The 133,678-nt window shown below is 36.9% G+C and overlaps 1 protein-coding gene across 1 annotated transcript; it reads left to right on the top strand.

Moving 5' to 3' along the window:
* Positions 1-12,360: 12,360 nt before the first annotated feature.
* TRPA1 (transient receptor potential cation channel subfamily A member 1) lies at positions 12,361-64,653 on the top strand. The gene is made up of 27 exons (XM_070747926.1): positions 12,361-12,600; positions 14,834-14,996; positions 17,147-17,322; positions 18,638-18,745; positions 20,972-21,080; positions 24,741-24,886; positions 25,794-25,930; positions 27,575-27,623; positions 30,105-30,204; positions 30,296-30,396; positions 32,133-32,302; positions 32,385-32,549; positions 33,929-34,043; positions 35,712-35,878; positions 37,236-37,329; positions 39,054-39,113; positions 40,022-40,120; positions 41,522-41,592; positions 42,858-42,999; positions 44,783-44,872; positions 45,003-45,172; positions 47,926-48,055; positions 49,362-49,544; positions 50,663-50,731; positions 53,261-53,371; positions 55,105-55,202; positions 61,944-64,653. The coding sequence occupies exons 1-27, from the start codon at positions 12,478-12,480 to the stop codon at positions 62,140-62,142; spliced, it is 3,345 nt and encodes a 1,114-aa protein (XP_070604027.1). The 5' UTR covers positions 12,361-12,477; the 3' UTR covers positions 62,143-64,653.
* Positions 64,654-133,678: the final 69,025 nt, after the last annotated feature.

Here is a 133,678-nt window from a genome sequence, read left to right as displayed (position 1 = left end):
GTTTTGAATTTTAGATTTTTAAGTTCAAACTTCCATATTTTGAGCTTGAAACACTTGTTCCATGTTTGAAATGGGTTGCAAGTAGATTTGAGTTTAAAAACATGGCCATTTCAAGTTCAGAATACTTCTGGAACAAGATGAACAGTCTGCTTTAAAACTGGCACAAAACAGGCATTTTGAGATTAAGATGTTTCAAATACCAAATGTATTTTTACCATCCTTACGATAATCCTAGCAGTTAGATAGGACAGAAAAATATGACAGGTCCAAATGAACATCCCCAGCAAAGAAGAATCCATCTGTCAACCAAGGCAGTCTGTTTCAGTGTTGAACACTTTTGAACATTTTTCTTGATACCCATCTGAAATCTACTTCCTTGTAATTTAATCCCATTGTTTCTTATCTTCTGGAACATCTCTGTACAATTCTGCCTCTCTTCTACATGACAGCTGTTCAGTATAGGTTTCACATTTCCCTATAACCTTGTTTTTTCTAGACTAAGTTTATCAGTGTATTTAACCAATATCTTTTTTTCCTTTTAAAAATGCTATGTTGAAGATAAAATATGTTCACATATTTTTGACTTTATCACTGCCTTTAATTATTTCCTTTTAATTTTTTCCTTTAAATGGGTATGTTGAGGGCATCTTCCCATAATCTCATCTTCTCCAGACTAAACATATCACTGCATTTTAACCATTCCTCTCTTTTTTTCCTTTTAAAGCTATTATCCGGGTTCCTCTTCTTCATTGTTATTCCAATTTGTGAAGTTATTTAGAAGTATTTCCAAGAGAACAAGGCCTAGAACAGAGTCTAGTGAAATGTCACTCAACTTTTCCCTCTATCTGGATTAGGTTCATGCAGCTCTATATTCCTCTAATATAATGCAGTCCTCATTTACTTTTCATCTTTACTTGAATCTTCTAGAAAATTTACAAAATGCTTTCTCCAAGTCAAGGTATCCTGTCTGCACTGCATTCTTGTGGTCAGTTTATCTGGTCATCTATTTCCCTCCACCCTAAAGAAAAAAAAAGGCTTTGGCATGATTTATTCTTGATAGGGCTATGCTGGATTCTAACAAGCAATAAATTTTCCTATATTTTTACAATCTGTTCAATATATATATATAGGCATCATCAACACGTTCTCTTGGCAGATAATCAAATAATGTTTTTATTACCAAATAATAATAAATACAAAACAATAATAAAAATAGGGGAAAAAATAGAAAGTGCCATATCAAGCTGGCAAAAATCCAGAAAGACACTTAATGTAGGAAACAGATAGAAAAAGTGTTTATCTTTGGCTGCTTCTAATGGTCATTCTGATTTTTTTCTCAGCCAAGATATGGCACACCTAAGCAAAACAGTAAAACAAATATTTCTATCAGTAAACAAATAAAATAAACAAAGTTTTCTATCAGTAGAAAAAGGAGACCAGCTAGTAGCTCCTATTTCTAATCTTTTTTAACTGAGTATTTTAAAGAATGATCAAATATGAAGCCATTAAAAAAAATACTAGAGAGGACAGGTTAAATTCCTAGGAAGCTGATCTATACACAAAGCTTTTGTTACATAATCATCTTTATTGTTCCCAGGACATCTCTTCTACCTAATTTTATAGTCCTAAAACTAAAATGACTATTAAGTAATAGCAAATAAACTGCAGGATCCTGTCTTCCAAAGAAATTTTAAAACTTATCATTCCACTATCTTTGTCCTGTGCAGATCCCTTTCTCCTTTTTAATGAATAAAAATCATTACAAGGTACTAATTTCATTGTTTCCCTGTAATTGATCTAAATCGTTCCTTCTTACAGATTAAAGCTTGGTAATATGTAGCTCTCCAAGTAACTGTTCCTAGCAGATCCAACCAGCCTGAATGGTTTAAAGAGTGTTGGAAGTCAAAGTTCAGCAACATTTTGAGAGTTATATGTTTCCTATACTATTGACATATTCTTGACTTTGACAAAGTCATTCTCTCATGCCAAGTTCGTTATTTCATCCCGTATGGACAACTCACTCTGGCTTGGAATAGCAAGAAAGCAAGTTGGTCTTTTGCTTTGTAGCAAACTGCAGTAAACATACAAATAATAATCCCACAATCTACCTAGAGAGAAATTGGCATAGTAATGAATATGCATAAAGTTGATTGGATGTTAAATTCCTTGTGTGTCCAATCACATTTGGCCAATAAAGTATTCTATTCTGTTCTGTTTTGTACTTTTATGTGCAATAGAATGAAATTACACTTGAGAGCTACAACAACTTCCTTTCATTAGAAACAGAAAAAAATTATGAAGCTTATGTTTAATTTTGTATCCACACCACTTAACAATTTATATCTGAATGAGTTCATGAGCTTCCCCAAGTAGTTCATAACAATGAGCAAAAAAGAGCTCTTTCAGGGAATCAGGATTGAAGAAAAGATTATTTTTGTGTGCTATTCTGCACTTTTTAGATTCTTAAACCTAAGATAGTGATCATCTATTTACAAACTTGATATGTTAATTAAGCCCAGAAGCAAACTGCAACTAGGATCCAGCCTGTTAAGTCAGTGTTCTAAACATTAAAGAAATTAAAAGAAATTAATGGTCAGATTTGAAGCAGGTGTTCAAGAGAAAAATCTGGTGTAACAAGGATGTATTGACAGAAAAATGCACAATATACAAATAGCATGCTACTCCCTTTTGAATAAACAGAGGGTAATGGATGTGATTGTTAATACCTTGTAGAAACAAAAGCAGTCATTCTGTATTTTGCAATCTCTCATAATTTAGACAATATGATGGGAATAGTGGAATAGTTTACTGATGGTTAATTTGGAGTAGAAGCAGGAGACCTTAAGTAGCTATGGTCATAACTGATGCATTATTCAGTGCTGAGAGTAGGCTCCCCTGGTTTAAGCAGAAGCCACAACTCCAGGAAACACGTCCCCTCCACAAGTCACAAAGCAACTTCTTCAAGAAGAAGCATGACCCCATTATGGGTAACCTCCCAGAGCAGATATTATCAGATTTCCTTGATATCTACTTATAACAAGCAATTTTGTTTTAGTAAAATGCAATATGAATTTGTTTTACCTTATATAGGTAAAACAAATTCATATTGCATTTTACTAAAACAAAATTGCTTGTTATATAGATTCTTGCAGTTTCCAGCCACAGATTGAAGCTCAGGACTTTAACATATATCTACCTGGGCCATTTGCCGTATTATATAAGCTATCTTATTAAGACAAAGGACAAATGTTAATGTCTTCCATTGTCACTTCATATGCTCTAAAGCAGTGTTTCCCAACCTTGGCTACTTGAAGATATTTGGATTTCAACTCCCAGGATTCCCCAGCCAGCATTCAACATTCTGGGAGTTGAAGTCCAAATATCTTCAGGTTGCCAGGGTTGGGAAACACTGCTCTAAAGAAGGACCAGTTCAAGTGTATGACAACTCTTGTGAATCAGGGCTGCAATTCACCCATGGAGACCATATACTCACAAAAAAAATCACAACTACCCATTCTCCCTGACTTGGATGTAGCTGGTGTAGGTAGAACCAGCAACCTAGTGGTTAATGAAGATAAGATATATCCTCAGAATTGTCCAGCCACATCTCATAATACATACCACCCCGAGTCCTTGGAGAGGGGCAGCATAAAAATCTATTATTATTATTATTATTATTATTATTATTATTGTTGTTGTTGTTGTTGTTGTTGTTGTTGTTGTTGTTGTTGTTTGTGGATTCTTCCACTAGCGAGTTCGGAATTGATACAGTATTATTTATGCATTTATCAAGGACACCTAATACTTGTATTCTCTTTAATATTCACAGTTTATTTTTATTCTATTCTATCTGTATATTTGTCAGCCATTCTGCATTGTTCTTCATACCTTAACTGCATCGGCTGCCATCAGGAATAGGAGTGGGGGAAGGCATTTGGGATTTGGGCGGGGGGAATGTATGCTGGAGAAGCCCATGGGAGTTTTAAATTGTATGAGGGGGGGGGGGGTGAGCTTACAGCACACCATTGTCTGCCTGGCACAGATGCACGGAGCAGCCCTGCTTATCACCAGCTCAAGGTTAACAGCCTCTGCATTCCAGGTGTACGACACACATGGAAGATGCTTATTGACACTAAGATTGGGTGGACTGCCCAGGGGGGTACAGGGGTTACTTTGTAATATGCATCTTGTGCACCTTTTTCTTCAGACTTTTCTTTTCTTTCACTGCATTCACTTCTGAATAAATAATTCTTAAACCTAAGAAATAATAAATAAATAAATAAATAAATAAATAAATAAAAAGTGCTCCTTGAAGTTCAAAATGGACTCTGGGTCTTGCTTTCCTAAATTCTGAATGAAGCAGACCCTGACACTATTACTAAACAATTAATTACTATTAACTGATTAATTATAAAAAAGGAGCAAAGGAAAGAACAAAAGATGAATGCGGAAGAATAAAGACTAAACTGTCAATTGGCACTTGATTAAAAAAAATAGGCTGGAGGAAACATCTATGTATTATGATTGTATGACAAGTATAAATAAACTTGAAAAAAGAATCTGGACGCTTCAGACACAAAGAAAATGTACAAAACTGGAACAGAGGGCAAACAAACATTTATGATGAGAATCAGCACAGATATTATGGTCCATTAAGTATAAAAGTTGGAAGGAGAACACTGGAAAGCTGTGATTCATCTGAGAACTGTTTGAAATCCCGCAATGTCCTGTGTTTTTATCTGGTCAGTAGATTATAAAGATTTCTCTCTCTCTCTCTTCTCTCTTTGGGGGATATATAATTTTTGTGTGGTGGGTGGTGGACGTTTGTACAATTAAATATATTCAAATAAGGTAGATGAAACATCCCTTTCCAATAAAGTAGTTGAAACACCACTACACCACCTAAGAGCCTCGGTGATGCAATGGTTCGAGTGGAGTATTGTGAGCTACTTCTGCTGACCACAGGCTGCTAGCAGTTTGGCAGATGGAATCTCAGTAGACTCAAGGCTGACTCATCCTTTCATCCTTCAAAGGTAGGTAGAAAGAGGACCCAGATTATTGGGGGCAATATGCTTACTATCTGTAAACCACTTAGAGAGGGCTGTAAAGCCCTATGAAGTGGTATATAAATCTAAATGCTATTGCTATTTCCATTCTTCTTATTCTATTTTCTCTCATCTAATTACCAGTCCTTCATCATCTTCAACAATACCCTCAAAACAACTTCTGTGCCGGTTGTTATCTACACCATACACTAAACTCTAACTTTCAGTCTCTAATTGTCTAGCTCTTTCTTCAGTTGTGTTCCATTCTAGTATTTACTTTTCTCTCACTAATAATCCAACCGCCCATAGTAAATATTTACTCTACTATTCAATAAATGAATCCTTGAGCTAACTAATCTATACACTGACAGCATATGCACGAGGACAAATTCCTTGTGTGTCCAATCATACTTGGCCAATAAAGAATTCTATTCTATTCTATGAATAAGCCCAAGGTCCACCTTTAAAATATGTATGAACAAATGATATTAATTTCTTTATGTTTTTGTCTTGCTGTATTCTGAACATTCTGTTCAAATCAAATTATATTTTTCTCTCTTATATTTAGCTTGTTCCAAGTCATCTAAAATCCATTTTAATACTTTTTAAAATTAGCATTTCCATTTTTCTGAGTCTCTTGCAGCTTTTAAGTTTTAACATCAGTCATAGTTTAATCTTTATATTATAGGGCTGCTAAAAATCCATTAGATGACTGTGCTATCTTATATCAGGCATGCCCACTTGCTTTCATTAAAAAGCAGATGTTTCTAGAGAATCCTTTAATTTCTGGATTTTTTTTAATCTGCACATTACACAAGAATTTCAGTGCTTTCAATGCATTTGCTCCTTCGCCCTATTGTCTTTCATCCATTCTCTAGTAACCTACTATTTTATAGTGCATAGATTTAATTGGTATGTATATACAGTACACGGACATAAACACACACACACACATGCAATAACATAGTTAGTAGCGTATGCTAATATTAGTAAAGTATTAGTATTAGCTAATGTTAGTAAATAATTAGCATTTGCACTTGTACCTACATGTTTCCAATGCAGATAAATTTCTAACCATGAAAAGTTTGGAAAAAAATAAAATCTTAATGAGAACTAAATGCTACTTTATTTATTCCATATGAAAAAATGAAAAGGTTTAAACTCAATGATAAATATTTTGCAAATACAGTAATCCAAAATTTAGTCCCAAGCAACCATATGTAAGAGGAGGGGAAAGTCTTGTCTTAAACCATAAATAATTATTGGCAATCAGAATTATATTATGTTAGAATGAACAATTATTTTATGTTCTATAAAATGCCTAAATTAAGTAGCACCATGATGATAGACACGTGGGTAGTAAATGAATTTAACGAATACTAAGAATAAAAGACACATCTTTTGTTCTAAAACTGTCCAACCTAACTCACAGATGGTTTGTTATTAAAAAATGGGATAATGGAACAAAACATAAATCTAACAAATATAAGAATACTGTATTTTATTCAGTTTCTAGGCCTAATCAATCATTCACTCTTATGTTAATTACCATCATGAATCAGGATTAGTCGGAAAAATACACAGTAAGGTGTTTGCAAATGCTGTTTTTACATTTGGAACATCTGTTATATATACTGTACACAATTCAAAAAATGGAAGCTATATTTGAATCTATCGTGCAAAATATTCTTTTACCATCCTCTAAATTATGCAATATTTCCCATTTCTGTCTTAAGTTTCCTGGCATACGTCAACAAAGCAACTTTTAGAGAAAAAAAAGCCAGAAGGATCAACAAATAAATAAGGAAGTAATAATTGTTAATCATTTACAGAGTTCTCAACAAAAGTCCCTAAAAAGGGATTCTGTAATGCTTTTATTTGAGGCTAAATTAATAAAATGCTTCGTGTATAGTTTTCTAGTGAATTTAAAGAGAATTTTCACGAATTCAAGAGAAAGAAACAATTTACTTTCAGAGTAAACAAGAAAAAACAGCTAAGGTTCTGATAAGTTGTAATATATTTTGATGCATTTTAATTATATTCTTCCCTACTTTTTTAAAAAAAATCAGAAAACATCTTATGCTACAGACCTCCTTTCTGTATTCTGCTATTTAGACTATCCATTAAAAGCAATTAGTTCATCAAAAAAATCAGGAAGTGACCTTCCATGGCTCCCTAACAAAGTTGAAGCTCTATTATCTTGGAAGGTTTATAGAAGGCTTGTTCATCAAAAAATGGGTTGGCTTGTCAAGGATTTGATCAAAACGAGGTCTTAGCACTTTATTCATTGGCCAAGAATCCCTCCCATAAATGACCCTCTTAGGAAGAGAGATTATTCAGTGGGAGAAGAGCTCTGCAGCTCTATTTCCCCGAACCATCTGAAAGGAACAACAGATAACAAGACAGAAAGCAGAATTTGGTTCATCATGAATGACCCGGAGCTGTATCCTTGAAAAGTACTTCAGAAGGTAAGATAACACATTGCTTTCTGTAATCTAGTGGGATACTCTTAATTTATTTCTGGGAAACATTTTTTTGCCACAGAAATATTTTATTTATTTATATTTTAGACATGCAATTTATATATTTGTTCTCTTCAGAAAACAAGAAAACCTGAACATATGTAATCACTTTTGTCAACTGCTTTAATTCCTGATTTTAATATACATCGTTTGGCCTTATTTGTATCTTTGGTTTCCTTATTGTTCTCTTCCCTGTGAATATATATTAATTTCTCATTTAACATTTTCTCACAATCCTACCATGTTTGGAAAGCTCTTTTTATCTCCTTTTTGTTTTAAAGTTCCAGTTGTGTTTGTCTACCAATTTACTCAGGAATTTTTTAGGACAAATTATTTTCTGCTATTCAATTTATAATTAATTTTCTGCATCTTCTGACAAATCTTCCATTTTTCTCTTGAAAAAATACTATATATTAGGCTAAAAAGATATGTAAATGGAACTTTAGAACTATTGCAAATAAATAAATACTCCCAAGGTATTATTGACAGATAGAGAACTTCTCAGATAAATTTCTCTAGACGATTCAGATAAAAACTTTTAATGAAAGTCTCATTTGGCAAATAATAAAAATTATGACTAATCAAATATCAGAATATTTTAATGTGCAAAAGAGCCACATATGCCTTCTGTTGCATAATAATAAATATTCCTACTAATCATCCATTAAGGTGTTATATTTTTAGGTTGTTATGGCTGTAATCCTATGCATAGTTTACATAGTGGAAGTACTACATAGTGGAACTATAGTAATTCCAACTAATTCAGTGGGGTTTAGTTTAAATAAATATGCTTTAGATCATCATGTCAGAATCTTAATCCTTGAAAGGATTCTTTTCAATGTATTGCATTTATTAAACAGTCATATTTTCATCAAAGGTTTGCTCTGAGGTTATTTTCAATGAATCTAATTTAGCCTAATGGGTTCATTGTTTTACCATTATCAAGTCCATTTTCCAAGAACACATATAAAAGCCTTTTCAGTTCACTCTGGGGAAAACTATTCTATTTTTTAATCTGCTTATTAAATTTACTATTTTATGTAAATACATTAAAACAATATATGAAGTTTTATCATTAAGCTTCAGATTCTCTCTGGTATCCATTCCTTTAAAAATGTCCTTCCAAAATTTTTAATGAGTGCTTTAAGTTGCAATCTCACAAAGCTTTAAAAAACTGCAGTCTAAAAGAACCTAACCAAGTGTCTACAAATATACAAATGTTTGTTATATTCTGGGAAACTTGAATCTTATTGTTCCAGACAGTGTTCAATTATAGCAAATCACAAAATAATTAGAAGTAACACATGCAGATATGCACAAACACACATACTGTATATAATAGCAAAAGCAATTATTTCTAACTACAAGTAATATATATTTTAAAGATAATGCATATATTAATCAGATAGTGAATCTTAAATCTTAACTTTCATTAAAATTATTTAACCCAAAAGAGGAAGCGAGGAATTACTGGTTAAAAATACATAAATGACTGCAACAAATAACAGGTATGATAATAGAATTCACTCCGGAATTCTTTCTACTTGGAATAGTTAAAAACCAACAGGAAAAAACACTAAATACCTGACTTTGCACATCACTACAGCTACAAGACCTCTGTTTGCACAATGTTGGAAGAATCTTCATTCACCCACTGAAAACTTAATAATTAAGAAGATTTACCACTGTGCAGAAATGGACAAATTAACTACAGAATTAAGAGGACAAAAAGACTCAGAATATTGGGAAAATTGGTATTAATGGATTTATGATAGAAAACAAAAAAGGGAAAATGAAATAAAGACACAGAATATTATATAGATACTTTAATTTTACTATTGTACAAATAAAAAATCAATGTAAATAAGCAGAAGTAGAATAGTTCAGGGATTTATTGTAATTTTTGGAAAAAGTTTGAAAATTAACAAAGAATTTGTTAAATAAGTAAAATTCTTTAACCCCATAGACTCTTACTTTAGAAATTTTGTATGCCTTCAACTCAGTCTTAACTTTCTGTGACTACCTGTACGGATTCACATAATCTTTTTACCAACGTTTTCAGAAGTGGCCTAAAGTTACCGAGCTGGCTTTTTGCTTAAGGCAGGGTGAAAGGAAACCACATTTTCCCAGTTTCTAGCTCAGAACCTTTATCCACTAGACCAAACTGGTTCTCTATTTGGAATAAGCACCAGTAGATTTCCGTGGGACAGACCATTGAACAGAGATGAATAGGATTGGGCTCTGAGGTAGAAAGAGTAAGTTTATCAGTTTTAGTTCTGCCTTAGCCATGAAAACCAACTGAGTGACTTTGGGGCAGTCACTATAACTCAGCCCAATGCGTCTCACAGGGTTCTTGTGGGGAGGAAAGTAAAGCAACACGAAGAAACAATAGGCCATCAATTTTTATAGGTAGCCATCAAAACACCAATCAATTAATTAAAAAAGCAATACACAACCAGGCACCCCATAACTACTACACATAGAATAGCACAAAGTATACATTCTGGTAGAAAGAAGTTTTGTAATTAGCATGAGTCTGAAAACTCAGAAGACTAAACCTCTGATCTAGATGACTGACCCAGATTGAATCCTGAAGTATTAGGTATGTTCGCCACCTTGAATTATTTGTAAAAATAATAAATGTGGGATGCAAACAAACAAATTATGCAAATGAAAGATAGATTAAATGCAAACATATACAGATATATTCTGTATCTGTCGTATACAGATATATTCATGTTATCTTAAATTAAAAATGGAAAGACCAAGACAATTGTATGCCATCCTAATTGTTCCATCCATTTCTCTTTCTCTTTTTCTTCCATCTTTTTTGGTCTTCAGAACTGCCAACTGTGAGATTCCTCAGTGATGAAGAACTGAAGAGTCCAAATCAGTGTGGCTTCTCTTGAAAGCATTTCATTGATAAAAACCACAGAAACCTATAATTTTCATTGAATGAACATTCTTAGAATCCATTGGTTTCTCTCCAGAAACTATGAAAGTAGCTGGATCTTAACTTATCTTAGAGCATACTGACAGTTTTGGACTACAGGGGGGGGGGGAAGATTAATGGGTGAAATCAGATTATTATTTTCTTTTAAATCATTTGTTTTAAATTTCCAAATGTGGACAAAAGGAAAAAAGAGCTTCCCACATTTTAAAAAATTTATGGAGATTATTTTGACATAAAATAGATAAGTCTGAAGGAATATTGACTAGACAAATGCATGATGGACACATTCTTTTTTATTCTCTTTTCCCCCCAACTTTAGCCATTCAAATGTGCTGGATGGCACCACATAGGAAATGCTAGAATTTACCAAAATGGGGGGAAAACTGCATTAAAAAACAAAACAAAACCAAATCAACTAATTCTGTACCACGAGGCAGTTTGATGTAGCAGTTATTGAGATAGAAACCAGGAGATTGGACCAATAACTCTTTCTCTGTCAGCTCTAGAAAGAAGACAACTTCTGAAATCTAGCCAGGAAAACTGTAATGACTGGCCAAGTAGCTGTTAGGACTCAACATTGACTTGAAGGCATCCTAACTAAAATAATAAATCCAGTACTAATGTTTATAATTGTGACAGCTCTTTTTAGCAAAGAGTCTCCCTCCTTGTTATAGACTGAAGGAAGGATTCATTTGTGAAAGAAGAAAAAATAGATGTTGCAAAGGGAATCAATGAAAAACTATCAAAAACGATTATTTTTCATTGCTGGTCTTTTGAGCAGCAATAGTTTTAGGACACTTTGCTGCTGATTTCAGAGTTCCATCTATTAAAGCTAAATATAAGGAACACTGAAACTCCTTTTTGGCAAGGGTTTCTTACCTCCTTTCACAAGCTGTTAGTCTCTGTTGAGACTTACTTACTTACTTGGTTGGTTGGTTGGTTCGTTAGTTATATTTCTATGCTGCCCAACTCCTACTTAGTTGGTTAGTTAGTTAGTTAGTTAGTTAGTTAGTTAGTTATATTTCTATGCTGCCCAACTCCTACTTAGTTAGTTAGTTAGTTATATTTCTATGCTGCCCAACTCCTAGTTAGTTAGTTAGTTAGTTAGTTAGTTAGTTAGTTAGTTAGTTAGTTAGTTAGTTAGTTATATTTCTATGCTGCCCAACTCCCTATGGACTCAGGGCGGTTCACAACAAAAATGAACATGAATCAGTATAAAAACATTTCAATTTAAAATAATTGCAGCCAGAGTCCCTAGAGAGATGGGGGAGGGCATAAAAATTGAAGTAAGTAAGTAAGTAAGTAAGTAAGTAAGTAAGTAAGTAAGTAAGTAAGTAAGTAAGTAAGTAAGTAAGTAAGTAAGTCAAGCAAGCAAGCAAGCAAGCAAGCAAGCAAGCAAGCAAGCAAGCAAGGAAAGAGACCTCGCTAGTCACACACACACACACACACACACACACACACACACACCACACACAGGTCAATGGACCCAGGCCTGTAGGAAAAGCCAGGCCTTTACGGCCTTCCGCAAAAACTCCCCGTCAAGTCTGCCTACGAGGGATGGGAGTTGGAGCATTAGATTGGGACTTCTGGCTTCCTAATGGCCTGGGTACCAACGTCGCTACTTGCCTACTGAAAAAGATAACTCCAGTAGAAGGCAATGCTTCCCAGAAGCTGTTCGCTTGCCTACAGTTCCAACATCGCTTTCTACGCGGTCCCACAGACGGCTGCCACTTGAGGGAAAAGTCAACTTTCTCCCACGCGCCGTCCGCTCTTTGGGGCGTCCCTCCACGCCTCCCCCCACCCCCGTGGGCGTGCCGCGGCCAGCGAGCAGTCGGAGGGAGGGGGGTTCACTTCGGGAGGCGAGCGCCGGGTGTTTCCAACAACTTCCTCCCTTTCGCCTCCTGGTTCTCAGGTTGCCTCTGGAAGAAGCGCCGCCGGCCGAGGAGCCCGCTGAGCCATGAAGCGCTCGATCCTGAAGTGGTTTCAGAGCCGCGACCAGAAGCAGCCCTACCCGTCTTCTTACGAAGGGGTGGTGTGCGAAGCCGACGCTTGTTCAGTGGCCTCGCAGGATGTCTTTAAGGTAAGGTGCCTACGCGCAACGCCCCACCGTAGCTGCCTCTTGGGGACCGGTGGGAAACGAGAGGAGAAGACGGGGCGATCCCGAGTGGCTTAGTTCGGACTAAGATAAAGATGGGGCTGGGATGCTGAACGCGCCCGGGAATGGAAAGAGTCAGGAGCAACACCTCTGCAGAAGAGGTGAAAAAGACAGCAAGGTGAAAGACGTCTGACCAAGCCATGGGGTAGTGGAGAAAATCGAACGGTTGTTTAGTTACTATTTCCTCCTCATCGCTCCCGTCCACTTTAGAATGAGCTTCTTCAGTTCTTTTCTGATTTTTTAAAATTTCTGTTTCCCAGTTTGGGAGGGAATCTGGGACCGATGGATGTCCAGCTCATCTGGAAAGCTCTAGGTGGACCATCCAGTCCTTATCACAGGTAGATGAAGGATGGTGGATTTGGGGACTTAAATGGGCCCAGTAGTGTAAGGTTTCCTTCTAAGCAGGGAGTTGGACTAGAAGAGGTCCAACGTCCCTTCCAACTCTGTTGTTGTTGTTGTCAATACAACACAGCAAACTTTCATCATCAGTTGGGCACTTCCCAAGCACCTAGGACTGCGTGATGTAGTGGCAAGTTATGTGTGCAGATCCCAGTAAAGCGGCTTTTTGCAATTGACAGATGGAGATTTTGTCAATTCTGATGATTTTTCAAATGTCCGCTGAGATCCTTTGGCACTGTGCCACTGGAACCACTTTCACTGGCTTATGCCAGAGTCGTTGCAGCTTGATGATGATGATAATGAGGATGAGGATGATTGTTGTTGTTGTTGTTGTTGTTGTTGTTGTTGTTATTATTATTATTATTATTATTATTATTATTATTATTATTATTATTATTATTTTACTGGAAATATTTACTGGGATTCTGTGTTAGGTATGGGCAAGCAGATTTCGGGCTTCCGAAACAGGTTTTCTGTTTTGGAGACTGATGTTGAGCTCTTTCACCTAAAGCCATGCCAAAGTGTAATGGTTTAATAAAGACAGTGAAATCTACAAAGGATTTGTTAAAGAAAAGACTGCATCTAACTGAATCTAACATAACGCTTCAAAACTGGCAAAAAAAGAAGAAATGCTGGATGATGGTTCAGTGATTGCATGTGCTGTACGTTAATGAAACACAGGCTGGGAATTAAACAATTAGATAAAAATGCTAAATTAACTTAATATTTTTTGAAAACAATTCAAATTTTGAATTGCTAATTTTTTTAAAAAAAAATTAGTAATTCACTAAATATCTGTCAAACCCTTGCTTTAAATTAAAATAACTGCTTGGCTGAAATCTTCTACTCACATATAATTTTTATTCAAAACACTGAGTACCCTCAAAAGCCAAAATTATAATATTCCATTCTGCTTCTAGTGCTGTTAGCTAACGTTGTTGAATTTTAATTGTTGACAAGCTGAGTGTATTTAATTTTTGTATCAAGTGTTCTGCAGAATAGTATTAATATTAAATGTTAATAGTAAATTAAATAATTTACTATACTCAATAGTAAATTATTAAAATATTCTAGAGCATTCTGATAGTCATCCTAAGTAAGTATTTGTTCCAATTTTATAGATAAATAGACATGTCTGTATTCCATATTTTATATTGAGATTTCAACCACATATATAAGATTAATAGGAGAGTGGATTATAATTTGGATTATACAGTTAGACCATAAAAAGCTAATGTGCTGAAAGACTTTTTTCAAAATGTAATCTAAAATGAACTTTACTTTCATATTTTTGTCATTTATAATAGTTGGAATTTTTGTTTTCTTAAAGTAATACACTTTAATGCCATTAAATGTCCTATTGGGATAAATATATGTAAAATATATATACATTTTTCTGCAATCTTATTGTTATATTACTTAATATTTCTTCAAATATACTTTGGCATAGAAATTTAATACTTCCTAGGGGAGATGCTGTCTTTGTGGGCTAGGCCTAATTCAGCAGAACTATTTCCATATTGCAGGGTCTTTTTAGATCTAAATAAAGAAATTATTATAGTAATTAGATTAAAGGTCATGTTAAATAACTGTGGCTCTCCTATTAGTATAGTAGATAAACTTTTGTAGTGATGAATGAATATTTAAATAATAATTCATTGCCAACATGTTACACAATAAAGAGCCACTTATAAACATTAATATATGGTAATTTGGAATTCTTGTGGTCCCAGACTAAAATTGCTTAAACCTCAATTAGGTGATCTCAGATGGAAGTACTTGCAGACTTCGAAGTTTCATTAAGAAGAATCGTGAAGGACTTAAGAAACTGGATCAGTTGAATGCTACACCATTGCACCATGCTGCAGGAAGAGGTCAACTTGAGTTAATGCAGATGATCATGGATGATTCTTCACTTGAAGGTGCCAAAATCAATTGTGGTTAAGGCTGGATGCAAATTCTGTAACTTGGGAGGACAGCAAAGAGTAAATTACCATTTGCCATGTATCATGCTAAGTGCTGCGATGAATAAAACATGGTAATCATTAATAACACACTGTTGGGAGACATCATTCTGCTGCACTCAAAAATGCCTATTTACCGTATGTAGGTATCTCTATGTCCATAGTTTTTTGAAAAGTTTTATGATAAGAGAAACTAATTAGAAGAAAATTGCTTCGTCTAAACACAGACAGATATCTTTTTCTCTAAGCATTCTTCCCTTGCAGATATTCTAAAATTATCAGAAACATATGCAAAAGATTGGTGTCAGTCTCTCCATGTTCAGATGAAGCAGCTTTCTTCTAATTAGTTTTGTTTAATCACAAAACTTTTCAAATAAATATGAGTTTGCATGTGCACGTAGACAGATGTCTATTACCAAAATGGGAAACGGTGATTTGTACCGATCATAGTTTGATCCATGTAAAGCAGCCCAGTTTGGAAAAATATATTGAGAAGAGAACAAAAACTTAGCTAATGAAAGAGAAAACGAGTTATCTCAATCTTCTGACTGGGTCTGGAAATCAACATCCAAACAGAGCAATCTGTTGAGTAATCTTCAAGCTTCGTTTATGTTATTGCTAGAGATGGAGCAGTGTTTCTTCATTAAGATACTTTTAGCCATTGCTTATACATACCGGTACTCTAAATTTAAGGAACCTGGTAAATTGTTTCTATAATCAAAGCCATGTGTTTAGTGGAAATCCAGTTGTTAGCATATTCTGGTGGTTTTCTCTTTCATTTTAAATGTCTGCATATTTTGCAGCAGTCAGGAAATAGCTTTTTAGATTCTGATTATCTACTGGGGTTATGTAGGAGGCTGATTTAGTGTAGGAGGCTGACTATTAGAGATGGATTGTAGGAGATAGATAACATTTCCTTAATAGACTGGAACTAGAACTCGGACCACATGTTTCCTGAATAGTTTTTATCCCAGAGCTATACTTGCACTTAACAACGAACTAAAGGGTCACCATCAGTGAACTGTTGGACAATATTACTCGGTTTGTCATGTAGATGGTTGAGTGGTTTAGGGTGGGGAATTTGTAGTGGGTGGGACATTTTATTCTATTTTTTATTCTATTTTTAAATTTACCTATTCTAATTTTATGTATGGTGGGACTGGTCTCTGGGTGCCACACGACTTTCGTTGCCAATGACAATTCGTTGTTTTGACAATGACAATAAATTTATTATTATTATTATTATTATTATTATTATTATTATTATTATTATTATTATTAATTTAATGTATGTGATACATGCAGTTTTGCAAAACAAGCACCCAAGAAAAGAAAAATAGTTGGCATCTGGGAAGCATCTCATAAGTATCGTTCCTGGTGTTTGATGTGCCATAGCAATAGTTTCTTGATGGAAAATTAAACATTCACAATTTCTATTCACAATTTCTGTGTTATTCACAAATATATATATACAGGCAGTTCTTGACTCGCAAGTATTTGTTTAGCAACCATTGAAAATTACAATGATGCTAAAAGTGATTTATGACTGGTCACTCTACTGTCACAGCATTGCTGTAGTCATGTGATAAAAATTTGGGTGCTTGGTAATGGCACTTATTTTAAACAGAGTTGCAGTGTCCTGGGATCATGTGATCACCATTTGCGACCTTCTCAGCCAGCTCTTGGCAATATGTAAAATAAAAGGGGAAATTTGGATTCACTTAATGACAGTCTGATTTGTTTTTCCAGGGCAAAAAAAAGAATGTAAAATCAGGCAGGGTCACATGATAAGTGGCATAACCAACATATTCAATTGAGATCATAAATGGAAAATTATTCAATTTATGACTCAAATTCATTCAGTATTAAATGCATATACTGATCTTTGGAGAGCATATTACAAGCATTCATGTACATTTGATGGTTTAAATGCAGAATCTTGAGAATACATACAGAATAAGGTTTCTGCTATAAAACGTAGTTCCTTTATTAAATTTATATTTCCATTTACAGATGATTACAGTAGCAGTATAACAAAATACAATATCATTTTATGTGAAATAAAAGCAGGGGGTAATTTTTACTCAATTGTCCTGTCTTTGGCATAGATCTAAATGTAACAGACACATCTGGAAATACACCACTGCACTGGGCTACAAAAAAACAACAGATTGAAAGTGTCAAATTACTTCTCAGCAGAGGGGCCAACCCAAACATCCTTAATTCCAATATGGTTTCTCCACTTCATTGGGCTGTGCTGTATCTTTTGAACGATTTAGTTAAGGTAAAGCTCCATTTCCAAATTTATATGCATGTATGCAAGTGAAGTTAAAAAACAAGATCATCTCATTGATATTTATAGGACGTTAATGTGAATAAATGGAGATTAATATGCTATATCTTGATTTTTGGAGATGCTGAACTCTACATAGATTAAAAATGCTGCATCTTATCTCCTAAGTGGAAGCTAAGCTAATATTTCAAATTCTGATATTGTTCTTCAGTTTTTAAAAGCAATCAGATAACAGAAATTAGCAATTTTGTTTTATTCATTGAAAACAAAATTCAGTTTAAAGCTAGCTTCAAAATTTTGGCTTTCAGGAAAAAGGTTTGTTTTTTGTTCTTTATGATATTTTGAGTTCTGTAGATTCCTGGTAAGTGCCTGGACAGATTTTGCAGCTGGTTTAATGCCTAAGATAGGACTAGAACTCACAGCCTCTTGGTTTTTAGACTGATGCATTAACCATTATACTAATGTAGCTCTATCAGGAAATTATATTGAAAACCCCAAGCCCTGGGGTGCAGAATAGTACCGGTCCACAGCCTGTTGGGAACTGGGTGGTGAAAGCAAAGCTTAACTTGTGCATGTGCAATATCTAAGTTGTATGCAGAAAACCATCCCCTTCCCCCAACTGCTGAAGCCAGAAAGATTGAGGGCCTTTAGGATTCAGGATTAAAAAGCACAAACTAGAAACTAAGATTTCTCACAAATGAAGGCAATTGGATCCTGGTAAGATTCTTCCTTAATGGAATTTTCTGATGAGCAAAGATGATAACCATTCTCTCTGATGGCTTCCATAAACCTTTAGGGTACAGGCCCTAAGTCTGAATTTAGCACAATGATTTCTGGTTTTCTTAATTGTGCCATTACAGAAGACACAGTCTTAATGGCAGCCACTGTTATATAGTAGCTTACACACAAAGTATAGCTAAACACTATTGGATTGCTATAGGATCCTTGAAGTCTACAGTATATGCATTCAATTTACAAACGAGAGCTACTATTTATTTGAACTTCTAGACTTTAAAAAATTGCAATATCGAGTATTGCTATAATCCAATACAGCAGTGAGCATTGGAAATGTGGTGCAAAACATATCAAAACAGGTTGTCATTAACTCTACTAATTGCATACCAGTTTTACAGCAAAGCCCTAGATTATAAATCTGGTAAGAAACCATGAAGTGATCTATAATTGGATAAAAAGAGTAAGCCTGCCTGTTATGATCATGTGTTTGTTATAGTTACATTATATCCTCTCTAAGAATAGTATAACAGTGAGTTCACAAAAAACATTTACATTTTATTTGAATATTTAGATTTTCCTTGAATATAGCATTACGGATGTAAATTTGGAAGGAGAGGGTGGAAATACACCTATATTAGTAGCATGTTACAAAGATAATTCTGAAGCACTGAAACTTCTGGTATGTATAACAAATGTATATATTTTTGTCAGTGTGTTTGAGTTGTCCTTTGTCTGTTACTTACACTATCTTTTTATAACTTTGTGTTTTTGAGGGTTGCGGTGTTATAATGCTATTTCTTCTCATAGTGCAGTATTCATTTTATTAGAGAAAGGCCTTGATTTGCCATATAATTGAGCCTACAATTTCATAATGTTGTATGTAATCATATGGACAGATCCGTTTTAGCAACAGTAATAGCAATAGCACTTAGACTTATATACTGCAGACATTCCCCTGCTCCTAGTGGGTCGCCTCGGGTTCTCTAAATCAGAAGGCACAGACAAGAATTTGTTCAAGGTGAGACGACCCTGACTAAGGTCAGGGGAGGCACCTTTTATTATAAACAGACATCTAGAGGATAGGATACATGTGACAAGCCAGGTCCAATACAAAATGATTGCACAATACTGCAACAAAGTTCATCCAATTGGAAAGGTACAACACTACAGGTGAGTGAGTGAGGAATTTGTTGAACCATGCCTTTTGTGGAATGTGCTTAGGGAAGGAAAAACATCGGGGTTTGGCCTTTAGAATAGGTTAAACCTGAGTACGGCCCTTCAGCTACACTCAGGCATTTCCATCTGTTAAAAGTCAACAGGGGACAACAGTACGTGTCCAGTAGCCTGGACACTATGTTGCAACAATATACCACTTCCCAGTCCTCTCTAAGCAGTTCACAGAGTCAGCATATTACCACCAATAATCTGGATCTTAATTTTACTGAAGAAGAAACTTGGAAGAATGGAAATCTGAATCAACCTTGAGTCGGCCAGTATCGAACTGCTGACAGTTGGCAGAGTTAGTCTGTAATACTGCATTCTAACTACTGTACCATCATGGCTCTTTTTTTACAATCTTCTTTTATAATCTTTTTTGTGGAAGCTGTTGTTAAGTTTAAAAAATAATAATGAATTGCAGCCACATGATCATAAGGAGGAGAAGATATTACTGAAACTTTGAATCCATTGGGTGGGTTCGTTAGAATTTCAAATGATCACTAATGATCATTCTGTTGTATATTTTGCCATGAGTGTTCAGAGAAGGGCAGCATATGTCCAATTAATAAATAAATATTTTTATTATTAAAGTTATTGTTTTAACCTGATTTGCATTGCCACTCCAAGCAAATCATGATTCGAGCAGTATTTAAGCCCAGTAAATAAAAATATCTAAATTGAGTCTTCTAAACAGCTGTGTTAACAGCTGGGTTATGACGGTCTTGTGACGTGATAGGACTGAATCAATTACTTAAAAGGGAAGACCCCCCAAGACCAACCCCTCTTTTTGATGAGGGATGCGTGCTAACTCCAGACTTAAAGTCCGAAAACCGTGTGCCACGGCTGGCCCTATTGGAGGATAGCTCCGCCCATGAGAAAGGGCGTATCAGTGTACTGTATACCAATGCCCCTTCTCCAGTGGGCGGGGCTATCCTCCAATAGATTGGGACATACCAAAGTTAAGGATTCTCTATGGGTGGGATACTACGGCCTGGAAGTGACACCTCATTGGAAAAAAACATGTTGGAGTACCCCATGGCCGAATCCTGAGTCCTTCTTAGCGAAGGCATCTATCTTATAGTGTCTAATGAATGGCGTGGACAATGCCCACGCAGCTGCCCTGCAGATCTCCTCAATGGGGATGCTAGACAGCCATGGCGCCAAGGTGACAGCACTATGAGTTGAGTGAGCTGTGACTCCCTGTGGCAGGGGGTGCCCCGCCAGCTGGTATACAAGGAAAATAGTGTTCTGCAGCCAGCTTCCCACTGTAGTGGAGGAAGCCTTGCGGCCCAGAGAGGCCGGGCCAAGGAAAACAAACAGCGCGTCTGATTTACGGAAGGCCGCTGTTCAGTCTATATATACATAGATAAGGCCAAGTGGCATCTTATTGCAGCGAGTTACACATTTATCTTGTTTCTTTTGTTCCTGCAAATTTTGATCACCTTATGCATGCCTGAAGGGAAGATATTTATGTTCTTCAGCTGATTGAGAAGTACAAACTTCCTCCGTTCTTTTCTGATTTGGGGGCCTCAATTACACAACTGGGAGAGATAGCCAGCTAAAACACATTTGTATCCATTAGCCAGTGTTTAGGATTTTAATTTCTTACCATCTATTTTGGTAGTGTATGCAATGAGTGTGTGTGAAAAATGTTATTGTCAGTTCATAACTGGTTTTTTCCTTGCAGATTGAAAACGGCGGGGACATTGCTAAAGCGAACAATATGGGCTGTATGCCAATCCACGCAGCTGCCTTTTCTGGTTCGAAATTATGTTTGGAGATTATTATAAAGAGAGGTAAATACATTAGGAAACCATCCATTAATGTTTACAAATGAGGTAGCATTCAGATGACCCCTTAAAATATTATAGGATTGTGGGGTTTAAGTAGCTGTAAAGTATGTGTGCGTAATAGCCATTAATATGAAAAGGGCAACAGATAATAGGATGTGTTATTCTGCATGGCTGAGTCAGGAAGAAGAATAAGGCAATGGTCTAAGGGAGGGATACAAAAGGGGAAATCAGAGCATAATTTTTTGCTGTTGTTAAAGTACTTTACTTTTTACAAAGTGTTAAAATGTTATCAGAGTTATACTACTGTCACTACTCAAAATAACGAATAGCAGTGGAAGCATGTTGGGTCCATAACCTGTCACACTGTGTACAGCATTACTACTATTTTGAGACAACCCAGAACCAAAACACAGTGCACAGAGGCTTGTCTTGTAAACAGTGGTTTATATACATACGCATGATAGCAATCAATCAGTCAATCAATCTTCAATTCTACATGGAGAACTACAATGCGAAGACGTGGAGAGTGATACATAAAGAGAGAGAAATACGCCTTCTCATGGCCTCCCTTATATAGACAGGTTCTTAAAGTGGTAGTAACCTTGCTGATTCATCCTCATTGCATCAGCATTTCAGTTTACAGCCTTACACCAGCTGGTCAGCTATTAAATTATCATTACACTAACAACAAAAATTCCAATGATTTTTCAGCAGTTACCTTTTTACGACAAACAAGCTTAGAAAAGGATTACAGATATGACCACAATTGATTACAGGTATGACCACAAATATAAAATAATGCACTTGGGGAAAAGGAATCCTCAATCTGAGTATTGTATTGGCAGTTCTGTGTTAGCAAAAACTTCAGAAGAGAAGGATTTAGGGGTAGGGATTTCTGACAGTCTCAAAATGGGTGAACAGTGCAGTCAGGCGGTAGGGACAGCAAGTAGGATCCTTGGCTGCATAGCTACAGGTATAACCAGCAAGAAGAGGGAAATTATGATCCCGCTATATAGAGTGCTGGTGAGACCACATTTGGAATACTGTGTTCAGTTCTGGAGACCTCACCTACAAAAAGATATTGACAAAATTGAACGGGTCCAAAGACGGGCTACAAGAATGGTGGAAGGTCTTAAGCATAAAACGTATCAGGAAAGACTTAATGAACTCAATCTGTATAGTCTGGAGGACAGAAGGAAAAGGGGGGACATGATCGAAACATTTAAATATGCTAAAGGGTTAAATAAGGTCCAGGAGGGAAGTGTTTTTAATAGGAAAATGAACACAAGAACAAGGGGACACAATCTGAAGTTAGTTGGGGGAAAGATCAAAAACAACATGAGAAAATATTTTACTGAAAGAGTAGTAGATCCTTGGAACAAACTTCCAGCAGACGTAGTTGGTAAATCCACAGTAACTGAATTTAAACATGCGTGGGATAAACATATTTATTTATTTATTTATTTATTGGATTTGTATGCCGCCCCTCTCCAGAGACTCGGGGCGGCTAACAGCGACAATAAAACAGTGTACAATAGTAATTTGGTATTAATGATTTAAAATCTATTAATATAAAAACCAAACATACATACATACATACCATGCATAGAATTGTAAAGGCCTAGGGGGAAAGAGGATCTCAATTCCCCCATGCCTTGCGGCAGAGGTGGGTTTTAAGTTGTTTACGAAAGGTAAGGAGGGTAGGGGCAGTTCTAATCTCTGGGGGGAGTTGGTTCCAAAGGGCTGGGGCCGCCACAGAGAAGGCTCTTCCCCTGGGTCCCGCCAGGCGACATTGCTTAGTTGACAGGACCCGGAGAAGATCCACTCTGTGGGACCTAACTGGTCGCTGGGATTCGTGCAGCAGAAGGCGGTCCCTGAGGTAATCTGGTCCGGTGCCATGAAGGGCTTTATAGGTCATAACCAACACTTTGAATTGTGACCGGAAACTGATCGGCAACCAATGCAGACTGCGGAGTGTTGGTGTAACATGGGCATATTTGGGAAAGCCCATGATTGCTCTCGCAGCTGCATTCTGCACGATCTGAAGTTTCCGAACATTTTTCAAAGGTAGCCCCATGTAGAGAGCGTTACAGTAGTCAAGCCTCGAGGTGATGAGGGGCATGAGTGACCGTGAGCAGTGACTCCCGGTCCAAGTAGGGTCGCAACTGGTGCACAAGGCGAACCTTTTATCCTAAGATAAAAAACAGAAAATAGTATAAAGGCAGACTAGATGGATCATGAGGTCTTTTTCTGCCGTCAGTCTTCTATGTTTCTATGTTTCTACGTTTCTAATTGACCCCAAAATTTATGTTGCTAAGTGAGACATTTGTTAAGTGAGTTTTGCCCAATTGTACGACATTTCTTCACATAGTTAATAATAATAATAATAATAATAATAATAATAACAACAACAACAACAACAACAACTGTATACCCATATACAGTTTATGAGGACAGACAATAATACTTATTAAGTTAACAAATATCCCCTCCCTCTCCCACATCCCGCAATTCCCACAATATATCAAAGGATTACGTTAAAAAATTCATGCAAGGCATAACATGAGAGGGGCCCTTCACTGAAGGGAAAAGTGCAAATAGGGCCAGCAGAGTCAATACAGAACCGGAGCAGATGGAAATACACAGGTTCACAAGAAGGGAGGGCAGAACAGCTGATGTGATAAGTTCCAGTTGCAGGCTTAGTATAAAGATGGAAACACGGATAACGTCCATGCGTGATGCTACAAGCCAAATCCTTAGTCTTAAGCCCCTGGACATTGCTCTTAAAGTTCTTATAATTTTATTCCCTGAGTTTGGATTGTCCCAGAGATAGGAGCTCCAATAGTTCTCTCTCTCCATGTGCATAATTACTGCAGAGCTGTAAGCCACTTGTTAAGTGAATCATTGCAGTTGTTATGTTAGTAATCTGATTGTTAAGTGAACCTGACTTCCCCATTGACTTTCCTTGTCAGAAGGTCACAAGGGTGATCACATGACCCTGGGACACTGCAAACGTCATAAATATGAACCAGTTACCAAGAATCCAAATTATAATCACATGACCATGGTATGCTGCAAAGGTCATAAGTGTGAAAAAATCAGTTTTTTCAGGGCTGTTGTAACTTTGAATAGTCACTAAACAAATTATTGTAAGTTGAGGACTACCTGTACATGAGCTAGATTCCAAAGAAGTAGATGACACTAGACTAGATGGTAGTAGAGAGACATACAGAAAAATTGAACGATGCTCCCACTTTAGCGGTTATTTGGAATTTTAAAGCCCATGTTGGTTAGCTCTCGATTGGAGTAGACAGTTATTCCCTGCTCCTGTATTAAATATTTTTTTTTTGTATGTAGAACAAATGATTTTATAAACAGAAGAAGAAAGGAAGGAATAACAAAGAGGTTTTATGATGACACAGCACTTAACTCTGTCAGGATTCTTTGCTTTAGAATGCTTAGAGTTTTTTCAGCTTTATGGCCTGAATAAAATGTTGTAAAATACCGGTAAACAGAAGTTGTCAAATATTTGAATAAGCTTTTATTTAATTAAATTTTATATTTATTATGAAACATTTTAATAGGAACAACCAAACCAATAAATTTGTTAATTAATTTTTCTTTTATAAAATTATGTCATAGATTTTTTTATTTATTTTTAAGGCGAAGAACTTGGGTATTCACCTGAAAATCATATTAATTTTACTAATAATGGGAAATGTAGCCCTCTTCATCTAGCAGTCCAAAGCAGAGACTTGGAAATGATTAAAATGTGCATTGAATATGGAGCACAGATTGATCTGAAACAGGTAAAATCAAATGAAACAAATGTAATTGTAATAAACACACGTAGTTTTAAATTTGTTGAAAATATTAGATATCGCACATAATTCATGCATTGCAATATTTTATTGTATGTTTAGTTCAGTGGTGGGTTCCTACCAGTACGGTACGGTGTGTGTGTGCCACTCTGGTAGGGGCTACCAATTGTGCAATTTGTGCGCAATGGCTCCAGTTTTTGCCGGTCCGTGTGTCGCCATCCCCTTTTCTAATTTTCACCATTATTTTTGCTTGCTGAGCATGTGTACAAGGAAGATCGTCCCTCTGCGCATGCCCAGAAGCAAAATCGCATTACAGGACATGTGTGTGTGTGATTGTTTGATGGGTTTTTTAAATTCTCTGAGCATGCGCAGAAGGAAGGACGTCCCTCTGCGCATGTTCAGAAGCAAACTCGTGCGAGGGGATGTGCGTGAAAAACATTGCAATGTGCATGTAGCACACCTGTAGTAAGGTAAGAGGAACCTGCCCCTGGTTTAGTTATACCAATTCTATCCTCATAATTTAATAACTCTTGGTAGCTCCTGTAAGAGCAAAAATTATATTTATATTATATTTCTTTTTAAAATACATAGTGTTTCTTTTTTTCTACACTCTGCTTTCTATTTCATGTAAAAAAAAAACCAGAGATATTTAATTACAGTTCTAAGTGTCCTGCATGATGACTGGAACTTTTTGAATTGTAATTCAGCAAGATATGAAGAGCAATGCTGTCTCCATTTATTTTGCAAAAAAGAAATGTTGCCAAAAAACTGTGATTAAGAATAAAAAAGGAAGAATCTAGATGACATCCATTATGCTGAATTCTGTATAATTAATAAGACTTCAGAAATATTTGGTATAGAGATTAGAAGTTTTGGGTTATATCTCCACTAATAGAACGACAACTGCACAGCTCTTCATTTTGCTGCTACCCAAGGAGCTACTGAAATTCTCAAGTTAATGATGTCATCTTATACAGGAGAGGAATCCATCATTAATGCATTAGATGGAAATAAGGAAACATTGCTCCATAGGTAAGGGTTTTACCTAGACTCCCTATATTGTTTATGATATGGTATTTTCTTACTATTTTTTCCCAACAATACGAAATTATTTGCACTAGTTTCAATAGCCTACTTTCATTGGACTCACCATCTAGGCTAGGGATATCAAACTCCCATTATCACGTTGTTGTCATGTAACATATCGTAGCCTTTCCCCCCTTCACTAAAATTGGGGTGAGCGTGGCCAGCATGTGAGTCATGTGTCCCGCAGGCCATGAGTCTGACACTATGTCAAACAATCTAGGCCTTTGGCAAGGGGGAATCAACTTCATTGCCATCTTTTATTGATTTTATTGAATTTTCTTTTCTATTATTATTCTTTTTTATTATTGTTATGAACTGCCCAGAATTTTTGAGAATCAAGCATATAATAATCTATAATAACAGTCATTAGTGGGCAGCCAAATTTTTTACTGCCACACTGTGGGTGTGGCTTATTTTTCTGGGTGTGGCTTAATGGTCATGTGATGGGGTAGAAGTGGTTTGCTGGCCATGCGATCAGGTGGGAATGGCTTGAACAATCATTATCGTTTAAGTGAATTGTTAAATCCTCAACTTACAACCTTACCAGTGTCACTCTCTGGGGTGACAATTTGCTTTGCATTTCTCATGCTCTCCTTCCTGGGTTGCCCTCCCCTCCCACCACAGGCTGGGTAGCTAGGCTAATGGGTGCTGCCAGAAGCATAAATGCTGCCAGCGCCTCTTCCACCCACGCCTTCTGCTTGCACCTTAGGCAGGAGGTGGCTGCATGAGGCTGGAGGGGAGGAGAGGCAGGAGAGAGGCAGGAGAGAGGAAAGCTTGTCCGATGCCAGGAAGGAGGAAAGAGGAAAAAAGCAAGGAGCGCAGACGCAGCAGCAGCAGCATGGGAAAAAAGGAGAGCTGAGCCGAGACCAGTAATCCAGGAAGTAACAGCCACTGATCAGCTGGAGCTGCGCACACATCTTCATCTCCCCTGGCGGAACTTTGTTCCACCCCGTCCTGCCTGCTGCCCACCCCTGATAATAGTTGTGTAAAAGAATAAAAGAAAAAGAACTGTAGAAAATTTCAAAACACAAAGTCCTACAAACAGAAATAGACTGACTAAAGCAAACTTAGTACCAATAACAATAAGCATCCTGGGATAGTTCCAAAACATCTCAAACAACATCAGCATTGACAAAACCACTATCAGCCAATTGTTTAAAAGCAACTTTACTTGGAACAGTTTACATTCTGTAATTATATTTTTAAGGCACCCAATAACATCTGCCTGACCAAAATTCTTGGGAAGGACTGGCTGCATAAAGATGCAAATCCAATCTAAACATCTGGCTGACTGGTCAATCAGTCATAATAATAATTGGGTATCCTTAAAACACTGGTATTGTTATTAAATTAATGGGACTAAACAGCTCATGGATTTCAGTTATGACGCTGAATTGGGGATGGGAACAATAAGAGAACAACGTTACAGTTGGAAGTCCATATATTCTGTACTCGAAAGACCTTTTACTGTATCATGATTAGAGACTACAACTGATAAAAACTAGTACATTGGAGACAAAATATAACTTTTTATTTCACTATAATGTGCTTGTGAAAGTTTGGTTTGCCGTTCCTTTTTTTTCCTCCTAGGGCTGCATTGTTCGATCACTGTGAACTGGCAGAATATCTCATTTCAAAGGTAAACATTTAGCCTTAATTGAATTTTTAAATGAACAGCAGTAAAGATTGGTGTTCAACTTACTGTAGGTTTGCATAGTAACATGCATTAAGACATGATTTAAAAAGTTAATTTCCTGTTTAGCTGATATAGTAAATTTACAAGAGGAAAACAAATATTAGGAGCATATAAGTTCAATGGTGCTAATAGCCTTTTATATTATCAATATAGGTTAAATACTGCAAGTATATCAGTTCTAAGAAGCTACACTATATTGCCACAGCATCCAAACTAAGTGGTTTGAACAATGCAGTAACAACAGAAGTTAGTAAAAACATCTTGAACACAATATTATATCATCCTTTGTTAACATGTCTGCTGTTATGATTTATTTAAATAGACTATGGCATTCAAAAGAAAGAACATTTTCACATAGACACATAGACAAATACATAATATATCAATTAATTTATTTATAACACTGTATATAATATGTCCAGTACTGATAGCAGGTGGACAAACACAGTGATAGAATGGATCCTACTTGATAAAAAGTGTATATGAAAGAGACCTGAAACAAGATGGATTGACGGCATCAGCAAGTAATGTGGGCCCAATTGGCTCAGGACTGAATAGGTTAGAAACTTGAAAGAACGTTCGGGACTGAATAGGTTGGAAACATATGAAAGAGGTCTTTATCCAGCAAGCCAATGGCTAAAATGATGGTGGTGGTGGTGATGATGATGATGATGACTGTAATATATAAATAAAGCTGGTGTGTCAATATGCATATATGTTTGAATGTGTGTATGTACATACACAAACACATACTATCATCCTTCATGGCACTGGACCAGATTATCTCAGGGACCACCTTCTGCTGCACAAATCCCAGCGACCAGTTAGGTCCCACAGAGTGGGTCTTCTCCGGGTCCCGTCAACTAAACAATGTTGCTTGGCGGGACCCAGGGGAAGAGCCTTCTCTGTGGCGGCCCCGTCCCTCTGGAACCAACTCCCCCCAGAGATTAGAATTGCCCCCACCCTCCTTGCTTTTCGTAAGCTTCTTAAAATCCACCTCTGCCGCCAGGCATGGGGGAACTGAGATACTCTTTCCCCCAAGGCCTTTACAATTTTATGCATGGTATGTCTGTATGTATGGGTTTTTAACTGTTTTAATATTGGATTGTTATATGCTGTTTTTATTACTGTTGTTAGCCGCCCCGGAGAGGGGTGGCATACAAATCCAATAAATAAAATAAATAAATAAATCCTTCAAATTAAGGAATTCAGGGCAGTCAAGACTCTGACAGTTTGCTCAGGTTCAAGAAACTCTTTATTGAGTACATCATGTCGGCATTTAGAAAGATGAAGTTAAACTCTAAATAGTTCCTGCAGTCAGAGATAATTAAAAGAATAACATCTCCCCCCCTCCAATGTCCTATAGGTCATATGGGCCAATCAAGTCACATCATAGCTTTCCACTTAGCTCTGACAGGTGTCCATTGACATGGCATTGGTTCTTGCTGGCTGGTAGATGTTTTGATTAGCAGCTGAGGCACCCTATTCCTAAATTCCTCCATCCTTCTTCCCATGAATGACAACCAAGAAACGAAGCAGGAGTAAGCAGGAGAGAAAATGGCTTCAGCTGAAGTCATTTTGCAGGTTGACATGTACATACATACATACACACACAGTAATGGGCAGCCAAAATATTTACTGTGGGTGTGGCTTATTTTGTGGGTGTGGCTTAATGGTCATGTGACTGGATAGGAATGTCTTGCCGGTCATGAGACCAGATGGGAGTGGGAGATCAACATTGTTCAAGTGAACTGTTAAGTCCTCGACTTACAACTTCACCAGTGTTGCTCGCTGGGGACCCGGATTGTGGGGGCAATATGCTGGCTCTGTTTAAAAGGCTATTGCTAACATGTTGTAAGTTGCCCTGAATCTAAGGAGAAGGGTGGCACAAAAATCGAACAAACGAATGAATGAATGAATGAATGAATGAATGAATGAATAAATAAATAAATAAATAAAATAAATCTTTGCATTTCCCATGCTCTCCTTCCTGGGTCGCCCCCCCCCATGCCCCATCTCAGCCTGGGTAGTTAGTTGAATGGGTGCTGCCAGAAGCATAAATGCTGTCAGCGTCACTTCCACCCACGCCTTCTGCTTGCACCTCAGGTGGGAGGTGGCCGCGTGAGGCTGGAGGGGAGCCGGGCAGGAGATAGGGAAGCTCGTTCAAGGCCAGGAAGGAGGAAAGAGGAAAAAAGCAAGGAGCGCAGATGCAGCAGCAGGGAAAAAAAGGAGAGCCGAGCCGAGACCAGTAATCCAGGAAGTGACAGCTGCCGATCAGCTGGATCTGCGCATACATCTTCATTTCCACTGGTGGAACTGCATTCCACCCCGCCCTGCCTGCTGCCCACCCCTGTACATACAGTCTAATTCCATAAGTTATCATTAATATCTATTACTGTACTTTTGATGGAGTTTTCATTACAGGGAGCAAATATTAATAGTGTTGACATTGAGGGTCGAACACCATTACTACTTGCCACTTCTTGTGCATCATGGAAGATTGTGAACCTGTTACTTTCAAAAGGTACAAAATGAACACACTTTATGAGCAAGATCAATGTTGATTAAAATTGTTGGCCAGTTGTTTTGAAACCGGAATCTGTTTTTCAAATTAGGAGCAAATGTAGAATTAAAAGATCTCCTTGGTCGTAATTTTTTACATCTAACTGTCCTACAACCTGGAGGGTTGCAACATCTGAATGAACATTTTTTGGAGGTAAGGGAAATTTGTGGAACTATTATTAATCAATTGTCTAATAATATTTTGGGAACTAATACAGGTAGTCCTCAACTTACAACAGTACATTTAGTGACATTTCGAAGTTACAGCAGCACTAAAAAAAATGACTTATGACCATTTTCACACTTACGACCATTCCCATGGTCACGTGATTTACATTTGGATGCTTGGCAATTGGTTCATATTTATGACAGGTAAAGCATCCTGGGCTCAGGTGAGCATTTTGTGGGGCATCCGGCAAGCAAAGTCAACGAGGAAATCAGATTCACTTAATAACCGTGTCACTAATTTAATAATTGCAGTGATTTACTTAAGAAATGTGGCAAGAAAAGTTGTAAAATGGGATAAAACTCACTTAACAAGTTTCTCACTCAGCAACATAAATCCCGGGCTCAATTGTGGTCATAAATCGAGGACTATGTGTATTTTTCTTGTCTTCATGGCATTTAACACAGCTATTTAAATCCAGTTTGGTCTAGTGATTAAGGCACCAGGCTAGAAAGCAGGAGACTGTGAGTTCAAGTTCTGCTTTAAACTATGAAGCCCAGTTGGGTGACTTTGGGTCAGCCACTGTCTTTCAGCCCAACCCACCTCACAGGGTTGTTGTGTGGGGAAAATAGGAGGATGAAAGTGTGTTTTATAGGTCTGTAGCACTGAATTATTTGTAAAAATAATAGGCAGAATACAAATAAATAAATAATACATAGAATGAAACTTTGCATACATAGAATGAATCTTCCACCATTCTTGTAGCTTGTCTTTGGACCCGTTCAATTTTGTCAAGACCTCACCTACAAAAAGATATTGACAAAATTGAACGGGTCCAAAGACGGGCTACAAGAATGGTGGAAGGTCTTAAGCATAAAACGTATCATGAAAGACTTAATGAATTCAATCTGTATAGTCTGGAGGACAGAAGGAAAAGGGGGGACATGATCGAAACATTTAAATATGTTAAAGGGTTAAATAAGGTCCAGGAAGGAAGTGTTTTTAATAGGAAAGTGAACACAAGAACAAGGGGACACAATCTGAAGTTAGTTGGGGGAAAGATCAAAAGCAACGTGAGAAAATATTATTTTACTGAAAGAGTAGTAGATCCTTGGAACAAACTTCCAGCAGACGTGGTTGGTCAATCCACAGTAACTGAATTTAAACATGCCTGGGATAAACATATATCCATTGTAAGATAAAATACAGGAAATAGTATAAGGGCAGACTAGATGGACCATGAGGTCTTTTTTTGCTGTCAGTCTTCTATGTTTCTATGTTTCTATGCTGTGGTATTGCAGATTATATATAAAAACTATAGTTCAATCACAAATATTTTTGTGGTTTTTAGCTTTTTGTTCTGATCTATATTTTTTTTCAACCGAATATCACTTTTCAACACCTCTCAGCAGAGAAATCAAGGTGTTCCCTACAGTTATACTATGAAAGTTTCAAACCTCAGTAGGAAGGTATATTTCGAATTCAAGGCAGTAAACAATATCAGAATTCCTTATGGCAGAACACTGGAATATTCAGTCATTAAATTTTATTCATTCAGTCTAAAAGTGAAGTTGGATTTATAACAACCCAAAGCATTGAAAACATGTTATTAATACAACATCAGCCTATTGTACCCTGAAACATTCTTTTTGTGATCTTTAGTAACGTATCAGTTAGGATGTAAGTTCAATTCCATTAACAGGTACCACTTTTATGTCTGACAGATGAAACATATTAAAGATCTCATAACTGAGGAGGATCAGGAAGGATGCACTCCTTTACATTATGCATGCAAACAAGGCGTACCCCTTTCGGTGAATATTCTTCTTGAAATGAATGTTTCTGTATACTCTAAAAGCAGAGACAAGAAATCTCCCTTACATTTTGCAGCTAGGTAAGACTGAACATCTTTCTTCATTGACCATTTTCTATTCTAGACTTTATCCTTATTAATGGGGCATGTATCTTCCATATAGCTATGGACGCATCAACACCTGCCTTAGACTTCTGGAGGCTATGGAAGACACCAGACTGTTGAACGAAGGAGACAAGAGGGGGATGACACCTTTACATCTGGCTGCTCAAAATGGACATGAGAAGGTAGTCCAGTTTCTCCTAAAGAAAGGCGCCCTCTTTCTTTGGTAAGTAAATTGCAAGATTCTGTTATTATAACTTATCTCGATAAAGTATAGGTCTGGTCTTTCTGTGGGCTTGACTTCCTGGTCTTTACAGTTAGGTAAGGTTCACATACATACATCCATTCATTCTGGCCCTCAACTACATATTTTTATTTATTTTATTTATTTTATTTTATATTTTATTTATTTTATTTATTTTATTTATTTTATTTATTTTATTTATTTTATTTATTTTATTTATTTTATTTATTTTATTTATTTTATTTATTTTATTTATTTTATTTATTTTATTTATTTTATTTATTTTATTTATTTTATTTATTTTATTTATTTTATTTATTTTATTTATTTTATTTATTTTATTTATTTTATTTTATTCATTTTTTATTTTATTTTATTTTATTTTATTATTTTATTTATTTTATTTTATTTTATTCATTATTTTGTTTTATTTTATTTTATTTTATTTTATTTTATTTTATTTTATTTTATTTTATTTTATTTTCAATTATATGCCGCCCACTCCTACAGGATTCAGGGTGGTTCACAACAATGAAACAATACAATGAAAAAGTCAAATTCAACATTAAAGCAGTAAAAAAAACCTTAACTGTAAAAATCCATAACTATAAAAGTCCCTAATAATTAATACTAATAAAAAAGCCAAATCCCAAACCGAACAATCATACCATCACACATACCAGTCAAAAAATGTATTGGCCAGAGGTAGGCTATAGATTCTCATGGCCCCCAGGCCTGTCGGGAAGGCCAGTAGGGTAGGGCCAGTATGGACATTGGAGGGTAGTTGGTTCCAAAGAGCTGGGGCCATCACAGAGAAGACCCTCCCATGCGGGCCTGCCAACCAACATTGCTTAATTGACAGGATCCGGAGAAGGCCAACTCTGTGGAATCTAATTGGTCTCTGGTATCAACTAACAATTTGATATTGTTGTGTTGTTGTTAGTCGCAGAGTTATGTCCAGCTCATCGCAACCCCATGAACTGTTCATTTAGCCATCCCCTGGAGTTCATCAATCTCAAACCGACTGCTTCAGTAACGCCATCATATTTCATATACATATGTTTATAATAACAAACTGAATTATTAAGGAATAAATCATTTAAGAAATAAGTCACATGGAAGAGAAAGTGCATCCACATTTGGGTGCTGTGGCTTTATGTATCAAAACATATTTAAAGTCATCTGTCTTTTAGCAGTTCTTAAAAGCAAGTTGCTATTGGCATTGAGAGTCAAACACCATTATTACTTGCCACTTCTTATATATAGTATATGTCTCCCCACACACATACATATATACACAGATTTATATTCAATTACTATAACAATTGAGTGAGAATATTTTATTCTGTTTTTTTCATAAGTGATTATAAAGGCTGGACAGCTTTGCATCATGCTGCTTTTGGTGGATATACTCGCACAATGCAGATTATTTTGAATACTAATATGAAAACCACTGATAAAGTAAATGACGAAGGGGTAAGTCTCTGTAAATGTTAGTTATATGGTAACATTTTACTGTAGTTTTAAGTACTATTTAGTTCAGTGGGCTCTTACTTAATATTGGAAGTCGAAGAATGTGTTTCAATTGTTATTATCTCAACTTGCAAGGATGCATGTAGCTTCTAATAAAACAGGAGTGCTTTCTATCACTTGCCTTTATTCTGGGTAACTGAGCATTATAGTTGCTGGTCGGCGGGAGCTTTAGCAACATTTGGTGTATAAGATGCACAGACATTTCAACCCAATTTTACAGGTTTGTCTTATACTCTGAAAATTACAGTGGGTTATTATATTCTTCTCCAAAGAAACCAAAACTGGACAAAACCAAACCATACGAGTTAAAATAGCCTCAAGATATATTACTAAGATCTTACTGAGCAGTTTACAAATGTCAGCATATTGCCAACAACAATCTATGGAAGGATGGAAGGCTGAGTCAATCTTAAACTGGTTAGGATTGAACTGCTGGCAGCGGGCACTGTTAGCTTGCAATACTTCATTCTAACCACTGCACCACCATTGCTTGATAAATGTTCAGTTACATTTTTGGAAATATGGTAAGATAAAACCTTCATCAATTTAGCCAGTAAGATTCTTGGTGCCTGTCTTTTCAATTATATTTCTATCAAATATGAATATGCATGAAATACCTATTTGGAATGAATATTGGGTTACCTTCCAAATATATATCAGCCAAATGTTATTAATTATGATAAGATTTGGCACACCCTATCAATATAATGAGATTTTTGTCCATCTATTAATATCCATAACAATAAGATTTCACATCAGTTTCCATATATTAATAATATTTTTGGTATGTAGTTAACTATTTATAACGTACGACAGTAAATTTCCTGTTTATCATAAATAAAATGTGTGGATAATTGTTCATTTCTTAGAAGTAAATGCTATCAGTATGCACAAAAATGAAGCTGTAGATCGTTTCATTTTTTAAAAATGGGTTTAGAAATGAATCTCTGATCCACCTTCCTGCATTGTGGAATTCTAGAGGGATTGTTGTACAACCAAGCAGCAAAATGAATGAATATCCTTGCATTTGAATGTTTACAGCTTGAAATTTGTCAGAGGAAAAGATAGAAGCAGAGACAGTGAGAAAAAAAATTACATTATTATTATTATTATTATTATTATTATTATTATTATTATTATTATTAATTGGATTTGTATGCCGCCCCTCTCCGCAGACTCAGGGCGGCTAACAACAGTAACAAAACAGTATAATCCAATAAAAAAAACAGTTAAAAAACCCATTATTATAAAAACCAAACATACATACAGACATACCATGCATAAAATTTTAAAGGCCTAGGGGGAAAGAGGATCTCAATTCCCCCATGCCTGGTGGCAGAGGTGGGTTTTAAGCAGCTTACGAAAGGCAAGAAGGGTGGGGGCAATTCTAATCTCTGGGAGGAGTTGGTTCCAGAGGGACGGGGCCGCCACAGAGAAGGCTCTTTCCCTGGGTCTCGCCAAACGACATTGTTTGGTTGACGGGACCCGGAGAAGACTCACTCTGTGGGACCTAACTGGTCGCTGGGATTCGTGCATCATCCATGTGATGCTTGTTTCTTGGAGTAATGGCATTATTTTAATGAATTGTTTTTGGGATGGGTGTGGGGAAAGAACACAGCTCTTCATCTTGCTGCCAGAGAAGGCCATGGCAAAGCAGTGAAATTACTTCTTGATGACAACGCCAAAATTGTCCTGAACAGAGCTGAAGCTTCTTTCCTTCATGAAGCCATACACAATGGACGAAAAGATGTTGTAAATACTATCATTTTACATAAAATGTAAGCCTTCCTAAATCTATTTAGGAGGTTTCTCCCCCTCTCTTTTCTGAATTGGACACAGATTATTTTGAAACCTAGAATAAATTATATAATTTGTTAGAGAGGAAAACCAAGATTAAAGGCTAGTGGGTATGATGGAGTAGTTCTAAATCAATTCAAACAGATATTGGAAAACTAATCGGGGGGAAAAGGGAATAATCAATGTATATACTAAATAGATCGTGTCGTGGTTAGCTCTGGCCCAGCTCCTGCCCCAAGGAATATGGAGGTGGATGTGGGGGAGATATCCACATGCTGCAGGCCTGTTTTGCTCCCAGTAGAATCTGATGACGAAGTCTCCTCTGACCAAGGAAGTGTGAGTGACAGGGAAGAGGAGAGTTTGGCAGACAGTCCAGGAGGAGATCAGTCATCTGTATCATTCCTGGATTCTGAACAAGAATTAATGACACATCCACGCATGTGTAGAGTGATGCATAGGAGACAACAACTGAAAGATTATTACAAGAGAAAATGAGGCCACCTGTGGTTGGGTGGGGCTGCTGTAATTAGTGCTACAGATAAAAGTGCAGCCTGCTGTTTCAGCCTCATGGCAGTTTATCTGATTCATTGTTTCGTCAAGATCGTGGTTTTTTGCTCTTCAGGATTGTGTGTGTGGACTCTCTGGACTTTAGCATTGGACTCAATTTCCCAGTTATTGGGTGAGCAATTGGACTGCATTTAACCTGTGCCTTGTGTGTACCAGAAAATCCCTTTGATATTTAAAAAGGGAGCTGTTTCTGTTTTTCTGTTTATAAAAACTTTTGGGTTTTCCTTTTATCATGTGGTGTGTGTCTTCCTGGACTAGTTACCCTGTAATTATGGGTGGTTGAGACATGCTGGCAGAACAGATCATCATGTACTTTCTTTTCTTTTTGTTATCCATCTGTATTGTGTTATATTGTTGTCTATATGTTATGTTTTTAAAATGTAATATAAATAAAAAAACTTTTTAATTAAAAAAAAGAATTACTACGAACTTGCTAAATATTGCCTAGCCTACTCATTTTTACTTTATTACAGTGTCTGTAATTGAGTTGCACATCAACATTTTTGCAGTAATCCTTTTAAAAACGTGGATGTTCTGATTAGATAGTGGCACATGGTTGATCTTGTCCACTTTGGAAGCTAAACTAAGTAGGGCCTGCTTAGTGTTTAGACGGGAGAGAATAACAAACCACTTCTATAACGTTGCTAAGAAAACTGCATATAATCACCCTGAATGGACTTGTATCCTTATCGAAGATACAGCAATGCATTTTTTCTTCTATCATTGCAAATACCCATTCCTGAACCCTTTCAACTTTATTTTCTTTTTCAGATGGGAAGAATCTATAATAACATTTTCTCATCATTCTACTATAAACAAATGTGCAATACTAGAGATGGTTGAATACCTTCCCGAATGTTTAAAAGTAAGCTTATATTTAGCAAGTAATGTAACTTTTAAGAAGGTTAAAACTGGGAGGTTATCCCACTCCCCCCAAAATCAAGGTAGTATCGAACTTCTTCCATATTGTTATGAAAAAAACCCCATGAAATCCTAGGTCAGTGACGGCAAATATTTTTTGGTTCGCATGCCAAAAGGATGCATGTGGGTGTGCTAGCATGCATGCACATGCCCACACCCCTTCCCTCTGTCGCTCCCTCCCATGAGTGCCCTTGCCCTGTGCACAATTCCCCCCTTTCCAATGCACACAGGCATCACTGAAGCCTGGGATGGTGAAAAAAAAACATACAAATGGGCAAACCAGGAGTTCAGAAAAACAGACTTCCAGTTTGCCCATTGGCACTCCAGAGGGTTCAGGAAAGCTTCCTGAAGCCACAGAGTACCAAAAAGCAGCTCAATGGGCATTCCGTAAGTTTGAAAAATGCCCTTCAAGTTTGTCCATTGGGCTCTTTTTCACACTCTGGAGCTTCAGGAAGCTTCCCTGAACCCTCCGGAGTGCAAAAAACCGCACAACTGGCAAACCAGGTGTGTATTTTCTGAACTTCCGGTTTGTCCGTTGTGTAGTTTTTTGTACTCTGGAACTTCAGGGAAGTTTCTCTTAAGCATCTGGAGGCCAAAAATCAGCTGGCCAACACGCGCCTGCACACTGAAGCTGACAAAGGGCAACATCTCGCTTATCTTTTGATATGGCTCTGCATTCCACTTCTGGGACCCATTCCTTAGGTTTGCCATCACGATCCTAGATGTTTTGCGAGTTCAACCCTTGAATTTACAAAAAAGTTGATTTAATTTTTCCAATTTGTGACCCCATTATATTCCCAGTTTGGAGAAATCTGGAGCCGCAATCCAGTTTAGGAGAATCAGGAACTATAATCCCAAAGTGGCATAAAGTTGGAGAAGACTGACATAATAGTATTGTGTCAAATTAGCATATATTTGTGTATATCTCTCTTCATATTTATTTTGATCCAGTCTGTAGATATTCCTTATGCCATGTATAAGCTTTAATGTGGCCTGTTTTCTTTTTATGTTATTGTTTCTATCATTTGTTAATATGCTTTTCACTTCATTATAAAAAGAACTAATTTTACATGTTCTGTTAGTAAAATAAGGAAGAATGATTCCAAAACACCAGACAATTCTCTTGGCAGAGAAGAATGAATGCACTTTTTTTTTTAAATTGTCAGACAATTTTATTTTTATATTTCTAAGATACAATCACTGAATTCATATTGTTAGATATATTTACACAAATAAGAAATTTCAATATCCCAATTTTTCCTGGAACTATGCTCAAACTAATTTTAAAATACATTGATGAGTGTATATATTAAAACTTGCCTCCATCATTGTGCTATTGGCCATGGAAAAGCTATCCTAAGTGCTAATGGGAGTTTAAATTCTGGAGGCAATAGGAGTGCATCTTGTCCTTGTGAACAATAGGGAAAGATTAAGGCTGCCCTTAATGTTGTAATTAAACTTTGAAATCCTAAACATGTCCTCTAAATAGAATAGTCTTTGCCACATGTCTCTGAAACTAAAACAAATCTTTAATGTTCTTTTGAATGTGAAGAATTCCAAACTGCTTCAGTTTAGATTTATTTGAAGCATTCAGAATTATGTATATGATGACATAAATTTTTGTTAGTAATTTTTTAAAAAACAGAAATGTTTTCTATTTTTGCATAGTTGGTTTTAGACAATTGCATTATTGAATCAACTGATGAAAAAGGATCTAAAGACTTCTGTGTAAGTAAAATGCAGTTTTATCTATTAAGGAATTTTAGAACTAATAAAGCTTTTTGATATACTAATGTAGGGGTAAGTTCCTCCCAGTTTGGACCGGTTCACTTGAACTAGTAGTGACCTGCTGGTGACATCACAATGACATCACCAAACAGGATTGGTCGGTGCCAATCTGTGGGTGCTGCTGTCTTTTAAAAAAAAAAAATTTTTTTTTAAAAATGAATTTTTTTTGCTTCTGAGCATGCGCAGAAGCTGAGTTCCAGCACTGTGCATGCAGTTGCCATCTTTTTTTTTGCTTTTTTTTGCTTACTGAGCTTGCGTAATGTACACGTGTGCCCATATAGCGCACCCATGTGGCACTGGAGGGAACAAACCGGCAGCGAGATAAGTTGGAACCACCCTGTACTAATGGTACTATGATTCTTATGCTAGAAACATATAGTCAGCTGTAACAATGTGTTTTCACTACTATTTAATTGGAATTCATTGAAAAAAATCAGTTTAATTTGTATGTGTATATGTGTGCCTGTACTGTATAAAAATAAGTTTAAGAAACAATTATATTACATTTAATTAACTAATGCTGATAATTAATTTTAATAAAAATTAATTGTTGAATTTTGAAGAATAACTTATCGGATTGTTATATGACTATGATTTAAAATGACACGTAATTGTCACCAAAATGTAAGTTAAGTTTAGCATTGAAGTCCAAAATGGAATATATACTGTCAATAGTAAATATTACATCAAAAGTTCATAAGACATCAAATAGCTTAAATTCCTTAATTTCCCTGAATTGAAACTATAATATCAAAGTGTATGTGTGCATGTGTGCATAATTGTGTATATGCCTGTACCCTGAATATATGTACTGAAATAATAAGCTGTTTTGGTTCATATTTGCATAGATTGAATATAACTTCAGATATCTTCAGTGTCCACTGAAACTTAAGAAGAAATTTAAAGAGAACGGGGGAATAATTTATGAGCCACTTATTGCTTTAAATGTAAGTTATCCTCATGTGAAATCATACCTAATACTTTAGAGCAGAGGTCCCCAACCTTTCTGGCGTGGCAATGTAGCAGGGGGGAAGGGCATAGCTCCATGTGAATTAGGGGAGCTAAACGTATGAGCATGAGATGGCCACCGCTCAGGAATGGGCAACGGGACGGAACGGTGGGAACGCCATTCCGTTGGCAGCAATGGAGTGTGTAGCTTAGCTCCATTGCCGCTGGGCGGGGCACAATTCCGGGAAAAAATTACCGGGTTTTTTTCTTCTGCACATTTTTGCTGCTGGAAGGACGTCCGTGCACAAGACTTTGGATTTTGGATGCTGGACCTGTGCAGCAGCCGGAATCTTGTTACTGCACCTAGAGAGGCAGCTGGGGCCACCAGCAAAAGTAGCCTGCCTGATGTCCAGCCACATGGCCTGCTCTCTGCTCTCCCATGCCGCAGGAGAGAGATGCCTGCAGCGGGGGAGAGCCCAGAGAAAGCTCAATTTTAGCTACTTGGTGCGCAGTGTGGCATGCACCGGGTAACAACCCGATATTGAAATATACATTTTAAGAATATTCTAATAATAATAATAACAGAGCTGGAAGAGATCTTGGAGATCTTCTAGTCGAACCCCCTGCTTAGGCAGGAAAACCTACATTACTTCAGACAACTCTGTCGTCTCCATTCCGACTTATAGTTCATAAAATCATATACCAAAATGTCCTCCCTGTTAACGACTACTTCACCTTCAACCGCAACAACACATGAGCGTGAAATCGATTTAAACTAAATGTCAACCGCTCCAAACATGACTGCAAAAAATGACTTCAGCAACAGAGTAATCAACACCTGGAATGCACTACCTGATTCTGTGGTTCCTACTCCTAACCCCAAAACCTTTAACCTTAGACTATCTACAGTTGACCTCTCCTCCTTTCTAAGAGGTCTGTAAGGGGCGTGCATAAGCGCACCATTGTGCCTACCGTCCCTGTCCTATTGTTTTCTTTTGTTACTTTTTATCATTACTTATCTAATGTTTAATATGTACAAATTATCACCCTATAATTGTTTGACAAATAAATAAATTTAAAAAAAAATAGTTATCCAACATTTTCTTAAAAACTTCCAGTGTTGGAGGATTCACAACTTCTGGAGGCAAATTTTTCCTTAGTTCCTTAGTTTCTATCCTACCCTCAGGTGCTTTGGAGATATAAATTGTTTTATAAACAGTTGGATTCTAAACTTGTATAGTTATTGTTTTATACTTTTATAATTAACAATTGTATATTATTAATTTGGCATTATAAACTGTTCCACAATTAATAATAACCCAAGTCATATTATTCTTTAATATAAATAATAGGTTGAATGTAAAATGACATATCTGTATTTTTTTCCTATCTTACCCAAGGGCATGGTACGTCACAATCGTGTTGAACTGCTTAGTCATCCTGTTTGTACAGAATATTTACTTATGAAATGGTAGGTAGCCATTTGAAAAAAACATTTTCTTTCACAATTTGTTCTAATTCAGGTTCATAGAAATCTGACCTCTTAAAACAGGTTTTAATTATTAATATTGGTAAGATGGGCGACTTACAAATTTATGATTTATGGAAAGAACACATAAGATTTATCATATCCTTTAGTAACTACAGCAATTGCTACAAGCAGTGGACCATTTTACATATCTTGGCAGCACCGTCTTCCATGCAGTGACAATTGACATTGAGGTCAACTGCAGAAGTACAAAGGCAAGCTCTGCATTTGGCAGACTAATGACCAATATGTGGAACCGACATGGAATAAGCCTGGCTCCAAAGCTCAAAGTCTACCGAGCAATCATGCTAACTACCCTGTTGTATACCAATGAAACCTGGACTGTATACAAGAGACATTCTAGGCAATTGACCCACTTCTACATGATCTACCACTGTAGAATTCTGAGGATCCGATGGCAGGATAAGGTGCATTACACTAAAGTAGCCATCCTACTGATGAAAGCCCAGACATGCTGCGCATGCGCAGAAGCAAAGAACCTTGTCAGAACACGGGCACATCTGCATTTCCATGCACAATTTTGCTATCTGCATGGGCGCAGCAGAATAACTCTACTGAAACTCATGGGACCTCCAGAGCCGCGGAGGTGAGCCCAATTAGACGTTCCGGCTAGTAGCCCACCCCTGTGAGCAGGCCATGTTGTTAAAGATGCCAGACCATCGCATTCCTAAACCGCTCCTCTATGATGAGCTGTCTAAAGGAAAGCAATTGCATGAGGGATAAAGGAAGCGATACAAAGACCTGTTGAAAGCCACCTTCAAGTCCCTTGATATCAACACCACCTCCTGGGAAACCCTGGCACAAGATTGACCAACATGCCGTGTGCTGATCCACCAAGGCTGCCAGACATTTGAGACCAGAAGAACATTCAGAATAGAAGAGAAGCGAGCACTCTGCAAATCAAGGGCTGCAAATGTCATGACAATGATTCCCACATATGTCTGCCCAACATGTGGCAGAACATTTCGTGCCCGTATAGGCCATACCAACCACCTGCGGACACATTGCGTACAGTTTACAACTCATTAGATGTCAATATCCTCCTCGAACACGATAGACGAACATCATCATAGAAATTGCAAATATAATAAATATAAACATAATTATTAGAAAGATGTTTACATTTCTTCCTGCTGAAGTAGTAAATTATATAATGAAAGTCATACTAATATAATTTTACTTTATAGGATGGCCTATGGCTTCCGAGCACATATTTTGAATCTGGCTGTTTATTCCCTTGGCTTAATACCTCTTACCCTCCTCATCACCAATTTAGAGCCAGATATTTCTTTCAATGCAACACTTAAATATGGACCTTTTGATAATAAGGTATGGCTTTAATTAATTACATTGCCTTGTAGTTAAATTTATCAATAAAGCAATGAACTGGAACATGGGGTTATGTAGCACATATAAATGCATTTGCTTTCATTTATTTTGTGATCTTCCAAGAATCATTGTTGTTGGAATTTGGAAAATAAAGATCTTAATTTAATATAGAAAAACAGTTCTTAAATTTTTACAGTATTTGCAAATAGAATAGTAAAGCAGTATTTCAAGTTTGTAGAAACATTAACATTTTAAAGTGCATTCAGATGCATTTATTGATTGATTTTATTGACATGGAAACCACTTCTTTTCAGATAGATATGTCTGGACTTTCATGTGGAAGAGGTCAAAGCAATATGTTTCCTTTCAATATCTGCATTTACTTACAATATACAGCTTAGGAATCTCTAGAACCGTTAGAACTCTGGAGAAATATTTTAGTATGACCTTTCCTGAGGTTATCTAGGTCTTGATTCGACCCTAAATCCGAGCTATGCTGTCATACTTTTCCCTCTAAGCATGTTTCTCCATTTCTCATCCAGGGAAATATTCTTTCTTTTTAATATTTCTCAAAATATTTCATTCTTCTAGGAGAGGGGTGGGTGCAATTGGTGTCATGTTACTATGCCATATTATCATGGGAGCAAGCAATAACAAATTGGAAGGAGGATCCACTCATTATCAGTGAGCAATCATATAGCTTGGCTATTCAGAACCACTGCAAGAGACTTCTGCCCCAAAGGAGATTTTTCAAAAAGCAACTGGAGTTTCTTGAAACCAAGAAAGTCCCATTACCATTTGAAAAAAAGCAGCTTGAGACAACCATGACCTGGATGACTGAAGAATCCCACAGATAGATAAGAGACACCTGTCCTCAGTGAACTGACAAAGCATCCAGGAGAAGCAATTATTAGATCCATTTGCACCACTTAAAGATACCAGATGGTCACTGGTAATCATCCATATTTAAGGAAAAACCACATGCCCTCAGGAAGGCAGTACTGTACATGCATTCTTAGCTATTTCTTCTATTCCAAACCTTCTGTAAATAGCTGTACAAGCCCCAGGAATAAAAATACCACAACAAAATGGGGGGTTAGGGACTCCAGAGAAGCTCAACTACACACAGAAAGTCTGGGCTACTACTACCAAGAACCATTAAGGTTGTTGGAGACAGTTTCTAAAAACACTTAAAGCAGGCGGGGTGCAATTAAGATAAAAATTAGGTTAGAAATACAGGCACACTAGAATCTTCCCTTCCTGCGTTCCGTGCAGGATTAGCCCTGTAAAATGGAAAAAGATTTCCTACAACCGCTTCTCTTAACTGCTCAGAAAACTAACATACGGTTCTCCCATACTGGTGCTAACCACTGGTAATAGGTATAATTTATTTCCTCTGTACTTGGAGCTGGAGTCGAGGAATCCTTCAGAAACCTCTCTTTTCTCCCACTAAGAATATTGGATGATATAGGGGAGTTTTAGTTTCAGTCTTGGAATATTATAATAGTTTTGATTTAGAAATTTGAGCATTGTCAACCTACTTCTGTTTTTCTAGGGAATATTTTCATGATTCTGCAGTTCTGCGATATTTAATAGTGTAAATTAATCTTCAACCATCTGGCACCAGACTTCAGTTTTCAAGTTTATATATTATGTCTGATTACTAATAAAGCAAGATAATGGGCCATTTTCCTATTGGTATAAAACATTAAAAGCAAAATGAAAATTGTTTTCCATTTACCCATTAATATAACTTCCTGTGTGCTTTTTTTTCTCGTTTCAGGATTCAAACTTCATTAAAGTTTGTATGTCTTTAGTTTTTATCATGAGTTTATTTGGTATCTGCAAAGAAATAATACAGCTATTCCAACAGGTATTGGCTAATGTGCCTTTTGTTTAATATTAAATAATATTATGCAATCTGATTTTATTAGAAATAATATTATACTCTTTAATTTGCTTTGTTTTCAACAATATTAATACTTACCTTTTTTGTATCTTAGAAATTAAACTACTTGTTGGACTATTCTAATCTTCTTGACTGGACAATTTATACTACAAGTATCATTTTCGTGTCATCTTTATTTGTGATGTTACCAGTTCGTTTACAGTGGGATTGTGGTGCCATTGCTATACTCTTGGCTTGGACAAATTTCTTGCTCTATTTACAAAGGTAAGTAAGAATCTGAAAGAATGTAGTTACAAATTATTACATTATTCTGTGTTAGGTTTTGAGCCCACTGTAGAATGGTTTAAATTCATAGGTTTTTATAAGTACGGAAATGAATGTGTCTTGTTTTTAGAGAATGGTAATGTATATTTCATGTATGTTAAAATATCATAGCTTTAGAACATTATGACCCTGATGTGATATCTGAAAATTGAAACCTAGGGCTAAATAAGTAAAGTTACTAAAATAAAGTTGCTGACTTCAAATCATATTGGTTTCGAATTGTGTGGCATTAAATAAAATAACTGTGTTCATTATTGAAGCCATCCAATTTTTCCTAAGCTTTGGCCTCCCATTTCATGCAGTTGAATGAATAAATGAATAATACATACATACATACATACATACATACATACATACTATTTTTTTATTAGATACTAGTTTTGAAGAATTATCCCAGAGAAAAAAATGGAGGAAAATGAAGATTCTCATTTATCCAAGTCAGGGTTGTTCCAAAAGTGCTTTTTAAAGAGCAACTGGACTTTCTTGTCATTTTTGGAGACATCATGCTTGTCATCAAAGAAGCTTCTTCAGAGAACTGAAGAAGCTTCTTGGATGAACAGTGAAATGTCTTCAAAGAAAACAAGGAAGTCCAGTTGTGTCTTGAGAAAGCACCTTTGGGATAGTGGAAAAGAGAAAGTTAATCTCAATCCGTTGAGTCATAGTTGTATTAAAATGATTTCCTAAGGGAACAAGAGGGCTTTTTCAGTATGATATAAATTTTCTGGAGTGTAGCTCATCAGATAAAGACGGGGAAGACTTCTAAATATTCATCTCAAGGACTTAATATTGTCCAGTTATTTTTTCCGCAATGACACACCAATTCCTATTACGCGTACATAAACAGAACAAGGTTATTTAAGCATACTGTATTTATATTTATGTTCTCCAGGAACTACCATATTTAAGCATACTGTATTTATATTTATGTTCTCCAGGAACTCACTAAATAATATTGAGTATAATTAGATCTATTACTATATGAAAGCAGCAGTTTTATGAAAAATACTTTAATTATTCTGAATCTTTTAACATTCGACTAAAGTACTTTAGTTCCACATATTAGAACAAAAGGAGAAAACTCTTCTTCAATATTTATTCAGTTTGAAAATATGACATTTACAGCATACATAAATAGTTACCGTAACCAATAGATATTTTAAAACAAGGCAACCACACTGTCATTTCCACCCATCATCACCGGATTCTGTTCCCATGAAAGACAAAAAAACCAACAAAGAGAATGGGGACTGAATCAGAATTAATTAAAAAACACAGTTACTAAAATGAGAAGCTTATCTAGAAACATTTCTTGGACAAATAAAGACAAATAAAATAGAATAGAACAGAATAGAATAGAATTTTTATTGGCCAAGTGTGATTGGACACACAAGGAATTTGTCTTGGTGCATATGCTCTCAGAGTACATAAAAGAAAAAGATACATTTGCAAGAATCATGTGGTACAACACTTAATGATTGTCATAGGGATCAAATAAGCAATGAAGAAACAATCAATACCAGTGCCCAGTCAACGAAGCAGTGGAAGTGATGTGCCGGTGCCTGGAGGCTGTTGGGGCCTGGATGGGTGTCAACAAACTCAAACTCAATCCAGACAAGACGGAGTGGCTGTGGGTCTTGCCTCCCAAGGACAACTCGATCTGTCCATCCATTACCCTGGGGGGGGAATTATTGACCCCTTCAGAGAGGGTCCGCAACTTGGGCGTCCTCCTCGATCCACAGCTCACACTAGAGAAACATCTTTCAGCTGTGGCGAGGGGGGCGTTTGCCCAGGTTCGCCTGGTGCGCCAGTTGCGGCCCTACTTGGACCGGGAGTCATTGCTCACAGTCACTCATGCCCTAATCACCTCGAGGTTCGACTACTGTAACGCTCTCTACATGGGGCTACCTTTGAAAAGTGTTCGGAAACTTCAGATCGTGCAGAATGCAGCTGCGAGAGCAATTATGGGCTTCTCTAAGTATGCCCATATCACTCCAACACTCCGCAGCCTGCATTGGTTGCCGATCAGTTTCCGGTCACAATTCAAAGTGTTGGTTATGACCTATAAAGCCCTTCATGGCACTGGACCAGAATACCTTCGGGACCGCCTTCTGCCGCACGAATCCCAGCGACCGGTTCGGTCCCACAGAGTTGGCCTTCTCCGGGTCCCGTCGACTAAACAATGTCGTCTGGCGGGACCCAGGGGAAGAGCCTTCTCTGTGGCGGCTCCAACCCTCTGGAACCAACTCCCCCCTGAGATTAGGATTGCCCCCACCCTCCTTGCCTTTCGCAAACTTCTTAAAACCCACCTCTGCCGTCAGGCATGGGGGAACTGAAACATCTCCCCCTTGCCCATGTTGTTTTGGTATTAGATTGATTGTATGTGTGTTTTGTTTATTTGTTTTAATACTTGGGGTTGTTTTTGTGAATTTTTAGCTTAAAACTGAAATTGGATTGGTGGGTATTGGATTGTCATTATATATTGTTTTTTGTCTTGCTGTGAGCCGCCCCGAGTTTTCGGAGAGGGGCGGCATATAAATCCAATAAATCTAATCTAATCTAATCAGTGGTTTTTATAAATAGGGGAAACAATCAATAGCAGTGGTTTTTATAAATCAGATGTGTCATACGATTAACAGATTGAGAAAATTATATATACACCTTTTTAAACTCAATATTGTGTTTTCTCTTCCCAGATTTGAAAATTATGGAATATATATTGTGATGTTTTGGGAAATTTTGAGGACTCTGATACGGATCGTTATTGTTTTCTTTTTTTTGATGTTAGCATTTGGGCTCAGCTTCTATGTACTTCTTGGTTCACAGGTTTGAGATATCATATTATATACTTTACAAAATTATTTTAAATAAAAAATAGTTTTATTAAAATAACTTAGTTGTTCAATGGGTTTGGCATTACTTAAGCCAAGTTAAATGTGACAGAAGAAGGCAACAGCATTTTGGGGCTGATATTCTCTAGATCTTGATGGATACACTATAATGTGAGGTGGTGGATAGAAGAAACATGGATTTGATTGATTATAAACCATCAAATGCCTGTTAACAAAAACAAAGTTTTATTTAACTGAGTATGATAATATTGTTTCAAGAGTTTGAGGCATGAATTTAGACAACATGAAAGTGGTTGTTTAAAATAATTTTAATGCATAAACATACTAGTCTATCACCTGATTTTAAAAAGCTATCAACTAAAATTAATCAGAAATAAATAATCACTCTTTATTATCATATTTATTTTTAAAAGAAATTTGGTGTTTCTGCACACCAAATAGTTGTTATTAGAAAATTAAGTTGTAGGTTGCTACAGTTCACTGTTTTGTTGGAAATGATCCTTCTGTCAGGATATAAACCTGAAGTAATATTACAAGTACAGTAGAAGTAAAGTGAATGCTGAGTCATGGTGCTTCAGCAGAATGATGCAATCTGTTCTGTGATCTGATTGGTCAGTACATGTCTATAATATAATACACCTTTTGTGTGGGTGTGGTCTGGTTTGATGGTTTGGTTTAGTGGTTTAATATAGTGTAGTCTATTAGTTGTTGGATTGGTTGGTAGTTTGTTTTGTAATATAGTGTAGAGTAACTAGTTACTTTTTTATACTACTGAAGAAATTAAAGAGCCTTCTGAAGAAAGAACTCCTGCTGTCATGTCTTTATTGAGAAAACTATCTTGTGCCTGGTATTCGCCACATTTCCAACGCAAATTCAAAATAAATCTGACACCCTCAACATGCATAGATAACCTGAGCCACAAAAAGGAGAGGTGAAATGACTATTTTTGAGGATATCCAACTCCACAAAAGCCAAATGTACCGATTCTTTAAAAATAAAAATACACTTGTTTCCTACCAGTGATAAATGCTTGCAGATTAAAAATTATATACTGTACATGAATATTCTTTGGTTTCCTTAATGTGAGCACTGAAGGCATTTAAAAATCTATTGCAATCTCCATCAAGTCTGTTAAATAGAAAATTAAAGATGCTGTATATTTAAAAGAACATGAATAGTAACGTTTGAGATGATAGAACACCTTTGAAAAACCAGAAAATTATGTGTTAGTCTGAAAACAGAACACTAAAAATTGCTCTCTTTCCTTTTTTTCCTTTTAGCAAACATTTGGCACTCCCTATCTTTCAGTAATGCAAACATTTTCCATGATGCTAGGAGATAACAACTACCGCGAGGCTTTCCTTGAACCAATGCTCACCGATAAACTCCCTTTTCCATTCCTGAGTTTTATAATTTTCATTAATTTTTCTTTGCTTATCCCAATTCTTCTTATGAATTTGCTGGTAAGAATTAACTATATTAAAGCTCAGATGTTGACAGCCTAACTTGGAACTTGCATAAATTTATTTTATTTATTTTGTCTATGGAAAATATATTGCTAGAGATGTGGAGGGAATAGTTGCTGCAATTTATTAGGACTAAATAACAGGCATCATCAACATTTCCTTTTTGGCTTGTTGAGGGCAGAAATAATATGGTCTTGTATTTTTCCAAATAGGGGAAGAATCTTCCTTTTAGCCCATCGCAGTCTATTTTGACTAACAAAATCGGCCACTTTCTTCATTTCCTAAGAGATTAATTAAAGAAATGTTAAAGAGATTGTACATGGGAATTTCTGCAGGCAAATCCCACAGCTTGCTGTACCTGTACCTCCTTTAATGTATTATTTATGATGCTTGTAGTCAGTGAACACATTATAACAAAACTGCATTGAAATAATAGATGTCGACTGCAATCCAGAAACGGCTCATGTGATATTATAATATTATGAGACTATTTATTATCTATCGTTCCTGAAATAGCTGAACAATAAGTCCCATCACCTTTTATACACTCAATGCAGAGGCACCAGAAAAAGCTGTTTTCTAATCATTTCCATATAGGATTATTGTAACATGTTGTATTTTAGGACCGTCTTGAATTGCTGCATTAAAATTTTTAAGTGCTATTGTATGCCATCCTTGTTTTTTTGTATTGTACAGAACTCTGCCTGGATTTGTATGCAAGATTTATTGAATATATGTTGGATGTCTATGGAGATTCTCAGTCAACTAGGTCATGGCTGTCCCAAAAATGCTTTTTCAAGAGGAAACTGGATTTTCTTCGGGGGGTTTTTGAAGACATTTTGTCCCTCACCCAAGAAGCTTCTTCAGTTCTGAACTTTGAACTCTTCAATTCTGAAGAAGCTTCTTAGATGAGAAGTGAAACATTTGCAAAGAAAAATCAGAGAGTTCAGTTGCCTCTTGAAAAAGCACCTTTGGTAGAATAAATGTTAGGTTCCTGTTATGATGGTAGGACTTTTTATTTTTAATTTTGCTAAAACTGTGATATAGCTGAACAGGATTGAAATATTTTGAAAGTATTAAAAAAAACCTTGATGATTCTGATTTCTGTGTTGTAGATTGGTTTGGCTGTTGGTGACATTGCCGAGGTTCAAAAGTTTGCTGCAATGAAAAGAATAGCAATGCAGGTTTGTAAAGTGCATGATTGAAAATATATTGATTATTTATAGGAGTTGCTGCTGGAAAATTAAATTGAAAAATAATTTGGAAATTGCCTGAATTATTCTTCTGACAAGTTATGTGAAAGTCTAGAAACCTAAAGATAAGGAAAATAAAGAAACTTTCATGTATTAAAATCCAGAAATGAATATGTGCATGCGTATCCATCACACTATGTCCTTTGTTAATATGCAACATTATGCAAAGCATAGATGTGACATCAAAATAGTGTTCCAAAGAAATTAAAGGTGCAGGATCAGAAAATAAGAACTTTCACACTTCTTTCCTACTTTTTTAACCTTGAAAATTATTCTTACTCTCAACCTGTCCACATATTGCTTCAGACATTGCCTTCTGTTGTTTAAAATATTCATTTATCTCCCTTCCTGAGGACCTCATCAACTGAATCAAACCATTTGGTCTTTGCTTTACCACATTCTGAAGAATCCCAGTCCAACTAAATTTAATTTTTATATTCCTCTTTATAAATTTTATTCCGTGTATATGAGTGATAAAAACATGCTTATATTTGCAGTTTTATTTCTTTTGACAAATTCTTTGATCACATACTACTGGTATTTCTACTTTTCTGCCAGTATCTGCCCATCTTAAAACTTGTCCATCCATTTTCACTTCTAGCAAACATTCTACCAAGTTACATGGATTTTTTTTGTTTTGTTTTAATCTTTCATTTCATGATTTTTTGAATTTCACTTCTCCTGTCAAACACAGTTAACTTGATATTTGATTCATTAATGTTCATATAAATTTTTCTGGTTGTTACAGTCTAGCTTAAAATTAATTGCAAATGATGTTCTCATATAATGGGTATAATGTGCATATATTCACATCATAACCATCATGTCACTGCTGCAAGCATCTGTCACAAATGTATTAAACAAATAAGAAACATTATAAATCTTTTATTTATTTATTATTTTATTTATTTATTAAATTGGATTTGTATGCCGCCCCTCTCCGAGGACTCGGAGAGGTTCGCAGCATTTATTTGCTTCCTGTTCAGTTTTGAACAACTCATTAAGCTCTTTATTTATTCCCATACACTTTACCTCCATCATATATTCTTATGCCATTGAGTAACCATCAATATTTGTGATAAAATGTTAAATTGTAACCTATAATTCTTTTCATAGATTTTTCTCTAAATGAACAAATGTACAATAAACTTTCTCATTTTTATATATTTTTCAATTAGTACAAATGCAGTCTATATAAATTTCACAAACCAACTTATACTTTTCAAATTTTTTTGAGTGCCACCATAATATCCTTTCACCAGAATTCTTCCTAACACCTTCCCAGCCATAACTAATACTAAACTTTTTGTCTACATTCTTTCTATTTTGTGTAGGGAAACAATAATAGCACCTAGATCTGTTCCGCAAGAAACTACATGCGTATTTAGAAACATAGAAACATAGAAGTCTGACGGCAGAAAAAGACCTCATGGTCCATCTAGTCTGCCCTACTCCTTCAATACTCCTTCAGACATACTATTTACAACTGCAGCTTTGCCATTTCTCAATTATATCACATCATTTATAGCTTGATTTTCTAGAAATTTATTCCAGTCTATGGCATATGCATTTCAGATTTTTTTTGGCCTTTAACCCATCACTGTTATTTCTAAATCACTTACTAGTATAATATTTTTCCTCCCCACCCCTTTTCCCCCCAACAGCTCTATGCATGTTCTTTAACATTTTCTTCTGTTACATTTCAATTCACAGTCTCTTAGGCTGCAGTTTTTGCTAGATTTCTCATGGATATTTCATAGATAATGACATCTGTCACTCCTCTTGGTTAATCGAAATTTTCATATAAGCATGTTATTAAGATTAGTTGTCCCTGTTCCATATGCAATAACCCCAGTTAATGATAAGAACCAAATCAGTCAATTTGAGTCAGGATTACATAAGGACAACTAAAGTCCATTTTTTCCCCTGGATGTATTCATGCTACTCTATGCAATCTAAATATTATGTTGCTATCCAACATACTCTTGCTGACGTGTTACCAGCCTATAGGTATGTGCTTTTATTTACATGCTCCATCAAATGCCTGTTATGATGCCCAGCTAATCTTTGAAATACTTAAGCCAAATATGGATTAAGCTTGGATTTCCCAGGATTGGAAATTTTGTCAGCATTTTTAATTACTTTAAAGCTTTATACTATATGAAACATTATCCTTAAGATATAAGATTTTAGTAACCTGTTATGAGAAATTGCATAACCAGAGATTAATTTATCAATTTTTCTTTTCATCTTTTTTTTCAGGGGAGATGAAAACCTTAACTTAGTTTTTTTATCCAAAAATGATAATCAACTTTATCTAAGCTTAAATTCATAACATTTTTTCCCTATATTGAATATAGCATTAAACTACGAAGTGAATGGATATCCCAGTTCTGATGGCAAAATTATTTAGTTTTATGTTTTTAGAAAGTTTATTAAAGATATATTTATTTCTCTTAGGTTAATCTTCATACAAACCTGGAAAAAAAATTGCCATATTGGTTTCTCAGTAGAGTTGATCAAGAATCCATTGTTGTGTATCCTAATAGACCTAGATATTGTGGCTTTATGGTAAGTTAAAAACAACAATGACTGATTTTTATTTATGATTTATATCCATCTTCTAAGCCCCAGAAACAGGAAGAAAACAATAGAGAGGGACAGACTAATGGAATTCTTCTTCAAACTCTCAATTTTATAATGGCTGCCAAGGGATAAACTGACAATAAAACTCAAAGCAAAGTGAAAATGGCCTCACATGATGTACTTTCTATTACTTCTTATTGTTGCTTTGGCGGTGAATGTAAGGAGGAAAGACATTGGTACTTTCTCTTTCCATTTCTTTAGTCTCCTGCCAGATTATCAGAAGGAGCTAAGGTCTGACAAACAGATAAGCAAAACGAGGGATGTTTGACATTCATCAAGAGAACCAGAGAACAATAACTCCACTGAAAACCAAACTCATAACTGGTTTTGGAATAACGAAAAAACAGAACTGGAAGGGACCTTAGAGGTCTTCTAGATCAATCTCCTGCTCAAGCAGGAAACCCTATGTTTGTCAAGCTGGTTTTCTTGAGGGGAGGCCACCTGTCATGCTGGTGCAGAAGTTGGTGATAAATTAACCGCTTGTCACATTATCTCTAGAAGGCCTGATGTTTATGGGAACTTGGGTGGGGTGATTTTCATGAGAAAACTGATACAGCCCCAGAGCATTCTTTCATGTGGTTCAAGGCCATCCTATGCCCATCCATCTGGGCGGAAATGGAAGGAGGACTGGCCATGCTGGCATAATCTAAATGGGCAACATGACAAGTTTGTGGGTTGGGGACAAGGATGTGAACTTTCAACTGGGTGGGAAACTCAGATTCAGGTTTCCCAGTGTAGGTGCCAGGATGCCTCTGGCAATAAATTGGAATTTTGGGAGTACAGTGGTACCTCTACCTAAGAACGCCTCTACTTACGAACTTTAAGAACCGGGTGTTCAAGATTTTTTTGCCTCTTCTCAAGAACCATTTTCCACTTACAAATCCGAGCCTCCGAGGCTAGAATCAGAAAAGGCGGGGAGAATCCTCTGTGGGGCTTCACTAGGAATCTCCTGGGAGGAAACAGGGCTGCAAAAGGCAGGGAAAAGCCTCTGTGGGCCTCTCTAGGAATCTCCTGGGCTGCAAAAGGCAGGAAAAAGCCTCCGTGGGCCTCTCTAGGAATCTCCTGGGAGGAAACAGGGCTGGAAAAGGTGAGGAGAAGCCTCCATGAGGCCTCTCTAGGAACCTCCTGGGAGAAACAGGGCATCCACCCTGTGGTTCCCCCAAACGCATGCATTATTTTCTTTTACATTGATTCCTATGGGAAAAATTGCTTCTTCTTACAAACTTTTCTATTTAAGAACCTGGTCACAAAATGAATTAAGTTTGTAAGTAGAGGTACCACTGTACTTTGACTTGGACTCTGATTTAGCTTGGATGCTACCTGGAACCTTGACAATATTATTATAAGCAAATGGTTGTCCAATTTCTTCTAATAACACCTCTAGTGTTTAGTACCTACAACATCTGAAAGCAAGTTGTTCCATTGATTAATTTTCCTGTCAGGATATTTTTCCTTACTTCTTGATTGATTCTCTGCTTAATTAGTTTCCACCCATTGCTTGTCCTGTCTTCAGGTACTTTGGAGAATAAAGAATAAATAAAATATGCTACTTACAACACTTGAGAAGTTTCAAAGAAGTTTTGATTTTTATGTGGTACTATCTTAAATTTGTTAGAAGAATTTTATCATTTCTATTAATTCCCTTTTTTTAAAAACAGAGTGTGTTCCACTATTGCTTTGGATGGGATGATACAGAAGCGGCTACACAGAGTGCGGATACAACATTAGAACTAGAAGTATTGAAGCAGAAGTATAGGTATTTGTTAGTTCTATGCTAAGGAAATAAATTGATGAAGTTTCTATTAGTAGGAAATCAATAATGGCTTTGCAGGCTAAGGATTTTATTTTCAGGACAGTATTTTATTTTCAATAGTATTATTAAAACACAATACAAGTGATTGTGGATTTTATTTTTACTTTTTTTTTTTTTTTTTAAATTTTATTTATTGATTTTTAACAATTTAAAATCACACAACATAAAACAGTGCATAGTGAAATGTGAATTGTGCCCATCACCCCGACATACACACATTCCCCACCACCAAATTGGGGGTATTTCTTTTTTAATCCACTTAACCCAAGAGCAATATATCTGTCTACATATTATAGAGTGATTCTAGTTTATTTCTTGTAGCTTGGTCTCGGATTCTGCTCGTCATATATCGTCTTACCTTGTCCCACCGTCCAATCAGCTGTCCCAAATCAGTTTCATTATCCAAATTTATCCTTTTTTCCATAATTTCAAATTGAATATGATCCACCATGTACCTATACCAATTTTGCATTGTCCATTTTGTCGCATCCTTCCAACCCAAAACTATTACTGCCTGAGCACTTTCTATTGCTGCTTTTTTTATTTCTCTAAATTCTCCCATCGCATTGCTTTTTACTAATATTGCCATTTCCTTAGTGATTGTCCATTGTATATTTAACATTCCATTGATATCCTCTTTCACTTTTTGCCAAAATTCCTGCACTATCGGGCATTCCCAAAACATATGCATAAACACTCCTTTATCTTGACAACCATGCCAACAATTCCCCCTAACATTCTGCTGAAAATGTGCAAATTGAACGGGAGTAAAATACCACTTATGTAATATTTTCCTTCTCATTTCCCTAATTCTTGTATTTTTAATTTTCCTTATATCTTCTACTATATTTTCCATTTCTTGTACCTCTACTAATATCTCATTTTGCCACCATTTAGTCAATCCATCAATCGTGTCTCCATCTGACTGTACTAGCAGTTTGTATATATTAGTTGCTTGCGCCTTTATCCCCTCACTTTTTTCTCTTATTATTTTCTCTAACCCTGTCTCCTCCCGCCATAATACTTCTTTATTCTCCCTTTCATTTAGATATTTACATATTGCATTTATTTGTAGCCACCTTCCCTTACCTAACCACCATTCTATGCGATTTCTACTTGGCCTGCCATCCTTCTCGTATAACTGTTCTATCTTAGTTATCCCTCTTCCCTTCAACTCTCCTATAACCCTGTTTAAGTTAATTTCGTTTTCTCTATTTATTACATAAAGCGATGACAGTTTAGATTTATATAATCCTATTTTCCCTTGCCATTTTTTCCAAATTTCCATAGTCCCTTTCATTGGGCCTATTAATTTTCCTATATCTCTCCTATTCCACTTCCTAAAAATTAATTCTCTATTATTCATCCCGTTTATCTGTTTTTCCAATTTCGTCCATTTATTTTCACTTAATTGCAACTCCATTAACCTTTCCATTTGAAAAGCTTCCCTATACAGCTCCAAACATGGAACACCCCATCCCCCCTCTTTTTCATTCGCAATTAACCACTTTTTTCTTATTCTTGGTCTCTTATCTTCTTCAATCCAATAATTTAATTTTTTGTCCCACTCTTTAACCTTACATACCGATAACCCCCCCGACAGCACCTGAAATAGGTACATCATCTTGGGAGCTATCATCATTTTTAAAGCTCTTATTTTAGAGAGTCTCCTTAGCTTTTTATCTTTCCAGCTCCTCATCTGTTTCAACATTTTCCTCCATGTTATTCTATAATTAATCTCTTCCATTTTCACTGGGTTTTTTAATAACCAAATTCCCAAATATTTTATTTTTTTAAGTCCTAATTTCAACCCTGATTCTTTCCTAATTTCTATCTGTTCTCTCGGATCTGTATTTAAACACATAATCTCTGATTTTTCCATATTAACCGACAGTCCCGATTCCTGCTTAAACTCTTGTAAAATATTTATTATACCTTTAATCATCTCCATCGGGGTCTGGGTCAATATAATTGCATCATCTGCAAATAAATTTATTTTCATTTCTAATTTCCCTATTCTATATCCTGCCCAAGTGTTATCTTGTCTTATCTTATTAGCTAAGATCTCTATTGCTATTACGAATAATTTTGGAGACAGAGGGCATCCCTGCTTGGTGCCGTTTAATATTTTAATACTCTGCGTTCTTTGTCCATTCACTCTTATATATGCTTCATTTCCTTTATAAATCTCTTTTATAGTTTCACAAAATTTTTCCCCCATATTTAATTTGTTACATAATTTATATAAATAACTATGGTTAACTTTATCGAACGCTTTATAAACATCTAATTTCAAAATTCCCAATTTCCTTTTAGTAGCGGTAGCATGGTGCATCACATTCATTACATTTCTAATTGGTTCACTTATTTTCCTTCCCTTCACGAATCCATATTGATCCTCTTCAATTATTTTTGGTAAAATATTTTCTAATCTATTTGCCAGTATTTTCATAAATATTTTATAATCCTGATTTGCCAAACTGATCGGACGGTAAGACCCAGGCTCTCTTAAATCTCGACCCATCTTCGGAATGGTAACAATTTCTGAAAGCTTCCATGTCTGCGGGATATCACGATTTGACAATATATTATTAAACAATTTCCCCAAATGCGGCAGCAAAACATTCACATAAGTTTTATAAAATTCCCCTGTAAACCCATCTGGGCCCGGTGCTTTGGCTTGTTTTAACCCTTTAATTACTCTAGCAATTTCATCTTGTGTAATTTCTGCATTCAAAATTTGTTTGTCTTCTTCACTTACTATTTTCCCAACCTTGAGGACTTCTATCTTCACTTGCTCCTCTTTATACAAATCTTCATAATATTTCCTCATTATCTCCTCTAACTGGTCATTACCATATCTAACCACTCCACTGGTGTCCCTCAATGCTAAAATACATGATTTTTCTTTCCTCTTCTTCAGATATCTCGCCATTTGCTGCATTGATCTTGTCCCCCAACTCTGTATTTTTTGTCGCATCGCCATTCTCATCTTATTCCATTTAATCTCATCATACACCATCAACTGTTTCTTTTTCAATTTCAGTAAACTATTCCAATCTCTACTTTTCGTCATTCTTAACTGCTCTTGTATCAAATCTATTTCCCTTATCTTCCTTTCCCTCTCTCTACCCCACCTCTTCCTAATATCTGCTTCCATACATATGCATTGTCCCCTCATGAAGGCCTTACATGCATCCCATACAATTGATTGTTTAATACCACCCACATCATTAATTCTAAAATATTCTGATAACTCTGTTTGCAATTTCTCTTTATCTTGTTCCCTAGCAGTTACAACTGCATTATATCTCCAAATTTTTTGATTTCGTTCCTGACCTATTTCCAATTCTGCCAATAGTGGGGCATGATCTGATATCCATATACTTTTAATGTCCACTTTTTTAACTTGTATATTACCTCCCCTGTTCATTAATATGTAGTCTATGCAGCTAAATGTGTGATATCTTGCTGAATAATATGTAGCTCTGTTTAAAATATCTGCATGTAGATCCACCATATTAAGTCTATTTAAATGTAACATCCTGCTATTTGCATTCCCATTTGTTAATTGCATATTAAAATCTCCTGCCAAAAAAGTTGAGCCCTCCTTAAAATTGTCTAACTTCTTCTTAGTATTTATTATAAATTGTTTTGTTTTCCCATTTGGGGCATAAATTGCTGCTAATGTCAACTTCTTTTGATTTATTTTCCCTTTAACAAATATCCACCTTCCTTCTCTGTCTTTCTGAATTCCCACCTCTTCAAAATTAACCCTCTGATGAATCAGAATCGCTGTGCCTCGACTATTTTGCGTTCCTCTTGACTCAAACACCCATTTCCAATTTCTATCATTAATCAAGTTATCCCTTCCTCCCCTTCTTTTATGTGTTTCTGTCAAAATCATAATATCCACCTTATATTGCTTAGCCATCCTTAATATCCTAAAACGTTTCAAATCCGATCCCAAACCATTCACATTTAAAACCATTATCTTACACTCCGTCATAATATACCAAAAACACCCTTTTCCCCTCTTGTTTTGCCCTTGGTTTATATTTTTCCCTTTTCTTTACCCCTATTACCCCCCCCCAACGTGCCTCCCCCTGTGCTCCCCCCACTGAGAGGGGAGAAGACAAGAAAAAACCTTGCCCATACCTGAGGCACATTTTCTGGATTGCGTTCCCACTCAAACTAGCTCCTCTTTCAACCCTTTTTAATTTTATAAAAGAGAAGATTTCTCCCCCCCTCCTTTCTCCTTTAAATAATTCCTTCTTTAATTTCTTCTTTAATTTTAAATTCTTAAACCCCCTTTTTCTTCCCCTTAGACTTCCCCCACTGAATGACAGATATACAGGAATCCCAAGGCATCTCCAAGAAAAATAATAATAATAATAACAACAATAATAGTAATAGTAATAGTAATAATTCTTTTCCTTTTCCTTTCCCCCCCCCCCCACAACAAGACAAGGGACCAAACACCATCACTTTCTGGCTCTCTTCTCACGCTGAGCCCGTGTTCTTCTCTGCTCCTTTCTGATGGCCTCCACCTGCCCGCTTAACTCCTTCAGCTGCTCTTCCCTTCGTCTTTCCTCCTCATCAGGGGTACTCCGACCGTCAAAAGCCTCTTCTTCTTCATATGCTAGTGCTCCAGTTTCATCAAACTTAATCCCCAGTTGATCCAGCAAAGCCTTTCCCTCCTCCAATGAGCGTGCTCTGTACATTTTATTGTCCTGGAACACCAAGATGGCCACTGGATAGCCCCAGCTAAATCTGGTTCCACTTTGATATAGCCGGCTTGCAATTGGTTTCAACACAGCTCTCGCTCTCAGGGTTTCCCAGGAAAGATCCCTCAGAACCCTTATCTCATTTCCGTCTTGTTTAAGGCTCGTAGAAGTCTTCAAAGTTTTATAAATCATCTCTGCTTTTTTTTCACTAAGGAAAGCGATGATCACATCTCTCTGTCTGCCGTCTCTCCTGGGGGCTGCCCAATGAACCCGTAACAGCTCCTCCACGCTGACCTCCACGCCTGTCTGTTTATTTAACCAAGCACAGACAGCTTCTGTTAACTTAAATTCAGAGGGCAAATCCATTCTGAACCCTCGTAAACGCAAATTCCTCCTTCTCTGTCTGTCCTCCAAATTTGCGATTCTGTCATTTATTTGTCTTATTTTTCCATCGTAATCCATCACTTGTTTCTCAACTTTCAGTATCTTTCCAGCAGAAGAATCCCCTTCCTTTTTAATTTGTTTAACTTCTAAATCCATCTGTTCCATTTTATTCTCAACTTTGTTGAATCTCTCTTCAAACCCGCTACAAATCTCCAGAAGTTTATCTAACTTCTGCTCAATGTTAGCCAGACTAGAGGGGTCTTTCCCTCCCTCCGCCATTTTAAGATTTATTGTACTCACTTATCACTTCCTTGTTACAGCGAAAGCTCCTCCGTCTTTGCTTGAAATCATAAATCTTCAAACTCACTTTGATGCCGACAGATTCTTGTTTCTTCCTATATTTTTCTAAGGAAGATTTATAGTCTTTTTAAGAGGGAGAAAACTCTTTACATTTTATCTTTGTTCGGAGCCAGAGGTGAAATGCCTAGAAAGCAATTCGGCACATGCGCAATCCTCTGGATTTTATTTTTACTGTAAGCAGAAGCAAGCATTTACTGAACCATTTTTCAATAATTTTCAAAGTATATTGCTGGAGGTAGTGAAAAAGTCTGATATGCATCTTGGGCTATGTTCCTCACTACAATCAAGTCAATCTTACAACATACGTAATTTTTTCAATTTTCAAAATATTTATTTATATATTTTATATATTATAAAATATATAAATTGAAGGACCTTTGTTATTCATGTATTGAGAATATAGTGGTCAAGTCACAAAATTGGGTTTATTACAAACAGCATATTACAAATCTGACTTGAAAGAAAAAAAGAACTTGACCTAACGTAGAGAAAGTGTTATTACTCCCCATATAGCATGTATAGGGTTAATTTTTAGTAAATACCAACTTCAATACAGTACCTAAGAAAAATGGAGTTCTCAATTATTGTTAGTCTGCATTGGTTGAAGAACATGAATCTATCATAGTACAAAAATATTCCAAAATATGAAGAGAATGTAGAAAAAAGAAAGAAAAAAATCCCTTCTCCAAGGGAATAATACATAACCCTTGAATTATAAAAGCTTTTTTCAAATCAAATACTTTTTAAAAGTTTTATGTACAATTTGATCTGTTATTACTTTGAATTGATGTAAATGTTTCTTTCATCAAAACTACTTTTTTGCAAAAGAAAATCTTATTGTCAAAATAATTTAAAGTGCATCATCTTCAGAAAAGATTCACTAAATATCTTAATCATCTTTTCATATGTAATACATTTTAATAGTTAGCTAATAATATTATCCATAATATAATATCATGTATTAAAATGTATACCTTCTTTAGGTTTTCTCAGTGATGTCAACAGAGTTAAGACAAAAATAAATAAATATATTTTAATTTTATTTCATTTTAAATTTAGATAGTAGCAAACAAGTTTTAAAGGGATTCAGTGATTCCAAAATATCTGTGTGACCAAATTATCAGAGCTGGGCATGCCACCTATTGTCAACCCTGGTGTAGCTTGTATAACTTACCAACTTTTCTTATAACAAATGTATGTTTTTGGTCTCCAGGCTAAAGGATATTGCAACTCTGGTGGAAAAACAGCACAATCTCCTTAAACTAGTTGCACAAAAGATGGAAATAATGTCTGAGGCAGAGGATGAAGATCCAAAAGATTTATTCCAGAACAAATTTAGGAAAGAGCAGTTGGAACATAAGAATAGTAAATGGGATACAGTGCTCAAAGCAGTGAAATTGAAATGTGCCTAATTTGGTTACAAGTATCCTCATTTATTAAAAATAAAATAGCTTCCTTGTAGGAAATAGAAGTTGACATTGTGGCATTGTGGGACAGGAGGTAACATTGTGGGACAGTAGTATATCAATGTTGCTTTTGAGTTGATTAGCAAGTCCCCTCAATTCCAGTCAAGTTGGTTAATAAGCAAATACTGGGCTATATAATGCTGGATATTCCCTTCCTCTTGGCTCCCTGTAGATGATTGCTCACTGTCATGTTTCAATAGTGGCTAACCAGGACTGGCTGAATCAAAAACGTATTTCAGCATAACTCTCCTAGGTTTTTGTATTCTGTATTTAGAGGCTTTTCTACAGCAGCATGGCATAATGTTAATTTAGTTATTACCATATATTAAAATGTTTCCAATGGGTATATATAAAAGACTTAGTTTCTTCAATAGTAGCACATAGCATGCATGCAACGCAGTAGCAACTTTGCTGATGAATTCTGGCCAACTAAGCCAAATTTATCTCTTCAGAATGTCAAAGAGATTAAATATGGTAGTTGACTTCTCAGAGTCAGTACAATCTCATTTACATCAAACTGGTTTTCCTGAAGGTAGGGTAATAGGGAATATTGAAGACTGACGTCTATACATATTGTAGGGAATAATTATATGAGGAGCATTGGGCTAGAAAGCAAGAGACTCTGAGTTCAAGTCTCGCCTTAGCCATAAAAGCTAGTTAGCGACCTTGGGCTAGTCCAATTCATCTCACAGGGTTGTTGTTGTGGGGAAAATAAGAGACGGTTCACCATCTTTAGTTATTTGTAAAAATAATAAATGTGGATTATAAATAAATGAATTTTCTAATTAAAGCTAAAATTGTAAACATATTTGACAGATTAAACATTTAATTCATCAGCTAATTAAATATTTTTGTTCAGATGTTTAACAAATACTTCTGCGCTGAAGATTGGATAATTGCTTTGTCATCTCTAAAATTCTTCAAGATTCTTTCAATTTGCATTTTCCCACAATATTCTTCAAATGTGGTAGAACTGCCTCTGAAAATTGGAGTAAAAACACATCTGGAAAATATCAGATGTTGGCTGTTTCGGCTTATTCCAGTTCTGAACGTATCAATTTACTGAGAAACACATTGTCTTGTGGGCGTGGGGTATGCCCATATGCATACATGCACACTCTTATGAGTCAGTGTTGACTTTTGGTAGCTACCTGGGCTCATTCTTGTAGTTTTTTGACATGGTTTTGCATATGGTTTACCACGGCCTCCTCCCTAGGCACATCAGTGGTTCAGATAACTTATCTAGCTTTGTTTCTAAAGTGGGACTAGAACTTACATTTCTAACCTGATGCCTTAACCGCCAAATGAAGCTTAGCTTTCTCAATACTTCTCGTACATTTTAAAACAAATTCATAGGTCTGTGCAAAGTATTTGAAAGTATTTGAAAGAATGTTGATATGGAAGAAGAACCATTCCTTGTAGTAGTAAAGCAACTGTGTCTTTTGGAAAGTTCATGTACTTGCTTTTCCTAGTTATGTGTGTATCTGGTTTGCTTGGTTGATGTTCCTAGAGGGAGCATTAACTGTACAATGGAAGCATTGATCGTGTATGGTTCAACTCTTGAAGAGTCATTGGTGCTCTTTGAACATTGCAACTTGGGTAGAGAAATGTCTGAAATCAAACAATTAAGCTCAGAGGGCACCAAGAGCTCACAATTCAACCCTGAGCTTCAGATATTCTCTTCTATTGATTCAACTCTCCCCAAAAATGTACTTGCTTTAATGCTTTGAAAGAGAGCGCTTTACTCATGCCAATATATCTCTTAGCAATAGCAATAGCATTAAGACTTATATACTGCCTTATACAGCACTCTTGGAGTGATTTGCAAATGTCAGCATATTTCCCCCCAACAATCTGGATCATCATTTTACTGACCTTGGAAGGATGGAAGACTGAGTCAACCTTGAGCCAGTCAGGATCGAACTCCTGGTGTGGGGGCAAGTTAGTCTGCAATACTGCATTCTAACCACTGCGCCACCAATGCTTTTAAATGCTTTGAATGCTAAATCATTGCTATTACATCATATGGGAAAATAATTGAGTAAAGGATATAAAAATATGTCTTTTTATCCAGTGGTACATTCATTAGAAACAGAAAATATAGTCAATATCATATATTAGCTAAAATTAAAAATAACTGCAGATCTACGCAGATGCAAATTTCATAAAGTTCAGTAGACTTATTAAGCTAATACAATCTAAATATGTGATGAGCACTGTTATCTAATAATAAAATCTTTGAATAAAAATATTTAAATTATTGTATTGAAGAAGTTCTAACTAATGCTACTTTTTGTTTTAACCCAAAGCTGGCTTTGTTGATAAAATATATATTGGTCAACAGATAAAATGATGTTACTGTATATGTAGATGTGTAGATGTGAAGCACAATAAATATATTGTAATCATCTTCCTGTTTTAGTAAACTCCTAATAAACCTGCTTATTTCAATAGCAATCAGTTGTCTTTTTTTAGAAAATAAAGAGAAGTAATACAGTTTATCAATTTCATTATGTCTTCTTCTAATAATGACTGTGATTTTAAAAATCTAAAAATTATTTTAGCCATCCAGTAAATTCGTTTTCTTTAAAAGTGTAAGGAAATTACTATCCCACTATAGGAATCCACAGAGAATTTACTCATTTGAAAATATCCAATCTTTCTGCTTCTGCAGAACTTAATACGCAAGGAAGAATTCTAGTCTACTTTCTGAGTTGGAATCTGCCTCATGTTAATAATAATAAATAAATAGTAATACCTAATTCAATCATGAAATGATTGTGTTGCATGGTTTTAATGTTGGGTTTTAAATGTTTTTAATATTAAATTTGTTATACTGTGTTATTTTGTTGTAAGCTGTTCCAAGTCCATGGAGAGAGGCGGCATACAAATCTAATAAATTATTAAATTATTATTATTAAATATTAAATAACTAATTATTAGATAATTAAAGCAAGTAATAAATAATAAGGGGCATGCATAAGCGCACCGATGTGCCTACCATCCCTGTCTACTGTCCCCATTTATTCATATCCATTTCCTGTATTCATAATCATGTTGATACTTATATATGTTATCTTTCATGCTTGACAAATAAAGCAAACCAACCAACAAATAATGTTCCCCAATTTCAACACTTATTTAGTACCTTCCACATGTATTGAGCCTAGAGTTTGTAGAATTTCCAGTTATCATCATAGAAGTCACGCTTCCATTTTCAAAAAATGTTTTATTCGCAGATGTTTTCAGGCTGAGCCACCTTACTATCTGGGGCCAAAATACCCAGAACAGTTATACATGGCAGATTGATCTGATGAGGCATATATTCAAGCTGATACAAAGAAATGGCCACTTTTTGTGATGCATATGCCTTTATTATCAATATATGATGATGATGATGTCAATACAACACAGCAAACGAGATCACTATGCTGGATTTTGTATTTCATCCCTAGTCAGACGCTTTCCAAACACCTAGGACTGCGTGATATAGCGGCGAATTATGTTTGCCGATCCCAATAAAGCGGCCTTTTGCAATTGACATATGGAGATTTTGTCAATTCCGATGGTTTTCAAATGTCTGCTGAGATCCTTTGGCACTGCAGCCAGCGTGCTAAGGACCACTGGGACAACATTCACTGGCTTATGCCAAAGTCATTGCAAAGTCGAGATTTTTAGATCTCCATATTTCACTAATTTCTCTAACTGCTTCTCCTCAATTCTGCTGTATCCTGGGATGGATAATAATAATAATAATTATTATTATTATTACTATTATTATTATCATCACCATCACTTATTATATTATTATTATTATTATTAATAATAATAATAATAATATAATTATCACCATCATCACTATCATTATCATTATTATTACTATATTATTTTTGAAGAGCAGAATTGCTAGGGTTTAATAGCAAACCATCACACACAGATATGGAATATGCATATAACCATAATATCTTTTGCTTCTGACAAAAATATTTTGTGGGGATGAAAATATTTTCCCTTTTTCTCTTTAGTCTAGTAATTTGGTATCAATTCATTTTTGTCAACTTTTTTAAAATGTATTTTTTGGGCTATGACTATAGCAAACAAATATTGGCAGCGTCGGTAGTCTATCATAACACTAGATGGCAGTGAATGCTAGTATTGCCTATGAACCATTTAATTGGTTATTAACGAATTTGATAGAAGAAACAGTTGATTGGTTTTAGTTTTACAGCATATATTCTAAAGCAAATGTGTTAAGAATATTTAAGACTGGGTTATGGATAGATCATCCTGGAAAAGACATAGTCACTAAATGCTGACAGCAATTGTTGGGACATTCAATTTAAGAAAAATAGTAGAAATGAGTGATATCATTTTGTTTAATACTCTTCTTTTTCTTGTCTTTTTCTTTAGCAAATCATTTTAGTGACATTTTAATCATTTAATGCTTTTGTGTTGTGCTCAGTACCTTTCTACATCTGGAGGCTGGGAAAATGAATTTGTAGCCTTCCCCATTTCTACATGCATAGCTAAAATTAATTTCTGAGCTAGAGCTTGAATTTGCCTAACAGAATCAACTATTAAGTGGGGTAGTGGTTAGTGGCTTGCAAAAGTTTCAAGTAGTTTTATTTTATTTACTATGAGCTAGATATACAGAAAATTCAGTAAAAACACAATTGTTTTCTACAGATAAGGATGACCACAACAATAATAATTGTGCACTGGATGACTTCTTAATGTTAGTATGATTAAAGGAATAATTTTGGTTAGTTGAAAAATACATATTCTATGTTCTTAGATTTATATTCTAAGGTTATAAACCTAAATCTAGACTTAATATTGTGTTACTGTGTATCAATCTCCTTGTTTATTTGTGTTATATCCTGCTTGTTGTTCAGGAGCTCCATTCATAGCTGTCCTTCCACTTTCTATTTTTTTCCACGGTAAAGGTTGGGGTAAGATAGTATGATTGGCCCAAGGCCAGCCAGTGTGGCAGGCAGGCAGGCAGGCAGGCAGGCAGGCAGGCAGGCAGGCAGGCAGGCAGGCAGGCAGGCAGATACATGAAAAGTATTGGAGTTCCAAAAATTGTTGAACAATACAGAGACAAGTCTAAATAAATGTAATTAATTAATTAAGAGCAAGTTCAGCAAATCTCTGGAATAAACAACCTTTGCAGGCTGTGTGTTTCCCCCAGCAGCTTATTTTGCACCACTTTTAGCTCCTCTTCTCTATATGATGTCAACATTCAGTGGGAAGTCAGAAATTTTCAGTGGCAGATTTTATAATTTACATATAGGATGCATTGCACAATGACTATCAGTTTACGGTAATTATGAAAGAGAAAAAATACATTTCAGGAAATATAAATTAATGTCACTAAAGCTATGCTTGTGTTTCAAAATTGGATTTATAGGTTGCTTATTCGGGATTTGTGGAAAAATAGGCATAATTCTGGATGAAGACAATATGGAGGAGGGAATCCTATTAGATAAAAAATAATAATAATGAAAGAATTATTTGATAGTGGAAAAACTGGTAAGGTCCATTTGGAGACCTAAGAATAAATACCAATGGTGGTTGGAACGTATAGTCTGCCTAGATTACATGATTTAAACAAACATATTTATAGGAATACATGGCAACTGAATGAATATCAATATAAAAACATGATTGTTTACAAGGACATATTGAGAAAAATGACAAAAGATTGAAATGAATACATTATTTGGAGTGTGTATATGTATATGTGTGGAATTACATTTTAAAATATAGCTACTACTGAGAATGCGGGATATAAACTAAATAGTAATTTAATTATATAGCATTACTATTGTGCAAGGCTATACTTTTTTAAAAAGCACTGTTATATTAAAAGGACTATAAATGAAGTAAGGAAGGAGTGGGGGGAAAGATATTAAAACGCCCATAAAAGAAAGTTTTTTAAAAAACACTGCTGGATAGAACAAAAATACCACTTTATCTAACACTACTGAAATTATATTGTTTTTTCTGTGTTCTTAATGATGACTTGTTCTATGAACAATATGTTAAATGTAAACCATACACAGGAACACTTTGTCTGATATTGCATCTTATTCAGCACAGCAATTCAAAAGCTGATTTTCACAAATTTAATTACGCGTGTAGATTTTAGAATACAAACATTCTTGCATAAGTACATAATCACAACTTTTTGCAATATGTTCTTGATAAGTTGAGAGGCCAAGGTCTTCATAAATTGAAAGATCCCAGATTTTTGGCATATATAATGCGTCTTATATATATAAAATATGACATCTTTAACCCTGAATCATTTTCCATGTATCTGGTTCACCACACTGTTAATAACTAACCAATAATAATTACTAATGGACACGCCCATAACACATATGCCAAAGTTTCTTCAAATTTATTACTTTTCCAGCATAGAAAGGATGAGAACCAACCTTTTAAAAACATTTGTAGAGGGAGTCCAACAAACTCTAAAGAGGAATTTTCTGAACTAAATGACTTTTTAAGCCTCAAGAATGATTCCCAGGAGAAGTGTACATGGAAGAAAAAATAATGAAAAGTGAAAGAAATTAGAGTAAAATGTAATGACTGCAAAAAAGTACAGGTTCTGGGGGAAAAAAATAACAGCAAGATAGACCCATGAGTAAAAAGTGGCTATAAGGAAAGAGGGTATGAAAATTCCTGGGAACAGAGAGGATTGACTAAATTTACATTGAAATCTGTAGTTTAAAAAAACCCCTACAATTGGTAGAATTAATAGAATTCAGATGGAAAGATCTTCTTAATGGCATACAGAAAAAGAATGAATCCTGCAAAAATGACAATGAGAAAAAGATACTGCACATTGTAGATAAATATTGTCAAAAAAAGGAGAGTATATCCTACCTTTATTTTGTGCAATTTAAAGTGGCATTATGTTCCCCCTCCTAATATTCCCTCAACAACCCTGTGATAAAGGTTGGTATGAGGATCACAGAAGAGCTCAAAGTCACCAGGCTAGATCATTGGTGTTAGATCCTTACAAGAATCAACTGTAGACTCTCTGGGTAAGACGGATCTTTTTTATTAGAACTGCAAGTAACGGTTTCACAACAAGTAACAAGACAACAACATGGCCGTGCCTGGCAGCTATATATATCCCGGGCTGCCAGGCTGAGCCAACCAATCCTCTTGCAGTATTTTCCCGCCCAAAGAATATGGGGTGGGTACAAGGCCTAACTGTCCTCTGGACACAACAATTGGGTCTCCTCAAACAATAATTTTGACATAGCCTCAGTATTTTTTTACCTCAACAACTTTATGAAGTGTGGACTTCAGCTGGGGAATTCTGGCTCCAAATGTTTTAAGGTTGATAAATAGTGATCTAAATATAGAAAAAGCAAAAGTCTCAAATGCAGTCATCAGGGGGGCCACACAATTCGTACAATGATATAAAATGTTTTTCTAACATGAGAATATTTTTAGTTGTCGAAAATTATTACAGTATGCAATGAAACATAAACGTATAAAATAAAAATATTTTGCTAGAGTCAAAACTATATTTTGTGAGTTTAACACGGCCATGGATCACTGCGTTTTGTATTTCCCTAAGCACTGTTCTATCATTTATTTGCTATAGAAAAATAATACAAAATCAACGGAAATTAATCATTTGTCGAGGTTTATCTTCTCAGAAAAAGCAATTCTGCATGAAAGTTATTTTTCAATTTTGCCAAAAAGTAAAAATGGTATTGATAGTTTTCAAACAAAAATTTAATTTAAATTTAATTTTTTATAAGAAAATATGTGTGTGTGTGTGTGTGTATGTATGTGTGTGTGTATGCTTTTTCTGTCGAATCACCCTGGTATATCCAAATATGGGAGGAGCTTAATGCTTCCTTTTGCCTCTCAGCCCAACCCAGATTAATTAACTGCCTTGGAAATCACCCTGGGTTGGGCCGAAAAGCAAAAGAAAACATTAAGCTTCTTCCATATTTGGATATACCACCATCTTCTATTTTTTCCCTCTAATTCCTTGAGGTTTTTCTGCTCACTGTTGACCCATTAGCTACCTGTTTCATCAAACTGTCTTTTCTTCAGAAGTAATAAAGTTTGATATCATTTGATAGATAGCAACTAGGCACTGTATAGCACTAAGAATTAGGAGTATTTTTTTCTGAAAACTATAAACTTGCTGTTTATCAAGATATATTATCTGTCTCTGCTCAGCTACCTTTCTAATCATGCTTTAAAGAGGGAAAAAAGTTATCTATTTCTTCAGGCAGTAAACATTTCTGCAAAATTTGAGATTTTACATTTTGATGTAGGAAATGCTGATGCCATTCATATTCAACAGCTAAAAGCAATGACTAAAAGACTAAACAATGTCATTTGGCGGGTCCCGGGGAAGAGCCTTCTCTGTGGCGGCCACGACTCTGTGGAACCAGCTCCCCCCGGAGATTAGAACTGTCCCCACCCTCCTTGCCTTTCGTAAACTCCTTAAAACCCACCTCTGCCATCAGGCATGGGGGAATTGAAACATCCCCCCAGGGCCTATACAATTTATGTATGGTATGTTTGTGTCTGCTTTAATAACGGGTTTTTTTAATTTTTTTAAATTATTAGATTTGTCATGAATTGTTTTATTTATTTATTTGTTTGTTTGTTTATTTATTTATTTATTTATTTATTTATTTATTTATTAGATTTGTATGCCGCCCCTCTCTGTAGACTCGTTGCTGTTGTGAACCGCCCTGAGTCTACGGAGAGGGGCGGCATGCAAATCTAATAAATAAATAAAAGTTTCTGGGTAATATGTAGGTCAGGGGTGTCAAACTCATCATGGAAGTGTCATGTGATGTATTGGGACTCTCCCCCCCGCTGGCCAGGCCTAGGCATGGCCAGCATGTAATGCATCTGGCCCGCAGCCCTTGAATTTGACAACCCTGATGCAAATTAATGTCTGGCAAGAAAATAAACCAGCTTTTCTTCACTATAACAACTACTATTAGAATCACAGAGCTGGAAAGGATTTTGGAGGTCTTCTAGCTCAACCCCAGACAAATGGTTGTCCAATATTTTTTTCCTGAAAACCTCCAGCAATGAAACAGTCACAACTCCAGGAAGCAAGCTGTTCCATTAATTAATTGTTCCCACTTAGGAAATTCTTCATTTCCAGGTTGAATTCCCCTCTGACCAGCTTCCACCTGTTGCTTCTTGTTTTGCCTTCAGGTGCTATGGAGAATAAATCCACTGCCTCTTCCCTGTGGAAACTCTTGGAAGGCTGCTGTCAGGTCTTCCCTAAGCCTTCTTCATTAGGCTAAACATATCAAGATCCCTTAGCTGTTCATAATACAACTCAGCTAGATGCCTTATCATACTTGTTGCTCTTCTTTGCATCTTTCTAGGATTTCAGCCTCTTTTTTGGTATCATGGTGGCCAGAATTGGATGCATTGTTCCAAATGTGTCCTCACTATTGCAGTATAGCAGGGGTCTCCAACCGCCGGTCCGCGGACCGGCACCGGGCCGCTGGGGGTTTTCAGCCGGTCCGCGGCGCCAGGGCCCCCTCGGCCTTTCCGCGCTGCCCACCGCCCGCCCGATTTGCCCCCTCTGCTCCTCTGCCACCTCCTGCCTTTCACCGCAGCTCCTCCCGCACCCGGAACGCACGCCCTGCCCGCCTCACATTTGCCGAGAGGACTTTCGCCCCGGGCTCTCAGCAAGGGGGCTGCATGAGAGGCGGGGCCGGCGGAAGGTGATATTCAATGTCGGGGGCGCACGGGCGGTCTTGCGCGCGCTCCCTATCTCCCTGCTAGCCCACTCGGAATACGTATTCAAAATAAGAAAAGCCTTCGCCGGCAAAGGCTTTTCTTATTTTGAATACGTATTCCGAGTGGGCTAGCAGGGAGATAGGGAGCGCGCGCAAGACCGCCCGTGCGCCCCCGACATTGAATATCACCTTCCGCCGGCCCCGCCTCTCATGCAAACCCCCTTGCTGAGAGCCCGGGGCGAAAGTCCTCTCGGCAAATGTGAGGCGGGCAGGGCGTGCGCGCGTCACCGCTGAGAAGAACGGAGAGAGAACGAGAGTGAGTGAAAGCAACAGACAGCAAGATAGAGAGAAAGTGAGAAAGAGAGAGTGAGAGAAAGGGGGGGAGAGAAAGAGATAGCAAGAGAGAGAGAACAAGAGAGAGAAAGAGCGTGAGAAACAAAACAAGAGAGAAAGAGAGAGAGAGAGAAAGCAAAAGAGACAGAAAGAAAACAAGAGAGAGAAAGTGAGAAGAAGAGAGAGAAAGAGGGGGAGAGAGAGAGAAAGAGAGAGGGGGGAGAGAGAGAAAGAGAGGGAGAAAGAGAGGGAAAGGGGGAAGAGATAGCAAGAGAGGGAGAGAGAAAGAGAGAGGGAAAGGGGGAGAGAGGGGGGAGAGAAAGAGGAGATAAAGGAAGAGGAGAGAGAGAAAGGAAGAGAAAGAAAGAAAGAGGGATAGAAAGAGAGAGAGAGTGAGAGATGCTCAGTGAGCCTTTCTTTGAAGTTGCCTTTCTTTCTTTCTTTCTTTCTTTCTTTCTTTCTTGCTCTTTTTCTTTCTCTCTTTTACCTTTCCTTCCTCTATTTCTTTTCTTTCTCCTTCCTACCTTCTTCCCTCCCTCCCTCCAGTCCTTCCTCTCTTACTCTCCCCTTTCATAAGTTTCCTTGCTTCCTTCCTCTGTTCCTGTCCCTTCCCTCTTTCCTTCTTTCTTCCTTCCTTCCTTCCTTTCCTCCCTTCCTTTCCTCCCTCCATTTCTTGCTTTCCTTTTCCTTCCTCCCTTCTTTCCTCCCTCATTCCCTTCTTTCACTCCTTCCTCTCTTACTCTCCCCTTTCACACCTTTCTTTGCTTCTTTGCACCCTTCTTCTGTTCCTGTACCTTCCCTCTTTCCTTCCTTCCTTCCCACCCTCCGTCCATTCATTCACCCATTCCTCTCTTGATCGCCCCTTTTACGGCGCCGCTGACAGCTAGCTCCCCCCCCCCCACCGGGCCATGGAAAACTGGTCTAGTTGAAAGCCGGTCCCTGGTGCAAAAAAGGTTGGGGACCTCTGCAGTATAGAGTGGTATTATTACTATGACTACTAACAGGGATTGAATTCTCCACCTTTAATCTAATTGTTCCTTAGTAATTCTAATAAATGCTGCCCCACCCAAAACCCCTCCATTGTTCTCTTTCAATTTAATGGAAAAGTTCAGTTCCATTTTTGCTGTGTATTGTAATCTACAAAGAGATTCATATAGAAAATAAAATTTTGTTGAAATTCTCAGGGGAAGGTTGTAGGTTTCTGGTATGTATCTTAGTTATGTGTTAGCCAAAAGTAAATGTTCTGTTTTTATTTTAGAAGGTTTTTGTCATCAGCCTGCAGCTTGCTTAGCTTCTGTATTTCAATTAAATCTCAAGGAATACAAGAGGGTTTCTCAAATTGGAAAGCATTGCCTGGTAGGGAGAATGCAGAGATAGAGTGAGATTGAAACAGAAGAAAAATGTTGTCAGCAATCTCTGCCAGCTCTTGTCCATAAAATCTGCTTATCTTTCCTTCTTGCAAAGAAATTTTACAGATGCTCCAAAGCATCTTGCAAATAAAATGGAGAAACAGCTAGTATCATTTTTGACAAATCAGACAGTCAATGTCTGTGGATTTGAAGGGAAGTAATGTTGCTCATCATTACTGTTCAGTGCTTAGAAGACATAATCAAACTTGTTCTGTGTCATTCCTGGTCGGTTCTAGTACCTATTGGTGCTTTGTGCAAGTTTTAACCTGTAATCTAGGTGCCTGCTGGGTTCAGCTCAGGGACATATGTCTAGAAATGGAGATGTACTTCAAAAAGGGCCAGCTGTATGAATCTTCCTCTCATCCCATATAGAAAGAATGATTCATAGAAGCACGTACTCATGTGGTTGAGACTCTTAAGTGCTTTCCTGAATCTGGGCCATAGATAATGAAATCAGTCTTTGGAAAGAGACATTGGGTGGAGGAGATGATGAGGTGCAGGTGTCTAATCACTCGGTGCCTGAGCTGGAAACAAGCAAGGAGACTGCTTACTTTGATCTCTAAAAGGATGAACAAAAATGTTGCTAATAACTATCAGGAAGATATGAGAGAAAGAAGTCCAACCTTGCAGAGCCCAAACTATCTCACAGGATTGGTATTATGGGAAAAATTGAAAGTGCATTAGATATGTTTGCTGCCTTGAGTTATTTATTAAAAATAATAAAGGCAAGATAGAAATAAAAGTAAATAGGCACTGTGAGTCATAATATCACTCTTCCAGAGTTGTAAAATCACCATCCAACTACATTTCAGATGAAATAAACAAGATCATAACATGAACATTGATTTTTGTTTCTCTATTTTTTTCAACTTTCTGTTCTCTTATGACAATTGGGTTATAAAAATAAGCAAATCTTTCACTTTAGGTTGACTTCATGTGGATTGAAATCTTGATCTAACCACACAATTGCAGTACAATCCTATATTATTTATTCAAGAATAACTCCCACTAAACTGAATCAGTCTTGCTTCCAGAAACCTTTTTACCAATAGCTGGATTGCTTTTCCTCTTGCTTGAACAAATCCAGACCAGTTTAAAAAATGCAGTTAATGATACAATGAAATAAGTATATTGTGAGAGACCATTGTGAACAAAACAGCAAAAGTCCTATCACTGTGTGCAGTGTTCCCTCAAATTTTTTTTGGGGGTGGGCGGAAAAGTATAGTGTCTGAGCGGCAGTCCCTTTGGGACTGGACGGCACAGAAATATTAAATAAATAAACAAACAAACGAACAAATAAATAAAAACCCCACCCTGTTTTGCCTCAGAGAATTTCAAAATAAAATACTGTACTGTGTGTCTATAACAGTGAGCTCATAATAGGGCAACTCTATCAATATCAAAATGCCACTTAAATAGTTGAGCTAGTTTCAAACTATATTTTGATTTTCTTTCTCTCTTCCTTACTCCCATTCTTTTTCTTTCTCTTTTCCTTCCTCTCTTTTTTCTATCTGTTTCTCTCTCTTCCTCTCTCTCTCCTTCCCTCTCACTCTTTCCCTCTCGGCTTCTGGGCAGGTTTGGAAAACTCTGAGTTGATGATGATTTTTAAGTGAGCGATTGCTCACTGCTCAGCTTAGAGGGAACTATGACTGTGTGTAGCTCGGATCTTGGATGATTTAATTGAAGAGATGGGTCTCTAATTCTGTCTGTAGCAGAAAAACACTCTTAATTCGCCTTAAACTCATAAATCAAGCAACCACAAAATATAACTACAGGATAAGCACTAGATATTCATTGAAACCTATCCAGGAATCTCAACCCTCTCCTATTAGAGAATTGTATTAGTGTGGGAGATGACAAGACTACACCTGAGGGAAGAATCAAATATGACATTAGTTTTGAGTTCCTGTGGTCAAGTTTCAGCCCACCTTAAATTCTTTTGATTCTTATCTACCATTAATTTGCTTTGACTGTTAATAGTTCAGATTCTTGTAGAGAGCTTAAGCCTGCAATAACCCTATACAGTGATACCTCGTCTTACAAACGCCTCGTCATACAAACTTTTCAAGATACAAACCTGGGGTTTAAGATTATTTTGCCTCTTCTTATAAACTATTTTCACTTTACAAACCCACCACCGCCACTGGGATGCCCTGCCTCCGGACTTCCATTGTCAGCGAAGCACCCGTTTTTGTGCTGCTGGGATTCCCCTGAGGCTCCCCTCCATGGGAAACCCATCTCCGGACTTCCGTGGTTTTGTGATGCTGCAGGAGAATCCCAGCAGGGGCATCCCAGCAGCACAAAAACGGGCACTTCGCTGGCAACGGAAATCCGGAGGTGGGGTTTCCCAGAGAAGGGAGCCTCAGTGAAATCGCAGCATCGCAAAAACACAGAGGTCTGTAGGTGGGGTTTCGTGGATTTCGGTGTTTTTGTGATGCTGCAATTTCGCTGAGGCTTCCCTCGCTGGGAAACCCCATCTCCAGACTTCTGTTGCCAGCGAAACGCCCATTTTTGCAATACTGGGATTCCCCTGCTGGGATTCCCCTGCAGCATCACAAAAACGCAGAAGTCCAGAGGTGGGGTTTCCCATGGAGGGGAGCCTCAGGGGAATCCCAGCAGCGCGAAAATGGGCGCTTCGGCTGGCAAAAGGGGTGAATTTTGGGCTTGCACGCATTAACCGCTTTTCCATTGATTCCTATGGGAAACATTGTTTCATCTTACAAACTTTTCACCTTAAGAACTTCATCCCAGAACCCATTAAGTTTGTAAGACAAGGTATCACTGTATATTCATTTGAACTGCCTGGACTCCTGATTTTCTGTGCTTGAGAGATAGCTCCTTCTTATATGTGAGTTTATTTATTTTTAATATATAAATTTTATTGTATAGAATTGAACTGGAAAACATGCTGTTGTGGCTGGCAAGTGGTTCCTTTTTTGGACCCATCAACAACCTCTGAAACTTGAAGAGTTTCTGGGTTTTTGTTTAATGGAACATATCTCATTTAGTACAATGTCCTCAAACTAAAAAAAACCCCTTTGCCATAATGTAGAAACAATAAGTATTCCAACTTATTTTCTAATAATTCTGGTTTTCATGATTTAGTGATGTTATTACATGTTCACATGACCAGATTGTCCTCAATTTTCAGTTACCACCACATTTTAAAAAATGTGATTTCCAACTACATAAAGTTATATATCCCATCCCTGTGCTGAATACCAATGAAAAATTTAAATTTAAATTGAAGTAAACAATGTCAAATCTGTATATTATAGGCATTTAAGCCCCAATGGTGAATGTTCAAATCCCTTTCTACTGCTGCCACATTTCTGCAGATATTCCATAAATTCCTGTAATCTTGTAGTTTGGAAATAACTGGAGTGCTGATTTAATTTTACCGTTTCATACTAAAAAGCTTTTATTTGTAGGAATGTATATAGGTAATGACATCTCTGCTGTACAGTATTCAATATATATTGAACAATTATTCTTCATTTGCTGTTCTTCAAATCAGTTACTGTCTTTTTCTGATGTTCTTTACCTCATCAGTCTGAGGTTGGATCCTTTGGGGTTTGAGTAATCTTTGGAAAAGCTTCTTTGATTTTCTATCATTGTTTCCATCTTTGATGTATTTACAGATGTTGTAAACACTTGCTTCTTTTAACAGCCCTCTGAAATTCTTTGTTAAGTTCCTTTTTTAAAGTTTTTTCAACTAACATAGACTTTATAGATTTCGAAGACATGGAAGACAACAAACCCGAGTTTAGAAAAATGGGAATATAACAGACAAATCAAGAAAAGAAACTGGACATGGCACAGCTGTGACAAGAAATCCTGGAAAGCTTTGAAGTCTCTATTTAAATGCAAAGAGTGATGAAAGATCAAATCCTATAATCCATATGAATGATTTAAAGGTCAAGATTCTATAGAGCAAAAAGGATATAAGTTCTCCAGGGCAACCCAGACAAAAAGACAATTAAATGAACTTATTCTACTTTATGGTAAAGGGTGTACAGTGGTCAGTGTTCCCTTGATTTTTGCGGAGGATGCGTTCTGAGACTGCCCGCGAAAGTCGAATTTCCGCGAAGTAGAGATGCGGAAGTAAATACATCATTTTTGGCTATGAACAGTATCACAAGCCTTCCCTTAACACTTTTAACCCCTGAATTACCATTTCCCATTCCCTTAACAACCATTTACTCACCATTATTACTGGTACTCACTATTGAATAAGACACTTAGTGATCCTGAATTTATAAACATAATTATTTATTAACAATAATTATTATTTTTGCTATAACAATGCTGATTGGCCGAGATTTCGGCCAATCAGCAATGGCAGATGAAAGTTTGGCGATGACGTATGACATCATTGGGCGGGAAAAAACGTGATATAGGAAAAAACCGCAAAGTATTTTTTAATTAATATTTTTTGAAAAACTGTGGTATAGGCTATTTGCGAAGTTCGAACCCACGAAAATCGAAGGAACACTGTATAACAGATTTTTACAAGTCTAATAGTACAAATTTTCTGTCCTTTTTCTTTTTTCTTCTAGTTTAGCTTCTATTTTTACTACGGGTATCAAAGGCTTTATTAAAAATGGATTAGATCCCCCTATACTGTAAAGTAGTGTACTTTGCTACCTTTGATCACTATGTTGTTCTGAAGGCCAGGAGGACTGGCATTGGTGATTGTCAAGTTTGACTTGCTTGGGAAAGACCCTCCCATCCCTGGCAGGACATGGTTATGTCAGGGTTGTAACTTGCTCTCAATATTCTTATGTCACTTAGAAGTAGGGGTGGGCTACTGCCAGGATGGGAGGGGAATGCAGTGGGGTAGCAAAAAATGGAGCTCCACCCCGGAGCACCCAATTTGTACTGAAAAATGTTGGAAAAAAATGCAGGGCATCTGTATTATCCACAGTGTGGTAGTAAAAAAATTGGTAGCCCTTCACTGCTTAGAAGCATGGATAACAATGAATAAATGCAATAAAGTTAAGCAAATTGTAAAGAAAGCGGCCAGACCAGAAATAATGGCACTACAGCTTGGCCATCTACTTCTTTTTTTAAAGGACTAAAAATTTGATGTATTCATTATCAAGAAAATTAACCCTGCTCCTATTGGGAAAAAATTAGAAGTCAGATCAGCTTTAATACTGATAGCTGAGCTTAGCTCTCATCCACACTGCCAGGCCTAACTCGAAAGTTTATTATTCAGTTAGTACAGGGTTAGAACATATTGTTGTCCACATGAAAGAAACTAAGAGAACATGAATGGAGCTTGAAACTTACTTTGTGGCGGCAAGCCTTGCCGCCACAAAGTAGGTCTGATAGGCAGAATAGAAACATCATTGAATCTATGTAGCCCTTTTGAATCTATATGAATCTATTTACTGCTTGCTAACTTGTTTCATTGAGTTTATTTGATAAAAGTGTTGATTCAGAACATTCTTTTTCATGCTTTGTGCAGCTTCTGCAATTATTTCATGTGTTAAATGGCCCTTATGATTAGGAATTTTATTTTAAAATTTAGTGATACAGTATCTGCTTTCTTGCTATATCTACAGTTCTTTAATTACTCCATTCTTTGAAAAGATAAAGACTCAACCTTGATCTTCTTTGATCCAAAAGGTACATCTTTAATAGGTTGGAAACTTTAAATTTCTTACTACAAGGGGGCTGAAGATACTCAAATGAGTAATAGCTTTTCTTTTCTTTTACTTATTAAGAATATCATCCCTGGATGATATTCCTGGATCTCAGTGCTTCCTTATTCTTAACTTTTTTGTCCTTTGCTTCCTGACTGATGAGACAAAGTAGTCTGAGGCCAGCTGAAGGAATATTTTTTGATCTAACATCATGACTGGACAGCCATTTGCCAATTAAATGGATCCCTCTTATTTAAAAAACAGATAGAAAATTCCCACAGATATATTGAAAAACTTTATAAAGGGTATTTATTTTATAACATTCTACTCCACCATTTCCAGGATCAGCTAGCTCCATACAAGAACTGAAATCTTGAACAAAAATCAGAATGCTTCTTATCAGTGTTTTTCAACCTCAGCAACTTATAGATTAATGGATTTCAATTCCCAGAATTCTCTACCCAATACAGTAGTACCTCTAGATACGAGTTTAATTCGTTCCAGAACCGAGCTCGTATGTGGATCAACTCGCATCTCGAACGAATGCCTTTAGACGTTGTTTTTCCCTGCCGAGATAACCAGAAGCAAGGATTCTTGCGCCATCTAGTGGAAGCTCGGATCGTATCCCTAATTTGAGCTCCGGTGTCGAACAGAAATTTCGCTCCCGTCGTGGCTCGTAACTTGGAATACTCGCATGTGGAGCAGCTCGTATCTAGAGATACTACTGTATACTGATTGGGGAATTCTAACATTTTAAAGTTGCTAATGTTGAGAATGACTGTTCTGTATAACTGCTACCTTTAGATGTTTTAGTTGCAATTATTAACTGCTACTTTTAACAACTACAGATATGAATTCGATCTGGGTTGTAATAGGGCTTAAAATTGTATTGGATGACTCCTTCTTTTTACTAGAGATGTTGACAGCATAAAATCTTTTTCTTATTAAAGATTAACTAAATTTATGATAATACCATCTGGAGAAACTCATGTCAATGTAAGTAGGAACAAGCCCTTGGAATCATTTAAATGTAAATGCCCCCCTCTGTTCTTTGGGCTCAGAAAATGAAATTTAGAACTATTAATGGATTTCAAATAAATGGAAATGGATTTATAGTTAATGGACATATAGGCTACCATCCAGAAAGCAACTTTAAGTGAATTCAAGCAATTATTTGAGTACAGTGGAACAGTAAAGTCAAGGAATATTACATATTTCTTTTGAAATTTGAAATGTTAAATATTTGGGGAGAAAAAGCAACCCTTGATGCTTGAAAACAAATACACGAGGTCCTTCCTTTAGAACTACTAATGCTGTGCCCTGGATTGTTCCAATATAATCTATCTCAAGCGAATGTCAGCCTTAATTAAGCATAAGGGGAACGTTTGGTAGGGAAGGTTTGCCTATTTGCCGATGACTCTAAAGTGTGCAATAGGGTTGATATTCCTGGAGGCGTCTGTAATATGGTAAATGATTTAGCTTTACTAGATAAATGGACAAAGCAATGGAAACTGCAGTTTAATGTTTCCAAATGTAGGATGCTTGGCTGCATAGCTAGAGGTATAACAAGCAGGAAGAGGGAGATTATGATCCCGCTATTTAGAATGCTGGTGAGACCACACTTGGAATACTATGTTCAGTTCTGGAAACCTCACCTACAAAAAGATATTGACAAAATTCCAGGTCCAAAGATGGGCTACAAGAATGGTGGAAGGTCTTAAGCATAAAACTTATCAGGAAAGACTTAATGAACTCAATCTATATAGTCTGGAGAACAAAAGGAAAAGGGGGGACATGATCAAAACATTTAAATATATTAAAGGGTTAAATAAGGTCCAGGAGGGAAGTGTTTTTAATAGAAAAGTGAACACAAGAACAAGGGGACACAATCTGAAGTTAGTTGGGGGAAAGATCAAAAGCAACATGAGAAAATATTATTTTACTGAAAGAGTAGTAGATCCTTGGAACAAACTTCCAGCAGACGTGGTAGATAAATCCACAGTAACTGAATTTAAACATGCCTGGGATAAACATATATCCATCCTAAGATAAAATACAGAAAATAGTATAAGGGCAGACTAGATGGACCATGAGGTCTTTTTCTGCCGTCAGTCTTCTATGATTCTATGTTTCTATAATAAAACCCCTTGATTTTAAGAAAAGTTAATCACATATTTAACTCCATACTGTTTCATAGACAAAAGCAATGTTATAAATTGATAAAGATCAGGTAGCAGGTTTTCAGGGACCAGAGTAATCTGTAATTTTTCCTGGCACCTTTTCTAAAGAACTAGAGAAACCCAAAGTTGAAAGGGGCCATTTAGACCTCTATGTCAAACTTCCTGCTTAATGAAGGAACAAAATAGAGCATCCCAGACAGATGTTTGTGTACTTTAAAACCATACATCACAATGTACTCCCTGTTGGCGACTACTTTACCTTTAGCAACAACAACAGAAGAGCATGCAATAGATACAAACTAAATGTAAATCGCTCCAAACTAGACTGCAGAAAATACGATTTCAGCAATAGAGTGGTTAACGCCTGGAATTCTCTATCGGGTTCTGTTGTTTCTTCCCCCAATCCCAATATTTTGAACCTTACATTATCTACAATAGACCTCTCCCCTTTTCTAAGAGGTCTGTAAGGGGCGTGCATAAGTGCACTTTTGTGCCTACCGTTTTTATCGTTTCTACCTCTACTTTATACTTATATTTTGTTAAACATACTACAATACAATACTATATTCGTATGACAAATAAAATAAATAAATAAATAAATGAATGAATAAATATTTGCTGAAATTTACGACATTTTCTTAACTTGGAAACTGACCTTCCTGGAATTTAAATCCATTTTTTATGTTTTATACTTTTCTCTTTGCAATGCTAATTTTATTTTTTATTTTATCTTTATTGATTAGATTTGTATGCCGCCCCTCTCCGAAGACTTGGGGCGGCTCACAACAGTAATAAAAACAATATAGCAGTGGAACAAATCTAATATTAAAAAACATATAAAACCCTATCATTATTTTTAAAAAACCAAACAGCACATTCATACCAAACATAAAACAAAGTATTAAAAAAAGCCTGGGGGAAATGTGTCTCAACTCCCCCATGCCTGGCGGTATAAGTGAGTCTTGAGTAGTTTACGAAAGACAGGGAGGGTGGGGGCAGTTCTAATCTCCGGGGGGAGTTGGTTCCAGAGGGCCGGGGCTGCCACAGAGAAGGCTCTTCCCCTGGGGCCCGCCAAACGACATTGTTTAGTCAATGGGACCCGGAGAAGGCCAACTCTGTGGGACCTTATTGGTCGCTGGGATTCGTGCGGTAGCAGGCGGTTCCGGAGGTACTCTGGTCCAATGCCATGTAGGGCTTTAAAGGTCATGACCAACACTTTGAATTGCTGGAAAATGCTGGAAAAAATGGAAGAAAAGAGGAAAATGTGAACAGACCCAGTCACAGTGCACACCCTTGGGTGACTTGAAAGAACAGGTTTCTGGTCATACAGAATATTCTTCTCCAGTTACTTGACAAAGTTGATCCAGAAACAAATCCCAATTTGGCAAACAAGAGGGAACTTCAGGGATTTTATTCTTTCTAGTATATTTGAACCAGGGGTGGATTCTTCTTACCTGCTGCTACTGGTGTGCTGCGCGCGAAGCATGAGGATTCTCATGCGCATGTGTCTGCTACGCACATGTGCATATCTCCAGCATGATTTTGCTTCCACAGAAGCAAAAATGCACCAAAATATTGTGTGGGGATGCCCGTGCACATCAGATTTTGGCGATTTTTTGTTTCCACGAATACATGGAAGCAAAAAAAATGCTGAAATCTCATGCATGCGAGCTTTCCCTCATAGGATTTTGCTTCTGCACATGTGCAAGATGCAAAAAAGACAAAAAATTGAGGGGGAAAAGATGGCACCAGAGCAGTCACGCACAAATTGCGCAATCTGGCAGCTACTGCTGGAAGGAGTCGCTTACTGCACCGGCAGCAACCCACCACTGCTTTGAACCCAATTCTTAGCAAATTAATTTATACAAATTAGAATATACACTTTTTAAATTGTATTTTTTTTAAAAAAACATGCCAAATAATTCAATGAAAAGCATAGTAGAACATTGATTTGTTCCACTTCTATATTGTTTTTATTACTGTTGTGAGCCGCCCGAGTCTTCAGAGAGGGGCGGCATAAAAATCTAATAAATAATAAATAATAATAATAATAATAATAATAATAATAATAATAATTAAAGGAGAGGGGATTTTCAAAAATTGAAGTAGATCCAGGGCTCTTAAATTCCTTAATCTGCTTTGTGATTTGATGTAAACATTAGCCATAAATTTAGGGAAATTATGTAATGCTCCATATAAACTTCATTAGTAGCTTTGTTGTGTCCCAGACAACCTTTCGTCTGGTCTTTTATCCCTTTTACAATTTTGTCAAAGGTAATGCTTATTAGCAACTGCAAATCTGCCAGCACCTCTGCTAAGATGAGACATTTTTCACAGCCATCCCATTGACACGCCTACTTTCCCCCTCTTCCCTGTCCTACTCTGAATTTACACATACTCCTCTCCTGATGTCTTCCTTGGATACATCTGTTAAAAAGCATTTAGTTATAAAACACTATAATTAGCTGACTGGCTATACTGGAATGACTGAAAACAATTCTGATTTCCAGAATTTTCTCAGTCTAGACTGCATCAGAGTGTCTTTATGGAACCTTTATCTTGTGTTTTTCATGCCACAATTCATGCTATGATTTAACAAGATTATTTATGTCGGTATAGAGCCGGAAATATGGAAGACAGCACCAGGCTGCCCAAGAAATATAATATTTGAAGCAGTATTAGCCTAGTCTTTCAAGAGGTGATCGATGAACTGTGACTTGAAACTCTGTTTAAATTATGTGAAATAAAGCAAGTCACTTTTACTCGCTTGAACTTTTCTATCTATATTCTCTTTCTGTTGCATTTCAACATGCATAAAGCAAAAGAAAATAAAAGAGGAGGAGGAGGAGGAGGAGGAGGAGGAGGAGAAGAAGAAGAAGAAGAAGAAGAAGAAGAAGAAGAAGAAGAAGAAGAAGAAGAAGAAGAAGAAAGAGAGGGGGGAAGGGGGAGAGAGAGAGAGAATATGAGAACACACTTTAAAATATCCAGCATGATTCTCATGGGGATGTTTCTGTCCGGAGACATTTGTAGGAAAATATCTCTCCAATGATATATGGAATATTGGGAAGCTTGACATTCAGAAAAATAATCCATCACTACACACATAAAGATAAACCACATTTACACATCATTCAAAGAGTTTAGAACAGTCGTTCCCAAAGTAGGGCCCACATCTCACAGGGGGACAATTTGATTTTTAATGGGAGCAATTGGAACCTTGTTTAAACCAAGTTAATAGCATTTTAGGATTCCTCTGCAAGAGTAGGAGTTCACTTTTTGAATAGTAAGAATTAAATGTCACAGGGAGGACATCAGGATTTTAGAGATGCTTAAGTGGGGCATGGCCAAAATAAAAAAGGTTGCAAGCCACTGTTTAGAAGGGAAACAAAAAGACCTGAACATATAATTTCCAGCAGCCTAAACAGAGATAAGAAGGGATTAGTACCAGAAAAGCTATCAAATAGATAACAATACTTTAATCAAAGAACTAGAAAGAAGAAAGCCATACCCCACCAACATTGTAGGGCAAATTATTGTATATAAACATGGGGACAACCCCACTCCCAGCACTGATGATGTTACTTAGTAAGATGTAGGAGAAGGACTGGGAAAGTTAGGGGACAGGTGAAAAGAGGGATCACCTTAAATTACTACATAACCACAAATGAACTACCAGTAAATTCAATCCCTCCCCAACTGCTATGAATTCTCCACAGTTCAACCCTAGACCATAGACATTCATTTCTACTGGAACAGCCATAAAGTCAATTCCCATACCACTATTTGTCTTTCTTTGCAAACTGAAGCTATAGAAGAATATTTGATAGTTCTATGCTATACTCCCAGTTCATGCAGGACCATAATGTTGTACAGCGATACTGATTTCTGAACAGAATTATAATGTATATTCATCTCAATATGCATATTTTTTCATCTCTTTATGTAAGTTTCATTTGTTGCTCAGAAAAAGAGATAATGATGGAATGTATATCACAATAAGCAATGATTTACAAAGCTTGATGGTTCAGTTTATATACACTAAACTATATCAAAACCATATTATGGCTTAGTGAAAACATGAACCCAGCCAATTTAGAAAATACTACTTGAAGTAATAAATTTTAACTACTTAATGTTTTTCAAATGAGGTTTGTATTATGGAAAAGCTAATAAAGGCATTAATTTGGATTTCAAGTTGAGTTTAACTTTGGAGCAATAGGTCAATTGTATTTTATTATTGACCTATAATTAATACAATACTATGGTCACCCTTTGCTTTTACAAACAGTATTACTACAGCAGTATCTTCTAGGTGTGTTAGAACTACAATTAAAAATCATCACAAATAACACAAAAAATAGACATTTAGTGTTGTTGCTAATGCATGTTACATTAACATTATGTGGCATTGCACTACATTAGACTACATTACATTATTATGTCAATTTTTATCCGAATCTTTTTCACAGTGTTTTTCTGAGATAAGCTTAGGGGAAAAATTAATATGTATGCTTAAACTACAGGATAAACTCTTCTATAGCAGGTTTCTTGCTGAATAATGTACAGTGTTCCCTTGATTTTCGCGGGTTCGAACTTCGCGAAAAATCTATACCACGGTTTTTCAAAAATATTAATTAAAAAATACTTCGCGGGTTTTTTCCCTATACCACGGTTTTTCCCACCCGCTGACGTCATATGCCATCGCCAAACTTTTGTCTGCTTTTAATAAATATTTTTTTTAATAAACTTTAATAAATAAACATGGTGAGTAATAATCTAACTGGTTGCTAAGGGAATGGAAAATTGCAATTTAGGGGTTTAAAGTGTTAAGGGAAGGTTTGTGATACTGTTCATAGCCAAAAATAGTGTATTTACTTCCGCATCTCTACTTCGCGGAAATTCGACTTTCGCGGGCAGTCTCGGAACGCATCCCCCGCGAAAAGCGAGGGAACACTGTATATTAAAATAAATGAAGTCACAGGTTCAAAAACTTCATGCTATCACATATCTCTTTAGTGTAATGTTAATGTCTGTTTTCGGGCACAATTCAAAGTGTTGGTTATGACCTATAAAGCCCTACATGGCATAGGATCAGACTATCTCCAAGACCGCCTTCTGCCGCATGAATCCCAGCGACCGGTGAGGTCCCACAGAGTTGGTCTCCTTAGGGTCCCGTCGACCAAACAATGTCGGCTGGCGGGACCTAAAGGAAGAGCCTTCTCTGTGGGGCCCCCGGTCCTCTGGAATCAGCTCGCCCCAGAGATTCGCACCCTCCTCGCCTTCCGAAAGAGTTTAAAAACTCATCTTTGCCGCCAGGCTTGCGGTTTTTAGATCTGACCAATGAATGTTTTCAGTATGATTGTTGAATGATTGGTTTGATAGGTTTTCTTTTAATTGAATTTAATGGTTGTTTTAATGTATTATTAATTGGATTCATATTATTGTTCTGTTTTTGTACATGCTGTGAGCCGCCCTGAGTCCTCAGAGAGGGACGTCATACAAATCCAATTAAATAAAATAAATTAATGTACATATGTTCCAGTGGTGAAATCTACTTACCTTTCCTACTCTTCAGAAGCACACCCTCCACTTGCACGCAAACCACTATTGTGTATGCTTTTTCACCCTCTGTGCATGGGCAGAATGCTTTGCAAATGCAGAGGGTTAAAAAATGGTTATGGCTGGGTGGTTCTCCAAATCACCAGTGGCCAGTGCTACCAGTATCCCTGGACCAGCTGAATCAATAGCATTTCACTCCTGATATGTTCCCTAAAATTCTAAATACCAAAATGCACACACATTAAACAATGAAAACAATACAAATAAACTTTGGGAAAGGTGGATTTATTGTAAATATGTGCAACTATATCTTTATATCTTCCCCAGACTCTTTCTCTGTCTCTCAAAGGGAGGTACACCTCACAGTTTGGAAAACTCTGTATTAAATGAACTCTCTTATTGTCGTACATTTTAAAATTGAACAGAAATAAAGTTGGCTAATATGCAAGAAATTTGGAGTAGATAATTGGACAATCTTATAATGCAATGCCATTGGCTGCAAGATAGGCATATTTCGTATGATTCAAAAATTTTTCACTAGTTCAATAACTTTTACTTTTGTGGATGTATCAAACCCTCAATGAAAGTAAAAAAAGAATATTAGCTTATTTCATGCTAGAAAAATTCTACACTTAAAGACTCTTTATGGTTTAGAGTGAACCAGGATTGTGTAATAAAGTTAAACTTTAAAGATGTCAACATGTAGTTAAATGATCTTGCATTTATCCCTCTCCCCCTCCCTCCCTCTCCCCTCCCCTCTCTTTTGCAGGATATGCCTGAAGTCAGGGATTGTCTATAATCTTTTCATTATCATTATTATTAATCTGGAAGAAACTGTGAGGCCCTTCTACTAAAGAGTGGAACAAATATTTAAATTGCCTACAATTTAAAGAATTAAAAGAATTTGACTGAATACCAAGGCATAATAACTTTGTTTACTAGACACCGAACAGACAGAATTTTTTAAAATTGAACCCAAGAGCAGTGAATCTGATTACCCCTTTCTCTGCTGAAAATGTCCATCTATATATATTGATCATAGATTAAATCTATGTTTACCATATTTAGAAATCATTAAAAAAACATTTAGAAAAAAATAGAAGTTTGTGTTACTCCAATATTAATTCTACAGTTGCATATCAGCACAATTTTATGCTTGTAATCCCTCTATTTCAATAATATTTTTCTTGGCCTGCTATCTTCTACATCAGTGTTTCCCAACCTTGGCAACTTGAAGATATCTGGACTTCAACTCCCAGCTCAAACAACTCGCTGGCTGGGGAATTCTGGGAGTTGAAGTCCAAATATCTTCAAGTTGCCAAGGTTGGGAAACACTGTTCTAGATGCATAGAAGAACATTAATTACATCAATGCCAACTAGAAGTATTATATTATTGACCCGTGATTATTATTGCCTACATGATAAAAAATCAGGACTCACTGCCTACAAAGGAATGACATAAATCCTTAAGAGTTGAACCCTTTTTTATCTTTTATTCTCACTTAGTGTTCATATACAACTCGATGGATCGCTGAGATTACTTTCATTCCATTTAGCTATCCTGGTTAAAGAAAAAGTGGTGGAAGTGTGGTGATCAATAAGTTTTCCTTTCCCAAAAAGGTAGGTAAGTAGGGGACAAGAAGGAAGGAGGGAGGGAAGGAAGAAAGGTAGGTAAGAAAGATAGGTAAGTAGGGGACAGGAAGGAAGGAGGGAGGGAGGGAAGGAAGAAGGGGAGGTCAGTTCAAATCTAGTCTTAATATTAATTTATGCTCATGAACTTTGAGGAAAATAACTATGCAGATAAATACTTTTGCCCCACCTGTTTTGAAATAAATATTTTATTTGTAACCATAGTTCCCTCTAAGCTGAGCAGTGAGCAATCGCTCACTTAAAAATCATCATCAACTCAGAGTTTTCCAAATCTGCCCAGAAGCCGAGAGGGAAAGAGTGAGAGGGAAGGAGAGAGAGAGGAAGAGAAGAAGAGAGAGAAACAGATAGAAAAAAGAGAGGAAAGAAAAGAGAAAGAAAAAGAATGGGAGTAAGGAAGAGAGAAAGAAAATCAAAATCTAGTTTGAAAGTAGCTCACCTTTTTAAGTGGCATTTTGATATTGATAGAGTTGCCCTATTATGAGCTCACTGTTATAGACACACAGTACAGTATTTTATTTTGAAATTCTCTGAGGCAAAACAGGGTGGGGTTTTTATTTGTTTGTTTGTTTGTTTGTTTGTTTAGTTTAGTTTATTTAGATTTGTATTTATTTATTTATTATTTCTGTGCCGCCCAGTCCCAAAGGGACTGCCGCTCAGACACTATACTTTTCCGCCCACCCCCCCCAAAAAATTAGAGGGAACACTGTTTGTAACTACTTGTATTGCTATTTTCTTAATCAATAATTCTTGATTTCAAGAATCAAGTGAAGATGGCTTTGAAATGCATCAGGAAGAAAACAATGATCTAATTTTTTCCTGGCGCTTTAAGAGCTTTCTTGTCTTTTGCATGTTTCTTCTACTGGTGGCTCCCCCCTTTCCCCCCTCCCCTTATTACTTCTCATGGGAAACTGCTTGTGGAAGTCAGCCAGAGGTTGGACCAAAGTATCATTATTTCTGACTCATGTTTTAGTCTATGAGTCCTAGGGAAGCAATGGGAATTTTGAACAGGTGCCGAGAATCAATTTTGGATTGGATGAGGATTAAGCAGCAGAATTTTAATCCTAGTAAAATAGAGGTACAGCAGGAAGCATATGCCACAAAGGAGAATGCACAGATTAAAAAATATGTTTTAGTCATGGCCAAGCATAGATTCGAGGCGCAACTGTTTAGCACCTATGCTTATTTTTCCCCACTATGGGAATCATGGCTAGCATTATATCATGCCATAATAGACTTTGTGTTTGCCTGTTCCTGCTTTTTCTCCATTCTAGAGTTAGAAGAGAAAAATAGCAGCCTGTTCCCTGCATGTATAAAACTCTTTAGCATCATTATTACTATGCAATATATAATATATATATATAAATATATAAAATATATGAAAACACATTGCAGTGAATTGTTTCCCAGCATACAGGATTTTTTTTCCCAAGTGCAGGAGGTCTTATAAAATCAGAAACCTATTTGTGTGATCTTTTATGAATAAATTTAAATAATTGCTTTAAGTTTCACTGAGGGTAAGAAATAAACACAGTGGTACCTCTACCTAAGAATGCCTCTACTTAAGAACTTTTCTAGATAAGAACTGGATGTTCAAGATTTTTTTGCCTCTTCTTAAGAACCATTTTCTACTTAAGAACCTGAGCTCGGAAAAAATTCCCAGAAAATTTGAGAGCGGCACGAAGGCCCGGCCAGTTTCCTGCCATTCTTCCTGGGTTTATCTCTCTGGTGCAGGGTGTATGGGAGGTGCATGCTCTTCCTTGCCGCCTCAGAATCCCTCTTTTTTTCTTTTTTTAAGCCTTAAAGTTTTGGATTTTTTTTATTCCCCTCATCTCACCTTCTTCCTTCGGCAGCGACTGTCCTCCTCCTCTTCTTCCTCTTCCTCCTCCCACCCAAATTCCGAGCTGTTATTTCTTTCCTAATGGGTTTGCACACATTATTTGCTTTTACATTGATTCCTATGGGGAAAATTGCTTCTACTTACAAACCTTTCTACTTAAGAACCTGGTAACAGAATGAATTAAGTTCTTAAGTAGAGGTACCACTGTATTCCATTTACTTTTGGTGATTTAATTTTAATCTGTATCACAAAAAATTAAATAAAAGAAAAAATTAATTAAAGAACTTAACAGTGTTTTTTCATAATATACTTAGAGCTGAAATTTTAGTTTTCCTGGATTCATATATTCAGTGAACATGATTTTCTGACAGACAACATAATGTGGTCATTCTTTAGTAGCAACAATACTTGTAGCTTCAAAACATCTTCAACAAACTTTGTTAGCTTTGACTAGGATATTGGTTATCTTTAGCTTTTAAAACATATAACCGAAATAAACATTTTCATTTTTCAATGTTAGCAATTTAAAATAGTGAATAAAAATATTAAATTTCATATCAAAATATTGAATTTCACTGTACATTTTACAGGTGTTCCTTAAATGATATTGATACTATTACACTTTATTTATTTATTTATTTATTTATTTATTTATTTATTTATTATTTAGATTTGTATGCCGCCCCTCTCCGCAGACTCGTGCTGGTGGAGAAGCTGGAGGTAGATGAATATTTCCAAAGTCACAAATATCATAGGCTAGGATCAATCCATGGCCAGAAGTCAATAATAGTTCTGTCAATAGTGTTGGATGTGATACTCTGCAGAAATTAGTTTTTTCCCCATTTCAATTTTTAAAATTTTCATATAATGCTTAATAACCAATCACAGAACAAGCCAAACTATAATTTCATAATATTCAGAATACTAAATAGATCACAACCTAGTCAACTCTAATTCCAAGGGAATGGCGGAATAATGAATCAATAACTATTTATAATCAAAAGAATAAACAATAAGAGCAGGCAGTGAAGGGCCGCAAAAAAAATTTACACCACACTGTTGGCGTGGCTCATTGTGTGAGTGTGGCTTGATGGACATGTGACCTGGTGGGAATGGTTTGACAATCGTGACCAGGGTGACTTAAAGGTCATGTGACTGGGTGGGAGTGGCTTACCAACCAAAATAAGTTTTCAAATAGGTGCTTGGACTCTTTTTCAGTTGATTAAGTCACATTATTTGAATAGCCACAAAAAGGACAAACGATAGACAGCATTATTTGTTGAGCAGCACCGTAACTTGTTAAGGTTTTGTATTGAACCCACAAAGTTCAGTATGATAACAGATTAGGCAAGTAGCTCAATTTTATTTAATTGCAATAAAAGTTCAGTTCTAGATAATGATTAAAAAAATTAAAGCGTTTGTGGGTAAAAACATACTATTTAATTATTTCCTGTTTTAAAAGTAATTAAGGATCATACTAAGGTACTAGAGAAGGAAGGACAATAAAAAAAATATTAACTATTCAATAAACTGGTGCATAAACTTACTACCTCGACTGTCCCTCCCCCCCGGATAGGGTCAGTAGCCCATCACTGAGAACAGGGCTAAGCCTAGATTTGTTGTACATACTCTGAGTTGGGTTATCCAGGTGATTAATACTGAGGGTATTGATCAGTTTTTCCGCAGTTTTCATCCCCTTCTCTGCAAAGTTTCCTCAAAATTAAGGTGCAGACTGGAAAGGGAGAAAATGCCTTATGATATTTGTAGACTACATCAGGTTTGAACTGGAAGAGATGGTTGGTGGTTGCAGGTGAGGAGTTGCCTTCACGTTCAATTTCAGTGCAAAAGATACATTCCAGAAGATAATACCACCATCACTATCTCCTGAACTATTTTATTAAAGAAGACTTGCAGGGACACAGGATGAAACCTGTGCAAAAACCTGGTGAATTAATAAGTATTAAGCCCAAAGTAGACCCTGTAAAACCCACAACACTTCAATATAACTACATGAAATGAAGAAATATAAAATACTACACCACCTGAGAAAATCCCGATTCACTTTTATTAGGATTTAGTGAAAAAAACCAAAACCTTTTTACATATAAAAATATTTTAGTGGAAAGATATAATAAGCTATAATAATTATCTATATTTGATAAGCAAATATAGAAAATGTTTTGTTTTGTAAAAGTCCTCCTTTCCCGGTGAACAAACCATGAGCAGCCCCAATCTAAAATTTTAGAACACATAATTTAATATACGGTATGTAGTTTAATATGTGTACCTAAACTGCTCAGTAACAGAAATAGTAAATATTTATTTACATATTTCTGGCTTCAAAGTACTTTTCAAGAAACTTAAAACATTAATACGATTTTAAAGAAAGGGTAGTTTCAAGTGTAGAATTCTGTGAATTGTAGTTATTCTTACTAATCTTTTTCCTACTTTTTGTACATTTCAAAATAATGTGGCTGGCAATAAATATATATTTTATGATCCTTGATGGATATTTTTTTATTGTGGCTATCTTTCACTGTACTTTACAAGGGGTGAAATACCTTTAAATTAACCAAGGGTTGTACCATTCCTTTCATTTATAGGATGAACATTCCAAAAGATTTGATAACAGCTAGGGAATAATCAGATTTCGAAGTGCTCTCTCAGCACTTGGAAGAACAACTCAATCACTAACAAATTAATTAAAAACAGGTGCCAGGGTTTAAGCCTCAAAACTGTAGATTTCTCAGAGCATGTTGTCATCTTTGTTTGAAAAGTGCTGGTGTCTGCTGACGTTGTACACTAAGTTTAAGGTTACTGTGAGATTACTTTCATCTTTGAAGAGTTCCATACTGCAATAATATCACTATACTGTAATTATTTAATAGAAGTCTAAATACATATCTAGATTTCTAGGCTGCTGGAGAAGGGCGGCCTAGAAAGCCAAATAAAAATAAATGAATGAATAAATGAATGAATGAACGAATAAACAAACAAACAAACAAACAAATAAATAAAACAATAGAAGTCTACATACATCGAGATTCGGCCATAAATGGAATGCACATTTTTTTAAAGGGTTGGACCTAAATTGTTTTTAAATTGCTTTTAGATGTTTTAATATTATTTGTATGTTTTATTTCTGGTTGTGAACTGTCTAGAATCTCTAGGGCAGTGATGGAAAGCCTATGGCACGGATGACACAGGTGGCAAGCGGAGCCATATCTGCTGGCACGCGAACTGTTGCCTTAGCCCAGCTCTAATGTGTATGTGTGTGCCGACCAGCTGATTTTTGGTGTAAGGCTGTCCAGAATACAGAACAAAGTAGAGATGTACTATGAGGCTCCATGCCAAGCAAGGAAACAAATCTCTTAATGGCAATTGGTAGCAGGTTGATTTAAGAGACAGTTCAGACTCATGTTTCTTTATTGGAAACAACTATATGATCTCTGGCTCTGGTTCCTACACATTTGTTTAAATTACGGACAGACTGATATCTGTGACCTGGCTCTCAAAGCCATGGATTGACCTTGGACTATTCTTCTGCACATTCTTGTTAAAAGCAAGCCATTTATTTTATTTTTATTTATTCATTTGTCCAATACACAATACATATGTAAGAGAATAGACATGAAGTAATATATATAAAGATAATATGTAAAAATAGAGGAGAAGATATATGAAAGGAAGAAAATATATATAATATATGAGATAAAGGAAAGACAATTGGACAGGGGACGAAAGGCACACTAGTGCACTTATGTACGCCCCTTACTGACCTCTTAGAAACCTGGAGAGGTCAATCGTGGATAGTCTAAGGGAGAAATGTTGGGGGTTAGGGGTTGACATTATTGAGTCCGGTAATGAGTTCTACGCTTCGACAACTCGATTGTTAAAGTCATATTTTTACAGTCAAGTTTGGAGCAGTTAATATTAGGTTTGAATCCGTGGCGTGCTCTTGTGTTGTTGCGGTTGAAGCTGAAGTAGTCATTGACCGGTAAAGATTCTGTCAGAGAGTCTATTTTGCTTTGCATACACCTTGGGAAAACTGTGAACTACCACTGCAACTGTGCCTAAATCATCTAGTATCTTCTAATAAAGAGGAATGGGGTGGATCTGAAGCTCCATCAGCCTCTGAAGTGAATTGCTTCAGTTATTTTAAAGCGGGGTGGAGGGGAAGCAATATTTTCTGAACTTCTCTCTGACTTTATTATCCTATCATGTCTCACTTGCCACCCTTATGTGGAGCAGTGTTTCAGTCTTAAAGTTGATGGAACAGCTGGATATTTTAGGTATACATTAGCTTCAAACTGTATTTCAGTTATTTCATTATATGCTGAACTATAGTCTCTGCTAACATTTAGTGCTTTTTAATTCCCTGATACCATTCTACTAGCACATTTCTCCTACATTAATGTCAACACTTGCTAGCTTTAAAATGTTTTAAAACATTTGTAAAAGCAGACATATATCATAGACATATAAAATGGGGTGAGATTTAATGTGACTTAATGGATTAATCCACATATATTTAATGATATATAAAAAAACCTATCTATTACACAGGCATCCCCGTCGAACATTTTATGCCATAATTTACCATATTAATGCAGAACAGGTTGGTAGATAGATCTTCAACTTCCTATTCTTGGGCTAGAACCAGAGGTGGGCTGCTAAGGTAGAATGGTGACATGTGCTCGCCCCCGTGGCTCTAAGTTTTAGTGGAGTCCAGCACAATTCTGCTACTGCAGCTGTGCAGGTAGCAGAATGGCGTGCGGAGACGCAGGTCCCCCCATTTTTTGGCATGGTTTCTTGCTTCTGCGCATTCACGGAAGCCAAAAACCACGTCAAAACACAGATACACCTGTGTCTCTGCACACGATTCTGCTGCCTGCACAGCTGCAGTAGCAGAATTGCGCTGGACTCTGCTAGCACTCAGAGCCACAGGGAGCAAGCCCACATCATTGTTCTATCTTAGCAGCCCACCTCTACAAAGCCAAAACCTGCCCCCAAAACAGCAATTCTGTGTGATATGAATAATGTGAAGAGAGATATTTTTCCATCACAGATAACCAAGCTTAAGGTCATTTATTCAGACTAAACATATTTATTCAGACTAAACATATTCAGAATTGACCGACAAAACATTTTTTTAAACGATTCATTGTTGTCAGTGAATCCTAAACCGAGGAACTCACTGGGCAATAATGACAGCGAATATAGATGGTTTCAAAAGAGACCTGGAGAAGTTCCCTTTTGCTTTTGTTGTCTTATTTTCATAAGAGGTAACCCTGCACTAAATCCTTCTCTACTATTGTGGAACTGTTTGTCTGAATGCATGTTAAGTGGTGTGATTAAACAGGCAATTAGTACAATCCTGAATTACAGATATTCTGATTAGAAATGTTTCGTGATCATGTTAAGACCAATTTGAGGAAAGAGAAGATCATTTGGATTTTATCAATCTGAAGCTATGATGTGTAATTTAAAGGTATTGGTAAGTATTTAATGATCGTGATAGATAAACATAGAAACATAGAAGATTGACGGCGGAAAAAGATCTCGGGCTCCATCTACTCTGCCCTTATACTATTTCCTGTATTTTATCTTAGGGTAGATATATGTTTATCCCAGGAATGTTTAAATTCAGTTACTGTGGTTTTACCAACCACATCTCCTGGAAGTTTGTTCCAAGCATCTACTACTCTTTCAGTAAAATAATATTTTCTCACGTTGCTTCTGATCTTTCCTCCAACTAACCTCAGCTTGTGCCCCCTTGTTCTTGTGTTCACTTTCCTATTAAAAACACTTCCCTTCTGAACCTTGTTTAAGCCTTTAACATATTTAAATGTTTCGATCATGTCTACCCTTTCCCTTCGGTCCTCCAGACTATACAGATTGAGTTCATTAAGTCTTTCCTGATAAGTTTTATGCTTAAGACCTTCCACCATTTTTGTAGCCTGTCTTTGGACCCGTTCAATTTTGTCAATATCTCTTTGTAGGTGAGTATTCCAAATGTGGTCTCACCAGTGCTCTATACAGCAGGATCACAATCTTCCTCTTCCTGCTTGTTATACCTCTAGCTATGCAGCCAAGCATTCTACTCGCTTTCCCTATCGCCTGACCCGCACTAACCCTAAATCTTTGTCTTCTGAAGTTTTTGCTAACACAGAACTGCCAATGCAATACTCGTATTGTAATACTCGTATTGTAAACAATAAGGTAAACAATTATTAACACTCCAATTCCTATCCATTATTTAAAAATAAGCCATATTTTAATTTTATATACTGCATTAATTCCTTCAGCAGGAATTAATTCCAGCAATATTATTTTATTAAATGCCCTTGATTAAGCACTGATTAACCAACCACATCTACAGTGACTCGAGAAAACGTATTGTAACACATTCTTAGAAAGGCCTTTCTTGAGATGCTAGAGAGCCCTCATGCCAACATCCTTTATGACTGTCATACAAATGTCTATACGAGTCTCTTCAGACCAGGAATTAGCAGTAAATCCCTTTTACAAAGCTTAAGTAAGCTACTATGTTCAAGCTCAGCAGAGGTCTTTCAGCTTAACACAGCACAGCTAGATATGAATCTTTCCTACCAGCTAGATTGAAACCATATTGTTGATTGCCCTCTGTCAGCATCAAGATTCAGTTCCACTTATATCCCTGGCAGTTCAAACATGCTGCTTCTTTTTAACCTTTCCAGCATTCAGTGGTGTGGGCTCCGTGGTCTTGAAGCAGAGCAGTTTGTTGTTGACAGAACTGACAGCGCTGTCCTGACAATTTATTTTTTTATTTTATTTATTTTTATTTATTTATTTATTTTGTCCAATACACAATGAGGGTTTTAGTGAATATATATCAATATACACATAGTAAAATACATGATGAAGGTTATAGAGGAGATACTCATAGTAAAATATATCTAAGAAAGAATAGAAAAGAAGATATAGGAATAGAATATATAGGAATAGAATATATAGAATATATAGAATATAGTAACAGAATATATACATATATATATATATATATATATATATATATATATATATATACACATATACATACATATACATACATACACATATATATACATATATATACATATATATATACATATATATATGTGAATGATGAGGCAGCAGCCATCTCGATCACCGGAACATAGAGACTTTAATAAAACCACTTAGCTTTCGTTAGCGTGCTGCTAACTTCGTCAGAGTATTAAAATGCCGTGGGAGACAAACACGTTTTATTAAAGTCTCTATGTTCCGGTGATCGAGATGGCTGCTGCCTCATCATTCACGTATGTACCTGGAACTCGCATTTTTAGGACTATTCTTGACATATATATATATACATACATACATACATACATACATACATACATACATACACATATACATACATACATCTATACATATATACACACATACACATACATATATAGGAATAGAGTATATCATGAAAGAATAGAAGAAGAGATATAGGATATATAGGAGAGTAATAGGACAGGGGACGGAAGGCACTCTAGTGCACTTGTACTCGCCCCTTACTGACCTCTTAGGAATCTGGATAGGTCAACCGTAGATAATCTAAGGGTAAAGTGTTAGGGGTTTGGGGATGACACTATGGAGTCCGGTAATGAGTTCCACGCTTCGACAATCGTTGGCTCTTGGCTTATATCTTTCACACTTGAAACATTTTTGTTCCTAACTTTGTACCTGTGAAAGTTTCCCCCACTGTGTTTTTTGTTCGTGTGCTCATGAAGAATTGATTTTACAGATGGAAAGGACTGATCACCATTTCTCATTTCATGGACACCACATACAAGTGTAGTAGCTACTACTGCTTATACTTTCACTCCTAGTTGTTTTGAAGATTTAAAGTTCTCCTATGGACTCCCCCACATAATCTGCAAAATAAAGGCTGTAAAAAGAATTAAAACTTTGCAGTAACAGAATGGATATTTTTATCTCCCTGTACTGTATTTCTGTATGTTGATTCTTCTTGGTTGAAATTTTGACCCTGGGGTTTAGACAGTCAAGGGCTTGTCCTTTTTATGTTTAAATCAAAGATGAACAACTAGCAGTTTATGAACTCCATTAGACTTCTGCCTTTAAGATTTTGAGCTTTCCAGATTGCCTTCTTTCTTGTACATATCATACCTGGTTTACAACTCTCCCTCACCCTACAATAATAAACAGACATTGCTTAATATCTTGAGCTTAGTTATTGTTCTGTCGAGCTCTCTGGTAGAATCCTCCCAAAAATGCACAGATACAATTTCAGACACACACACGTTTGAAAATTCAAAACGATGTTCTTTATACCGAAAATGCAAATAAACAGAGCACTCTTTTGGTATAGCAAAGAGCACTTGTCTCAAAACAAATTGGTAATTTGTACAAGTCCCATATTTGTACAAGTGATACTTAGCTTGCAGCTGTGAGACAATTCACAGTCCTTTTTCTTTCACAAAGTGAAACACACTTTGCGCTGGGTTAGTTTCAAAGAGGGGAAAAATCAGCACCCAAAGATCAAAGCAGTCATGAAACACAACGATCAGATAATCCTCCACAATGGCCAAACCCACAGGCTGCTATTTATAGCAGCCTCACTAATTACCACAGCCCTACCCAACCACAGGTGGCCTAATTTTCTTTGATAATAATCTCTCAGTTGTTGTTGCCTATGCATCGCTCTCCGCATGCGTGGCTGTATCATTAACTCTTGTTCTGAATCCAAGGAGGAGCTAGATAATTGATCTCCTTCTGAGCTGTCTGCCACACACTCCTCGTCCCTGTCACTCATGTCTTCTTGATCAGAGGAGCCTTCATCAGCAGATTCCACCGGGGGGGGAGGCAAAACAGGCCTGCAGCATGTGGATGTCTCCCCCACATCCACAGTCCTTGGGGCAGGAGCAGGGCCAGAGCTAACCACAACAGTTATACTATTTATAATATCTGAAAAGTATAAGGAAATTATGATAGAAATCTGTCCTAAAGTCATCTACAATAATTTCCTTCCTTAGGCAGCAATTGCTGCTTGCAAACTAAGATAAGTTATTTCTTAGGTTTTTTAAAAGTGTGAATAGTTTGAAATACAGTTTTGAAATTCTTCTGAGTAGCTATAAAATAATTTGGGGAGTGGGTGGAAAGGCCTCAGTGGTGCAGTGGTTAGAGTGCTGTACTGCAAGCTGCTTCTGCTGATCACCAGCTGCCAGAAGTTTGGCAGATCGAATCTCAGTACGCCCAAAGATGACTCAGCCTTCCATCCTTCCAAAGTGGTAAAATTAGGACCCAGATTGTTGGGGGCTGTCACGCTGTATATTGACAGCCCCTCAGAGACATTTGGTAATGAAACAGTTAACTAGTGTGCCTTATTGGATCCTCCTCTTGTGTCGTCACTTCCTTCTTCTTCCTTGACCTCCATGAAGCTCCATGATGTAGGCGGCATATGTTCTACTGTCCCTCGAGACAGTCTTTTATTTGTTTTATCTCTGTTATTAAAATAAAAATCTTGTTTAAAAAATGATTAAGGCTTCTATCCATCGACCTCCGGGGTTAAGGTCCTAACAGACTTTAATTTCCTCCGCGACAGGGGCAATATGTTTACTTTCTGTAAACCGCTTAGAGATGACTGTAAAGTACTGTGAAGTGGTATACGGTGGTACCTCTACCTACAAACGCCTCTACTTATGAACTTTTCTAGATAAGACCCGGGCATTCAAGATTTTTTTTTGCCTCTTCTCAAGAACCATTTTCCACTTACAAACCTGAGCCTCCGAAACTGTAACTGGAAAAGGCAGGGAGAAGCTTCCGTGGGGTCTCTCTAGGAATCTCTGGGAAGGAAACAGGGCTAGAAAAGGTGTGGAAAAGCTTCTGTGGGGCCTCTCAAGAATCTCCTGGGAGGAAACAGGGCTGGAAAAGGTGGGGAGAAGTGTCCGTGGGTCCTCTCTAGGAATCTCCTGGGAGAAAACAGGGCCTCCCCCTCCATGTGGTTTCCCCAATCATACACATTATTTGCTTTTACATTGATTCCTTTGGGAAAAATTGCTTCTTCTTACAAACTTTTCTACTTAAGAACCTGGTCACAGAAGGAATTAAGTTTGTAAGTAGAGGTACCATTGTATAAGTAAAGGCAATTGTTATTGTTAGATTATAAATACAGCTGTTGTGAATTAATGAACTGATGTATGAATGGGACTTGGCCAGGTGCCTGTTTGAAAGTCATGTAGATGACCTCATAAAAACAGTCAAAAAATGCCCTTATAGTTTACTTGTAAAAGAAACCTACTCCTTAATAAATACCCATATAATTCAGTGTACATTTAAGCTCAATATTATTGCTTCATTATTGTAGAATGAACATTTCCCATGAAAATAATCTTTAACCAACTATAAACCTTAATTGATATTTCACAGTATCCACAAGTTTGCTCTCTGGAGAGAGTAAAATGTCCATTTTGCACCTGCATTTTAGCAGCAATCTTATAGGCTTTCAACCATTCACAGTTTTCATTAACACACTACACACACAATTTTTCACAAATTTGTTTTAGATTTAGGTTTCTCTTCTCATTCCATGTAACAGCAAACAACTTAAACACAAAACCTACTACCTAAAACCAAATGATAAAACCTGGCTGTTTTCTTAAATGGTTTTGTCTTGTAGTGCTGCTAGAAAAATGGATGGCAAAATGTCAGTCTTGACCAGGTACACTGGACAAAAATGCTAATTTTACTTCATTGTAAAGCTACTTTAACAGAATATTGTGAGTTTGAAAGTACAATTATCCATGCAGTGCAGTGGTTAGAGTGCAGTACTGCAGGCTACTTTTGCTGATCACTGGCTGCGAGCAGTTTGGCAGATCAAATCTCACCAGGTTGACTCAGCCTTCCATCCTTCCAAGGTCGATAAAATGAGGACCCAGATTATTGGTGGCAATATGCTGATTCTGTAAACAGCTTAGAGAGGGATGTAAAAGCACTATGAAGTGATATATAAGTCTAAGTGCTATTGCCATTGCTATCCCACTATTACCTTTTTACAACCCATAATTTAGGACCTAATCCTGTTGCTCTTGCGCTATGGAGCTCTGGGCTATGTTTCCTCTTATCTGATTGTCTCCTAGACAGCCTGGCTTCTCCCAAGGTCACTAGCACATACCATTAAACCTCTATATATTATGCAGGTAATTCTCCACTTAGAACAGTTCATTTAGTGACTGAAATTACAATGGCACTGAAAAAGATACTTATGACCATTTCTCATACTTACAAGCATTACAGCATCTCCCATGATCACATGAGCAAAATTAAGATACTTGGAAATTGGCTCACATTTATGAGCTGCATGGTCTTTGAATCATATGATCTCTGTGACTTTCTGGCAAGCAAAATCAATGGGGAAACCAGCTTCACTTCACTTTTATTTAATTTCTCAGAGACTGCCTGGACACAGTTTTTGGGCAGGGTATTTCAGACATGGCTATCCTTTAACTCCTTCATAGGCTTCAGAGAAAGGGACTGGCCCAAAAGTTCAGCCATCTAGCTTTGTTCTCAAAGCTAGACTAGATTTCATAGTTTCCCAGTTTCTACTATAGCCTAATGCCTTAATCACTACACTGGCTCTTGAATTCAGTTATTTGAAAAAACTTTTCCCCCATTATTAAAAAAAAGTACAAATAGGCCTTTAGTGAAGTTTCCTTTGATGGCCAGGTGGCAGGAGGGAAGGTCTTGACTTTCACTACAATCAGGTCAGCAGCCACCAATGGTGTTCAACACTTTATTTCACACTGAAGGGAAGACTTAATGTCGATGTTTTAAGATAGGAATTCAGGGACGTTGCAGAGTAAAAATGAAATTATAGCAGTGACATAACCTGCACAAGTTCTTTCCACACCAAAATACTCTGCATAAGAATACTTTGTAATTAAAGAAATAAGATTTAATCTTCAAAAAAAGAGAGTAAGTAATCCAAAATTTTTACAGCACCAAAATTTAAAGACAGTCACTTTGTATTTGGATTGGATCTTTCTGAGGTCCATCTTTATGAGCCAGATGTTGCAGCTGTAAAACCATAATCTTGACAGTACAAATGTTTGCTGTCAGTGTGAAATATCTCCATTATTAATATTCTACCTTAATTTGTCATTATTGTTCTCCTTAGTAGCACACGTTTATTTTTATTTTATGTTTATGCTGTCTATCTCACCATTGAGAAACTCTGGGAGAATACGGTAGTAAATAAAGTAAATAAAGAAGATTAATCAAGAAAAGTTTGGACAGCCCCAAAATGCTATAATGTCTCCTGCTTGAGCAAGGGATTAGAATAGAAGATCTCCAAGATCTCTTCCAAATCTGTTATTCTATGTTCTATCAGGAAATAGAAAATGGAAAACTTTCTCCGAGATTACAGCAACTCAGAGATTGCTGCTGGTGAAGAATAATATCATAGGCCATATAATAGGTTGCTGCTGGTGAAGAATAATAATAACATAGAACAAATCATAATTCTATTTTCATGATGTTCAAATTAATTTGTATAAGAAACTTCAATCTTAAACCTACTCTTTCCAGTTTTGCAAACAATCTGTCAGGAATCTTAGTATCTAAGCGGTCAATGCAGCCAAAAACCCAACAGGTTATAGATGTGTCTTCTTCCCTCTCCAACCTTTTCCCTACCATATTCTTGTACCAGTTGAGACTGCTTGGTAATCTGTTCAGAATGCGGCTCGCCACAGCCAACACCATGGCTAACTTGCCATAGCCAACTTACCATGACCAACTCACTGTGGGACAATTCATCATAGTGCAATTCAACAATTCAATTTAATTATTTAAAATAATAAAAACATTCTTTTGATTTTTGTCATTCACATTTCATTTTGTCCCTCCTTTGGCATCTTTTCTTTAATGAGTCTATTCAATCATTCGTTCAATGTTAGAGTAATTCTTGTCCCACAGCAAATTGTCCCATGGTAAGTTATCCCATAGCAAGTTGTCTGTGGTGAGTTGCCTTAGACCCCAATAATGTTGGACACTCAGGAAGATGATGATTTCTAGTGGTATTTTTCCCAATCTGCTAGCCAAAAGTGAAGAAAATGATCCCATTGGTGTTGCTAAGGTCTCCTAGAATAGGGATTCTTGGAAACATTATTATACAGTGCATGTTGAAACTGTTTTCTTGGAGATGATCAGGACTCCGAGACAGTTATGAAAACCATGTTGTTTTCCAGTTAGATACTAGCACACATGTCACGACACTCTGAAAGTGTATGTCTTCCTCTATTAAACTGAAAGATTTGGGGATGAAACTGGGGATTTTACATCTATCTACTTGTCACGGTCAAATCACTTCCTGCTGAGCTTTAGACCTGCAGCTGTCATTTTATGTCTCAAAGGATAGGAGATCCATTAGAAGAAATCCATGCCAAGAAGCTAATGGATGCCAATGAATTCCAAAGAGCTCTGGGAGATTTTCCAGCTATTGTAACGGGTACTCTTGCAAAAAAATTATCATTATGGTCACTCCTTGGCATTGTCTCCCACTATGTACCATCTCTTGTCCCTTTCCTTAGTTACGCCTGATGAGGCCAATGAAGCAAATTTTGACCTGACTAAAAATCCAGATAGAGGGAAATTTCTCGTAAATCTGATTGGATTAGAGTTTGTTATCAAATCTCCTCTTTGGTCCTGATGGAGGAGAAACATATTTTTTTCTCCTTTGCAACTTCTTTCTCTAGTTTCATCCTGCAAAGCTTTTCCACCACAAGTTAACTTGGAATCCTTGATAGTGTACTGTGAGTAGTTGCCCAAACTAGATAAAATCTACCGGTACACTAGATAAAATCTACCGGTACATTAAAAAGTTGCTTAGCTAATATTGGGGTTTTTAATAACATCTCTACTTGGTGAAATATAATGAAATTATCCTGAGAATTATAATGGCTTCTCACCTTTATTTTTACATACTTTTTTTCTGGGCTGGTAGATATTTATCTTAGGGGAAAGGCTACAAAAATTGGTATGCATTTTATGAATAACATTGTTACATTCTTATTCACAGATTTCACTACAAACAAGCATTCTGATACATAGCATAGCATGAAATATTCATTTCATAAGTATTTAAAGGTATTTAAACTGACACTGTATTGTAAAAATGAATGTGCAGAAGGATGTGTTTCAAACTTGATCTTAATTTCATAGCTGTGGTTTGACAGAGAACTGTCTAGAATTTGGTATATGATGGGCAGCTGCATAAATGTTTTATGTAAATATGTAAATAAATAGTTCATTTCCAAAAGCATTTCAGGGAAAATATGTAAACATCCTACTAATATTTATTACTAACCCTCAATATTCTTTGTTAGGCTTTCCAAAGGAATTAAAGCTCAAGCTAAAAAAGGAAATTGTTATCTATCATGTATTTTTATAACTTCCATGCCAAACAGCCATAAAAGCTTAAAAAAACAGAAGCATCAGACGAAGTAGATTTTTCCCCTTGCTATTAGTGATTTAAGCTAAACAAACCTAAATAAAGTCTGTGGGTGCTGTATTTTATAACAGTTGGCAGAATAAAGGTAACAGCTGTGAGATCATATCTTTTAAAAAAAAACCTGAAGTGGTATCCTGGCTAAGTGATTCAGCTTGAACACAGATAAATTCAAAGATTAAAAATGAAGAGCTGGAGCATCTGCCCTTAATATCCTTGAACATGGATTTTGTTTTTTATGTGCATTCAGCCTGTGTGACCATTGTCCTCACATTCTACAGGCTTAAACATTAACCCCAAATTACTAGTATTTATGTTGATTTCTAAGGCAAACTAAACTCAGAATATATTTGGCCAGCACTGTTACAAAAAGATTGTTGCCATACAAATATCAGACCTCTCTTGACCAAGTTGAAGAATGAAATTCTGACCAAGTTAAATAAGTGTACATTGCTTGACAAAAAATATGTTTTGCAATACAAAGTAAACACTGTGTTAGGAATTCTATTTGCTCCCATGCTGCAATTTGTTATTTAAAATGTTAGATTGTCTGTGTTGACCATGTGATAAGTACTTAAAAAATCCAAATGCCAGGAGCTAAGAACAAACCTAGGTTACTATGTGAGAACCAAAAGACACATCCACTAATCACACTGAGAGAGGACACAAAAACAACCAGAAGGAAATCTTGCTTTTCAGAGTGAAATGGTAGCATATAAATTTAATAAACAAACAAATAAATAAATATTGTTGCTCAGGTGAAGTCCAAGTCCCAGTAGCAAGCTATGTAGGTCCCAAGGTTTAGCAGTCTGATGGATTAGAAAATCGTTTAAGTAGTACCAACTCAACACAAGAGCAGTTAAACATAGAAATAAAGTTCTTAGCATCTATGTTATTCTATTTTTTTTCTTCTCAAACTATTTTTAATTCCTTTCAAAAGAAAACCAAAAGTAGACAATGATGGATGATGAACATTCATCATTGAAGGACAATATATTTGTTTGTTTATTACATTTATATTCTGCCTTTTCTTCAGGCACTTAGCAGCATTTACCCTACCTGGGTTGACTTTGAACAGTTAAGCAAGGATATGGTTAGGAATGGGATAGAAGACCACCAGATATAACCACCAAATATAAATAGACAAGATACAAGACGTAAGACAACACAATGCAACACAAAACAAAAATCTATCCAAAATCTCCCAGTGACAATATTTGAATGATATGACAAACCAGAATTCACCAGAACATTGCTTTAGGCATACACAAACTGGGTACTAGTCCATGTACCTCCATTCTATTCCATTCCATTAACAGATGTATATAAATACATCTGTGGTTTGCCTAGTGTAAGTATCAAACTAGGAACTCTGGCTTGGAGATCTTCTACTTTAAAAATAAGCCACTGTTTGTTCTGGAAGTATTTGGTTAAATAGCATACAAAATGAGCCACAGGTGGAGCATAATTGAAATGCAGAATTTTCTAGAGGTTAGTGTAGTGTCACTTGAGTATCTGCTTCATATAATACTGTTTTATGGCATTTACCAATTAGCCTTAGACAACCACTGAAATTTTATATAAAATTTTCTTACATTTTTCTTGCATAATGCAATTTTTATTAAGCAGTTCAAAGGTCTGTTTGCAGTGATAGGAAGGCTGAAGCTGTATGCCTCCCTGTTATTCAAATATGAACCCTCCTCTCCTCCAGTTGTGTGTGAAATTTACTTATCTGTGGAGAAATCAATCAGTTCTGTCCATTTAAAGGGCTCACATCTGTGATGGTAGCCTCTTTCTATAAGTAAGATACCGTAAATTCCATAAGCCATGTGAAATAATTGTGGCCCAAATGAGTCCTTTGTATTCTGCTTTCATGGAGATTGCTTAAAACAAAGCACATATGTTGAAGCAGTAACACTACCCACAGTGAGAAAAGAACTGTTCTGTTGTGTCTTCAATCAATCATTCTTGCATATTTGAACCAGCAAGAGAAAAAGGCTAAGAAACCACACGTTTTTTCTTTCTCAAGAAAGAGATTACACACGTATCTTTTTGTCCAATCAAGACTGAGGAACAGGGGTCTTCCTTCTTTCCACCACTGAGTAATATTTAATCAGTAGGTTTCCCCTCTATTGTCTGAAAGAGTTGGACCTGTTTCCTGCCTACTATCTTGTACCTCCTATGATGTGCTAAATACTTTGATGAATAAAGTAGAAACATGAAAACAATATATAAGTGTTTTTAATTTACAAGTGAGTTTGATGCAGCCTGTAAGGAAAAAAAAAATTGCCTAATCTTAAAATTAAACTGGCTGGAGAAAATTTCTATCCAGTGAACTTTAGGATTACACATAGTTTCTGATTAAAGCATGGGTCTGCTACTGAATGTAGGATTCTCAAAGTGAAGTATAGGTATTTTGTATATATTCTGTATCCTTTCCCAGGATTTCTGCAAAATGTGGGTGGCCAGTTGGTAGAACTGTCTAATCCTATTCTAGACACAAAATGAATGTGAATATGATGTAAGTGAGTCAGCATGGGCCAAATGACAATGTATTGGGCTGGATGTGTGAAACCACAGATTCAAATTTCAACCGCACCAAATTTCAACAGCTAACTGGGTGGCCATTTGGGAACTACTTGTCCTATTTTGCCTTGTGTTATTGAGACAACTGGTGAAGGCATATTGAGAAAAAGGAAAGAGGGAGTGGCTATTTTGGACAAAGCTATAAAGGTAAGGCAGGCTGGGTTATGATCACAGTAAATTGCCTAATAAACAGGAACTGTTTAAGCAGCAAAACAAAGGACCTGATTGAGAAAGGAAATATTGCAGCATTTCAAAATAAATTATGATGTCACTTGTAAGGAGTTGACCTCCAGCTATTCTTATGGAGTTTTCGTATTTAGCAATGGGTGGAAACTAACCTAGCAACCTAGTACCTTTGAATAGTCACTAAATGAACTGTTGGAAGTCAAGGACTAGATGTATGAAGGAAAAATCCATTGTGTATAAAATAATTTAAGTTTTATTTTCAGAATATCAGTATTTGCTGTCTGTAGTTTCTGTCTTTAACAAGATTAGGATTTGCTGTTTTTCCTTATCTTGTGACTGTCATTTTGGGATCTGTTATTAACAAGATAAATGTTTGCTGTTTACCCAATAAACCATATAAGATACTATTCATCTCCAGGAGAAACAGGATGTAGACCATATTTAGGCAACGAATTCTGTATACCCCTATGATAAGTTGAGGAATTCTATGTACCTCTGTGATTTGTAAAACCTCTATAACCTGCTCTTTAGCTTCTGTACAAGTGTCTCTTCCCTTGTGAAGAGTACCCGCTTTGCAAACCGTTTTTGGTATACCCAGAGAGAATAAACATTTCTGTTCTCTTTGTCCAAACATCTCGTGTGAACTTTTTCATAAAATTTCAGCACACAATGTATATTAAATTTTGTTTTCCTTATGCATCAACATATTAACAGATTTCATAGTTATTTTAAAATCATCTAGGATGCTTGATTCTCATCTATACATGTGCCCAGAAAATAACAGATTTAGCAGAAACTATCACCAGCAAGAGATAATATTGTGAGGAGATCATTGAATAATTAGATTATTCTTTAATTATTAACTAATATGCTGTAATTTGATTTCTATGTATGACTGTAACTTGTTGCGTATATCCTAAGATTTTTATTAATATTGCTTCTTCATTGCTTATTTGGCCCCTATGACAATCATTAAGTGTTGTACCACATGATTCTTGACAAATGTATATTTTATTTTATGTACGCTGAGAGCATATGCACCAAGACAAATTCCTTGTGTGTCCAATCACACTTGGCCAATAAAAATTCTATTCTATTCTATTCATTTCCCCTCTTGTCAGCATGTTAATGTCTGATTTGCAAACAGATTGATCGCAGTCTCTTTCTTATTCATCACCTGATTCCATAGGATGGTTGGAATGATAAACAGCTCAAATTTCCTCTCTCAGAAGTCCTGGGTTTTCATTCCTGATTCCACTTTCTGCTTTAAGTTAATAACTGAACTGTTCCTTCTGCCTCTACCTATCTTCCTGACCCGGTGTCTTTCCCATCTCCCCAAGTGTATAAGAAAGAGGGCCTAAAATATAAAGATGAAAACAAAGCAAAAATCTATAAAACAATATTCTGGTCATATAGTTTGTGATTATAGTAGGGGGTGTCAAACTTATAACCTCATGTGCTGGCTCGGCCCCCACCCAGTTTACTGAAGTTGGGGAAGTCCCAATAAATCATGTGATACCACCATGACAATGCGAGTTTGATACTACTGGACTAGAGATTTTCACCCTTCCTTCTCAAAAAGACGAAATCAATATTTAGTAAGTATTCAACATATATAGGAGAATCAGCTTGGTATAATGGTTACGTTATATCACACTAGAAACCAGGAGACTATGAATTCTTGAAACCAGGAGACTATGAATTCTTGTCCTTCATTTGGCACAAAGCCTTCTTTTACTTCCAAAATAATTCCTTCTGCAATATGCATCTTAATCCTTTAGATCGTACAATACTATATAAAGATAATTTTATAGAGGTTTATTTCTAATTGAAATAAAAACATGAGATCTATCTCTTTGATCCAGCTCTAATAATTTTTTGTAATATCTGGACCTAAACCTTTTTTCCATTTATACTTATTAAAATATTATCACTGGCTTTGTTCTATTAATATTTTCTAGATATGCCGTATTTATTACTAATGAATTAAAAGTGTCTAGTCTAAAAATATTAAAATTAAAGTAATATTAGAGTATAGAAAGGACATTTTAATTATTCCATGCTGCTCCTTGTGCCCAAATATTGCACAACATTTTTATATCCTATAGTTCCATGTCATTAAAAAAAATCATTATATATATATATACTGTATATATATATATATATATATATATATATATATATATATATATATGTTTTCGTAGATTTTCACGGGTACAGGTATGACGGTCTTGGCATATTCGGGTTTCTTCCCGTGTAGGATTTGGAAATTTCTGGCGACGTTTCGATGAGGTCTCACTCATCATCTTCAGGCTGGTGTTTCTGTCCTTTTTCTCAGGCGAAGACTGCGAGACCTGAGCTGCATTCCTTCTATAAATACTGGTGGCTGGGTGTGGTTTGATGGCTCAGTAATTGCCTGCTGTGTAGAAACTTCCTGGTGAGTCAGAGGGGTAACAATTGGGGTCGTTGATGTAGCTGAGGTATGCTGGTTAGTTAATGGTTGTAGATTAGGCGTGATGTCCTGTGTAGTTAGAACTTGTAGGCTGCTTGATTGCTTTACAATGTGTGTCCTGAGTCTGGTTTCTGTGGCTGGGATATGTTTGAGGGCTGGTTTCCAGATGTCTGGTAAGCGAGAGGTATCATCCCGCTTGTTCATATTTTGGGGATGTTTTTCTATCTCGATCGCTTCCATGATTATTCTTTTGCTGTAGTGTTCTGTTTTGGAAATTAATTTGCAAAACAGAACACTACAGCAAAAGAATAATCATGGAAGCGATCGAGATAGAAAAACATCCCCAAAATATGAACAAGCGGGATGATACCTCTCGCTTACCAGACATCTGGAAACCAGCCCTCAAACATATCCCAGCCACAGAAACCAGACTCAGGACACACATTGTAAAGCAATCAAGCAGCCTACAAGTTCTAACTACACAGGACATCACGCCTAATCTACAACCATTAACTAACCAGCATACCTCAGCTACATCAACGACCCCAATTGTTACCCCTCTGACTCACCAGGAAGTTTCTACACAGCAGGCAATTACTGAGCCATCAAACCACACCCAGCCACCAGTATTTATAGAAGGAATGCAGCTCAGGTCTCGCAGTCTTCGCCTGAGAAAAAGGACAGAAACACCAGCCTGAAGATGATGAGTGAGACCTCATCGAAACGTCGCCAGAAATTTCCAAATCCTACACGGGAAGAAACCCGAATATGCCAAGACCGTCATATATATATATATATATATATATATATATATATATATATATATATATATATATATAAACCAACAGATGGTCCCATTAATCTTTTGACCTAAATAAATTATTTTTTTGACTAAACTGAGCAATTTACTAGTATATGAACAGATTAATGGAGATGGTGATATTCCAGAAAAAAACCCCAAACTATTTATGTTGGACTCTATAAGGTAGAAAATGATGTATACCAGTGTACCATGCCACAAATGTTTTCTTGCAATTAGTAGAGAACAGTGAAGTTGCCAGTATTGGATTGTATTTGATATCTATGTCACACTATCACATTAGCATACGCAGAACACTGAATTAAGAGGGATTCAAAGTGTTTTAAATAAACTATAATGATACAAGTAGTCCCTGACTTACAACCACAATTCAGCCCAAAATTTCTCCTGCTACTTGAGACATTTGTTAAATGAATTTGCCTCATTTTATGACCTTTCCTGCCACAATTGTTAAGCAAATCACTGTAGCTATTAAGTTAGTAACACAAATTTTAAATGCATCTGGTTTTCCAATTGATTTTGCTTATGAGGAGGTCACAAAAGGGGATCACATGACCCTAGGACACGCCAACTGGTTCATATATATATATGAACCAGTTGCCAAGCACCTGAATTTTGATCATATATGAACCAGTTGCCAAGCACCTGAATTTTGATCACGCGACCATGGGGATGTTGCAATAGTTGTGTGAAAAATGGTTATAAGCCAGTGATGGTGAACCTATGGCACGGGTGCCACAGGTGGCACACGGAGACATATCTGCTGGCACGTGAGCCGTTGCCCTACTCAGCTCCAACATGTATGTGTGTGTTGGCCAGCTGATTTTTGGCTCACACAGAGGCTCTGGCAGGGCGTTTTTGGCTTTTAAAGAGCCTCCGGGGGGATATGGGAGGGTGGTTTTACCCTCCCCGGCTCCAGGGAAGCCTTTGGAGGCTAGGGAGGGTGAAACATGAGCCTACTGGGCTCACCAGAAGTCGGGAAACAGGCCGTTTTTTGCCTCCAAAGGGCCTTTGGAGGGTGGGGGAAAACTATTTTCACCCTCCCCAGGCATTGAATTATGGGTGTGGGCACTCACGCATGCATGATAGCACGTGTGCATGCTCTTTTGGCACCCGAGGAAAAAAAGGTTCTCCATCACTGTTATAAGCAGTATTGGATTGCTACTGGTACAGATAAGGATGGTGCACTGATAGCAAAAATTGAACTGCGCGTGCAGCTCTGCTTCTGCTGCTTCTGCTGTGGCTGCGCAGGCAAGTCCTAGCGAAATTTTGCTTCTGCACATGCGTAGGAAGCAAAATCTCGTGAGGAGACATGCGTGTGTATGAGATTTTGGTTATTTTTTTGCTTCTGTGCATGCGCAGAAGCAAAAATTTGCCAAAATCTCCCTCCCATGCGCATCTGCTTGCAAGATTTTGCTTCGTGTGCATAAAGATCTCACTGGTATGTGCACATGTGCCCACAACAGAAGCAAAGCTGTGTTCATAGTGCACAGGTAGCAATGGAATCGGGAATCCGCCCTTGGTTATAAGTTATTTTTTTCAGTGCCACTGTGTCACTTTAAAGAGTCACTAAATGAACTGTTATAAGTCAAGGACTACCTGTAATTGGAAGTATCCTCCTGATGTATAACTTTGATTTGTGCACATTTTATTTCTGCAATCTGATATTTTCCCCATATACTGAATTCTTAGATGTGACAATATGCTGAAGTACTGTGTACTTCTATTCACAGGCAAGTGAATAGAAGTACACAGTATGCTTGGCATGATTAGAAAGGGAATCGAAAATCAGTAAGAGTTGTATTGCCTCTGTACAAATTGATGGTGAAACCACAGTTGGAGTACAGTGGTACCTCATTTTACGAACGCCTCTTCTAACGAACTTTTCAAGATACGAACCCGATGTTTAAGGGTTTTTTGCCTCTTCTTCCGAACTATTTTCACCTTACAAACCCAAGCCGCTGCTGCTGGGATGAAGGAGTCCCCCCCACTTTTTTTTTGAAGAAAGAAAAGGGAGGGGCGGCTTGGAGGGGGAAAGACTGCATTTAAAAAACTAGGAGAACAGCGTGGTTGCAGGCACTGAAAGAGTGTCTTTTGAAGAAAGAAAAGGGAGGGGCGTCCCCCTTGCCTTTCTTCCTTCCCACTCACCCTTTAGCCTAGCCTTGCTTCTTCCACCCACCCCCTTTAGCTGCTCCTCCCTGCCCTCTGTTCGCCTCCCTTCTAAAGTTTGGGATTTTCCTGAAGGATTTACACGCATTATTTGCTTTTACATTGATTCCTATGGGAAACATTGTTTCATCTTACGAACATTTCACCTTACGAACCTCCTCCTGGAACCAATTAAGTTTGTATCATGAGGTACCACTGTACAGTTCTGGTCACCGCACCTCAAGAAGGATACAATGGATTTGAAAAAGGAACCAAAAAGGGCACCAAGTATAATCAAGGAAATGGAGCACCTCCCTTATGAAACCAGGTTGCAACGCCTTGATCTCTTCAGTCTTGAAAGATGGCGTTTAAGGGGTGACTTGATCGAAGTGTATAAAATCATGCATGGAATAGAAAAGATGGATAGAGAAAAATTCTTTTTTTCTATCACACAATACTAGGACAAGTGGGCACTCCATAAAGCTCATAGGTAAGAAAGCAAGGACAAATAAAGGGAAATATTTCTTCATCCAGAGGGTCGTTGGTTTATGGAATTCACTTCCAGAAGAGGTCGTGACAGCTGTCAAACTTGATAGCTTCAAGACAGGATAAGACAGATTCATGGATGCCAAGTGTATCGGTGGTTATTGAAACGGATGTCCATGTGCCGCCTCTATGTTGGTTGAGGCAGGCAGGATTCCCTTGAGTACCCTTTGTTGGGGGTCAAGGGAAAGGGAGGGTCTTGTCTTCTCTTTCTGCTCAAGATCCCCATGGACAATTGCTGGGCCACTGTGTGACACAGAATTCTGGACTCGATGGGCTTTGGCCTGATTCAGCATGGCTCTTCTTATGTTCTTATGTTTTCAACTGATTCTGACACTTGTGGTATTTGAGCAGCCATGTAATACTTATAACAGTGATGATGAACCTGTGGCATGTGTGCCACAGGTGCCATGCAGAGCCATATCTGAGTCATTGCTTTATGTCAACCATTCAGGGGAGAATTATTTAAAAGTACAGCATTTATTCAATCTCCTAAGATTTAGCAAAAAAGACATTTTACAGTTTTTGGTAATTACTACCAGCCCTTTTGGAATACAACAGAAGACTAGGAAGAATTTAGTGCAAGACTTTTTTTATGCAGAATTAAGATTACGTTATTGCTTTAATATTGCAGCTTTTGCAAAAGTATGAGTAGCAATCGTTATTCCTTTTTTGTTACATACTTATATCATTTCTGAACTAGTGACCCCAAGATCTACCAAGTAGAAACAAAATACAGTGCTAAAAGCTAGAGGAATGATGCCACTTTCTATATTGGAAAGCCTATAAAACCTCTTTTTCAATGATATTATATAGATATAAATGAACACATGAATTGGTAGGAAGAGTGACTCATATATACTTACGATTGTCTGATGCCCTGGATTTTAATTCATAGACGAGTAGGACTGTTATTGTGGGAATTGCCCTGTCTATCCTTTCCAGTATGATCTGATATTCTTTTAGGTCAGTGATGGCAAACCTCTTTTGGCTTGAATGCTAAAGGGATGCATGCATGCATGATAGCATCCGCATGCATGCCCACACCCATAATGCAATGCCCTCCATAATGTATGCGCACAACCCCCATGCTGCCCCATGCATGCACAACCCCCCTAAGGCCCCCCCCCCATGCATGCACACAGGCCTCACTGAAGCCTCAAAACTTCCGCTAGGCCTATTGGACTGTTTTTCGCTCTCCGCAGATTTCAGGAAAGATACATTTGAGAAAGTAATTTTATCTCAGCACAAGTGAATCCCATTTCTATGTACAATGGTATCTCTACTTACGAACTTAATTCGTTCCGTGACCAGGTTCTTAAGTAGAAAAGTTTGTAAGAAGAAGCAATTTTTCCCATAGGAATCAATGTAAAAGCAAATAATGTGTGCGATTGGGAAAACCACAGGGAGGGTGGAGGCCCTGTTTCCTCTCAGGAGATTCCTAGAGAGGCCCCACAGAGGCTTCTCCCTGCCTTTTTCCTCCCAGGAGATTCCTAGAGAGACCCCACAGAGGCTTCTCCTTGCCTTTTCTGGGCCTGTTTCCTCCCAGGAAATTCCTAGAGAGGCTCCACAGAGGCTTCTCCCTACCTTTTCTGGGCCTGTTTCCTCCCAGGAGATTCCTAGAGTGGCCCCACAGAGGCTTCTCCTTGCCTTTTCCGGCCCTGTTTCATCCCATGTACCATTGTACTCTAGTATTGGATTCACAAAGCATGATAAGGCATAAGATGATTCTATTTAGCTTAGTTATTATTTAGTTTCGTGTGATGTGTGAATTTGATTTATTTGTAGTCCTGGGCTGCAAGTTCTTAAAACCAAGTCTGTCTTGTTTTGAAAGGTCAGGCAGCAACCATGATGTGGATTTAGCTGAGTTACTGTAACTCAGTTTAGACTTTCCACTTCAATTGGCGTGATTGAGAATATCAGGCTAAGCAGATTTCTCATTTAGTTTAACATCACAGCCAAGACAAAAGGAAGCCATTATTCACTGGCTAACTGTTCCCTATAGAAACATTCCAACTATAACATTGGCCAATTCTCACAAGGACCAACAGTTTCAGCAAGAAGGTTGCAAGATTGCAGGCTCAGTGTAGAGATTTTCATTAAGACTTCCATTTGCTAGTATGGAATTTCAAGGTATGCTAATTAAATAGAAAGAGTGGAAAAGGTTACATTAGTGTGGTGTGCCTGGAGATAGAGTTTTCACATGGAGTTGCTAGAAGGAAGCAGGCCTGAAAGAAGCACCTGGCTTGGACTCTCAGCAGTGCATTAGTTAGAAACAGGAGAGAAAAACAATCCCACCACTAATGAGTCCCAGATGAAAAGCCTGTTTAACTAAAGTAAGGTCTTTAAAAAAAAATGCTGAATATTCTGATTGATGAGAAAATTGTTTGGCCTTCCTAGTTGTTTCTTACATTAAAATGTAGAGTTTATTTTTTTCCCAGTTAAAGCACTTGGAGAGCCAACTACTGAAAACACATGTAATAAATTATGAGGGTAACAAAAGAAAAAAAGTATCCAAACATGTATATATAGAAGATAAATCTTGAATCATATTTTGTGTTGGCTGAGTGTTTATGACATACCACTGTGGAATGGGAGCAGTGGTAGGATTCCAAATCTTTTCCTACTGGTTCTATGAGAGAGCGGTTTGCATTGCACGCACGCTCGATCGCATGTACAACATTCAAAGACCGTCCTTGATGTCAGCACTGGAGAGCTGAGCTGTTGTTTAACTCAGCTGAGGTGTGACAATCTGCTTCTAGAGTTGTTAACCTGATCCTACGTAGCTTCTGCTCCGGCAATCTCACACTACTCACAAGAGCCTACAAAACTTTTGCCAGACCCATCCTAGAATACAGCTCATCTGTCTGGAACCCATACCACATCTCGGACATCAACACCCTTGAAAACGTCCAAAAATATTTCACCAGAAGAGCTCTTCACTCCTCCACTCGAAACAGAATACCCTATGAAAATAGACTAACAATCCTGGGTCTAGAAAGCTTAGAACTACGAAGCCTAAAACACGATTTAAGTATTGCCCATAAGATCATATGCTGCAACGTCCTACCTGTCAATGACTACTTCAGCTTCAACCGCAACAACACAAGAGCACGCAACAGATTCAAACTTAATATTAACCGCTACAAACTTGACTGTAAAAAATATGACTTTAACAATCAAGTTGTTGAAGCGTGGAACTAATTAGAAGACTCAATAGTGTCAACCCCTAACCCCCAACATTTCTCCCTTAGACTATCCACAATTGGCCCCTCCAGGTTCCTAAGAGGTCAGTAAGGGGCGTACATAAGTGCACCAGTGTGCCTTTCGTCCCTTGTCCAATTGTCTTTCCTTTATCTCATATAGCATATATATTTTCTTCCTTTCATATATCTCATGTCTATTCTCTTCTATATATTGTGTATTGGACAAAAAATAAAATAAAATAAAATAAAATAAAAAAATAATAATCAGATGAGCTACAAAACAAGGGAATATAGGACAGGGAACAGTGGGGTGGTGGGGGAGGGGGGCAGCTAGAGGTGGTATTTGCTGGTTGTCCAACCTACTTAGCATTTCTGCTCCTGGTTCGCCTGAATCAGTCCAAACTAGCTGAATACCACCTCCAAATGGGACTCACGTTTCATTTGAAGAGGTTTATTAAACATGGAGCAACTTTAGCAGCATCCCAAAAAGCTAATGAAATCCTTGGTGGTATAAACATAGGCATACAATCAAAATCACATGAAGCATTAGTACTTAATACTAGAAAGAGAAGGTTAGAGAGAAGTTCCCTGAAGGTGGGCTCCGGAATGAGTTCAAAAGCTCAGAAGACAAAACTTCTGATGACCGACCCAGATTGGATGGTGCAGTATTACTACCCCTTTATAAAACTTACCTTAAGACCACACCTGTAATACTGCATCCAATTTTGATCTCATTAGAAAAAAAATGTTGAGATTTTGGAAAAAAATGCAAAGAAGAGTGACTACGATAATTGAGGGCCTGGAGACAAAAACATATGAAGAACAGTTGCAGGAACTGGTTATGGCTAATCTAGAGGAAAGGAGGAGTAGGGAAGATATGATAGCAGTATTCCAGTATTTGAGGGGCTGCTACAAAAATAGGGAGTCAACTTATTTTCCAAAGCACCAGAAGACAAGACAAGAAATAATGGATGGAAATTATCCAGGAGAGAAGCAACCGACAGTAAGACCAATTAACCAGTGGAACAGCTTGCCTTCGGAAGTTGTAACTGCTTGAGCAAGGCGTTGGACTAGAAGACCTCCAAGGAACCATCCAGTTCTATTTTAATTGATTGATTGATTGATTGATTGCTTGATTCAGTTTTCATAGCATCACCTTTAGAGAGAAACTGTACTTCATGTATCCTTTTTAGCCACCCTACCTTAACTGTATTTTTTTTTTACTAAAAAGAATGAACCCATATTTGATGTGTGTGCTTTTCAGTGAAGAGTGCTAATCACAGCAAGAATATTTGCATATGATAGGGGCCTAGGTCTAAGCCCAAACTAAAATTGATGGCTCTATCATACAGCTTAAAGATCCTAAGCCAATAATTAGATTTGATTTCAGGAGAATACTCTATTGCTCAGGTGAAATCACGAAGCCAATAGTCATTGCCCATAGTAGGGAGCATTTAAATACTACTGGCCAGCTATTTTGGGAGACATGCACACAATTTCTGGCTTTGCATGACACAATTAATATTTTCTCCCCATTCCACATAACCTTCATGTGCCTTCAAACACTTTTACCTATCCTGGCTGACATAAATCCCCTTATTCATTGTAATGTTTGTAACCAATCCATATTACATCTACTCAGATTCTAAAATATTCTGAATCTTAACCAAATCAGGATTCAACTTAACCCAAGATATTCCAGAGTGTTCTCTACCAGCGATCCTGAGATCTTCTATTGCTGATATTTAATTGCAGAAGTCAACAGCTTTCTGAATGAATGGAAACTAATCAAGGGGAGAACAAACCTAGAAGTAAAGAGAAATTTCCTGACACTGGAACGTCTTGCTTCTAAAAGTTGTGTGTCCTTCAACACTGAGGGTATTTAAGAAAGAGTCTTCGGAGAGGGGCGGCATACAAATATAAATTATTATTGTTATTGTTATTATTATTATTATTATTATAAATATAATAATAATAATAATAATAATAATAATAAATATAATAATAATTATAATAATAATAATAATAATATAAATATAATAATAATAAATCGGATAGCCATTTGTCTGAAATTGTATACGGTTTCCTGATTGAGCAGGAAGTTAGACTAGAAGTATAATGTTATCAAAAGTAATATATTAATTAAAAACAAAGAACAGTGTTCTATACATTCCAGTTGCAACAGATACTTTTAATATAGTACTAATTGGTTAACACTTACTTTGGCAAGAATATTTTATCAGCAATTCTATTACATTTGTATGACAAGCTTTTTTACAGTAATTTCTCTAACACTCTATGGTGGCACTTTCTTCAGAAAGCCAGAAGCAAGGCAAATAATAATAATAATAATAATAATAATAATAATAATAATAATTTATTAGATTTGTATGCCGCCCCTCTCCGAAGACTTGGGTCAGCTCACAACAGTAATAAAAACAGTATACAATGAAACAAATCTAATAATAAAAATTATATAAAAAACCCCAACTGTTAAAAACCATACAACACATACATAAATTATTATTAATCAAATTCTACATACGTTTACCCAGAATAAAGCTTTCTTTGTCAATTTGATTGATATTAGGAGATGTGGACCAACATATCAAAAATATGATAGGTTGTGTGAGGAAGCCATTTTTCCCCATACAGTCAACTGTAGCTATACTTTTTGGTGAGATTTTCAGAAGAGGTTTGCTACTGCTTCCTTCTAAGGGTTGAGAATGACTAGCTCAAGTTCAGCCAGATGCCTTTGTGTCCAAGGCAGAAATAGAACTCACAAACTCCAGATGTCTTAATCACCCCATCAAACTGGGCCTCTAAGATAGAGAAACAGTAGAATAAAAGCACAATTTGCACAGTATCAGAATGGTATGGAGCCCATAAAATGGTTGAACTGTTCTTGAATGCTTGTGCTCTCTAGATACTGTATGGCTTTTAATTATTTGTTTTTAATGTATGTGTAGTTTGTGTGGCTGTTTTTTGTTTCTTGGGGGGTGTTTTTTTTTGTACTGTTTATGTTTTAATTGTAAGCCATTCAGAGTGATGTGTAGGAGATTTGGCAGCCATAGAAATTGAATAATAGAATAGAATAGAATGTTTATTGGCCAAATATGATTGGACACACAAGGAATACGTCTTGATGCATATGCTCTCAGTATACACGGTTCTGCAACCAAAAAAGACTGACACAGACTTCAGAGGAAAAAATTGCTGCCAACCTGCCTTCCATTGAGGACCTGTATACCACATGAGTCAAAAAGAGGGCAGTGAAAATATTTACTGACCCATCACATCCTGGACACAAATTGTTTCAACTCCTACTCTCAAAACGTCGCTACAGAGCACTGCACACCAAGACAACTAGATACAAAAACAGTTTTTTCACAAACGCCATCATTCTACTATATAAATAATTTCTTCAACACTGACAAACCTTTTACTAAGTCTGCACTTCTATTTCTAGTAGGTTTTTTTTTTCATCATTTCTATCATTGTTTTCCTCCCACTTAGGACTGTATGACTGTAACTTGTTGCTTGTATCCTAAGATTTTTATTAATATTGATTGCTTCTTCATTGCTTATTTGACCACTATGACAAACATTAAGTGTTGTAGAACATGATTCTTGACAAATGTATCTTTTTATTTTATGAGAGCATATGCACCAAGACAAATTCCTTGTGTGTCCAATCACACTTGGCCAATAAATAATTCTATCCTATTCATAAAAGAAAAGATCAAAGTCAAGAATCATAAGGTGTAATGGAAGAAAGAAAAACAGACTGATGAATAGGAGTGAACAATAGGTGAGAAATTAGATATTGACTTTCACATGATTAAATTACAATGTATGTATATTATTATTGATTTATCTTAAAGTATGTGTGTATTGATATATAAATGGAGTTGTGGATAAAAAAAACTTTTTGGGAAAAAATAATCATAAGGTACAACACTTAATGATAGTCTAGGTACAAATAAGCAATCCAATCATATTAGGAACCAGTCAATATAAATTGTAAGGATACAAGCAATGAAATTATAGTCATACCATCATTTGCGGGAGGAGATGGGAACGATGAGAAGATTAATAGTAGTGCAGACTTAGTAAATAGCTTGACAGTGTTGAAGGAATTATTTGTTTAGCAGAATAAATAGAATAAACAATACAGTCTGGACATTCAATTATATAAAAATGAAAATAATTATTAACACATATAATCATTGCAATGACTTTCCAGCAGAAACTGTCTGCTTTGATCTCTGGTATGTCTGGTATGCTTTAGGACAGATATTTGGCTAGATATTTCCAGCCTAAGACTTAAAATAAGAATGCATCCAGGATTTAATTTTGCATTCTTGGTGTTTTATTTTGTATTCTTATTCTTATTTTGGATTGATATGGCCACTCAATTCAACCACTGCAACCCTGCATGGTTTATATAGTTACATGATTTACATAGTTATATACCTACTTATTCAGGTTCCAGCAAGGCTGGCAGGAGGAGAAGATTGAGGTGCCATTGCCTCTGCAAAGAGACAGAGGCACAGGCAAAGAGTCAGTGCTCTTTTGTCAACATGAACGGCCTCCAATGTGGATCCTGGGCAGTGGGCATCAATGGTATGGCTGTTGCAAATGCCTGCTAAGAGGAGCTGCCCAGTAGGAAATAAACCTCCTATTTTTGGAGCATGCATGTGCACCGGGTAGCTAGTCTTCTGGTTACTGGCACATATGCATACATAATGGTCAGCTGGTCAACTGATTTTCTGGTCTCTGGCACAGATGCATGCAGGAAGGCCAGCTAATTGTTGTGTGCACCTGCTTGCCAGTAACCATAAGATTAGTTGGCCAGTGCACATGAATGTGTTGGGAACCACTGTTGTGAGCTGCCCCAAGTCTATGGAGAGGGACGGCATACAAATCTAATTAATAATAATAATAATAATAATAATAATAATAATAATAATAATAATACCTGGAGTTATCGAAGCGTGGAACTCATTACCGGACTCAATTGTGTCAACCCCTAACCCCCAAAATTTCTCCCTTAGACTCTCTACAATTGACCTCTCCAGGTTCCTAAGAGGCCAGTAAGGGGCGTAAATAAGTGCACTGGTGTGCCTTTCGTCCCCTGTCCAATTATCTTTCCTTTCTTTCAGCTATCTTATATATTCTCTTCCTTTCATATATCCTCTCCTCTAAGTTCACTTTCACCCTCTTTTATATTACAGTATCACATGTCTAAATAAATAAATGAATGAGCTGGAAGAGGAACGGGCACTACCGTGCATGCCAGGCGAAATGGCTCCACATGCCATCTGTGGCACGATTGCCATAGGTTCACCATTATGGTATTAAGATGTTGATATACTGCTTCCCATTTGAGAAAATGCAATACTGAAACAATATAATAACAGAATCAAGATTATTGGTCTAACACTTAGGGTTAACCAACACAAAGCATTAGTTTTATTGCGTCATATTACAATTGTAATAAAAAAGGAAAAGCAAATAACCTCACGAATTTATTCCTATTTCTGTCAGTGATTATTCATAAAACAGAAGAGTGTAAATTATTGTAGCCCTAATGGAACAATCAGTCATAACCTAAATAGGATACATTGCTCGGTAAAGTTGTTTGGCTCTGTGAATTTAAGCGGGAATCCAAGAATATTTCATTGGTGAGAAATGGAAACATTTATGATTCAATTCTTCTGAGATTCAGTTAATGTATTTCCATCCATATTAGTGTCTACAAATAACTATCCTGTTGGATCATTTCTCTTTGTAAATAACATACCATATTGAAATGGTATGAAATATTCATCACAATTGGCTTAATCCAACAAAGTATGTGCTGTCACCTCATTACTTTTGTCCATAACTATATCAATGTGGAAAAGTTCTATTTTATATGACTATTTGCATCATTCCAGGGAAAGATCCTTGAATCCAATGTTCATGTGATAATCCAGATACTATGATCCAAGCAGGAATAGTTATGATGAGAAGATAGAAATGTAAGTAAAACCAGACTATCTAAAAACCCTTTTTGTCTAGCATTCTGCATAAGATGAACAGCAATTTAGGAAACGTGTAAATATGGACATAAAAGCAACAGTCTTCTTTCATGATTTTTACCTAATAATGTTGCCTGTAATAATAAATATGTATGCTACATATAACAATGAATAACTATCACTATTAATAATGCCAGAGAGACTCAAATTCTACATTACAATACGTTTTCAATAATGGTTAACATTTTCCTCTCTATGCTACAACTCAGTGTTGCATCTCAGACTAAGCAGATGGATTTGTTTTGACGGTTATCATCTAATGATCTTTCAAACAAGTCTATGTCTATATACTCTTGGGCTGGTAAATGATTTTTGAATCACATCACATCAATAATATGGCTTAACTGAGGATCTTTTTATTCTGGAATTCTTTGATCCTACAATCAGAGATATAATTACTATTGTAATTCCATTGAAAATGATGTTACATAGTGCCATTGTAATTCTCAAAAACAATCTTTAAGTGTGCCTAGAGAGGGCTATGGTTAGTCATCATACTAGGCCTGGAGCTCCATGCAATCCTCAATCTTTTCAGTCCTTGCTTTTCATAAACAATAAATGCAAGTTTTTGGCAACAGCTATACAGTGTATTTCTTCTATAGTAATTTGTAGAGGTGTTAGTAAAAAGAAATGTCAGAAATAAAAGGAAGCAGAGAAAGAGAGGTATCAATAAAATAAAATGGAATTTGAAAATTCAATTCAGTTCAATTCAATTCATTAAATTTGTATGCCGCCCCTCTCTGAAGACTCGGGGCGGCTCACAACAACAATAAAAACAATATTCTAGCGAAAACAAATCTAATATTAAAAAGAACATAAAAAACCTATCATATTTTAAAAGCAAACAACACATACATATCCAAACATAAATATAAAAAAGCCTGGGGGAAAGGTGTCTCAACTCCCCCATGCCTGGCGGTATAGATGGGTCTTGAGTAATTTACGAAAGTCAGGGAGGGTGGGGGCAGTTCTAATCTCCAGGGGGGGGGGGGGTGATTCCAGAGGGAATCAATATCTAAGGGTTGTCACAAAGAAGAGGGAGTCCACTATTTTTCAAAGCATCTGAAGGAAGGACAAGAAGGAATGGATGAAACTAATCAAGGAGAGAACTAAGGAAAAATTTCCTGACCTAAGGACAATTAATCAGTGGAATGGCTTGTCTTCAGCACTTGTGGGTGCTCCAACACTGGAAGTTCTTAAAAAGAAATGGACTACCATTTATCTGAAATGATAGGGTCTCCTGTTGAGCAGAGGATTGGACAAGAAAACCTCCAAGTTCCCTTGCAACTCTATTATTCTGTTTGTGGCTTCACCTACTTAAGGTTTTGCCCTATAATTTTCAACAGAATAAATGCAGTCAAGAACAGAAAAAAAGCTAGCCCATTTTTGAGGTTGATTGTTATGTGCAGAATAAGTCCACTTAGTTTAGAGAATATGCACCTGAACTCAGTATTTAGCTAGTAACAAACTGCTCACTTAGTGTAGTTTGTGCAATTCCTGAATCTCTGAACAACAAAACAATACCAAAACTGATTTTCAAATTCGTGCTGAACTACTTCATTCCAAGCCGTTAATTTTATTAAAATTAATCCTTTAATTATTCTCCCTTTATATCCAAAATAGCTATAACTGCTTTTGTTATTGTTTCCTCTTGCAGCATTAACCATATTTATGCTGGTCTAGTGAAATTATTTTTCTTTCTAGATATTCCTAGACCATTTACTTAACATTAGAGACGCAAAGACTTTTTATTGATAATTTATTAGTGAACTGGGACCTAAGAGTAAGCTTTTAGATGTAATAACATTCATTCAAAAATTAAGAAAATATGGCAAAATGCCACATTCTTAAGATCCTGTAATCGAATCAAATCTTGGAATTCAACAGATGACAAGTTCAAGGATGACCCTCTTTTACTAAAGCTGATTCGGAATGCATAAAGCCATTTGATTTTCAGTTTTCATGTGAACCCTTTTAGTGTAGCAGGATTAATGAATGTATGAGAATGTGTCCTTGGATTACAATGCATTCCTACAGAATGAGAGTAAGAAATATGAGATATATTAAGAAGAAAACAAATGCAGCATTGTTAATTTCTTGCTATGTGGCTAAAACACTTGTAACCAAGTGTCCATAACATGATTTCAGTGCTGGTTTATTTTCTCACATTTCTCCCATGTTTCCAGGTGCATTAATTGGAAACAGTTGTAAACAGTACATGATCTGCTGAGAAGCAAAAAGAAATATGAACTATCATGAAACTGTACTTAGTCTCCTATAAGTGCTTGAAAAGCCTCTATTCTGGAACTAACTAGATAATGAATTTAAATTAACTCATATTATTAACATCAACAGAACTGATATCTTTTTATGGAAAATAATAAAAGCACTATAACCTGTATTGACACTAATCATCTTATTAATTTATAGCCTTGTTTGTTTAAAACAATCAAATTGTGGGATTTTGTGATAAATTTTATAAATTTTATAATGTATTTTATAAGGCAATTTATATAATCTACATTTAATCATGTAGATGTAGACTTACCATTGCATAACTTCATAGCTCTGGCCCATGCTATGGCCCATATTATGCAATGGTAAAATTTAAACACTAAAAGAAACTTGCACTTCTTCCAAACAGCTACTATCAGTATGTTTATATCTATACTTTTCATACATAAAAATTCCAAAAATCCCCACCTACAAAGAAAAAGAATCACTGAAGTTTTCTTCAATGCAGTTGAATTCAAAACAATGCCGTTTTGGGAAGGAAGAACTGAAAATGAAATTCTGTGGGAAATCTGGATTTCTCTCTGAATCTACTGAGTAATTGAGTAATTTAATTTAATTAATTATTTCAATAAACTGTTGATAAAACTACCTGGAGTAAATGAAACCTGCTACCCAGTGAAGGGCTACCAAAATTTTTACTACCAAATTGTGGGAGTGGCTTATGCAGGATCATCTGCATTTTCTTTCAATATCTTTCATTGCAAATTGGATGCTGTTCTCCCGGCGTGTCCCAATTAGTCCAGAAAGACACACACCACACGATAGAAGGAAAACCAAAAGTCTTTATCAACAGAAAAACAGAAACAACTCACTTTTTAAATGTCAAAGGGATTTTCTGATATACACAAGGAACAGGTTAAATGCAATCCAATTTCTCACCCAATAACTGGGAAATTGAGTCCAATTCTAAAGTCCAGAAAGTCCACGCACAAACCTGAACAGGGAAACAGCTAAAATGACTATCTTGACGAAACTATGAATCAGATAAACTCCCACAAGGCTAAATCAGCACGCTGCTCTTTTTATCCGTAGCACTAATTACAGCAGCCCCACCCAACCACAGGTGGCCTCACTTATCTCCTGTAATAATCCTTCAGTTGTTCTTTCCTATGCATCACTCTCCGCATGAGTGGGTCTGTCATAAGTTCTTGTTCAGAATCCAGGGATGATAAGGAAGATTGATCTCCTCCTGGGCTGTCTGCCCAACTCCCCTCTTCCCTGTCACTCACACTTCTTTGGTCAGAGGAAACTTCGTCAGCAGATTCTATCGGGAGCAAAACAGGCCTGTGGCATGTGGATGTTTCCCCCACATCCACCTCCACATTCCTTGGGGCAGGAGCTGGGCCAGAGCTAACCACAACAGATGCTCTGGGGTGGAGCTCCATTTTCGCTACCCCACTATGTCCCCACAACTCAACTGCATGTTTGTACTGTGGTGGGTGCATATGTGTATTTTTTGATTAATTATGCACTTTCATAATGTTTATACAAATTCTTAGCAACTAAACAGATATTTTTTTCCTCCAATCTAGTCTTTTAGGTCTTCCCACAGTACATTCATTGTTGCTTTAACTGAGAGTATCCACCTTGCTGCTGGCTTTCCTCTTTCCTTCTGCCTTTTTCAGCATTAGAGTCTTTACCAGTGAGCTGTACCTTCACATAATGAGCCGGGGTGGTGCAGCTGGTAGAGTGCTGTACTGCAGGCCACTGAAGCTGACTTGTAGATCTGAAGGTCAGCGGTTCAAATCTCATCACTGGCTCAAGGTTGACTCAGCCTTCTATCCTTTCGAGGTGGGTAAAATGAAGACCCGGATTGTGGGGGCAATAGCCTAGCTCTGTTAAAAAGTGCTATTGCTAACATGTTGTAAGCCACCCTGAGTCTAAGGAGAAGGACGGCATAAAAATCAAATAAATGAATGAATGAATGAATGAATGAATGAATGAATGAATGAATAAATAAATAAATAAATAAATAAATAAAGTGTATGAACTAGATTAATTTGAGCCCCGTCATTTGTACTTAAACAAAAACTCTGAATTAATTTGTTTGATTAGTGGGGAAAATGTTGTGTCTTATACTCCAAAGAATATGGTATATTCTGAGTTTTGCAGATTTGATAGCTTCAGTACTATAAGGTCACAAATTTACTTACCTTCCCTACTGGTTCAGAAGTGCACACGCCCCCTTCAAGCACATTTTTTCACTTCTGCGCATGCACAGAAGGCTTTGCACCTGCCAAAGTATAAAGAAACAAGGAAATGATGACATCCAGGAGAGTGGGAGGAGCCTTGTGCTATGCCACCACTGGTGCTCTGAACCACTGGCAGCTGCCACTACCGGTACATCCAAACTGGGATGTACTGGTAGCACTTCACCACTGTCACAAACCAATAAGTAACAATGGCATAGAATCAATTGGTAGTAGGGCTGCAAGAAAGCCAGAGTTGACTTATCACTTATTTGTATTTAACAGTTCATTTCATGTGGAATAAGGAGAATCAGCATGAACTTTTTTTTCAGAATACAAAGAGCAGTAAAAAAAATCTTTTAATAATAATAATAATAATAATAATAATAATAATAATAATAATAATATTTATTGGATTTATATGCCGCCCCTCTCCGAAAACTCGGGGCGGCTAACAGCAATCATAAACAGTGTACTATAATAATCCAATACTAAAAGCGAATTAAAAACCCCTTAATATAAAAAACCAAACCTACATACAAACATACCATGTAAAGGCCTTGGGGGAAAAGGAATCTTAATTCCCCCATGCCTGGCGGCAGAGGTGGGTTTTAAGTAGCTTACGAAAGGCAAGAAGGGTGGGGGCAATTCTAATCTCTGGGGGGAGTTGGTTCCAGAGGGCTGGGGCCGCCACAGAGAAGGCTCTTCCCCTGGGTCCCGCCAAGCGGCATTGTTTAGTTGACGGGACCCGGAGAAGGCCCACTGTTTCAAATATGCACCACCCAAAAAGCACTCTAAGTGGAAGCCCTAGTAAATCATTCCCTGCTTGGAACCTAAGACAAGGCATCAGTCATAAAACTAAGCCCACTCCTCACTTCCCTACCTAACCTCATATATTGCACTTAATGAAAGCTTCCCCACAGCAGTTGTAACACATTGGACTCTATAACATAAACCAGCAATTGGACTCTGTATTCTGTTTATTTCGGGCTCAATACCCTTGATTTCAAAATGAACTGAATCTCACACCAGTACATCATTTTCTCTTTGAGATTTGGGATTCATCCAAAGCAGAGAGATACCCTTAAACCCCCTGGGAGGGTCATTCTCTCTGCTAATAAAATACTACAGTCTGAAGGATGACTTTCTGCAACAGATGTGCTCTCTTGAGTGGGAAAAATTGCTGGATCCCACAACTTGATGAGCAGGGGAAGCCCATTAGCTTCCAGATCTCAGGCAAAACAATATACAGATTTGGTGATGAAATCACCTTTTATGCTTCACTTGAAACATTTAGGATTGAAAAGTTAAGCATGAAACCTGAGAGGGAAGATGGATCTTTTGAGCCTTATTACCAAGGCAAACATCTGGTTGGCAGGTGCATGTTCTCAATATCAGGGCTGCTGCACTCAAATCAATTATGCACCATATTTAATCCCCGTCAGCTACATCAGGCCATAGCATCGGAATGACAATGTTAGAGGAATATCCCAGCATTATGAAATTATTAAGTTCAAACTAAAATTATTTAGTTTGCAAGTATTAAAATATATTTTTACTCTTGAAAAATTAAGCCATTTTATTATGCATGCAGAGCTGAAATCTTAGGAGCTCTACTATGTGAGAATCAGATCAGATACCAAAAGAGAGGGGCGGGGGAACCAGTTTTGTGCCACAGTCCAAAATAACTTTACTTAGAACCACCCAGGAAAACCTAAGGTCTTAAAATTCCAGAAATTCATGAACACCTTCTGAGATTCCCTGTAATTACAATTGCTGAAAATTATTTATCTCTGGAAACTGAAATGCAATTTCTAAAATAAGCTTAATAAAATCAAGAGAAAATCCTATCCTTTCTCATAAAATCCCCTGAAAATCCTATCTTTCTCATAAAAATATTATTATTGAGTCATTTTGCATCAAGCTTAGTCTCTGTCTATCTTGTGGCTTCTAGTGGGTCTAGGAAAGGGCCGGTAAACCTATGGCATGGGTGCCACAGGGGGCACACAGAGCCATATCTGCTGGCACGCGAGCCGTTGCCCTAGCTCACCTCCAACATGTGTGTGTGTGCTGGTCAGCTGATTTTTGGCTTGCACAGAGGCTCTGGATGGTGATTTTGGCTTCCAGAGAGCTTCCAGGGGCATGGGGGAAGGCGTTTTTACCCTCTCCCGGCTCCAGGGAAGTCTTTGGAGCCTGGGGAGAGTGAAACGTGAGCCTACTGGGCCCACCAGAATTTGGGAAATAGGCCATTTCCAGCCTCCAGGGGGGCAGGGGAAGCTGTTTTCGCCCTCCCCAGGCATTGAATTATGGGTGTGGGACTCATGCGTGCATCATAGTAGGGACCCACACTCTTTCTGCACCCAAGGAAAAAAAGGTTCACCATCACTGATCTAGGACATAGGTGTCAAATGTGCTGTGTCATGTTGTCATTATGTGACGTATCGTAATTTCCTCCCTTCACACAGATGGGATGTGAGTGGTCTGTGTGTGATACATGCGGTTTGCAGGCCACCAGTTTGACACTACTAGTATAGGACAACTCACTGCAGCCAACTTGCTGCGGCTAACTTGCCATGGGACAATGCACCACAGACAACTTGTTATGGGACAGGAGATACACTAATATTGAAGAAATGGTGGAGTAGACTCATTAAAGAAAATATACCAGAGGAGGGACAAAATGAAATGTGAATGACAAAAATTAAAATAATGTTTCAATTATTTTAAATAATGAAATTGAATTGTTGAATTGCCCTGTGGTGAGTTGTTCCACGCAAATTGTCTGTGGCAAGAGGTTCCATTCTGAGACCGTGCTGCAAAGCTACCCAACACTTGGGGACCAAAAGCCACATGTAATTTTTGAATTCATGCTATCCATTACTTTCCAAAAGTGAGACAACTAGAACAAAGAAGCATGCAAAATCAAGAGAGGATAATAACATTGCAAAATTGTGTATTACACTTATATTTCATAATTTTCATCTCTTCCACCACATTAAAATGCAGTGGCAAGCTTTGCTGGGTTTCTGAGATGACGCCTAAACTTTGAGAATTGGGATTGCATGTCATCTGTCAATACCACCTGGTCTTCAGTCTCCCACTCTTGAAGGTGGATAGTCCTCTGGTTACAGACAACTCTGAAAGCAATGGATTACTTGGAACTTTTTCAGAGGCCTGGTGTCAAGCCTGGATATTTCAACAGAATTTACACTGATTACTTTGATTGACCACTCAAATCTGTTAATTCTGTTTAATTGTTCGGCAGTTTTTGAAATCATTGTTTCTCTTGTACATCTGGATCATTTGAGAACAATACAGTGGAGGCACACTTTTTTTTAAAGTGGTTTTCCTTTTTCCTAAATGAATAGTTCCAATTAGTGGTAGTAAGAGGGTGAGACACTGATATCTAGGATTATTTGTGGAAAGTTGCTGTACATCTCTTACTTAGCACCTGCACGAAACTGCTTAGAAATATCATTGGCTTCCTCACCAAAATTATTATTTATAATCATGAACATGCCTGGCCCTGAGTCATTCTTGTCCATCCTCCCAGGATTATGGGACCTTGTACAAGTTCCGCCTCTACCATTGAAAGCAAAGAAAAAGCTGTGTTTGCACACTAAGCTATAAGTCATTAACCAGTCACAATGTTCATTTTCACATGATGAACTTGTCTAAAAGAAATAACTGCATTTTGGCATCACACAATTTGCTACCACATATTATTATTATTATTATTATTATTATTATTATTATTATTATTATTATTATTAATTAGATTTGTATGCTGCCCCTCTCCGCAGACTCGGGGTGGCTCACAGCAACAATAGAAACAATATATTACAAATCTAATAATTAAAAAATCATTAAAAAACCCATTGTTAAAAAACAAAACATACACACAAACATACCATGCATAACTTGTATAGGCCTGGGGGGAAAGGAATATCTCAATTCCCCCATGCCTGACGACAGAGGTGGGTTTTAACGAGCTTGCAAAAGGCAAGAAGGGTGCGGGCAATTCTAATCTCTGGGGGGAGCTCGTTCCAGAGGGCCGCCACAGAGAAGGCTCTTCCCCTGGGTCCCGCCAGACAACCTTGTTTAGTTGACGGGACCTGGAGAAGGCCGACTCTGTGGGACCTAACCGGTTTATGGTTTATTATGGCCCTGTAGTTTGGAAGCCATGTGCTAATACAGCCAATGTTGAGAGAAGGATTAAGACCACCCCTCTCTAGTTTCCCTCTCCCACTTCAGGAAGAAAAATCTAATTGCTAAGTGTTGGTTATTACCTTATACAATTTCTTTTTTTTTTAAAAGGAAGGAAATCTATCAAACCAAACTTTAGCCATCCTAACCATCAGTAGGAAGGGCTTTAATGGGAGCATCATTTCATAAAGTTCAAGGGCTTTATAAAGAAATGGCTTTCTTCACCCGCTTTCTTCTCAATCCTGACAACGAAACCAGAATCCATTTTCTCACACCACAAGCTATCCATTACACAGGAGATTTCTTCTGGCGCCAAGAAGTATTTTAAGAGTTTTCTTATTTAGTCCACAGGGAAAGAGTGCTGAACTTTAGGGATACCTGAGAAATACTGGCCATTTGTAATTAGAGTAGAAAGAAAACTCTCAGCAACTAATACATCTTAGGAGGACAGCTATAGTTCATCTATAGTAGCCAAACATGAAGAGTCTGGTAACACCCTTTAGACTAACATATTATATTAAAAGGCACACACTTTTGTGAGTGACAGCTATTTCATCAGATGTCTGGATTAACCTATGAACAATTTAACAACTTCACACAATTTCAGGGAGCTCAGCTAGTGATGTTGGGCATTGTAATTAGTGGGCTTCGTAGCTGGCCAGCCATGAAATAATACTTTAGCTTATTGGATAGGCACAAGCTCACTAGTGGTTAATTTTGAATGCTTTATTTTCTGCATTTCCTAGTATATTGAACCAGGGATGGGATGCCAAATTTTTTACTGCCACACTGTGGGCGTGGCTTATTTTGTGGGTGTAGCTTGGCGGTCATGTGACTGTTGGGTGTATTATGAAAATAAAACAATTGTGAAACCCTTGCCCTTCTTCAAGCTATTCTTCCCAACAAGCTCTTTCCCTTTTTCCTTTCCTATCCCTTCTTGGATGCTCAAATGTAAAACATTTATCCTTTTGTGTTGCTTTGCTTTTAGTTTATTTTGCTAGCCTTCTGCTGGCGAAAACAGGGGAGCCCTGAGAAAGACCCTCCCAAGCTCCTTTTTGGCAGAGACAGTGTAGGCCAGTCATTTGTGATTTCCATGGTTGTCGCATGGGCCTAATCTAAGCATCCCACAGGCAGACGGGGTATTCAGCAGGCTCTGATTAGCTCTGGACAATCGGTAGCAGACATTTTGAGTAGTTTTGAGAACTAGTAAATACCATCTATGGCTATCTATCTATCCATCCATCCACCCACCCACCCACCCACCCTATCTATCTATCTATCTATCTATCTATCTATCTATCTATCTATCTATCTATCTATCTATCTATCTATCCATCCATCCATCCATCCATCCACCCACCCACCCACCCACCCACCCACCCACCTACCTACCTATCCATCGATCCATCTATCCATCTATCCATCAATCCATCTATCTATCCACCCACCCACCCAGATTTCTACCTGATATCTCAAGTAGTTGAATTGGGCGTCTTCATTGGAACTATTATCAAATGTGAAAGCTGGTGTTTGAATTTAGTAAGGCTTATGCCCACCACCATTTGGAAAAGACCACTCTTGTCAGAGAAGAGCTGCATTTCCCATCAGGATAGGAGAGTCCATATCCATCCCTAATTTCTTCTGCCCCCTCCTTCCCTCCATCCCACCCTCCTTGCAGGAAGCAAAACCTTCTTTTAAATTTTCTCTCCCAACCAATAGTTTAAAAAAACACACAAAAAAACCCTAGTTTGACCTCACATTCTTACTTTGTTTGTCTATTCCCCACCTTTTTAGGACATTACAAAGCCCTAAAATACCCTCATACTCTCACACAGTGCATGAGATCCCTCAAGGATGTCACAGAAAAGGGCAGTG

Source organism: Erythrolamprus reginae, chromosome 3 (assembly GCF_031021105.1).
Source record: "Erythrolamprus reginae isolate rEryReg1 chromosome 3, rEryReg1.hap1, whole genome shotgun sequence".
In the NCBI taxonomy this organism is placed as follows: Eukaryota; Metazoa; Chordata; class Lepidosauria; order Squamata; family Dipsadidae; genus Erythrolamprus; species Erythrolamprus reginae.
The sequence above is the reverse complement of the archived record's forward strand: the minus strand, read 5'-3'. Positions and strand labels throughout refer to the sequence as shown.

Bases quoted from the DNA above. Each gene is read 5' to 3' on its own strand.
- TRPA1 (XM_070747926.1), top strand. From the start codon at position 12,478: ATGAAGCGCTCGATCCTGAAGTGGTTTCAGAGCCGCGACCAGAAGCAG. The intron at 32,303-32,384 runs GTAAGACTGAAC...TCTTCCATATAG, and splicing joins CCCTTACATTTTGCAGCTAG to CTATGGACGCATCAACACCT. The intron at 53,372-55,104 runs GTAAGTTAAAAA...TTTTAAAAACAG, and splicing joins CTAGATATTGTGGCTTTATG to AGTGTGTTCCACTATTGCTT.